The sequence below is a fragment of the Syngnathoides biaculeatus genome, chromosome 16 (assembly GCF_019802595.1).
Source record: "Syngnathoides biaculeatus isolate LvHL_M chromosome 16, ASM1980259v1, whole genome shotgun sequence".
NCBI classification, from domain to species: Eukaryota; Metazoa; Chordata; class Actinopteri; order Syngnathiformes; family Syngnathidae; genus Syngnathoides; species Syngnathoides biaculeatus.
The window spans coordinates 22928372-23036218 of record NC_084655.1 but is presented as its reverse complement, the minus strand read 5'-3'; the positions used below and the strand labels follow the sequence as shown (position 1 = coordinate 23036218).

At 44.0% G+C, this 107847-nt stretch overlaps 5 protein-coding genes and 1 long non-coding RNA gene across 12 annotated transcripts; 3 read left to right on the top strand and 3 right to left on the bottom strand.

Annotated features, from left to right (window-relative positions):
* Positions 1-2877: 2877 nt before the first annotated feature.
* On the bottom strand, positions 2878-9047 carry LOC133515130 (uncharacterized). 2 transcript variants are annotated; one of them, XM_061847440.1, is made up of 4 exons: positions 8912-9047; positions 7467-8082; positions 7273-7404; positions 2878-6323 (listed from the first exon to the last, which is right to left on the bottom strand). In XM_061847440.1, exons 2-4 carry the CDS (start codon positions 8070-8072, stop codon positions 5454-5456), a joined length of 1608 nt encoding a protein of 535 aa, XP_061703424.1. In that variant the 5' UTR covers positions 8073-8082; positions 8912-9047; the 3' UTR covers positions 2878-5453. The 2 variants fall into 2 exon arrangements, with proteins under 2 accessions (XP_061703424.1, XP_061703425.1); XM_061847441.1 differs by having other exon boundaries at positions 7273-7401.
* Position 9048: 1 nt separating this feature from the next.
* LOC133515133 (RNA-binding protein with serine-rich domain 1-like) lies at positions 9049-14063 on the top strand. Of its 2 annotated transcripts, none has more exons than XM_061847445.1 (7): positions 9049-9151; positions 9999-10145; positions 11711-11872; positions 11947-12076; positions 12163-12316; positions 13424-13565; positions 13731-14063. In XM_061847445.1, coding segments are annotated over exons 1-7 (843 nt in total). In that variant the 5' UTR covers positions 9049-9149; the 3' UTR covers positions 13837-14063. The 2 variants fall into 2 exon arrangements, with proteins under 2 accessions (XP_061703429.1, XP_061703430.1); XM_061847446.1 differs by having other exon boundaries at positions 9050-9151; positions 11714-11872.
* Positions 10092-11787, bottom strand: LOC133515135 (uncharacterized). The gene is made up of 3 exons (XR_009798968.1): positions 11661-11787; positions 10358-10431; positions 10092-10225 (listed from the first exon to the last, which is right to left on the bottom strand). It is a non-coding gene; the product is annotated as an uncharacterized LOC133515135 (long non-coding RNA).
* Positions 14064-15476: 1413 nt separating the features above from the next.
* LOC133515131 (arf-GAP with dual PH domain-containing protein 1-like) lies at positions 15477-27028 on the top strand. 3 transcript variants are annotated; one of them, XM_061847444.1, is made up of 11 exons: positions 15477-15608; positions 17592-17722; positions 17862-17953; positions 18582-18664; positions 20200-20312; positions 21486-21632; positions 23322-23405; positions 23499-23561; positions 23626-23697; positions 23770-23998; positions 24532-27028. In XM_061847444.1, exons 1-11 carry the CDS (start codon positions 15518-15520, stop codon positions 24558-24560), a joined length of 1134 nt encoding a protein of 377 aa, XP_061703428.1. In that variant the 5' UTR covers positions 15477-15517; the 3' UTR covers positions 24561-27028. The 3 variants fall into 3 exon arrangements, with proteins under 3 accessions (XP_061703428.1, XP_061703426.1, XP_061703427.1); XM_061847442.1 differs by having other exon boundaries at positions 15489-15608; positions 17538-17722; XM_061847443.1 differs by having other exon boundaries at positions 15489-15608; positions 17538-17722; positions 24126-27028.
* Positions 26247-88124, bottom strand: LOC133515134 (ras-related protein Rab-26-like). Of its 3 annotated transcripts, XM_061847448.1 has the most exons (9): positions 50837-51083; positions 48714-48824; positions 36447-36488; positions 34495-34561; positions 34177-34229; positions 29226-29291; positions 27516-27572; positions 26469-26545; positions 26247-26367 (listed from the first exon to the last, which is right to left on the bottom strand). In XM_061847448.1, the coding sequence occupies exons 1-9, from the start codon at positions 51002-51004 to the stop codon at positions 26268-26270; spliced, it is 741 nt and encodes a 246-aa protein (XP_061703432.1). In that variant the 5' UTR covers positions 51005-51083; the 3' UTR covers positions 26247-26267. The 3 variants fall into 3 exon arrangements, 1 of the variants encoding a protein (XP_061703432.1); XR_009798966.1 differs by lacking the exons at positions 26247-26367; positions 26469-26545; positions 27516-27572; ... (4 more) ...; positions 48714-48824; positions 50837-51083 and adding exons at positions 51981-52658; positions 57667-57952; positions 87016-87197; positions 87656-87731; positions 88065-88118; XR_009798967.1 differs by lacking the exons at positions 26247-26367; positions 26469-26545; positions 27516-27572; ... (4 more) ...; positions 48714-48824; positions 50837-51083 and adding exons at positions 59882-60955; positions 87016-87197; positions 87656-87731; positions 88065-88124.
* A 7057-nt stretch (positions 88125-95181) lies between these two features.
* sox8a (SRY-box transcription factor 8a) lies at positions 95182-99947 on the top strand. Its single transcript, XM_061846869.1, has 3 exons — positions 95182-95838; positions 96135-96421; positions 97192-99947. The coding sequence occupies exons 1-3, from the start codon at positions 95336-95338 to the stop codon at positions 97875-97877; spliced, it is 1476 nt and encodes a 491-aa protein (XP_061702853.1). The 5' UTR covers positions 95182-95335; the 3' UTR covers positions 97878-99947.
* The last annotated feature ends 7900 nt before the right edge of the window (positions 99948-107847 follow it).

Sequence of the window (107847 nt, the reverse complement as noted above, 5' to 3'; positions counted from 1 at the left end):
TCAACACCAACAACAGCCCTTCAACATCATATATAAATACATTTAACATCCATTCAGTATAATAATTCTGGCTCAACCCAGGTGTAAGTAAAGGAGTCTAATGAAATATTTTTCGTGCGCACAATTTATTCATTCCTCCACCAAAACCGTCTTTTAAAAGTTGCAAACTACATCAGTGACGAGGCGCAGTGGTTGCCACGACGACAGATGTCAACTATTTTGCTTTTCACAACTCGTCCTTTGAAGCGGAACGCGTCGGCTGAGCGACGCGTACGCTTTCCTCGTGGTCTCGGAGAAGAGCCTCAACGTAGTCGTCGGCGAAGGGGATTTTGGAATCCTGCGATAAGGAGAAAAGAACACCATCGCTTCAACGGTTTTCTCACCATCCTTTGGGGAGAATTGAAATTAGAGCCATGTCACTTCATGTTATTATGATTGATTTTGCGCTATTTGGTGGCATCTTGGTGCCAAGGGAAGTACGCCGAAGTGAATTGAAGACTTTCATTGAGACACAAGTAGTGCTTTGCCGCCATTTTGCAGCATCCAGGAGGGGCATAAGTTATTTGTTGATTTTGGCTCTTTGCAAAAAGTAAATTCTACATTTTTGCGTAGCATGGTTGCGAGCGGGAACATACCAGACCAAATGTACATCGAAAGTCGAGCAAAAGAGAGCGCGGCCTACCCTAAAAGAGCGTCGTTCGACCCCGACACACGCCGTGGACTCCTCGTAGCAAAGCGCCGCGTCCAGCCGACGCGGATCGTGACTCAGCAGAGCTGCGTGGAACTCCTCGTAGTGGGAATCTGAACACGGCGTCGGTCGCAAGCGCGGTAAAGGTCAACGCACCAACGGTCGAGCGTCCGGCCGAGCGGCGAGCTCACCTAAGAGGTGCTTGCAAGCGGAGGCCAGCTCGGCTTCGGCGGGACGCTTGTGGGGCTGCAGTCCGTCGCACACCTCGCCGGTGCCGAGGAGGTCGTCCACAAGCGCCCGGCGGCGTTCGACGGGAGCCTTTTGCAGTTCTTTCTCAAACTCTAAAAGGGGAAATTATCACCACCCTGAAGAAAATCTTGCATGTCGTTGGATGCTCCGTTAGTAAGCGTGCATGTCTCTAGTGACTTCTGCTTCTTCTTTTCCTTTCGGCTTGTCCCGTTAAGGGTCGCCACAGCGTGTCATCTTTTTCCCATGTAAGCCTATCTGGTGCATCTTCCACTGTCCTCATGTCCTCCCTCACACCATCCATCAACCTTTTCTTTGGTCTTCCTCTCGCTCTCTCTACCTCGGTAGCTCCAACCTGTCCACTCCGAGCGAGAACCTCAACATCTTCATTTCTGCCACCTCCAGTTCTGCTTCCTGTCCACCCTCTCTAATCCGTCCATCCTGGCCGGCGGTCTCACCACTGTTTTGTAAACTTTGCCCTTCATCCTAGCGGGGACGCTTCTGTCACATAGAACACCAGACACCTTTCGCCAACTGTTCCACCCAACTTGGAGCCGTTTCTTCACTTCCTTACCACACCCGTTGTTCCAAGTATTTGAAGTCATCCACCCTCGCCATCTCTTCTCCCTGGAGCTTCACTCTTCCCCCTGCGCCCCTCTCATTCACGCACATGTATTCTGTTTGACTTCGGCTAATCTTCGTTCCTCTCCCTTCCAATGCGGGCCTCCATTTTTCTAATTAGTCCTCCGCCTGCTCCCTGCTTTCACTGCAGATCACGATATCATCTGCGAACATCGCGGTCCAAGGGGATTCCAGTCTAACCTCGTCTGTCAGCCTATCCATTACCACAGCAAACAGGAAGGGGCTCAGAGCGGATCCCTGATGCTTTAGTGACAATAAAAGACATTCTTATCATTTCGACAAAAGTAGTGATTTTCTGTCAACATTCCGCACAGGACTAACACAGGAAATTTGTTTTGGACTAAGAACAAGTCAACATTGTTGTAATCACATACTTTTCGTCCTGAGAGTGCACAAATAGACACCGCGTTATCTACCGTACGGCACCTTTGGCTGTGATGATGCAACTTTCGCAGTAGGCATCTGTAAAAGAGCAAACATGAAAGGAAAGAATGAGAATGGGCAGATAAGGAGCGCTACAGCACGACGTGTACTTACGGCGGTCGACGGCTTCAGTCTGAACAGGCAGAGAGAAGCAGCTAGAAAGCACAAAAAGAAGGAGCTTCATTGCACGCGACGACCAAGTGACCCGACAACAACCCAGGCCAAACGCGTCATCTCTTGCGCGGCCCGCGGTCACGTGACCTCACAAGACAATGAGGTCGCGTCGCCGTCGCCACACGGATGACAAAGAGTTCAGGTCGGTCTGGTTTTCTCTTCAAGAGATCCCGCGTCGACGGAACCGTCGCTGGCCGGTATTTGCGTTCTATTGTGCCACTCAAGTGATGCAAAACACGTACAGCATGTTTTGCTTTTTTTGTTTCTGTTTGTGGCCACTCTCAAACTTTGACTCCAGTTGTAACAAAGTTCTTAAAACTAAAGGTAAAACATAATACTGTAATATTCTTCAAAAACAAACTCCTGCAGCTTTTCGGCCAGCTCTCTTCTTAAATATTTCATCTAATCATTCATGTATTTTTCATTTTTCTCATTTAATTGATTTTTTTGTGAATAAAAAATTGTGAAATTATTTTATTTTTTATTGACAAAATGCATTTTATTGCAATGCAATGATGCAAATATTTACCATTTTGTTTGATGAATGAGAATTTAAATAATTGTTTATATATTTATTCAGATACAGTATAATTTTAAATTATTTAAAAATTATTGTTTGAAATAATTCATTATTTAAATCTACTATTTTCATCAAGCGTTTTATCTTATTAGTCACTTTAAAAAATAGGAATGATCCCGTCTGTTTGCAACAAAATGAAATGTTGACGTGAACAAGCACTCAAAACAAAAACAGAATTCAAACGTTCATCCAAACCCTTTATTTTGGGTTAATTTATGTATCTATATATAAAAAAAAAGACGACTCCAAAACTGTCTGTGCTACATCCACGTCTTCATCCAAACGTGACTCTATTGCAATTTTCATTTTTCTGCCGATTGGCATCTACAGTGCAGTGGAACTTGTGCAGGGCTCGCGTGTTTTGCTTTTTCTTGGGCACCAAGGACGGCAAACAAGATGGCGGACGAGGAGACCAGGAAATTTTGAGTGAGGCGAGGGAAGAACAAGCCACAGTCAACACATGGGTTGGAATGATCACGATAAGGACGCCGAGGGCCCGCCGCGTTAGAGAGGAGACTGCGGAGCGCAATACTGCAGCGTCCGGCACTAAGGCACAGCAACAGGAGAAGCCGTCGTCAACGTCCGCAAAATGTCGTTCGTCGCCTTGATTCAACCCGCGCCGATGATCACAACTCGGATGACTGAGAATCTCCACAGATATCGCAGATTACCATCAACGCGCGAGCTCAATGAAATAAAGAACATTATTAAGATATGCGGGCTAATTAATACAATACGGTGAAAGTAGCTAACACATAACCAGGCCAGATTTTTGCATTTTGCTCCCATCTCCGTTAAAGTCAGAAAAAGCCCGATCGGCGGATGTTTTGAAATGATTATCCTGAGTGATTACCTCTTGGCGTAGAGGCAACTGTTTGAAAAACATATTTCTTTACACTTACAAAACTCCTTCTAATAATAATGTCATATGTTTTCTGGAAGCGTGAGGATAAGTAGTCCTAGTTTCCTCTCCCTCTCTTATATTTTATGATCACTTTGCATTTGTCAAGACACTTCTTAGAGCCATCGGTATGGAAGTAAATATGTGCCACCAGGATTTGAATTTGAAATGCCACAGGAAACAGGATATGAATTTCAAATCTAAAGTGATACATTTTCAGTAGCTGCTATAATTCGCTGTCTGAAAGTCAGCGTCTGTGCCACCAGGCAGGGTTACTTCAGGTCAGAAGCAAACAGCCGGCCAATCCAGTTACGCTTACTTAGTCTGTGACGTCACGTGACTAAGAAAGCGCAACTGCGATTGGCTGGCTGTCTCGGTTCTGACCTGAAGTAACCCTGCCTGGTGGCACAGACCCGGAATTTTCGACGGCGAACTGTAGTCGATTGAATTCTTAACATTGAAAAGTTACACTGAAATACAACTACAGTAAAGCCTCGGTTTTCCAACGTCCCTGTTTTCGAACAAATCGGTTTTCAACGTAAATTTCGAGATTTTTTTTTACTTCTGTTTTCGAACGAAGATGAAAAAAAAAAAAAACGGATACAACAAATTGCGTGCGGCCAGACCAGCTGACCCATGACTCGCTTTATTGTGAAATCCCACGTCGCAAAAAAAAAAAACAAAAACGGGAAATAATGCGCGCGGTGCAAGCAGCATGACATTAAATTGCTTTTTTGTTAAAAGGGGGCAAGTCACCACCCCTGAAGACATTTGATATGTACAGTTATTAAACCATTTCTGAATTTTTGTTTTGTTTAACTCGAGTTACGAATGTTTTTGAATTACTTTTCGTAAAAAAAAAAAAAAAGAAAAAAAAAAAGCTTTTTTTCCCCCTCATTATTGTTTAAAGTTATTCTGCCCTTTTGCTAACAAAAAAAAGTTTATAAGGCTGGGGACCGAATCGCTACAGATATGGCGATGCACTCCCAGCCTAGCGTACGCTACTACTAAAGCATACATTTTAAGAAAAAAATAAATATATTTCCGAAATTATTGTGTTGCATAAGGTTTTAAACTATACATGTATTTCTACTATGCAGTTTATTATCAGCTAAAGCTAAATGTTTTTTAGGCTTGGAACGCATTATTTCTTTTTCCATTCATTGTAATGAGAAACATCAATTTGATTTTCAAACAATTCGGTTTTCGAACCGTTTTCTGGAACGGATCGTGGTCGAGAACCGAGGCGTTGCTGTATTGAAAATATGATTACTTTAAATTTCAGATTCAAATCCTGTTTTCTGTGGCATTTCAAATTCAAATCCTGGTGGCACATATATTTATTTCCATACATCGGGTCTGTCAGTCATCTCAAATGGACCATAGACCATAAAAGACGTAAGCACACCACAGGGTTTTTTTTTTTGTCTTTTGTGATTTCTCAAATTTTAAAAACTAAGATGTTCAAAATTCGTATGTGTGTCCTCTACATTCATCGACGTTACAAATAGCACGGAAATGCCTTTTTGTGAAGACTGAAAACCGGATCAAGAAAGAGAAACCTATTTTTACGCTTGTAGAGTTAAATATGTAAAAATTATTATTTTTTTTTTTAAATATTTCCAGATTCACAGTGGCCACAGTTCGAGATGCTAGAACGCACCGATTCGTTTTCCTCTATTTGTTTTTTTTTTTTTTTTTGAACAAACTGGCGGTCAAGGTTCCACTGTACTGACGAAATAAATATGATGTTTAAAAAAAAAAAAAAAAAAAAAAGAGAGAAATATGCTACAATCAGCCTAGGGTCCTTCCACTTTGATAATATTGAGGTTCTGATCCTGCGTCGACATGCTGCAGTCCTGAACACCTCTGCCGGAGCAGCTGCTCTCGAAATCCGAAGTCTTGCTTCCCGCCTCTCTGAACGGTTGCGGATGCGAGCGGTCGTACGGCGGCACGTAAGGCTGGCCGTACGACGCCAAGAGGGTCTGACAGGTTTGCGGCGGGTATGCGCCCGTGTACGGTTGCTGAGTCTGCGGAGGGGTGTGGGTGAGCGGCAGGTTCTCGCTGGCGCTGCACGGCGGAAAGCCGTTCATGCCCTCGGGGTTCAGGACGGGGAGTTTAAAGGCCTCGACGGGTTCCAGACTCTCGAGCGAGTCGTAGGTTGCTTGGTTTTGGCTGCACTGGCTGAAGGCGACTTGGCTGAAGTCGAATGAGTCTTGGCTGAATGAGGACGAGGCGACGGGCAAACAGGAAGGGGACGGAGTTTTGTTTCGTCCTTGCCGAGCGTTGCCGCGGGGTCCCGCCCGGGACGCGAGGCTCTGGAGTGTGCTGAGGATCTGCTTCTGGATGTGCGTCTGCTGGACCTGCTCCCTCTCCAAGCGGTTCTGCTGCTCCGCCAGCATTTTCACGGCCAGGCCCAGGCTGCGTACCTCGCACCCCAGCGTCTGGATCTGATCCTGCAGACCGCCCCTCGCCATGGCGCTCTGTGTCGGCCCCGGCCCTCCTGAGGTCTGCATGCGAATGACGGGGCCCCCGGGAGCCGAGGATGCTAACGTAGCCTGCGGACGGTTGGGAAGCCGGACTCCACTTCGAGGTAGCGAGTGGGGGGAGCGCATCAACAGTCCAGGTCTCTGCCTGCTCGTGTTGGCTTCACCATCCTCCAGTCTGGTCTGGGGAAGGAGGACGTGAACATACTCTTCATAATTTCATTCGTAGTATCGCAATACCATTGATGTCCAAACCATCGAAGTCTGTTCTCTCTAACCTTGTCTCCAAAACATCCAACTTCGCCTGTTCCTCAAATGAGCTCATATCTAATCCTATCCAACCTGCTCACTCTGACCTGAACCTCAACGTCTTCATTTCTGCCACCTCCAGTTCTGCTTCCTGTCCACCGTCTCTAATCCGTACATCATGGCCGGCCACATCACTGTTTTACAAACTTTGCCCTTCATCCTAGCGGAGACTCTTCTGTCACATAGAACACCAGACACCTCCCGCTAAGTGTTCCACCCCCGTTGGACCAGTTTCTTCACTTCCTTACCACGCTCTCATTTGCTCTGGATTGTTGACCCCAAGTATTTGAAGCCGTCCACCCTCGCCATCTCTTCTCCCCGGAGCTTCTCCCCCGCCTCTGCACATATATTCCGTTTTACTTCGGCTAATCTTCATGCCTCCTCTTTCCAGTGCGTGCCTCCATCTTTCCAATTGTTCCTCCGCCTGGTCCCTGCTTTCACTGCAGATTACAATTTCATCCGCAAACATCACAGTCCAAGTGGATTCCAGTCTAGCCTCATCTGTCAGCCTATCCATTACTACCGCAAACAGGAAGGGGCTCAGCGCGGATCCCTGATGCAGTCCCACCTCCACCTTAAATTCTTTTGACTCCACTGGTATGTCATCAGGTCCAACTGTCTTTCCATTTTTCATTCTGTTCAGTGCCTTTCTAACTCCCCCACTACGGCGCATCTCACCGCTATTCTGCTGCCCTCATACATGTCCTGTACTATCCTAACATATTTCTCCACCACACCTATACCTTTAACGTGTCTTTGAAAAGCAACAGCTGAGGTTCCAAAGCATCAAAGATCCCGATCTAAAAGTCTTCCATTTCCTCACCTTGTCTGCGGTCAGATCATAATGTGTTGATGCCGCTGAAGATGACGACGGCGGTGGCTGCTGCTGTGACATCGGAGCCGCATCGGCTCTTTGGACGTTGGCCTGATCTCGCCGCGACAATGACGCCACCTGCTGGATCAAATTCAAAATAAGTCAACTTCTATTTTCGGGGGCAAGAACGGCAACAATCAAACCTTCATCCTGTGCGTCAAGGCCTTATCCAGAATCCGTTTACGGGCTGCCAGCATGGAACTGGTGGCGGGGGAGGGCGTCACTCTCCTCCTGGCGAAGGCTAAGGATGCTGTTCCCGGAGAAGACGTGGCGCTCGTCTCCGCTCTTTGCCGACTCTGCGCAAGTGAGGTGACGCTCACGATCTGGACGTCGTTATCATCCGCGGACTGCTGCTGCTGCTGGTCCAGCCGGCTCTCTGCGCCGCCTTCCGCACACCCGGATGCTTTCGCGTTGCCGTCCGCTTCCGCTGAAGCTTGCTTGGCGTGCTTGGTGAAGCCAGCGTGGTGTGACGCGCCTCGTAGCAAGTTTTGCAGACGTGTGCTGTTCCAGCTCTCCTGCAAGCCGCCGACTAGATTCTGGACGTGCGCCGTTGTCGCGTTGCCCCCGGCCTCCGGGGGCCTGACCCTGCCCGGCCGCCTGCCTTGGAACTCCCGGAGGAACAGGTAGATGGCCTGCGCCGACACCTTGATGTTCTCCAGCTCCAGCACGGCCTTGATTTTGCGGAAACTCAAGCCGGCCATTCTCAGCTCCACCACTTTACGCTTAGCGGCCTCGTCCAGGCGACCCATGGCGTGGTTTCTATCGACGGAAAAGACGACCTCATGAACCAAAGGGTAATATCATGGCAATGGTTCTCAAAAGTTTTTCTACCAACAACAGTCTCAAAAATACTGAGGGGTTTATTTAATAAACAATGTACAAAACATGTTGTCCTTAAATAAATGGATGAAAACAAAAAGAATAAATGAAAGTGGATTGTACTTAAAAATTCAATACCATTGGAATGTACTTAACAAATGCAGTGTAGTGCATTTTAAAAAAAAAAAGTTGATGGACGCCACATCATGATACACAGTTTCAAAATGTATTGAGCAATTCTTTTGCATAGCACTAGTTTTCATGTGTGTGTGTTTCTTTCAGCTTGTCCCTTTCGGGGTCGCCACAGCGTATCATCTCAGATGAACGCACGTATTTGTCTGGCACAAGTTTTACGCCGGATGCCCTTCCTGACGCAACCCTTCTCAGGGAGTGGAGACGAACCCGCAACCCCTGGTTTACCAAACCAGTGCTCTCACCACCGAGCTACGGGGCCATAGCACTAGTTTTCATAATGTTTGTAAAAATATCTGTATGTCTATCTATGGTAAGGAACAGCGTTCGCGATTCAAAGCAACTTCATTACAAAACAGGTCGATAAGCTCCATCCAGACTTGTCTTATTATTACATTATCATACGTTATCATCGTACATTACATATAGAATTTAAAGGAATAACAAAAAAACGCACTATATATATATATATATATATATATATTTACTCCAAAAGTGGTGGAGTCTTAACAGCTTTTAGCCTCAAACGTTGTTTTGAGAAACGACAAACACAAAAACAGTCGAGTCGAGAGATTACCTGGTGAAAGCAAGAGACACTTGGTGACATTCGAGAGCAGCTTGGTCCGAAATCGCTCCGTCGACAAGCTAACAATACATTTATTTCGATTTTTTTTTTATCGTGGAGATCATAAATAAACAAATGAGTCGTAAATGGCGCTCCGGTAGTGACGTTGCTTCCGGTCTCCTGCGTCATCACACCGCGACTCTGCTCGAGGCCCGCAGTCGCTCGGGATTGTACCACCTGGAACAAAAACATGTATGATTATTATTTTATTTTATAGTTACAATTACGAATATTATTTCATTTGTTACTTACTATTGCATGCAACGATTTTCCGTGCAGAGGAATGTCATGTATACCTCTGTTTTGAGCATTTTTATGCTCTAATATCGGCCCCGTGGTTTCCGTGTCTGGCTGAGTTGAATCGGCCTGAATGAAATTCAATGGCCGCTTTTTTTTTTTCATTTAATTTTCAATCGATTGTGTTTTTTTTTCGTTCTAACTTATTCGCGGCTTCATGTTTACCTTTTGAATCCACATCAAGATTTTTTTTCGGAAGTTACGCCGCGACCAAATTGTTGAAACGATTTGCGGTCGTGTGTGAAGCTAACAGGCTAGCACGCGCGCGCACATTGCGGCATTATTTATTACTGACAGAATTGCTAGATGAATTCAAAACGCAAGCTCAGCACTTAAAACTATAGCAGTCAATTTTCTTGAGACCACCAGCGATTTATTGATCCAACAATGTCATATTATTGAGTGCACTGAGCACCATGATGTGTTCCTAATATTTTGGTTTTCTCACTTTCGATGGATAGATATATATAAATGCATGCTGAATAATTACCATTAAAGTTATCCAAGTAAGTGCTACTATTGCATGTCAGTAATAATAAAAGTGTATGTTGGGGGGGGGTCAAACCTTATTTGGTATCTGGAGGAAAGGGGAAAAAACAAGCAAATCCCAGTAATGGGAAAAAAAAAAACCTGCCTTTTCCATAGTGTTGGGGGGGGGGCATTTAAAATCAGAATTGTGTGAAAAATTTTGAAGCCCATATCGCCCAGCAGAACTAACATATTCTTTTTGTGCATTTTTAAGGGCTCCATCACCTACCAAGCGGAAGGAGGAGGAGAAAACGAAAGAGCGAGCCAAGGAGAAGTCTGCCGCCAAGGATGGCGAAAAGGACCGTGGGCGGGACAAAGCCAGGAAACGCCGCAGCGCGTCCACCGGCAGCAGCAGCAGCAGGTTTGGACTCGGCGGTGCCTTACAGCTCTGCAGGAAGCGCAGCTATGTGGTCGTCCTTATGCGGCGGTTGCTTTAAGAATCTTAAACAGAGAGCGTAATTACTTCAACAAAATGATAATAATCGCATATGCATATTCCATCGGCCACAGCCAAAATCGATGTCCCAGCCCTTCAAGGTAGTCAGACAGGCTAACGCTTATCCAGCCACTAACCTGAGCTCAAGGCAGCCGTGTAGAGCGTAGACTCTCATTGGCTGATCCCCACGTGACTCATCAGGCCACGCCCCCTTTAAAAGGCACAAGTGCTCAGTCACGGATATCATTGATCTAAAAAAAATAATAAAAAGACTGGATAGCTCATACACATCAAGTGGTATGATTGGTCGAAGCCAGTTGGCCGCCATCTTGGTGCTCCCAAAATGTGTGGCGGACATGTCTTACAGGTTGGATTATGTAGAATTAAAACTGGTTGTGTGAGCTTGACATTTTTTCAGTTCTGGTAACATGAAGGATTTTTTATTTAACTTAGTAAGTCAAAAAAGCCGAAGTGCAAAGGAAAGACGTAGAACTAACAAGAAACCTTGCATATTAGCTAGGGCCCGATTTCTGTGACATGTTAACTTTTCCAAAAATACGCCGTCAAGCACTATCATCATAACATAGCAAAAAATACGAAGCATTTTTGGTCGTAAAAACATTACATTTTAAGTCAGATATATTTTTGGAAATCAGGAATCGCAATGGGAAAATGCATGCTAAAAGCGTTGTTCATTTGTTGTCTCTGCGACGTCCTATTTCAGACAGAACATTTCAACTCGTTTCCTGGCATTTGAAAATCAAATTCTATTTGCAGGGTTCTTATCATGAAATTCATTTAAAAAAAAAAAAAAAAAATCACAGAAAATGGGTTTTCTTGCTTGTCCGCTGATGAAGTTTGGGAAAATATTTACATCGCTTTTCCGTATAAAGGTGAACGGACAGTGAACAAAACTTTGTTCAAGTGGATTAAGCTCATCAGAAAATAAAAAAAAAAAAATCCTTCACAAACAAATTTTAACGGTGCCAAAGTAAATCTTTCCAATTTACCTGCGGAATGTTTTCTCACAGCCACGAAACTGGCGATTAGCGTGCAGGTCGGCACGCTTGTTTTGGGAGTATCAAGATGGCGGATGGCGACTTCAGTTTTGGTGGCCAGTGAGCCATCCAGTCTTTTTTTTTTTTTTTTTAAGATCAGTGGCTATTATGCCTGAACCTTTTCTATGTCGCCGTTCTATTTGCTGGTCTACGGTTAACTTTTTTTTTTTTCTATCTATGTGAAGACAAAACACACCCGTGAAGTTCGTTTTTTTTTTTTTTCCCAATGCGGATTGAGGAAAACTCTCGAGAGTTTAACCGACGTCATCCGCACGATGAGTTCTGTGCCGTTCCCCCCACCCAACCCGGAACATTCATCTCGAAATCCAAATGCGAGAGCTTTTGGGGTATTCGACACAGCAAGAGCGTGAAAGGGGCTTACCGCTGACAGGTCACATTTACAATCAGGTCCCGATCGAGCTCCTCTTCCAGCAGCAGCTCCGGTTCCAGCTCGGGCTCGTCCAGCGGCTCCAGCTCCTCCGGAAGCAGCCACTCGGGCTCCTCCAGCTCGCGGTCGTCGTCCTCTTCCAGCTCCTCGGGATCGCCCAGCCCAGGCCGCCGGCGCCACGACAACCGCCGCCGCTCCCGCTCGGCGTAAGTCCTCCTCCTCGTTCGGTCGTCGATCTCGCCGGGTTGTCTCGAACGTCGCCGTTGTGGTCCTCGTGCAGGTCCAAAACGCAGAAGAGGGGAGATGACAAGGATAAGGACAAAGATAAAGATAAGGAAAGGAGGAAAAGAACTCCCAGCCCCAAACCGACCAAGGTTCACTTAGGGCGACTGACCAGGAATGTCACAAAGGTCTGAACTATTTAACACCAAAAGTTCCTCTGAGCTTTTGCAGGTCTTCCTTGGGGGGGTGGAAAAACACATTTTCTTGCGCGCAGGACCACATCCAGGAGATCTTTGCCACGTACGGCAAAATCAAGTCGGTGGAGATGCCGATGGAGAGGCAGCTGCCGCACATGTCCAAGGGCTTCGCCTACGTGGAGTACGAGAGCCACGAGGAGGCCCAGAAGGCGCTCAAGTACATGGACGGAGGTCGGAGATCGACAAAGCCGTGCGCGGGGGTCTTCCGTAGACAAGCGGTCCAGCTTACCGACATCCTTTTTTTTTTTTTTTTTTTTTTTGCAGCAACACTTGATTCTCTACAAGTTTTCATGCAAATGGGACTGCAACTACGTTCTCGTTTTGCGTCAAATTGTCCAAATATTGTCAATTTCAACCTCTCAACGGGAAATGGACCTCCCTGAAAGATTAGAATAAGAGAGTCGCAAGCATGTCCTGTTTTGCGAAAAGGGATGGAAATTAAAAAAAAAAATTCTATCCAATTTATTGATTAGTTTAAAAAAGTAGACGGATTAATTGGTTATTAAAATAATTTTATTGAAGCCTTATTTTTTTAAGATTTTTTTTTTCTTGTCTTTTGAGATTAGGACAAACTATACAGCGTAATTCCCAGCCTACAAAGCGCACCTGGTTACAAGCCTCACCGAGTACAAAAGTAGTAAAGGAAATACCATTTGGTACATACATACGTCGCTGTTGTGTAAAAGCCGCAAGCGCCCACATTGAAACACGAGATATTTACAAAGAAAGACGGTACACAGAAAGAGTTTAATGCTAGTGTGGTGATAACGCTAACAGGGCAGGTTAGGATAAAATTTACCGGTAAAAATAATAATAAACACAGCAGCAACACGCTAACGGGGCCGGTAAAAGTCACTTCCTTGGCACATATATTCCACCGGTTTTATTTTTACCTTTTCCGCTCGAGTGCCCCCTTGCGGACGTTAGGGAAAAAATGCACAAATTAGCCACATCACCGCATAAACGGCAGACTTGAAAGCGTGTGGAAAAAAGTCACGGCTTGTAGGCTGGAAATTACAGTATGTATACTTTTAAGAATAAGACTTCTTGTAAAGATTCTAAACTTGTCGTGTTTTTTTTTTTGTTTTTTTTTTTGCAAGGTTACTACATTTTCTCATAAGGTTCTGATTATTTTTCCTTGTAGGGTTTTTTTTTTTCCCCCTCAAGGTAATCGAGCCTAACTGTCATGAAACGTAACTTTTGCGAAGCGAGGATGCGGCGGGCGAGTTTTGCGTCCCGGCGCTTCCGCTAAAACGCCTTTTCAACTTGGGTTTCCAGGTCAGATCGACGGACAGGAGATCACGGCGGCCGCCGTGCTGCCCCAGAGGGTCCGCCCTCCCCCCCGCCGGCTGTCCCCCCCTCGCAGAATGCCCCCGCCGCCGCCCATGTGGCGACGCAGCCCCCCGCGCATGAGGAGGAGGTCGGTCATTCTTGAAATGTTTCTCCCCCCCCCCCCCTCGCTCAGGCGCTCTCAATGACTGGATGTGGTTACTCGCTTCAATTTTTAGTTTTTTTTTTTTTTTTTTAATTCCGCATGTGCTGACTTTTTATTATTATTTAAATTAAATTTTTTTTCATCCTTCAGGTCCCGCTCCCCGAGGAGGCGTTCGCCCGTACGCCGCCGCTCTCGTTCCCGATCTCCCGGCCGCAGGCGTCACCGCTCTCGCTCCAGCTCCAACTCGTCCAGATAAACAAGTTTTCCACTTTCAGTGGGGATTTCAAGTTACTTTTTATAATGACAAAAAAAAAAAAAAATCAACGTTGCCCTCATTTCGATTGTTTTTTTTTTTTTTTGTTAATGTCAAAGTGAGTTCCTTGTCATTTTTTTTGTTAATCCTGACGAGTACAAGCTGAAATTGTGATCCTTTGTACTCTGTACTGACTTAGACAGTTTGGAAAATAAAACTTGTGAAACGTCGACGGCGTCAAGCTGCTTTTGTTCACATTTTCCGCGGATTCACAGAATTCTCGAGTTTTTTTCAGGTGAAAACGTATAGATCCGTCGAGAAAATTTTGGGCGGTGGGGCGAGGCTGTGATCAAGACTGGCCGCCGCTTGCCGTGAAATTATTCACAGCTGTGATGGCGGAATACGCCATTGCTATCAGTTTGCATTAAATTTGGTGTTTATAATGACAACATTCTGATTTCCGGCAGCGTTTTGGTGGTATTTCATCGGTATTTTCACGCCGATGTTAACATTTATTACGGCATAGTTCTAACTTAAAGACGTACGTATGCATATGTTATGGAGACGTGTGCATGTTTGCCAATACGGCGAAAGTCTTGGAGCGAAAAGATGAAGATCGTGCCAGGGAAATTGATAAAAACCGCGGGGTGAAAAAAGTGTTGCAGATGGGCACGCCTTGAAAAAAGTGTAACCATGCAGATAGGAATGAAAACTGTACAATAAGTAAAAATAATACAAAAAGGGGGCATTCCCGGCAAAGTGCTGTACACTGTACACGTTCCGATATGATCAATTAAGGAAGCCGAGGAGCAAAAAAACATATCCGAGAGCATATCCCAACCAGGAAACACAAAGGTAACTTGGATGTAAATTTCTCAAATATATAATTGACAACTTTTAATAAGATGAGGCATATCTGTAGCATTTTATTGCTCACTTTTATATTTCATGATCTCATGTACATATAAGCAAATTGTGTACTTATTTCTGAAGTATAACTTGTAAGTGCAGTATCCTATTTGATGTAAATTTTACTCAGTCAACCTTTTTAGGTCTGAAGTTTGGCAAAATTATTTTGGTTGTTTGGACTCATATTTTAAATTTTAGAAATATGATTGTCTTTATTCACTGTTAGAAGTGACCAGAGGTGACCATTTAAGTGTGTTTTTTCATTGTGTTTCTAATGCCGCAGCCACATTTGATTTTACTAAATGCTTGCAATATTTACGACCATGTCATATTTCTTTGCGCCATACAATAAATGTATTTTTAAAATAGTCATTAAGGCGAGTAGCCCACTAATTCTTATCTTTTTTTTTTTTTTTAACCAAACATTTTTAGAATACAATCCAGATCGCCCAAAAGCCGACTCACGCTCATTTTGCTTCCGTACTTGTTTTTAAGTTATTTTTGTGTTATATTTTTCTTTTTATACTTTATAGTTTTTCCCTCAAACCGTCGCCCGATTACATACAAATTTCGACGTCATAAACCAAGCGACTCCTGTGTTGATGCAGTACCTTACATCGTCGCAAGGGGTCCCCCCCGCTCGCCGCAGGCTTCCTTTCGTCATCGACAGAAACCCGTTCCCAGTCGTTGGCGTCTTTCACAGAGTTGGGCGACGTCCTCGAGTCGCGCCGGACTTTTTTGGGACTTTGAGCAGCCGAGCCGAGACGTCTTCAGGATGTTTTCAGAGAGAGAAAATTGCAGAAAGAGGGTGATGGAACTTGTGGACAAACCTGACAATAAGAACTGCGCTGACTGCAGAGCGGCAGGTAGACCCCCAGACGGGGTGGGTGGTGGTGGGGGGGGGGGGGATTATGAAATATACAATATGCTATACTCACCTAGACTGTCATGTTGTTCTTTCTAATGATTGGCATATATAAATCGATTGTTTTGTTTTTTAGTCTAGATGTTGTTTTATCTCTCTAAAGTCTTTTGGGATGAAATAACAAGCGAACAGAATCCAATACGCGTCTGTGTATAAAGTGTCAAAGATTAATTGAGACCATAGAGAGATACAGTGAAGAAAATAAGTATTTGAACACCCTGCTATATTCCAACTTCTCCCACTCAGAGATCATGGAGGGGTCTGAAATTTTCATGGTAGGTGCACGTCCACTGTGAGAGAGATCATCTGAAAAGAAAAATCCAGAAATCACAAAGTATGATTTTTTTTCAACAATATATTTGTGTGATACAGTTACAAATAAGTATTTGAACACCTGAGAAAACGAACGTTAATATTTGTTACAGTAGCCTTTGTTTGCAATGACAGAAGTCAAAGGTTTCCTGTAGTCGTTCACCAGGTTTGCACACACTGCAGGAGGGATTTTGGCCCACTCCTCCACACAGATCTTCTCTAGATCAGACAGGTCTCTGGCATGTCGCTGAGAAACACGGAGTTTCAGCTCCCTCCAAATATTTTCTATGGGGTTTAAGTCTGGAGACCTTGATATGCTTCTTCCGGAGCCACTCCTTGGTTTTCCTGGCCGTGTCCTTCGGGTCATTGTCGTGTTGAAAGATCCAGCCACGACCCATTTTCAACGCTCTGACTGAGGGAAAGAGATTGTTCCCCAAAATCTCACAATACGTGGCCTCGATCATCCTCCTCTTAATACAGTGCGCAGTCGTCCTGTCCCATGTGCGGAAAAACAGCCCCAAAGCATGATGCTACCACCCCCGTGCTTCACAGTAGGGACGGTGTTCTTGGGATGGAACTCATCATTGGTTCGGTTAGTGGAATTATGACCAAAAAGTTCCATTTTGGTCTCGTCTGACCGCAAAACCTTCTCCCCATGACTCCTCTGTATCATCCAAATGGTCATTGGCAAGCAAACTTAAGACGGGAGTTGACATGTGCTGGTTTAAGCGGGGGAACCCTACGTGGCATGCGTGATTTCAAACCACGACGTCTTTGTGTTTTTCCAACAGTCACCTTGGAAACGGCGGTCCCAGCTCTTTTCTGGTCATTGACCAAGTCCTGTCGTGTAGTCCCGGGCTGATTCCTCACCTTTCTTAGGATCATTGAGACCCCACGAGTTGATATCTCGCACGGGGCTCCACTCCGATTGAGATTGGCCATGACGGTCAATTTAGCTTCTTCCATTTTCTTCCATGATTGCAGCAACAGTGGACCTTTTTTTTCACCAAGTTGCTTGGCAATTTCTCCGTCGCCCTTCCCAGCCGTGTGGAGTTGTACAATTTTGTCTCTGGTGTCTTCGGACAGCTCTTTGGTCTTGGCCATGTTACAAGTTTGAGTCTTACTGATTGTATGGGGGGGGGGCAGGTGTCTTTATACAGCTATCGACCTCACACAGGCGCATCTGATTCAGGATAATACACGGAGTGGAGGTGGACTTTTAAAGGCGGACTAACGGGTCTTTGAGGGTCAGAATTCGAGCTGATGGACAGGTGTTACAAATCATACGTTCTGGATTTTTCTCTTTAGATGATCTCTCTCACAGAGGACATGCACCTACCATGAAAATTCCAGACCCCCTCCATGATTTCCAAGTGGGAGAACTTGCAATATAGCTGGGTGTTCAAATACTTATTCCCTCCACTGTATGACCATTTTATTTTTTCAATCTGGGTTTCAACCTTTGGTAACTTTCTGTATGCTCTATCCTACTTTCTATCATCATATTCCAAAAACCAAAAACGCTGTTTGAGAATTTGCCTGATTGCTCCCAAATTAGAACCGATCGATCCAGCGGACAGAGGTCGCAACGTCCCGTGTGCGTGTGTTGCAGATCCAGACTGGGCGTCGTACACACTGGGTGTGTTCGTGTGCCACATCTGCTCGGGCCTCCATCGAAACATCGCCCAGATCAGCAAGGTCAAGTCTCTCCTGCTGGACCCGTGGACCGCGGCACAGTTGGAGGTAGAGCTGCTTTTTCGTTTTTGTCTCGTCTTTTCCGGCTCCTCCGAAGAGCGCCCGACCACAAAAGCGAGCGAGCGTGCGTGCCGAAAGATTGCGTATCGCCGGCAACCATCGCGTTTGTCTTCCTTCCCCGCTGCAGTTGATGGACTCTGTGGGCAACCGCGCGGCCAAGACCAAATACGAGCAGACCGTCCCCGCCTTCTACTACCGGCCCGACCACCAAGATTGCGCGTAAGTGGCGCGACCGCAAGTTCTGACAACGGCACGTAGACTTCTGCCTCCAGAAACATCCTGCGAAGATGCAGATACTGTATGTAAAATTGAAACTGCAGTGCCTTGAGGTAGTAGTTTCATTAGTTAGCAAATATTTGTCTCTCAAATAACTTTTCCCGATAGAAATGAATGGACATGCCATTATTCTGTTCCGGTTCCCCCCAAATCCAACTAGAAACATAACAAAAGTCTCACTCAAATAGAATTAGACATCTTTAAAAACATAAATTTAATGTCATGATGAAGTAGGATGTAAAGAAGTAAAGTTTTTGCATCATGTCAATGGACATTGGGGTGCTCCTTCTGGTGTCTAGAACAAATATTTAGAGATAAACACAAACAAGAGTTTGTTTGTCTGACTTAACAAGCGGCAGTAATAGTTACTCATTTGTTAGTCATCTGCAAGTGCTATATTAATAAAAATAATTGAAGCTAAAGTTGCTTGTTTCAATATTTGTGATTGTGCAGTGGTACGTATAATCGTATATTCATTCATGTCTTTTTTTTTTTTTAAGTGCAATCAAAGTATCGCTTTATTGATTCCACACTCAGAGAAGTCGATGATGTAGTATTTGTTGCGGCGCAGGCTCCTGCGTGAGCAGTGGATCCGGGCCAAGTACGAGAGGAAGGAGTTCATGCCCGGCGGGACGCGGGACTCGTACTCAGCAGGCAAGAACGGATCGTGACGCCTTCAATCGCAGTACTTTCAGTATCCTGGACTTGTACCCTTTTGATCCACTATATAATCAATCGAGAGTTTTAGAGAAGTTCTTTTATCTTCTCTTCTGGAACGAATTCAGTTTGAAAGAACTTCACCTGGTTCACGTGGTCCAAATCCTACACACTTGTGCCCACCTTCAGATACTAGTTCAATTCATATAATTAATCATATAACTACACAGGATGTAAAGAAGGAAACGTTTTTTTGGCACACTTTTGTTCCATTTCAATGGACATTGTGCTGCTCCATCTTGTGTACGCATCTCGACCACCTGGGGACAGTATAACATATCCATCCATTTTCTTAGCCGCTTATCCTCACAAGGGTCCAAGGGAACCAATCCCAGCTGTCAACGGGCAGGAGGCGGGGTACACCCTGAACTGGTCACTAGCCAATCGCAGGGCACATCGAGACAAACGGCCGCACTCACGATCAAACCTATGGGCAATTTAGAGTGTCCAATTAATGTTTTTGGGATGTGGGAGGAAACCGGAGTGCCCGGAGAAAACGCACGCAGGCACGGGGAGAACATGCAAACTCCACACAGGGGAGTCGGGGATCGAACCCGGGACCTCAGAACTGTGAGGCCAACACTTTTCAGCTGAATACCATGCCGCCCAAGTATGATAAAGACATAAGTCAAAACATAGAGAGCGTTTCAGTAAGCCGCAGAAATATTCGGCCTTCTTCAAGAGGATAAAGAATATATGGCCGTGAGTATTATTCTATAGTCTACATGTTGCTCCACCGTTTGTGTCCAAATATTCATTTCCATTCATCGCGATATTGATGCCTCTCTGTCCAAATGGATCATATAATCAAGGATTATGAGAGTCCCAGGACAGGCTGGGCCAGTCTTGCTTGCCGCGTGTTGTTCGGCAAAGCGGCTGCGAGGAACGACGCACCTCGTTTAAGATCACATTATCGAATATTTTGACATCCCGCAACATAATTCCAGACGCCGGCAATTGCACTTCACTGCTTAATCTTTTGTTGTTGTTGTATTGAAATTTTTTTAAGTTTTAACCCAATTTTTAGATGCCACGACTCTTTACGCAAATGCGTCCCTTTTATTTTTCCCCGAGGAAAGTGCGTTATCATTTATTTTATGACTTTTTAAATGACTGTTACTAACGGCATTGCATTGCTATATGAAAAAGGGGAAAAAAAAAAACAGCATTAAAGTGTCGGTTTTGTCTTTAGATTCTGTCGTGTGAGCGTGTGTACGTATTTTTGTGGTTTCAATGTGTGTGTGTGTGTGTGTATGTTAGGCAATGATAACGCACGTCTTCCGGCAGCGCAATTTGTGGTTTGGTCAAACTCAGGAAACAAATAAGCGAACATTAAAAAAAAAAAAAAATGGCCTTCATTTCACACAATGAGTTGAAACATAATGTTGCAACTATAAAATATATCTAAATATAAAATAATATGAAAATAATCCCACGGTGTCCTTTTTTTTTTTCCTTCTTTCGTGCGACAGGCTACCGGGAAGGGTTTCTATGGAAACGGGGCCGAGACAACGGAGAGTACCTGAGCCGAAAATTCATCCTGTCTGAACAGGAGGGCGTGCTCAAGTATTTCAAAAAGCAGGATGTGAGTAATAAAGATACACGAGATGAGGGTTTTTTTTCTTTCTTTTTTTTTGGATCAGGTTATTTCAGTACACTAGAGAAGACGAATGTTAAAAATACATCACAAAATGAAGTAATGCAGCTCTACCCAAACCGCAATCGTATGCATATTTTCGTCCCTTCGTTTTATTGGATTGGATCCCAAAATTGCAACAGTGTACCTAATGAAGTGTCCTGTGACCGAATATAATGCAAAAATACATTTTTTGGGTGCCTGAAATATCTTAATAAGAAGATTAAAAAAAAAAAAAAGCTTCATTTACATAAAACTACTTCTTTTCCTTTTGGCTTGTCCCACTAGGGGTCGCCACAGCATGCCATCTTTTTCCATCTAAGCGTATCTTGCGCATCTTCCTCTCTAACACCGACTGTCCTCATGTCCTCCCTCACAACATCCTTCAACCTTTTCTTTGGTCTTCCTTTCGCTCTCCCTTCCTTGGTAGCTCCATCTTCGTCTCCCTCCTACCACTTTCCTCACTCTCTCACCTCTCGACATATCCGAACGCTCAAAGTCTGCTCTTGTCTCCAAAACATCCAACTTTGGTTGTTCCTCTCATGAGCTAATTTCTAATCCTATCCGAGCGAGAACCTCAACATCTTCATTTCTGCCACCTCCGGTTCTGCTTCTTCCAGTCTGACCTCATCTGTCCACCAATCCACTACTACCGCAAACGGGAAGGGGCTTAGCGCGGATCCCTGATGCAGTCCCACCTGTACCTTAAATTCTTCTGACATCTCACCGCTGTTCTGCTGCCCTCATACATGTCCTGTACTATTCGAACATGTTTCTCCGCCACACCAGACTTCTGTATGCAGTACCACAGTTCCTCTCTTGGTACTCTGTCATAGTATTTCTCTAGAGCCACAAAACTTGAGCAACAACAACAACAACAAAAAAACAACCTAATGGCTTTTACAATTATGTGGTTGGAAATGCACAAGACTATTAATTAATTGCGATTTGTATGCATTTTTTTTTACATTGTGACATTTCCAAAATCACTAAAACCTTTTCTGAAAACGCGCATCGCCAATGTTCCAAGTTAGTTGAGCGTTCACGGTTCAACTTTAGGTTAAGGCTCAAAGAATGCTCTCGTGCTTTATTATTATTATTTTTTTTTGGGCGTGTGTGCAGGGGAGAGAGCCAAAAGCGATAATGAACATCGGGACGGTGAACGCGAGCTTCCAGCCTGCGAAAATTGGCACGGCCCACGGTCTTCAGATCACCTACTTGAAGGACAACAGCACTCGCAATATCTTCGTCTACCACGAGGATGGCAAGGTGAGGAGGAGCTTTTTGGCCAGGGGTGTCAAACTCGGTTTTGTCGCGGGCCACATCGTAGTTGCGGTTTGCCTCAGAGGGTCGTTATGACTGTGAAACCATGAAAATCTGTCGCCTCGTCGTATTTACACGTGAAATTTATGAGCTAGTTTTGGAATCAGAAATCAAGATCAATGTGAATCGCTGATGCTTGGGTACACAATCATGGTTGCAATATCTCAACATTATTATTTCTGATATGACAATTTGATATCTTTGTGCAGATTTAAACAAAAATTATAGAAAGTTCATACCCATAATTTACCTTTGCGGGTCACATAAAATCATGCGATGGGCCGGATCTGGCCCCCCGGGCCTTGAGTTTGACACCCGTGTTTGAGACCTTGAGTAACCTCTGACCTTGCGGAGCTGATTCATCGCAGTCCCACGTTTTAGAGAAAATGTCATAAAAATTGAAAATTTACCATCCAACACACAGTTCACATCCATCCATCCATCCATCCATTTTCTTAGCCGCTTATCCTCACAAGGGTCGCGGGGAGTGCTGGAGCCTATCCCAGCCATCAACGGCCAGGAGGCGGGGGTACACCCTGAACTAGTTGCCAGCCAATCGCAGGGCACACGGAGACTGACAAACAGTCGCAGTCACGATCACACCTAGCGGCAATTTAGAGTGTCCAAATAATGTTGCATGTTTTTGGGATGTGGGAGGAAACCAGAGTGCCCACCCAAAAAAACCCACGCAGGCACGGGGAGAACATGCAAACTCCACACAGGGAGGGCTGGGATTGAACCCGGGTCCTCAGAACTGTGAGGCCAACGCTTTCCAGCTACGTCACCGTGCAGCCCAGTTCACATTTGGTTACTAATTTAAAAAAATAGCCCCCCCCAAAAAAATGGATTCTTTAAAATTGCAGAGGAGTTTCTCTTTAAGATTTGTTGCAATGTTGGCAAAAGTGGCGGACGCAGCGAGGCAAGGCAGGATGAACCTCAAAAAAAGATTTTTCAAAAGCACAGGAATGCAGAAAAGCAAAAATGATAAATGAATAAGCCCCCCTCCACCCGCCACCAAAAAAAAAAATAAAATAAAACGAGGTTCAAAGTAAGCGAGCGAGCGACAACCTCGTCATAACTAAAAACAAAACATGACTGACAGAAACCAAGCCAGAACGAAAGCGTCAACTGAATGCAAGCAACCCAACAAGACAACGAGGCACACCTGGACAAGACACTAGTGGGTGCATGGAGCTGATTGGTTGATACAAGGCAGAGGTGCTGACGAGAACAAGCGGAGCCCAAAACTAAACCGGTGTGATGGTCTCATTCATCACAAGCATGAGGGGAGCGCTCAGACCGTCACATCGGCAGGCGGGACACGAATATGCAATCACGACACCTGGAAAATGGAGTCTAAAAATGAAAATACTCATTTTCCGGGGTCTTTTCGGGCATCCGTTCTTGAGACCTTGAGACCTTATATGCGTGCCGACCAACTTTCACGTTGCAATTTGATGAAACCTTTCAAAATTTCCGCTGGAAGAAGAGCCGGAAACGAGCAAACTGACCATAAAATGGAATCTTTGAAGAAAAACCGTTGTCGGGAATCGTAGACACGGCTGACCAAAGCAAAACTAGCTTTGGGTTTGGATCCGGCGGGTGCGGTTTGATGCTTGATGTCCTTTTGTGAAGGAAATGGTGGACTGGTTCAACGCCATCCGAGCAGCCAGACTTCACTACCTGCAGGTGGCTTTCCCGACGACTCCCACAGCCGACGTAAGTGGTCCCGTTTGGACTGTCGTCGGGACCAGTAAAGCGTACCCCGTCGCGTCGTCATCGTCAATCTACTTGCGTTGCCGTTTGTTGCAGCTGTTGCCCTTGGTAACCAGGAACTACGTCAAGCAGGGCTTCATGGAGAAGACCGGTCCCAAGGTGACGTCCCCCGTTCTGGTTTCGCGTTTGAAACGTAAAGTCACGGTGTTGATCTCACGCACAGCACACGGAGGGATTTCGGAAGAGGTGGTTCGCCATGGACGACAGGAGGCTCATGTACTTCAAAGATCCACTGGTGGGTGACCCGGGGAAGGGCTCGGCGCCGATTTCCCTCCCGTCCGCTAACGCGTCTCCGTCGCTTCGCAAGGACGCCTACGCGCGGGGCGAAGTGTTCATCGGCGGCGAGGAAAACGGCTACGGCGTCCTGCGGGGCCTCCCGTCGGGCGTTCAGAACTCCCGCTGGCGCTTCGGGATCACCATAGCGACGCCGGGCAGGAAGTTCCTTTTCGCGTGCGAGAGCGAGCAGGATCGGAGCGACTGGCTGGAGACGTTCCGGAGGGCCGTCAGCAGGCCGATGCGGCCTCACGAGTACGCGGGTACGATTGCCCTTTTTGGTCATTTTGCTCAAAAGTGTTTCAGCGGGATTGTTGGGGGATAGCATAGCAGCCTTCTTGTCTTGATTCGGGCACGGGTTCTTGAGACTTTGTTCTTTGTCGTTTCCAGATCTACTCATGAAACTCAAAATTTAGCAAATTTCCTGTTGCCAAATCCATTTTCTTAGCCGCTTATCCTCATGAGGGTCGCAGGGGAGCGCTGGAGCCTATCCCAGCTGTCAACGGGCAGGAGGCGGGGCGCACCCTGAACTGGTCGCCAGCCAATCGCGGGGCACATCGAGACAAACAGTCACAATCACACCGAGGGGCAATTTAGCGTCTCCAACTAATGTCGCATGTTTTTGGGATGGGGGAGGAAACCGGAGTGCCCACACAGGCATGTGAAGTCGAGAAAAATATCAAACGTTGCTGCAGTTTCGGGTCACGGTTCTGATCTCGTAGTCTGGAGTGTGTGTACTTTTGTACAACACGGCGTCTTATTCAAGTGGCGTGTTCAACTCCCTCTCATTCCGCAGTGGAGGCCCATTTTAAGCACAAACGGTGACTTCTTTGAAGGAGGACCGGCGTCGCCCGGCGAGGGGTCACCAACTCCAGGAGCCGTCCGTCGCATGTGCAATTCTTCCCGTCTCCGTGCTTGACGCTCACACTATGAGCAAGAGGACAAAATGTGAGCACGACGTACTCCCGATAGAGAAACTTCAATACTATCGCTCTCTTTTTTATTTACATGGTTGTTTTTTGGATTTTACCATTGGATATCAGCATAATTAATTTAAAAAAATCATCCATGTTCCAATCCGCTTATCCTCACAAGGGTCGCGGGAGCGTTGGGCCCCCTCCCAGATAACTTCGGGCAAATGGCGGACTGTGTATGGAAGTAAATATGTGCCGCCAGGATTTGAATTTGGAATGTAAAGTCATTACATTTTCAAGAGTTGCAACAATTCGCTGCCTGAAATTCAGCGTCTGTGCCACCGGTTGGGGTTACTTCAGGTGAGAACGGAACAGCCGGCCAATCGCAGTTCCGCTTTCTTAGTCACGTGACGTCTCGTACTAAGAAAGCGTAACCTGATCGGCTGGCTGTTTGGTTCTGACCTGAAGTAACCCCGCCCGGTGCCACGGACGGTGAATTTTCGACAGCGAATTGTCGCCACTTGAATTGTTAACGTTGAAGAGTTCCACTGGCATAAAACGATTGAAAATGCGATCGCTTTACATTTCAAATTCAAATCCCGTTTTCAAATCCTGGTGGCACATATTTACTTCCATAACCAAACCCTGAACTGGTCGCCAAATCAAATTCTTGCAATCGCTGCCCCATTTTTTTGTTTGTCATGCTTTCTTTTGTCCAGTAGGGGGAGATAGAGGTAAGCTAGTAAATGTTCTCACTTTTGTCTTCACTTCAGTTATTGTTGCCAAGGGAAATTATTTTCTATATTTGTACAACTCTACCAACGCTAATTTGCAATTAGCGGCACCATCTGTGTCATTTTCATGCAGGGAACTTGTTTAGAACATGCCGTACGTCTCCGCACTTGCCCGCGACTCTGCAGCGCTGCCCTCCTGGTCAGCAACAGAGTTCGAATGTAACTTAACGAGTGCGCCTTTAAATTGAACGGAGACGTATCGCTGTGACTTGCCATTTTTTTTCCACCTGATGGTAAAATGGAAGCCATGTACAGTATAAATACATAATTATTCATCTTACATACAGGTAATGCGTATAATTCATCATATATAATACAATACGCACTGTCTCCTGTTTTTATTGTCCAAACTCGGTTACACGCTCAAAAGTGGACAATCCCCTCACGGGAGAATGATGAGGAAACACTGACACAAACCGAATTATGATTTTCATATCTTCCATGTCGAGGGAAAACATCGCACAAAAGTCTCAACACTTAATTCAATAGAATGCAAGAATATGTATTTTTGAAAATGCTTGACACTACTACTTAATTTATATCATGAAACATGATTATCAATTAAATATATAAATGAACACAAGCCACCAACCGGAAATGAAATACAACAAATTATGGACAGCCATATCCACATTCTTGTCGTTTTAATACTTAACATTCTGTCTTATTTCTCTGAACATTTTTACATGCAGTATTTACACCCTTAATCAAATGGATCTATATTTATGTTATTATTACTATGAATCGTATCTTGCCAAAGTCTGCTTTTCCCCAAAACCACAAATCAAAGAATTTTTTTGGCGCGGGGGGGGGCTTAGCTGCTTTTAAGATCCGCAGCAGCTGGCGCTCTTAACCTCAGCGTTGACAAATTCTTGTAGCTTGAAGTTCTCGCAGGGATCCTTGCCGGAACGGTGCTTGAGCTCCCTGAGACGCAGGAAAATGAAAGAAAACAAAATGTACGCATGAGCAGTCGTTCAAGAACATCGGTGGGAGAGGACTGGGTCAAAGTACTGCGTATTACTTACTTGGCAACAGCAGTGAAGGCCAACTCTACGTTGAGACCTGATCTGGCGCTGGTCTCCATGAAGGGGACCCCAAACTCCTACGCCGTCACCCAAAATGGGGGATTATGGTGAGGCTTCATTCAGACAGGTACACTTTATAAGATGTAATTATTTACATTTGTACAATAATTGAAGGTAATAATAGGCGAAAAAAAAAAAAAGATTATGGTGGGGAGATCTTATCTTTATCTATACAAAAATTGTAAACAAAAAATGTCCTGTAGTATCACACGAGCATTCACAACACACTGTATTCCCCGCAGGGCGCACCTAACGCTAGCCCCGTGCTAACGCTAGCACCGCGCTAGTGTTAAACTCTTTCTGTGTACCGAGGCTTATGACCAGGTGCGCTAACACTAGCGCCACACTGGTGCCGCGCTAACGCTAGCGCCCCACCACCGCATAAACCGCAGGGTTGAAACAGTGTGGAAAAGTTACGGTAATTTATGTCTCCGGGTATGACGCGAGGTCCGGCCGGCTGTCACCGAGCCGCACGTCTACAGTACAGTACATATACCTTGTATCTATATTTCTAATTTACTTGCGACTAAAAAAAGCTAGGCGTGGAGAGTCTCCGTCACGGAGACTGCACAAGTGCAAGTCAACGGACGGAGCCACCATTCCCAAAAACATCTCAATCGTACGTCCTCTCTTCTTTATTTCCCGTCCATTTTCTCACAATTCCGCATTATTTTAATACAGGGCAAACAATGTCTTCGATCCCGCCATCTTGTTTGTGGTTCACTGAAAAATAATACGCTAGTGTACGTGGTCGTTTCACGAAAAGAAGAACGGGGGTCGTGGTTTTTCCACCGCAGCGAGGCGGTTATGTGTACGGTGGTTAGCGGCCAGCCCCGCCAACTGCATTGTGTTGGTGATCGTCCGGTTCAGTCGCGCCACTCGGCCAAATCCTAAATTGAGAATCTGACTTTGAACGCGACGCCGCATTTGAAAGCCAAGGCGCCCTCACGCTACTTAAGGCCACAAGCCGTCCGGCGAATTCCTCACCTTTGCCAGCCTCTCGCCGTCCTCTCTCTTCACCGCCCGCTCGTGAGTGGCGTCGGCCTGCCGGAGACAACAACGGACGTCATTGGACGTCCTCGCTCCCCCCGCTTGCCCTTTGCACGCCGGTCGTGGTTCGGCTAATAAACGAATTAGAGTGGCCGACGGGGACGTTTGCTAACCATCTGTTCTCCTCTGCGACGAGGGAGGGATGCGAAATAATCACGGGATTTGGAAGCGGTGAAATTTGCAAATGAGCCGGAGGGTTGACAGAGCTCGTGGGAGGTGTGTGTGTGTGTGCTAGAAATGGATACATTCCATCTTTTGGGAATACAATAATCCCCTGCAGAGCCTTACAGCGAATCAGTGGCAAACCGAGCAATTGACACCCCTTAAAAATGCTAACCATTGCCGATATTAATAGTTACAACGGCACAAATACCACAAAAAAAAAATCATGCTACAAGCGTTTCATATTATTTCCAATGCATCTTACACTACCCTTAAAACTAAATGTTTACAGACGATGCGATTTAAAAAAACATTGGCCCTACAGTACAGTAAAGCCTCGGTTCTCGAACGTCCCCGTTTTCGAACAAATCGGTTTTCAAATGAAAATTCGGAGCTTTTTTTTCTTCTGTTTTCAAACGAAAATCGGTACTCGAACGCCCCGGACAAAACCCGGAAATAGCATACAGACCAGCTGACCCACGACGCGCTTTGTTGTGAATTCCCACGCCGCCGAAAAAACCCGGAAATAAAATAATGCGCGCCGCGCAAGCTGTTGACCCACCCATGACGCGCTTTGTTTTGTCAATTCGAACGCACCCTGGAAAAAAAAAAAAAACGGAAATGACATAATGCGTGCGGTGCGACCAGCGCACTTTTGTTATTATGTGTAAAGCAGCCTCTGTACACAGACGTGTCCCGGTAGTGGCTTTTGTCTTTTTTCTTGTCGTGCACTACCATAGTAACCCAGAATCAAGGCTCCAAAGAAGGCAAATTGTTTAGCGTTATTCTGCACTTTTGTTAATAAAAAAAAGTTTACAATGCCGGGGGCCGAGTCGCTACGGATACGGCAATGCACTCCCAGCCTAGCGTACTCTACCACTAAAGCGTACATTTTAAGCAAAAAATAAATATCTTTCTTGAGGTATTTTATTATATATATATATATATATATATATATATATATTCACACTATACATGTATTTCTACTATGCAGTTTATTATCGGGAAAAGCTTAAAAAATGCTTTAAAAAGCCCAATTTTTTAAAGCTTGGAACGCATTATTTCTTTTTCCATTCATTGTAATGGGAAACATCGATTCGGTTTTCGAACAAATCACTTCTCGAACGGATTGTGGTCGAGGACCGAGGCGTCGCTGTACTTGCAAAACGCAGGCTCCTCCCCAACATGTAAAGCTTGCCTTTTAATGAGGATGTCTCACTTCAACATGCTTTCTTGAAACCAATTTGTATTTCAACAGGGGTTAGGCGCCCTCTTATGGGCACTTGAGAGCGTGATAGAGCACAAAATAAAATCAATAAAGGGAATAGGATGCTGCAGTTTTAGGTATTTGTCAGCTAATTCAGGAGAATTGATTTTGATTTGTCTCTAATTAAATCTGAGACAGTGGCGCCGTTGGAGAGTCCTCATTGGAGAGTTCATGACATTAATTACAAGTCAAGGAAACACGGAAGTTGAGATTCTTGCCTTGTTTCCGAGTAGCATTAGCACGACGTCCTGCTGGGCGTACTCGTGGATCTCAGTCAGCCAAGCCTGGAGATGAAACCCAGGCGCATGTGTGAAAAGTCGATTCACCTTTTTAGCAAAGTTTCATACAAAACGTGATGCGTGCGGCAACCGGAGGAACACGTCCGCCCAGTAGTTGGCGATGCGCCTTAGTGAGGTCGAACCCGGAAATTTAAAAAAAAAAAAAAAAAAAACTCATGTCAAACCGTGAAGCCATCCTCGACACCCGAACAGGAAACCATTGACAACAACAGCAAACCCAAATCGAGCCGCCAATTAAAGGCCCCTCAGAAGCGCGCCGTGCTAACTTTATACTTTTGGCGCATTCGTGTCTGGCGGCGCTCGCGAAACTGTTTGTGCGGTTCTTGACAGCAACTCTGAACCCGGAATCAAGCTCGGTGACGTTAGCCCGGGTCGCCTGCAGCCGGAGGGGCTTGCTAGCTTTGGTTGGGACTGACAAAAAGAAATGAAAAGCAACAGCAGGGTTGGATATTAATAATCCCGACGGAGCGACAGAAGAGAGAATATTTTGCTACAGAACAACAGTGAGGTGGAAGTGGGAGGAGTTAACAGAATGCTGAGCGCTGATTGGCTAGGATGTGTTTGGGCGAGGCCGCCACCCACCTTACGCTCATCACGACAGCATCACACTAAATCTCCTCGAGCGGGCTCTCGTTTATGCCGATGACGTGCGACTTGTAACGAGATCGTCGAGCTGTTTGTAGCACGCGCTCGCCTCGCCTCGCGTCGTAAATATGCCGCCGTCGATTCATTGATTGGATAATTATGATCTGGCCGCTGTGGCCGAGCGGCCATGTTGGCCACTTTTATGAAAACGAACAACACCTCATTAAATCTTATTTATTATCATCATTTTGACAATAAGTGGAAAGCGGAGGAAGAGGAGAATTACTTTTTGGAAGAGAAATTGAATGAATATAAATGTGGGGGAAGTGTTATTGCGCTTTCAAGAAGATGAATATGTTTCCAAGTCATTACAATATCTATCGGTGGCTTGGCTCAAGCGACTGGCCGGGGTTTATCTTTTATTCAAGAGTGAGACTGTTGACAAATGTTCACTGAAACAAACCAACAAAATGCAAATATGTAAACAATATCTAAAAATCAATTTCATTTGCATATAGCTTTCATATTGTTAGCCTAACAGGATAATTACCCAAGTCATTTTTGAAATGAGGCAACCGAAGACAACTCCTTTGCTCACTTTTGTTGGTTTTTTTTTTCTTCTTCTTGTTTTCCAAAAATGACTTGGAACGCAGCGTCTAAGTCAGAATTTCGGTAAATATTTGGATGGAAAACACTTGTGGGCCCTAAATTTACTGCCCAAAAAATGAAAAACAGAATAGATTATTTTACAAGGATGAAATTGTATTTACTAAATACAAAATTTGCAATTTTGATGGAATAAAGTCACAGTTTTGTGACAAAATACTTATAATCTTATTTCCTTGATATACACAGTCGTATATCCATTCCATTTTATTCCATTTTCCAAGCTGCTTATCCTCACAATGGTCGCGGGGAGATTAACGCAAAATCTTGAAGTATTTTAATTTTGTAAATGGATTTTATTTTAAGGCGGCACGGTGGTCCAGCTGGAAAGCGTTGGCCTCACAGTTCTGAGGTCCCGGGTTCGATCCCGGGCCCGCCTGCGCGGCGTTTGCGTGTTCTCCCCGTGCCTGCGTGGGTTTTCTCCGGGCACTCCGGTTTCCTCTCACATCCCAAAAAAAACCACGCAGCATTAATTGGACACTAAAAAATTTCCCCATCGGTGTGATTGTGAGTGCGGCTGTTTGTCTCCACGTGCCCTGCGATTGGCTGGCGACCAGTTCAGGGCGTACCCCGCCTCCTGCCCGCTGACAGCTGGTATGGGCTCCAGCATTCCCGCGACACTCGTGAGGATAACCGGCTAAGAAAATGGATTGATGGAACCCTATTTGCAGCATCTCCCGTCTACTCTTGTGACTTCCAAAAGAATGTTTTGTCAAATTCCCCCCACCCTGCCAAAAAAAAGTGCAGCTTCCGCGGAGTGTCTCGTCACATCACCTGAGTTGTGCGTGTTTCGGCTCTGATTGAAGTATTAGAGGGAGGAAGACGGGAGACGCCAGCTTCCGGGGCGCAAAAATAAAAAAAGAAAAAAGGTAGATTTTCCCCACAGGAGCCGCGAGAAAAAGTAGGACGAGCTGCTTGAAGCTCGGTGACGCTCTTTGATAGACAAAACATTCCCGCTGTCGCCTGGCTGGAACAAAATGTGCAGTCCCGTTTACAGATATTAGCTATATTTAAACGGCGCATACACATTCGATAATTTCTATATTCCCCCACCGTTTGGATCAAAGCCGGCAAAGTAGATTCTGCGGTTTGGGATTAAAAATGAAAACCGGAACAGTTTTGAACAACAGTGTAGTTTAATGACCGGACAAGCTAACGGTTAGCCTAACTTTTTGCTCCCCTCCTCCCTTCTTTTTGGGGGCAGTCTGAATGCCCTTTTGGCACCGCGCTGCCTCACAAAGGTCAGTCTTGGAACTACAGCAGAAATCTGAACTGTGTGGCTTTTGTTGTGTGCGCTCACCACCAGGAGCAGAACGGCAGTTATTTTTACTTGTCAAATTTGAAAAAAATCATTTATGATGTTAAAAACCAGCACGTGTGTGTGTACCCTGTTTGGGAGGTACTGTCTCCTAAGACATGAGGAAAACGGGACTGCAGGATTTTTTTGTTTTGTGGCGGTCAGCAGCGATTTTGCACGACTGGCTCATTAGAATCTTCTTCTGCACGTCACCATCAAAAAAGAACAACAAAAACAACAAGAGCGACGGCTTAGTAAGCGGATTTGCAGGCGCCGGCAAAGTGTGTGACGCGTGTCTGGATGAGCGACGGCTCTTTGAAATTCTGCACTCGGCTGTGTAGAACAAAAGTTCACTCGCGATCTTCCTTCACTTTCTACAGCTTCCAATTTATTTTGTGCTGAAAAGTTGTTTTGGAGAATTTTTTTTTTTTTTTTTTTTTTTTTACGACTATGCAGTCAAATCGTGCCTTGATATGCACACTTAATTCGTTTGATGGCAACCCCTTTTAACTCACGCATATCTCAAATTGTCTTGAGTCATTGACATGAATGCAAATGCCATTATTCCATTCCAGGCCCTCATTGTGCTCCTTTGGTGTGTGTGCATTCGCCACCAGGGGGCAGTACAACACAGCCATACAGACACAAACAAAGAAGAGTTTCACAACTACTCTCAGTGACTCAGTAAGCTGCAGTAATAGTGGTCATTTTTTTTTTGCAAAATATATACAATACAGCAGTTTATTTTCATTGTAATATTTTAAAAATATTTTTGTAAATGTTCACACTAGTTTCTTCTATTAGTGTATATAAAGCATCTTGTCTCATATTTTTCAAAATTATCCAATATTTTGGGGATTTTTTTCCATTATTATTATTAACCATATCAAACGAAAGTAAAAACAAAAACCTTGCATTTTCTTTTCTAAAATGGCCTGAAATATCTTTCAAAATGCACCGAATAACACACAATGTTGCAAAATTTGAGTATTAGGATACAAACAGGAATCCATATGGGTCACTCTAAGTGGTCATATTTTTATAATGATGTGTTGCAGTTTTAAAGTTATTTTCAAGGACTAAGTGACATTTTTGAGGATAAGAAAGGCCTGAATTTCAATATAAAATAAAATTGAAGACTTCTCCCGGATCCACTGACACTCTGCTCCGAGGTAAAATCGACACGGGCCGACCGCCGCGTTGGAATGGGCCCTCGAGAGACGCAGATGAACTCGCGTCGGCTCATAATCGGTCGGCGCCGACGACGAATGAGGACGCGCGTGGGACTGCAAATTTTCCATCAAGACGGCGAACAGCCCAGCGGGGTCACCTTCGCTCGCATTTCGCATGAGTCTGACTGACTGCGCTGATGGAAAAAGTCTGTCTGCCCCATTAATAATCCTCATAGTAATAATAATAATAATAGGCCATTGAGATTCCTCACGCTCAATTTGTTCTCTTGCTCTCAGAAGAACGGAACGCTGCTCGGAAAAGAGAAAGACGCGGAAGGAGCAGGCAAGCAACCCACCAGGCGACATTCGGTCGGCTTTTTTTTGGTTTCATCTGATTTTTTTCTTTGTGTGAGGGACATCGTTTAATATTTCTCTATTCAGTTTTATATTTTTTCAAGACATATTGTTCAGCAAATAGTCCAATACTTTTGCATCTAATGAACTTTTTTTTTTTTTTTGGCATTTTTCATGTAATATTTTTTAATTATTTTCTGCTTCTTCTTTTCATCTAATGTTGAGTAATACCTTTTTAAATGTTGTATTTTATGAATCAAATATTTACAAATGCTCTGTCAATCTGTATTTTTGAATAATTTGTAAATGTAGTCTTTGATTGCATTTTTAAAATTGAATTATTTATTCTTTTTGACTAATCTATTTTCCCTTTGTATCACTGTATCATTTGTTTACAATATTTATTTCTTTATTATTTCATATTTTTGTAACAATTTCTTATTGTGCATAGTTAGTAAATATTGTATTTTTGTATATTTTTCGTTTGTATTTTTTCTTTATCATCTGTACATTTATAGATTTTTTTTCTTGAAGTTGTTTTTGAATTTTAATCTAATATTGTTTGATATTTTTTTCTTTTTTTTTTTTTTGTTGATTTCATCCTGTAAGATTTGTTACTTTTCCCTGCTATAGTAATTTTTTATTTTATTTTTTTGGATAATGCACATTTTCAACTAGCTACTTGTGTAAAATATATTCTCTCCAATACAATTTTTGTTTTCTTTCAGGATATATTTCCTGCCAGACCGTTGAGCAAACGGTTGATGGCTGTGATCGCGAAATGAAGTCGACTCACCTGGATGTTGTCAAAGGATGTTTTGTTGGTGACGTCGTAGAGCAGAAGCAAAGCTAAAAGGAAGACACACAAACAATAAATATGGTTTCAAAACTGGGGTGAACAATACTTGTCCTGAATATTACATCACAAAAATGCACTTGCCCTGCCCATTTACATTGACGCATAGCTCCCAGAAAACAAAAACCATAAAGTCTCTCTCAAATGCTTGGAAATTCCAATGGAAGACATGAATATGAATTTGCTACTTTATTTGCCCACCAAAAGCGGGAATTTGTCGACGAATGTATAAAATGCTCGAGATGACGGGATGCTGACCGTGGGCGTCGCGGTAGTAAGCGTGGGTGACGCTGCGGAACCTCTCCTGGCCGGCCGTGTCCCAGATCTGCAAAGAACGCAGCATAAGGAAGAGTTATGTCTGCTCTTCATTGACGTCATTATTATTATTATTTTTGTTATTGGTGCGGTGCAACGCAATATGAAGATGTGTCAAGAGTTGAGCACAGCCAGGAAAATTGCGACACTGGAGAATGTGGCTGGAATCTGTTTTGATGTCATTTTGTCATTTTCAATCACATCAAATGAACTTTACAGCGCAGACAGGAATGAATCGAAAAATCACATTAAAAAAATAAATAAATACATAAATTTGGAGGTGAATGCTTTAACAGCAACTGACTTATTTTTTTCCACATCTATTTTTTTTTTTTTAGTTTTGTCACATAAACTGGTATCATATTAATCTAGATTTTGCATGATTGTGTCTAACATTTTTATTATCTTTTCCAAATACAATATTTACGGTCAAATACTTTGTTTAATCTTTTGATGTATTTTTTTACAATTTTGGCTAAATATCTTTTTATTTTTTGTAAAATGCTTCTGTTTTTCACGCAACATTATGAAATGTTTTATGAGAATTCTTCTTGTTCTTTTAATTATTTTTTCCAATCAATTGATATTTTATATCTTTTATTCCCCTTTATATTACACACATATTGTAACACCTCACACTACGGTATTGTGCCGTTCTACAACAACAACACGGTTATCCAACTTTTGTCCAATTATTAATATCTACCTGGTGCTGTTATTCAAATATGAACATTATCTTAAGTAAGGGTAATTTTTTTCACCCCACTTTTGTGTCACGATGTTGAATGCATCTCGTTTCATTAGGAAGCGTCAGAATTGGACAAACGTTCCTTTCATCTGCGGTAATCGCACATCCAGTCCAGTATTTATTTTTATATTAGTTGACTTTGTATTTGAGGTTAGTCCACACCCACGGGATGCGCTGCGAACAACGACGGAAAATAAAAAAAAAAAAAGCGGGGGGGGGGGGAGGTGGAAAAAAACAACAACTCTCCTTCTGAAGTGATGGAGAGCCAATTAAAGCGCGCAACAGAGCGCTCGCCCACTCAGTCCTCCTTCAGTCGCCAAACAAAATCATTCAGTTAACGGATTGCTGTTGGAAATATCGAGCGCGTACAACCGATGGTGTGATGTCACCCGAAAGAGCTTTCGAGGCGGGGGATATTCTGATCGCCTTGAAGGACCTTTGTAGAAAGACGTCGTCAGTCAAATCGATCATCATCAATGTTTGTAGTGACAATGTGAAAACACTGCACGGTTTGGGGGATATTTTCTCAAAAAAAAACACGTACAGCAGCTTTGCCTTGGTAAAGTCTGTTTAGCTTGATGCTAACGAGACATGGAAAAAGCCATAAACAGGCTAACAAATAGCATCCACGTCGAGGTGTTACAAGATGAAGTAAGTGATGTTTGAAAACAAATGAATATGTAAACAAATGATGAAACAATATTCGCAGGCATATATTCTTTATCTTCTGTAAAAAAAATTACCAATATTACTGCATTTTAGTGAGTCACTTCATCTTTTACGTCCACATGGCTGAATCATACTGCCCCCCCCCCCAACATGGCCATGTTGTGCACCAGAAGGATTAGCATGAATTAATGCGCAGCCTTTTTAATTCTTTATATTATATCTGTGTGTTATAAAGTCCTTATTAAAAAAACATGAACTTTTTTGTGTTTTTGGGGAGGTCCGGGTGGGGGATCAATACAGTTTCCATTCACTTCAATGTGAAAATATGATTTATGAGAAGAGCCTCGTCACGGAACAAATGTCGTCTTATCTCAAGGTACCAGTGCGCAGGGAGGAGCCACATGCTGCTTCACCAAACGAGACGTCTACTAGCGCCGTCGCGTTCCGGATGAGGGTGGAAATGAAAAGCTCCTCTTACCTGCAGCTTCACCTTGACTCCGTCGATACTCAGGACTTTATTCTGGAAACGAGAGCGAGACAAATCATTAACACGAGCCGGAGCGCCGCTGCCCGTCATGAATAATTCACGTCTTCACCTCACGCCGGCCCAGCCCCCCGGCCCCAGTCCTTAGATGAGGAAACAGGGGCCGGGGGGCGCCTCAGAGGTTAAACCACCTGACGGCAAATTGACTCGACGCGCAACACGAGAGCTGGATGAAAGTGGAACTTCGGGGCCAAACCCGTGTCAAGAGTCGGACCTCCGGAAATGGCCCCAAAATGGCCGATTCCGACTTCGCGTTCGGTTTCGGGCACTGATTCCATGTGTCCTGTCATGATCGCCACGCACACGAAATTTGGTTTTAACTGTTGAAACTCGCGTCCGAAGCTGATTTCCCCCCCGGTGAGATTTTCAACATCAACGACGGATTCCGTGCTCCCCCCCCCCCCCCCCATACTAAACACCATCGGCGAGAAAACGTCCTTCATCCGCTCTTGCTTCCAGTTGAGGCCCATTTTTAGGGGTGGCGTGTCTCATACGCACCCCCTAAATACGGAACTGAAAAAGTGATTTCGTTTGACAGAAGAAAAGTGCAAAAAAAAAAAAAACCGTAAACTAAAAGTTCTCATTTAAAATAATGCGCTGAATGAATTTGTCCCAATTCATTAAACTGCGCGTAGAGGGAATATTTTAAAAACACTTTTGCTGCTGCTGCTGTGCCCCGCTCCAACTTCCCGACTTGAGAAAATTGATTTCTAAATCAATTCTGAAAAGAATCATTCTTGAGTCCCCCAGACGCTTCTCGTATTGATACATTTTTTTTAATAAATCGCCAGAAAGAGGTTGCCTTATGCCTGTTAAACAGCCGAGTGTCACAAAAAATGAGGAATTGCTTCACCCAAGGCTCCTCCATTTCATTTCAAACCACCATCCAAATAGTCGTGTCATTTTATTCTTTCCTAAAATTATTATTTTTTTTACTTTAATTTAACTTAATTTTAATTATTTTTATTTTCTAAATCAATTAAAATTCATTTGTATTACTATGATTTTTTTACCTTATACAATTCCAACTCTTTTGGGGGACAAATGCAAAAAAAAAAAAGTTAAATTATCAAAATCATATACCTTAAAAAAATCATCTTTATCATAATTTGAAAAAGCATTATCTTTAATATTTTTAATAAAAGCCAATGTATCATCACATTGCTTAATCTGAATGCATTTTATTTATAGTTAAGCGTTTCTGTGACTAAAATTTTTCTCTATTTTCTGCCAGACCCTTGAGCAAACAGCTCGCTAGCTAGCTAGCTAGTTAGATTGGAATACGTCTTCGTTTCACGTGGTGAAGTCATCAAATGTTGAACAGCTTCCTTGAACATGAAGACTGATAACAACGAGGCCGCACTCCCGCTCAGCTGGTGAATTGCACGGGTCAACGTAGACCTCCCGACCCGGTTTACGTCACCCGCTGCCACGGCAACGAGCGTCTTTCCCCGTGTCACGCCAAAAAGGAAGCCGCGAGCTCGTAGGAAGCCTTCGGAACTCGGGTGCCTCATGAATATGGACCATCACGGGCCACAGAGGAATGCGGATGAAGTATTAACGCGAAGGCAAATGGAGATTATTGATTAAACATGCCATGTGTACTTACAGACAATAATGCGGAAATAATCAATGGCCTGTACCATTTCATGAGTTTGGAAGTCGCAATACCAATGGCAAAAAGAACAAATTGCTTGAACAAAAAAATTGTGGCACGGAGGTTATAAAAAAAAAAAAAAAAAAAAACACTTTGGCAGGTCATCGCCATGATAATAGCAAGAAAACGATATTACCTTTTAATTAAAAAAAAAAAAGTCATAATTTCAGTCAGTGCCATTGACGTCTGCGAACGTCAATCTGTGACTTTAGATTGAACTGTCAGCGTCTTTATGTTTGCCGGCTGCTGCTGTGCTTGAAAAATACAAGTAAAAATTTTTTTTCTTGTAAAAATATTTTTTTTTAAATTAAACTAATACCATTAATCTGTGGCCTTCCCCTTGAAACAAAGGGGCCTCCTACCCCCCACCTAAATTACTTTCTTCTTTTTTTATTTTTAAACTAACTTTGATCTCATAATCCTAACTCTTTTTTTCTGGAAAAAATCAATTTTTTATCTCATAATGTTACAACATTTTTTACCCACTTTGAAGGGAGTACAAAAAGATTCTTTTGAATCTATTTTTGTCTCTTATCGGTGTTGTAATGTGTGCCGCTGTTTGCCGTTAGAAATGTGTCTTTTTTTTCAAAACGATATTCCTCGCGCGTCGGTCCTCGCAATTCATCGGAACTTGCATCTCGCGTATCGACTGCGGCGTGCTCACGCGACGAGAGGACGGCTGGGCAGGGTTGCTGCCGTCCTCTCGAAGACATCCTGGCACGTGGAACCCAAAGTCCCGCCAACTTTGGCGCTCCGTCGCGCCCCCGTGGCCCTGACTCACGTCGCAGACTGCACAACAAGCTGTTGGGAAAAACTCTTAACATTTTTTTTCTGCCCGCTCTTTTTTTTTTTTTTTTTTTAATTCATTTATTTTTTTACACTTTCTATGCAGCGTGGGTGTCCTGAGAAGCTCTCTTACGGCAACGATGCGCAGCTCAAAATTAATGAATTATCTTCCAATAAATGTGTCGTTATTTTTGCCCGCGTTGAAAATGTGAATTTGCATGAAAACAAAAATTAAAATTGCGGTGAAAGGTCTCGGCATCTCAACTCACTGACTTTTTCCCCCTCATTACATTGCATTGAAGCTTTTTTTTTTTTTTCTCCCCAGGGAAAAATACATGAATCTCGAAATATTGCAATTGCTCTGAAAAAAATATATAGAACTGTTATCTCATAACGTTCCATCTTTTTCGTGACAAACAGTGACTTATCTTGTAATATTGAAAGCATTTTCCTTCTCAGCATTAGCGTGAGAGACGTTTTTGCTTTTAGGGGTACACATTTATCGCTGCTTTTATAGCTTCTTTTTTTGTGAGCGGGAGGGACACACACACACACACACACCACACACACACACACACACACACACACACACACACACTCACCATTTTTCATTTTACAAGTGTTCACGTAGCCCACCTTTCCGCACGTCATTGAAATATTCATGCTCCGTGACATTAAGCTAGCGGGGGCAGCTGCTTTCCATTAATTACTACACAGATGAACGAACCCCCGTCGGACACACATCGGTTAAACACAAACACGAGCGGTTTTTGTTTTTTGTTTTTAAATACCTATTCCATAAAGACGACAACTAAAAAACAAAATGAAGATGTTTGATATATTCATATGAAGTTTTTGTATTATTGGGATTGCCTTGAAAGCGCGAAATGCAATTTATAGGTTACAGTAGCGGAAAACGTGTAGCTTAGCATGGCGCTAACAGCTGGAGTGATGATAGTAAAAAAAAAAATTGTTTAATATATCCTGAATATTTCTTCCATGAAAAAAGACTAATCTTGCAATAGTATGCCTTTTTTTCCCATATAAAATAAATACTTTTAAAAAATATTTTCTGATATTTCATCTTTTTTACATTTTTTTAAACATGACTTTAATTTCATAAATCACAACACTTTTGTCAAAGTCAATTTTACTTTCATTTTTTTTAGTGCAATGCTTTTTTTTGGGTGGGGGGGGGGATATTCCCCAAACTTTTTTTCTTTAACATTTTTTTTTCCCGGCTAATATTTGAACTCTTTCTTGAAAAACATGACTTGAATTTCTTAAAATTACAACACTTTTCTTGCAATAAATATTATAATGATGAAATACTATGCATTTTCCCAAGAATTGTTTTTTTTTTTTTTTACAAGAATACAACTTTTTTTCTTGAAAAGCTTTTTCTAGATAAAAATTGATTTGTTTTCGCTGAAAAGCATCACTTTTAAAATTATAAATTACATTTTTCTCAAAAACAAAAACAAACCTTAAATTTCACATGTAGGCTTTTTCTTAATAAAATTACACAAGTAAAGCCTTTTTTGCCGACCAATTGAGTAAGCGCTGCTTTACGGAAGCGTACTACTCCCAAAATAAAACATTCGCTATCGCGTTATAACAATATGTTTCACGTTATAATGTGGTTAATCACACGTTATAACGTGAATCATTTCACGTTACAACGTGCAAAGTTTTACGTTATAACGTAATTCGTTTGTTGTAGTGTGAAACTTTCACGTTATAACATGATATGCTCTACGTTATAACGTGTTTTTTTTTTACGTTATAGCGTGACTTGTTTCATGTTATAAAGTAGATTCGTTTCACATTATAACGGAGAAAATAAACACGTTAAAACGTAATAAATTTCACCCCTTATCACCCAAAGACAATAACATCCGGTTCAGATGGGCGGATACTTTTTTTTTCTTTGGGGTGTGGCAGCAATACGCTTCCGTACTGCTTAGACACAAACACTGGTGACTAATCCTAATTTGTGGATTCAACTTGATGCAGCTCTGCCTACCTTTTGAATTTAATGCCGTGGTTTAACGCTTCACATCCAGACTGCAAATTGATGGCGCCTTTGCTCACCCACCACAGTCAACTTTAACATTATGAATCTCACACTTTATAATTGACTGGCTCCAATTTTTGTATGTCTGTACGTTTCCAGACGAGGTACACCTGGACTGGTTGCCCTCCCCAAGTTTCAGGGCACATGTAGTCAAACAACCGAAGTGAAGAAGCCTTTTGGAATCAAGGAGAAAGGAGCTCTTCGCCAAAACAAAACAAGTCCTCCGTTGCACCTTTTCGCGGATCTGACTGACTGCGCTTTCCTGTGACAAACCGTCGTCGCCGTCATTCGCCGATGACTAACAGCCACTCGTCGCAGAACGCGAAATGTCAGCCGCCATCGTTTGCTTACACAAGACGCAGGGGTGACGGAGGAGAGCTAACAGCGAGCGTCGGTGGGCGTAAAGTTTAACAAGCGGGCGTCGAGAGGTGAGTCATCGGCGGGGCCGGGAAACGGCCGGGCTCATTTGCGGGCCGCTCGCAGGCTCATTCGCTCCACGGAGATGTCGCCGGTGCCGACTGAGTGAAACTGAATAAATGGCAGGGGAACCCCCGTTATGGATCGAACGTCTCTCCAGGAGATGTGATGGGTTACCCGGGTTGGGGGTCACAGATCACAAAGGAGATCAATGTTTACAACCCGTGCATATCAAGTAGTTAAACATTTTTGCCCACGTATTGCGCTTCGATTCAATAGAAACTGTGCTGCTCCATCTGGTGCCACCTGGGGGCAGTATCACACAGGCTACACACAGAGATAAGACTCGGATCCGCAGTTAGCCGCAGTAATATCAGTCGTTCTCTGCAGAGGATAACAAATGCTGTATGTGCTTGAAAGTATTTTTAGCTGTCTACATCTGTTGCTGCACCGTTTGTGCTCAAGTTGCTTTAAAGGTGATAAACTCGCGTCACTCTTTTACACTCCCTCAGTTTACAATGCTAACCTATATGTACTTAATTGAGCTATGCTAAAAAAAAAAATGCAGTTTGACAATTTCCAAGATGTTCTGCTATTTAGTACAAATTTAACTCTTGTGAGATTCTGTTTAGTAAAAGCGTCCCATCCAATCGGCTTTACTAGTTTTTTTAGGTGGATTAATCCGGATTAGCATTATTTTGGGTTGACTTGCTCTGGAAAATCTGTCAGCGCCGAAGCCATTTCCATTTTTCTTCCTGATACGATCATTACATAAGTGAGCCAAAGAGTCCCAGGATGCGGCGGAACGTTCATCCCGCACCCCATCACGACCTCCCACATCCACGGCGACTCACCCCGAGCCGAGTGTTTCCGATGATATTCATATTTCCGTTGATGTTGGTCGCGGCTGAGTCACGGCGGCGTATTGAGCGACGCGTGATGGAGACGCTCGGCACCGGTCTCCCAAAAAACCAAACGCCGACGCCGCATCCCTTTGCCTGACTCGCCCGCTTACGCATACTGAGTACACCCAAAAATAACAACGGAGAGGGAAATTAGCATAAAAGGGGCTGACGGTTATTCATGAAACTTGTTGTGTGAACATAACTGGAAACGTGTTCATATTTTTTCCATGCATCAATGTCACTTCACTGCTGCTGCTTTCATCCTGAGCCGTTTTACCTTTGGGGAGGTCCCCGACGGTGCAGTGTGGGCAGCGTGGGATCGAGTCCCGCTCAGCGATGGTGTCGATATGTGCCCTGCGAACGACAGGTGACCAGTTCTGGGTGTAGTCCCCCTTTTACCCAATGTTATCCGGGATGGGCTCTGGCACTACTGCCACCCTTTTTGAGGATAAGCAGCTTGGAAAATTTATGGATGTATGAATGCATTTTAATCTCTTTGTTGCTACCAACAATGTCGCGAACCATTGCTACTGTTCGCATTCATTTACTGTACACAGTACTGTATACGGAGTCACTGATGGTGTAGCGGTACACACGCCTGCCTTTGGTCCGGGCAGCGTGGGATCGACTCCCGCTCAACGGTGGCGTCGATATTTGCCCGGCGACTGATTGGCGACCAGTTCAAGGTGTAGTCCGCCTTTCGCCTGAAGCTAGCTGGGGTAGGCTCCAGCTTACCCGCAACCCTTGTGAGGATAATCAGCTTGGATAATGACAGTGCTGTATACAGTGTGTTTTTTTTTTTTTTACAACTGGATCTGCATTATTCATGTATCGCGTACTACATTACTCCAACTGCGAGGCTACTGTAAAAGCAGAACTTCCCCATTGCGGCAATAATACAAATGATTCCGTTCTATTCTGTCAGCCAGCGAATGTTGATATAAGCGGAGCTATTTGACATTTCGCTCACACGTTTCAAAGGAGCGCGAGGCAGGGGAGGCGCCCACCCCCCCCCCTCCCCCCCTCCGGGGGTCACGGCCGCTGGCGCATTTCAATGCGGGAGGCTGACGCTTCCGTTCGCTCACGCTGTCAAGTATTGCAAGTGAAGGGCGCAGATTCCCGGCAGAATTTTGTCAGGGGGCATATGATTTTCATAACACGATGATAAAAGAGGATGTTTGCTAACGACTGAAGGGCTCGTGTTCTCAACGCTAAGGTTAATGACATCGCTAACGACAAAATGTGCTTTCATATAGACTTTGTATTGTTTAATTTTGTTGAACAATCCTAACCGGTGTAGGATTTGTAAACATTTTCAACTGATTTTTTCATTGTGGAACAGGAATGCTAATGCTAACAAGAATGATTTAAAAAAAAAAGAAAAAAAATCACGTGCTCACGGAGTTCTTTCGTCTTCGAGAGGGAATCCTGCGCATTTCTAACGACGTCCCAAATGAGAGTTTTCAGCGATTTCATCATTGTGGAGTCAGAACGCTAACGCTAACAGAAATGCTAATGCAACCGCCTACTTGCCTTAATTTTAGTGCTTTGATCTGCACAACAGAATCCCATCATTTTTAATGACATCCTAAACAAGATTTTCATCCAATTTCTTCATTTTGGAATTGAAATGCTAATGCTAACAATGACGCTAACAACAGACCAATGTGCTTCTTTAGCATTTTTGTCTGATGTTTTCATGGTGTCTTGAAAGTTTTCAACTGATTTTTTCAAAACTTCAAAAGGATGATGATTTCAATTCCAAAGAAAGACTCCTGTTCATTTTCAACGATGTCAAGATATTATTTATTTGTGTGGCAGACACGCTAACCGCTAATCTTGTGTTGCCTCGCTTGATATCCAACGCATCATTTCCACGGTCCAAATCATGATTTTTGGCTGTAAAGAAAATGATCACACTTCTTCTTTGGATGATTGCTTTTCACCACATCACCTTGAGTATATGAATTATGCTAAAATTTGTTCATTGGAACGCAAAAAAGGCTAAATATATTTCAAAAAATAAAATAAAACAAGATAGTTTGATTTCATGGGTGACAAAACCAAAAGAAACGAGAATTAGTGTGACATCAAACACCTTTTTTTTTAATTTAAGTTTAAAGTATGATATCTTTCAACATTGGAACTTGATGTGGGCTATGCTTAGTTTTATGATGCTTCGTTTTACGTTTGCAACCCTCATGAGGACGAGAATCGATCTACTGAGAATGGACGCATGGATTGTTTTGGTTTTTTTTTCCCACCCCGCAGGGCCGCCCTTGAAAATGACTCGAGTTTGAAACGCAAAGTCGACTATCTTTCACCGAGCAAATTTGGGGAGGGCCGCGTGCGAATGTTTCCTCGCGATGGGAGGAGGGAAAAGACGAGAGCCCCCCCCCCGAGGGCGGCTGTCCGTCACTGGAGGTGAAAAGTGCTGCTCGCCCCTCGCAGAGGAAGAAGAATCAATGCATGGAGGGAAGTGAGACGAACGTCTCTCCCAAACAGCTTTTTGCACTCATTCCACTTTTTCTTTATTTTGTCTTTAATTGTCACTTTAATATTTGATTCCCAAGGACATCCATTGTTCAACCCTGGTGGTAATACAGTATGAAGCAAATTCCCACTTAAGATGAAAACATCCATCTATCCTACCATCCATTTTCTTAGCTGCTTATCCTCACAAGCGTTGCGGGAGTGCTGGAGCCTATCCCAGCTGTCAATGGGCAGGAGGCAGGCGGGGTACACCCTGAACTGGTTGCCAGCCCATCGCGGGGCACAAGGAGACAAACAGCCGCACTCACAATCACACCTAGGGGCAATTTAGTGTCTCCTATTAATGTTGCACGTTTTTGGGATGTGGGAGGAAACCGGAGTGCCCGGAGGAAATCCACGCAGAAACGGGGAGGACATGCAAACTCCACACAGCCCGGGCCGGGATCGATCCCGGGTCCTCAGAACTGTGAGGCAAACGCTTTACCAGCTGATCCATCGTTCCGCCAAATTAAGCTACAATGTGACGCAAATAAGTTTGTGACAATACCAGAATAAAGTTGGAAGGTTATGACCATAAAGTCGTAAAATGACCAGTTATGAGACTTAAAGACATAATGTTAGAAAGATATAGTAATAATAGTCATAATATTACAAGAATAAACTTTGGGTGACGACAATGACTAAAAGTTGCGAACGTTATGAGAAGGAGGTCATAATGTTGGGAAAATAAAGTTGTATCAAAATGGCCATCAAAGCAAAATCTCCAGCCAAGCAACGAACGAAAACATTCTGCGCGTCCACGACGACGGAAAGGACTGTCGCACGCGGTTGCTACGTGACCCTGGCCCGCCCTGGCCCATAAACATCTCCACTCGGTGAAATACCGGCGTCGGATGTCAGAGGGTAGGCGCGGAAATTGCCAATGAGAAGAAAGCCGAGTCCCGGGGAAGTCCAATCGATCGTCGACCGCATAAATCGTCGGGCGGAGTTTGCGAGTGTTCACGACGTCGTGCGCGTCGTGACCTCCTGATTGAAGCAGAAAGGGAAGCGCGGGCGTTCGTCACGATCAGCTTTGGCCCCGCGGTCGGCCTCCATCACCTGCATCGCCGTGGCAACCGGCAACCTGCTGCTGAAACCCTAAACGTACGCCAGCATGCGCAAGAGCTTTGACGGGCTTTGTCAGGGTTTTTTTTTCCTTCCTCACCAAAATATAACAAATAAATGTAAAAAAAAAAAAAAAAAAACGAAAAGCTAGAAATAATCAACCATAATTAAATCATAAATGAATAAAATGCTCAAAATGTCAAGAAAAGGATTTAGGAAGACATATGGGGCTGTATGATGACAAATCTTGAGTCGTTTTTGTTATAAACGAGATGATTAGCGGCTAGCCGACGTCGAGTTTTTAAAGGTCAGAGCGGATTAGTGAAGTCGACTAATGGGCTCAAGCGCGGCGGTCCCGATGCAGAGCCTCCGGGACCGCCGCGTAGAACCCCTTCCCCAATGAATTTCTTTCAAGTCGACAACATCAATGTGCTGTGTGTGTGTTTTGTTTTGTGTTTTATGAAATATTTACAAACAATTACAGGAATGAAAGAGAAGCAGTTTCCATTTGCCGTAACGCGGCGCACACGTTGAGTCGAGACCAGACGACGACAAACCGGCACGCCGCGCCTCTGAAGCGGGAACCGAGACAAATCCCGAGGAGATGGTGCCCTGCACGCCGACGGGGAGAAAAAAATATCATCTCATCCGTCTAAATAAACTAATCTCTCACTCTCGCTGGGGTAAAAAAAGAATCATCCGGAATCTGCGCACTACAACAGAAAAGCAATTGAATGATCCTAATTATTCGCACAACGCCAATATTTACAAGCCCGTTAATTACTGGCACACACGCACTGAAAAGAGTTTCGCTTTGCAAAAATGGAAACATTCCGACAGTACGACACGTAGACACAAACGGGGAACCCGGGGGGGGGGATATTCACCTCACATCGCCCTGAGGAATTGCATCAGGAAGCAAGCCGGCATAAAAGCGCGCGAAAGGGGATGACTTTGTGAATTGTTATTATCCTTACTTCTTAAAAAAAAAAAAAAAAAAAGAAAAAGTTGAAGAAGGAAAAGATGGCAAATGAAAGTGTGACAAATAGAAAAGACAAAGACCGCTTGCACATTATTAATTATTTATTAATTAATATTTGGGTAACTAAAACACTCAAAAGTGGAACATATTGCTGCCGGTTCCTTTGCACGATTTGTACGATTGATGACTGAGTTTAAAAAATGTATTTGCCAAGCTTATTGTTTCAATTCAATGGACATTTTGCTGCTCCTTCTGGTATGTGCGCCTTGGCCACCTGAGGGCAGTACAATACCGAATGGAGCCACTCAGAAATGTTTTCATTTCTCGCACCATAAGGAGCTTGTGCACCTACATCATAAAACCACGTGACTTTTGTTCACGTCGCCACATTGCCGGTCAAGCTAAGCGTTAATATGTCTTGTACAACGACGCCCAGAGTCTTGCCCGATACCGTCAGACATTTTAGAAGGTGAAAATAAACGACGGTAAGTGGAAAAATTAGATAAACTCGGCATAGAGGAGCCGTATTTAATGCCGAAGTCGATGTTTTCGCCGATAAGAAATTGGACTGTTAACTCGCTTTCGCTCATCTTGGAAACTTGGATCTACACATGGATCCGGTGAGTAAGTCGTCGAGATTTACACGGAAAAGTTGGAAAGCGTAGAAAAGTCTGGACGCATACGAATAGTTTGTTGCTGGACTTGTTCTCATCAGGAAGAAATCCCACATCGTGACGCTTTTGACGGCTACTGAAAACGGAAGCGTGTTCGGCTCCACGTTAACCTGTGCCGGAATCCATCGATCTTTTCCGCTAGTATTCAATATAAATACCCATATTTAAATAAACGACCCCTGGTTTTACACAAACTCGCATTCATTAACTATGATTGAAAAAAAAAAAAAAGGACAAAGTCATCTCGGTGGAACGTACACAGAAGCGACTGCCGCCACGCTTAACCTCCGGAAACCTCTGCAATCGACAGTTTTTCTTGAACACGCGTTGTTCTCAAATGACCCAACTTGGCATTATAAATACTTTTTGGTAATTTGAGAATAATAATTCCTACCTGAAACGAAGCGATCGCTACACAGTGCGTATTTTGGTTGGGCACCGTCCATCGTGCTCAATTGCCCAAATCCATCGATCTTTTCAGCTGGTTTTCGATATCACGACCTCTTTGACTATCGGTCTCGTCTGTTGTGACAACCGACAGCACAACAGGACTCGGGTATTGTAAATATTCTCCTCCCGCAATGTCGAGCAGCTCTGTTTGACCGGCAATATGTCACGTGCACGAGCTCAATAAAGAAAATATGCTATATGATTAGTTGATATGTGTTGTTCTATCGTTTGCGTGTATAAAGTTAAGGTACATTGCTTGTGGTTTTATGTACACAAAGTGTCATTTTCTAAGCCAAGCCCTCAAATCATACGGTGGTCACGATATTTCTAACAGCGCCATTGACGCTTTTGGGGTGGAGCTGGCGAGCGTCAAAGGTGCAATCGCTGCGTGCCAGGTCGAAGCAATCAAATGACTGATTGCCTCCAACGAGAGGACGGACGGGTCCTTTCCGGCCTGCCAAGCGGGACCACTAAAACTGGCACACGGTCGACGTCGGGAGGAGCCTCCAATGTAAAGCATGTCGGACTAATTTAAGAAATCCATACACGCCGCTCACGGGGTGTGCGGACGGAGACTTTGCGTCCCACGGGTGCATCTGGCCTTGTTTTATCAATCGTGAAAGAAGTAGCGGAGGAGGAAGCGGGTTGGGACGTACCCGGAAGTCGATGCCCACCGTGGAGATGAAGCTGCCGGCCAGGAAAGCGCCGTCCTTGAAGCGCACCAGCAGGCAGGTTTTGCCCACTCCGGAGTCTCCAACCAGCATCACCTGGAACACCACAAGCGAGATCTAGTTGAGGATTGGCAACAACACGTTGGACCGAGTCTAGGCCTGCTTAGGGTTCTTTGGGATCGGAGGCTCCTTTGGGCATTCAGCTTGAGGGTTAGCGTTGGTGCTATTTGATATTAGTATTCATGTGATTTCTGGCTTCTCGGGGAAATGAAAGAAGGCGACGGGAGAATATGACGCTGTTTCCAGATGATATTTATCTAACACTATAAATAGTTGACTTTTATGCGTACAAATGTTGGTTGCTCGCTTTAAAGCCTCTGCCGGCACACTCAAAGACGTACAACAACAACGGTGCCTCACTATTACAGATGGACAGAAAAACCAAATTGAAGATCTCCACGGCCGATGATGCAAAATTGATGTTATGAAAGCTTCTCGATTTTTCCTGAAATGAAATTCCTACACACACTCTAATATAGCTTCATGCCACAAGATTTTTTTTAAGACAAGCTCCTCACCTCACTTCAACATACAAAACTTTTTGGCAACAGGAGGATGGCAAAGCACTACTCTTGACTGAATGGAGCTCCTCAACTCACTTCAACATATTTCTGTGACACCATGATGCCAAGCAAATCACCACATTTGTTCAAATTAAGCTCCACAACTTCATCCATCCATTTTCTTTGGCCGGTTATGCTCACAAGGGTCGCGGGTCGTGCAGGAGCCTATCCCAGTTGTCAACGGGCAGGAGGCGGGGTACACCCTGAAATGGTCGCCAGCCAATCGCAGGGCACATAGAGACAAACAGCCACACTCACAATCACACCTTGGGGCAATTCAGAGTGTCCAATTAATGTTGCATGCTTTTGGGATGTGGGAGGAAACCCGGAAAAAACCCACGCAGTCACGGGGAGAACGTGCAAACTCCACACAGGTGGGTCCAGAATCGAACCCGGAACCTCAGAACAGTGAGGCCAAAGCTTTCCAGCTGCTCCGCCGTGCCGCCGCTCTACAACTCACCTCAACATAATTCCTCGGCACGAGACGCCGCAAGGAAGCAGCAAAGAATTTGTATTTAAATGAAGCTCCTCTACTCAGTTCAACATAGCCTGCGGGCTTTGAAAAAAAAAAAAAAAAATCAGGGAACAGCGGATAACTAAACGGGACGTGTTTGTTTGTTGGTGAATGAAATTGGAACATTTGATGTCTTCCCACATTCACATCAAACATTTGCTTCAAACGGACACGCAGGCGGGCGGGCGGCACTCGTCCCTGGAGACCGTTTCCGTCGTTGCTGGGAGAAGTTGAATATATATATATAATATATATATATATATATATATTATTTTCCCCGTCGTGAAAGACGGCGACACCTTTTTGTTTCCGTTACTCGGGCGACTGCACTCGTCAGGGTCGAGGCACAGCGCGCGCTCGTGCGGCGATTACGCTTGTTATCGATCGTGTATTGACACAGCTGGCAGGAGCACGCTGATGTGTCATGACTAAAAGGTGCATGATTAAAAAAACAAAACAAAACAAAAAAAAAAACTAGGGAAGGCAACGGGGTAGAAAACTAAAGAAGTTGCTGGTGACAACATTTGGTGCACGTTGGAAGAAACCCAATAGTACTGTAATATAATGAATAAAATATATATATAAATATATAAACTAAAATAATGCTTACAAATATATTATAAGATTAATACCTGAAGGTTTAGATGAAGCGTTTCAATGTTAATGTCACAATAAGAAAAAAAATAATTAAAAGCAAATGTGATTTTTTTTTTGTATCGACAAATGAATATTGGTGGTATTATTATGATGATGATACAGGCTTTATAAAATGGATATTACCATGTGGACTGTATTCTGTACTGAATTAAAAATAATATTCAGTACAGCTCTCAGTCAGGTTGCTGCACTGCACTTGTTCACCATAATAAGAAAGCTTCTCATCTGAGTAGCACCGAAATGGAACACATCGCGTCAGTGTGGTGAAGGTGCGGCGTCCCCTTATTAAATATTTTTTAAAAAAAAAAGTGTACCTTAAAAGCAATGTCGTAAAACTCGCCGCTGCTGCTGATGGCGGGTCCGCTGGGATGGACCACCCCGTTCAAGTGCACCGCGGCCGGGCTGCTCCTCGCACCTTTGCCGCTGCCTTTCCCGGAGGGGCTGCCCGTGCTTTTGCCCCTGCTGGCCTTCTTGCGAGACATGTCCTCGAAAAAAAATAATAAAACAAAAAAAAAAACACTTCAAAATCTGATGCAGCGCTTGAAAAGATTGCAAAAGTTGAATGAAGCCACCCTGCCCCCTCCCCCCCCAAAAAGAAAAAAAAAAAAAATAAGAGACTGTCTTGATGTAGTCGAGCTGGGTGGATTTCAAATATCCAGTCGAAAATCCAAAATGTGCGTTTTTCTTCGTCCTCGCGGCAGCTTTTGCTCTGTGCGAGCTGCAAACATACACACACATACACGCACCTTCAGCACTTGCAGCACTATGACGCTCGAGGGCGCTGCTACTCAACGTTGGTGCCAACGTCATCAGCTCGGACACCTGGAGTAGCGGAGATGTGGTTACAAGGTAGCTCCACAAGAGGGCAACACAACAACAACTTTATTATCCAATTCCCCTTCCATTTTATTTCAACCATGTGTTCATTTCTCACCAAATCATTTTTAACACGTGGACCACGTTATTTCAACCTATTCACGATATTATTTTTCACAGCTTAATGTCCTTTTTTGTTTCACCAGGTCAGTATTGATTTTTTTCTATTTACTATTTTTACCATTTAACCGAAAGATCATCTTAGCGTGTTTCTTCCCTCCCCCAAAACTCTTTTTTCTTAACCAGTTAATGTTTTTTTCCATTAGCTTACCATTCTTTATGACTCAAAATTGCAGTTTACTTTTATTGGATAACCGTGTGTCTGGTGTATGTTGCGTGTGTGTGTTGGTGAAAATATTTTCCCACCTTTTTGTCATGTTTTTAAACAATTAATTATATATTTTAAAAGTAATTTGCCATGTTTTTTTTAATCAAATATCAAAGTTTTTTTTCCCCCCAACCAACTTTACCATGTTTTTGACCACTTTTACGTTTCTATTTTGGAGTTTTACTTTAAAAAAAAAACAAAAACAAAAACAAAAAACTGTTTAACAGGCTTTTACTGGTTTACCCTGTGGAATGAAAGCGTACAACCGACATCAATCTATTGTTTTGCGGCTCGGTTGTCGGTCACTCTCCCGCGACTGATGGGAGACCAGTCCAGGGCGCGGTTTTCAATTCACCCGGATTGAGCGGTGATTGTCTCCGGCTCCTTGTGAACTTGAACTGCCGAAGCTGTATAGAAAATGGACGGACGCGTTTGCACAGTCGCCGACGTCATCGTGACGCAATATCAAACGTGAGCTCAATTCAGGCGTGTTTGTGCTGCAAACGGCTGCTGGTCAGGCCTTATTAGCGGACCGCAAGAGTTCAAATCCCACGGGGAGGGTCTGCTGATACGTCAACATGACATTAGCTCAACTGACAAGTCGTCTTGTTTTAAAGATGCTCCAAAGTCGTCGATGAAGCGTTGCTGCCCGGCTCTTGCGCGGCCTCAGTCTTTTCCCGATCCAAGCGTTTCTTGTTCCGCTCGCTCGACGACGCCCCGAAGTCGGAGAGTTGGCTTTGTTGGACGCCGACGAGCTTTTCGATATCCCGCCTTCCCTAGAAATGGTCGGGTAACCTCCGCGGCGCATTCCGGCCTGACAGCTGAGATTGGTTCTGCTCGCCTGGGCAGCTGTCGCCACGGCAACAGCTGGACATTTAGGAGGGAACGCGGCACTGACGGACCTTTGGCTCGCTTACGCTCGTCAGTATGAACTGTGAGTAATGTACAAGGAGCTCAGTTAAGATTCATAACATTTCTTCATTTTCATTCATTATTGCACCTAAAAAGGAGATGAAAATTGTACCTATATAAAGAACATTTGTTCAAGATTATGTACAAAAATACTGAAATTCAAAGTCAAATGCAGCTGTGGCGATTCTTTTGCCTACCACTAGAGGGAGTCGCGTGTACCGCACTTTGAAATCACTTTATAAAATAATGCATCATATTTTCTGCAATCGTACAGTAAGTCTATGTGCAAAGATGTTGTGTGTGTCTCCGTGCGTGGCTTTCAAAACGTCGCCATTTGTCCGTTTCCGCGGGGTCAGGTGCCCGAAAAAAAAAACGTTGGCCGCGGTGGCGGCGTGCAGCCGTCTGACCACTCGCTCAAAAGTCGGCCCCGCCAACTGTTGATCTATTCATTTATTTATTTATTTCGCTTGCTCCTTCAGCTGTGTGTGCGTGTGTTTGTCTGCGAGTGTGTGCGCTGCCAGCCAGCCGGCACCCCCCCCCCCACCCCGTTTGTTGAATCTTGGCAAGAGCGGCCATTGCTGGACTGGTACTGCCAGGCGCTTATTCGCTGCCTGAGGCGTCATACGTAAAATGTGTGTGTGTGTGATATACGATTTAAAAAAAAAAAAAAAAAAAATGAATGTTAGGGTTTCAGACTGATTATCAATCGTGATATAATCGTAATATATTTTTTTTAAATTGCACCTCAGTTGTATTTCACTTAGAGAAAATAGAATTGCAAGAATGAAGTAAAAAAAAAAGTCCCAAAATAGAAAGAAATAGTCACAGTACATAAAAAAAAAAGAAGCAGTAAAGTAGATTATTATGAAAATCCAGTTGTAATTTCAATGTTTTGATTTTTGGGGGGCTTTGTGTGTCTTAAACTACATTTACTGGAAAGTAAAACATAAAATTAAATTGTAATTTGATCATAAATGACTATTTTGGTTTTGTAGAATTATATATATATATATATAAGTTCCAAGGTTACAAGAGGGGAAAAAAAAGTGTATTTATGAGGATTAACTCCAATTTTTACATTTTCTTCTTGGAAATCCGTGTGCCCAAACGATTTTGAGCCTCTGGGACTGTGAGAACATGAAGCCGGAGAAAGAAAATGGCCAAAATGACCCACAGCGGACTCCATTTCGGGCACACGTGGCTGCTGGGAACGTTCACGGCAAATTGCTTTGGCGCGCTCCCACTAAACCGCATTTTAATGTCCTCCACCGACAAATGCAAGACCTCAACATTTGTCATCGTGCAGAATTTTCAACTTGTAAAAAAGGTGACACGCTTTTTCTTACGACCCACTTTCCACAAACGTCACCACGGCGTGGCAGCGGTTCACCTCTCTCGCTTAAACACGTTTAATGTCACCGTTCCCCGGCAGGGGGTCCGTCTGCACTATTCCGAAGTGTTGCAAATAATCGTACGTGCCCGACTCTCCCTGGAGCCTTTAAACTATCCAGACGTACGCGTGTGCGCCAAGACTCGGCTACGGAAACAACTCGACCGGTTCCATAATCGCCACTAAGAGGCCAATTTATCTTCCAGGATCTGCCCCATAATCCAGTCTCGGTCTTGATGTCACCGTGCGACATGTATGTTAAACGTCGACTGGAGGAATTAGTTTTGCTCATTTGGCTTCCTTCATCCTTGAAATGTTGGATGGGAAAGAAAAGGAGGGGGGAAAAATTTATGGGAAAGATAATCCGGCAGTTTATTTGATTTCCTCTTGTTTGGCTGACAAATCGCATCGCCACCCTCTAGAGCACTGGAGTGGAACTGCACTTATCTATCTATCTATCTATCTATCTATCTATCTATCTATCTATCTATCTATCTATCTATCTATCTATCTATCTTCTGAGCTGCTTATCCCCACAAGGGCTGCAGCAGCAACACTTGAAATATCCATCCATCCATTTTTTTATCGTCACAAGGGTCGCGAGGGTGCTGGAGCCTATCCCAGCTGTCAACGGGCAGGAAGCGGGGTGCGCCCTGAACTGGTCGCCAGCCAAGGGCAGATCGAGACAAATAGTTTTTGGGATGTGGGAGCAAACTGGAGTGCCCACCCGGAGAAAACCCACGCAGGCACGGGGAGACATACAAACTCCACGCAGGGAGGGCCAAGATTGAACCCAGGTCCTCAGAACTGTGAGGCCAACGCTTTCCAGCTGCACCACCGTGCCAGCCAGTTGAAATATCCATCCATTTTCTTCACCGCTTATCCTCACGAGGGCCACGAAGAGTGCTGGAGCCTATCCCAGTTGTCAACGGGCATGAGGCGGGGCACACCCTCAACTGGTTGCCAGCCAATCGCAGGGCACATTGAGACAAACAACTGGGCGCACTCACGATCACACCTATGGGCAATTTAGAGTGTCCAATTAATGTTGCATGCTTTTGGGATGTGGGAGGAAACCGGAGTGCCCGGAGAAAACCCACGCGGGCACGGGGAGAACATGCAAACTTCACATAGGGAGGGCCGGGATTGAGCCTGGGTCCTCAGAACGGTGAGCCCAACGCTTTCCAGCTGCGCCACAGTGCTGCCCAGTTGAAATATGACATGGTTAAATAAAACAATAAAAATGTTGGTGACCAAGGTTTAAAAAAAAAAAAAAAAAACAAACTTGGGACATCACTCATCCCTAATACAGCACGGTATGGGCAGTAAACATAATAAAACAAAATATGGAAAGTATACACTGAAAGCAACGGCGTGTCTCGTGCAATTTGAGATGCGAGCGCGAATAATCCGCCTAATCTGTGATGCTTCCTGGGAGCGTCGGTGTCGCCGGATTGTGTTGCCGTGGAGATCAGATTTATGACCTCACACATGGTGTTTGTGGGGCGAGCAAGAAACATTTGGCGATGACGGCGAAACGCACACACACGCAAACGTGCCCTTGCGAGCGGGAAAAGTGCATTCACTCTCTCACACACATACACACTCTCGCACACACACTCACTCCATCACTCTCACTTGCTTTCTCTCATACACACACACACACACACACACGTACACACACATACAAAGGAAAGACACAAATGTGCCGTCGCGAGTGGGCACCAACTGGAGTCGGCCGTTGCGAGCGGGAAAAGTGCTGTGCGTGCATGTGTGTGTGTGTGTGTGTGGGTGAGCTAGTGTGAATGTGTGTTGTGTATTTGTGGAGTTGTTGCAGTTGTGACAGCTGGGATGAAGGAGTGGAGGCGGCGTGTGTGATGGGAGGAGGTGCCAACAAGAGCAAGTGTCTCTTTATTATCACATAGCACGTGTGTGTGTGTGTGTTTTTGTGTCTGTGTGCGCGCTTGACTCTCCTGTACATTCGCTTACTTTATGTACATCTGTGTTTATCGTCTCTTTAGGGTTTGATGCCGTTGAGCGCAATATGGAGCTTTGCTATATCAAGTATGCAAATGAAAATGATTCTGTTGTTGATATGACACACCGAATCGATTGGTACTGTATGTGAAATATGTCGTTCGCTCAGTCGTGATTCCTCGTGAATTTCGACTTTAACCTCGGTAAATGTGCAGAAATGAACGGGCGTGGCCGGCGCAACTAACGCGGTTTCCGTGGCGAATCCTCAAAAATCAACATTTTGCCGACATGCTCCCTTCGTGAGATTGTGTACGTAATTTATGCCATTTTTTAAGGACACCTTGGGCCGCTTTTCGTGCAAATTCCCAAGATTGAGTTCATCAAGCGTGGTAATTCCCTCACGTTTTCGTGAAACTTGTTAAAAACAATCATGTGCACCGGCATTTGCGTGGCTCGGTAAAAAAATTAATTTTATTTTGAAAATGCCCACAGTACAAAAAAATAAAATCAAATAAATAACTGACCATATTTCTGCAGCGTTCCACCCAGAGGCAAAAAAAATAAATAAATCTGTCAGATTTCCTAATTTTGTATTGTATAATTTGTCATAAAAAAAAAATGGCCGCTTCAAACCCAGTTGACCAATTTACTGAACTTTTTAACACGGTAAAAGCAAAACGTGACCACAAACGTGAAACAACATGGCAGCAAAGTCTGTCAAAAGTCACGGCAATGGGCAACCCGAAACAGGGTTCGCTTGTGGTTCTCCCGAGGCCAAAATCTGAGGTCCTGATGACCTGGTCAGCCCCCCCTCCCCAAGTGGGACTTTCTCACCACACATTTGAATGGAATCCTATTTCCTAATTTACACTTGAAAAGTGAAAAACAAATCAATGCCACATGGAAAGCGTTGTCCCCCCCCCCCCACCATTTTATATTGAACCCCATGCAGCCTTCTACATTTCTTTACATCTAATATGTGCATCCAGTGAACTGTACTTAGTTAAAAATAATTGTAATTTTTTCATAATTACTATTAAGGAATGCTTGGTATAGGAGTTCCATTTTTTAATGTATGATAATGCGTAAATTTGTGAATAGGAATTAATAAAACAAATACACAATACTCTATATATGATGTATATACAGGATGAACACATACACCTAAAAAAAAATGAAATATTTTGCTGAAGTAAAAATATGCTGATCATGTCGTTGAATTTCCTATAATAAGAACTGAAAATAAAAATATAAATATAAAGGACACATGAGTCGAACTTCAAAGAGACATTGGGGCCAATAGTTGAGCCCTATGAAGTCTGCCGAGCAACAAGAAATACATGCAGAAATCTCAGTCATTAAGATGCTGTATTGTATTTTCCGAGTACAGCATTGAGCCTCAAGTGATTGGTTTAACTGTGTAAAAACACAACTACTGTAAATGTGACAAAATGTAGGAAGAGTCTACTTTGGTTTGAAAATCCAGGATGAGCCTAAAATACACTTCAAAGGCAAACTTTTGAGTATTTTTTTTTTGTTCTCCAACGAGGAGCCACTCAGCATAATTCACAAACCAACATCATGTAATCAAGACGACATCTAACAATTCAGAATTTGATTTCACTGTTACGGGCACTTGTTGCCCGGGCATGTTTGCGTACCTCGCCGGTTTAGGTCAGGTCGTCCCAGCCGCGATGAGCTCATCGCAGCCGGCGGGATTAAAGCGGTGACAACTGGAGCCGAGGCCGCCGCCGGGGCCGACCGGGTCGCCCGCTCGCGCCCGCCCGGTCCGCTCCTCCGGCTCCTCCCCGGCCCGAGCTGTTGTCTTTTCATTAGCCGGCTATTGGCTGCGGCCCCATCGTGAGGCTTGCCAGGACCGCTTGCGTGAAGCCGCAGTTGTTGTCGGGCTTTTTTCACGGTGGGCCCCTTTCACTCCTCGCCTCCTGGCTGGGATCGCAGAAGAAGAAGAAGAAGAAGAAGAAGAAGGGTGGGGGGGGGGAGAGAAGATCGTGTTCCATGCTCATTAACTCAATTACGCAACACTTTGAAGATAAATTGAGATAAGTTTGGGATTATTATTCGGACAGATGCCATGTGACCGCTGCCCCGTTGCCGCACGAGCAGATGGAGCAGGACGACTTCGGAGACGTGGAAGGTATTACATGAAAGAGTTATTACGACAGGCGGCGAGCAATTTGGGGGTCCTTCAGACACCTTCAAAGCCGCCCCCAAACGTTGCCGGGAAAGCAGGGGTGGGACCACAATTTGGTCGGTGGCCCTTTAATGCGGCTGTTACCCGACTGAAACAACTTTGTACGGCCCTTGTCACAAAAAGAGAATGTAAGGGAAATAAACTCACAAATTTGAAGATTTGAGGTTTCCATCAATATTTACTGCAGTGGCCAGTGACGAAAAAGATGTTAAAACACCTTACGGTAACCATCAAGTTTTGATATATTTTCTTCGCAGGTGTGCTGGAGCTTATCCCAGCCGACCGCGCCAGAGACTGCTCGTACCCTGGACTGGGCACACACTGGGCAAGCCTTTGAGAAGAGCGGAACTTTATTTGGAGTTGATTAATCAGAGGCACTTTCAATGGTCGCAGGCGTGTGAACAAGTTTAAAATGGCATTGGAACATTCTGACCGCGGCCTCATCCTCAGGTTGTTATTAATGAACTACAAGGGGAACACTGTAACTCTGATCTGTGGAAAAATCTGTAACTAAGTAATAACCTGGAACTGCAAGGAAAAAAAAAAAAAATATATATATATATATATATATATATACACACACTGTAGCTGTGCAAAAGGTTTGGAAATTATATTGGTCTCATTTTTACAAAAAAAAAAAAAAAAACTGGCATTTCAAGTGGGGTGTGTAGACTTTCTATATCATACTGGTTGTTGGGCAAGGCAGGAAAATGTAAAGTTTAAAGAAGACATCTGTTTAAGGCGAAGCACAGCAATGGGAAGACGAGATTCGAGGTGATTTCATTGTTCTCTGGAAGATTTTCGGCACCTGACGCACTTCAACTCCAACTTTTCGCATTAGCACAAATATGTACAGCAAATGCTCGCGCGCGCACACACACGCAGCTCGGCCTTCATTAAGTTTCTACTCATTTCTCAGCGACGTGGGCATAAAATTTAAAACCATTTAGCTGCACCGCTGAGACCAATTAGCCTAGCGGACAAACTTTCTGTTTCTTTTACAGCGTGGACCCCCCCAATCCCCCCACGCCCCCTCCCGTTCTCCGTCTGAGACGTGGAGTTAAAGTGCCTTTGCACTCTTGTGGCCTGCAGATGAGTGGATGCATTAAAGAGCGTTTGTGATGTGTTGTAACTGTGCTCATGCTGCGCTTATGTAATAATGCCTCTGGACTCAATTATGCCCTTTGAAATCGTTTCAAACCTCTGCTCCCACCAGGTGGCGCTACCACTGCAGGGGGGGGGGGGGGTGGCGTGACAAACTGTCACCAAAAAGATCGCAAAACCTTTCTCCCAACTGTCCGTATCCATTTTCCAAGCCCCTTATCCTCACAAGGGTCGAGAGAGTGCTGGAGTCTACGCCAGCTAACGTCAGGCGAATGGCGGACTACACCCTGAACTGGTCGCCAGTCTGTTAAAGGACACGTAGATGCCATCACTGAGCAGGAATTGATCCCACGTTGCGCGCACCAAAGTCAGGAATGTGGACCACTACACCATCAGTGACGTCCCTTGTTAAATTCTTCTTTTTCATGAAATATTTAAATTAAATTTAACTAAAACTAAAAAGGTAAACTAAAACGTCCTGAATGACTTCAGTATTTACAAGCTGAAATGGTCAATAGGTGAGGAAGTTGGAGGGAATAATGGAAAATATGTTTGAATTTGGGAGTTTTATTTTGAAACTGCAGGAATTTGGAGAATTGGGATTGTTCTCAAACTGTCCTGAATGAGTTGAACATTTTGAAGCTTCAATCAGTCAAGAAAGGCGCACAATCGAGAGAAATTAGTAAAATCTGGGAATGGGAATGATTCCCAAAATGCCCTGAAGGAGTTGAAATGAAAATGTCCGGGTTGGAGGTTAACAAACAAAACCACCACCATCACCCAAAAAAAAATAATCTTAAATTTGGGAGTTTTACAGTGAAAAGTGTGGATTTTTGTGGAATATGGAAATTCGCGGAATGTGGTACGTTAAATGTGCTGGCCTAAGAAGAAAATGAGCGCCACAATGGTCCTCCACGCTGGAGTGATCACCACAAATCACCTGCTCTGCTGTCCTCATTACAAACATCACCAACAAAAAAAAAAAAATGTTTTTTCCAATCGCACAGACAGAAACATGGCCACGTTCTCAGGAAGCTTCCATCTTCCTGCTCACTGCTGCCATCACTGCACAACATCTAAACGCGCTCATGACTTCCTCACCTTCTTCTTCATCCACATTTCCTTTCCTTAAAGTGCAGCCAAACAAAAAACAAAACAAAACAAAACAAACCAAAAAAGAAACTCTGGCTAACCAGCCCCAAATGCTCGATTTCGTGCAGACTCAACCCAGAAGCCTGATGTTGGGTTTCCTCCAGTAAAATGAAATCATGAAATGAAATGTATTCAAACGACGTACTGGATGTAAATGTATGAGCAGTCAAAGAAACGAGAGTTATTTGGACATCGCTGAAACAAACGGCGATTAAAAGGAAGCAAAAAGGTGAACCAGGAGTCAATACATCCATATTTTTCCTGTTTGGCCAGAAAAAAGAGAAGGGAAAGAGAAAGAGTATCCTTCCTTCCTGGAAGGCATCATGGGAGTGGGGTGGGGGTCCAGGTCACTTGGGCTACTTCCTGTTCAGGTCACCAAGGATCATGGCATAAGTACATCCGGGTCATAAGAGGAGCCACCTGTCTGTGATTGTCTTCCTCTCCGAGTTAACGTCAATGGCAGCCAGGTGGGCTTGTGGGAACTAACGAGAAAAGGAAAAACGAGAGGGGGGGGGTGTCATCATTTTTGTTAACCACCTGGGGGTTCAGAAAAAAAAAAAAAAAAAAAAAAAAACTTTGGAAAATTTGGAATGCCGGCCTAGGAAATAGCCCTGACCACTGACCTATCCCAGAATATACCCTAAACCCCGATCCCGAGATAAAGTGGATCGTAATCCTGAGCTACAGATAAAGAATACCAGAAGGATTTTTCTGCAAATGTATTCACTATGTATGAAAAACGTTTTAATCTTGTAATAAGTGGATATCTACGGGAAAATTACATTTATTCTAATAATCCTATCAAAACCAAAAACGGAAAAAGTGGAAGCACTGCGAGTTATTTTCACATGCACGTTATATTGAATTGGATGGGAAAAAGGAACATGATATCCAACAAGAAATGGAGTAAATATGCAACTATGACACTATATGCGCTAACCTATGAATAAAATAGACCACAGATATCTGAGAATACCCTTACTAAACAGAGAATATATTTTCCTAATCTAATACTAATATCCTAAAGTACATACTCGACAATCCCAGGCCACACTTGGGGTCCACCCTGGGGTGTACTGTAAACTTGATTTTTCCAGAATGTACACCAACGAGGGGGAATAAAACCAGAGCAATCCATCATCCCGAGGTACAAACCGGACTAATCCAGAACATACTCAAACTCTAAAACTTAGCTCATAAATGGTTCTCGTTCAGATGATACACTAACGTGGTACAATATATTCTGGACCCTTAGACAATATATCACAATCCCTTTTATTTGCCAACCAGAAGTCTATCCGAACGTCTATCACAGAGAGTCTCACTAATCCTTTGGTACAAACCACCAAAGAAATCCAAAATGTACCCAAACTTTAACCTCCCCCCGTATACACTGGACCACCACAGAATATACTCAAACCCAGGGAGGAAGAATGTGAAAACGGAGACAGGAAGTTGTGATCTGGATTCTTCAGATCAGCATGTACACATTTTTACATAAACGTGCGTTTGAGAGAGTACCAGTCTTCGCGAGTGTCTTCGTGATGCAGACGCTCGCCGCAATCCCGACGGGGGTCGGGCCAAATAAAGCTCACATGTGCATCAGAATTTGCGACCCTACCTCCTCCTCCACACACACAAGGGGCTTTTGGGGGGGGGGGGGGGGGGAAGACCAGAGCAGAGAGGAAAAGTTGTCATCGTGATCGGCTCAGGGGAGGTTAGGTCAGGGAAGTTGTTTGTCTTGTTCCGAAAAAGGGACATTCGGAAATTGTTCCATCATGCATCTGAGGTCAGAGGTTCAAGCTCATCAAGTCCACCCCCCCCCCCAAAATCTCGTTTGTAAGATTTTCATTCAATTATTGCAAGAGTGCTAAAATAGACTACGTCAATAAATACTGCATCTTCACTTCAAATAATATACCACACTATCCCCAACATAAAGCCCAAATCAGGCGGAATAAACCACACTATCCAGAATATAGACCGATCCTGGGGTATGGATGGACAAGCCTAGAATATACCATCTCTGATGATGAGCCAATAAACACGGCTATTTAATAACTGTTGGGTTCTGGAAATACCCTGATCCCAAGGAAAATATCAGACTATCAAACCAGAATATATTGTACCTAAACTCTAAAATTGTGTTACTCGGAGGACTGGTTCCAAAGTTACACTAATTCTGGTCCTATCATAGAATATACCTTAACCTAGGGTATAAACTGAATAAATCTATAAATTAAAGTACTCTCCCAGTCTCTCTGCATCTCAAATGAAGAAGCTCTCCCCCTCTGAGAATATCCTGTTTCAAGTCTAACCCTAACCTGGCCAAGTTAGTGTTCATGATCACTCATGATCTCAAAATGTAAACGGCGGATTGAAGAGGACTTTAAACACAATTTCTTATCGAACCGGTACATTGATTGGTTCATTCATGGATCCAACACCTGATGTAATTCACACAGGACTAACACGTTGAGTGGGAATGAATTGGTTGAAAATCGAATTTGTGAGCCTCTCCACTTTAAATATGGCCTGATTTTAACCCAGCGCTGTATATTGGATTATCCTCAAATAAACCCCACAAGTTTTCCCGGGCAAGTGCATCCTGGGTAATTAGCGTTATTGGCACCAAGTTGAGCCATCAATGATGACAGCCCACGGAATGCGTAGAACGCAATATGGTTCATCCACTGTTCGTGCCGTCGCTATATAACCACGGGGAATCTGTCCCGAGCGCTGGCACGCATTCGGGGAATGCAGAGACATTCCCTTCACAAATCTAATAGTGCCAGCACCAGATAATCAAATTCAATTGTCAGGTTGCAGACCAACCAAAAAAAAAAAAAAAAAAAAAATCCAGAGAGAAGGAACGTTTTGGGTGAACATTTGCGCTTGAGTGTCTTCTCAATCATCCTCTGATCACAACAGCATAGATGGAGAAAACATAGACTTCAGTTGGAGGTCCAGGAGACTCCACACCATCCCAAAACCAAAGTACAAAATCGCAACAGCAACTAAATCCCTTATTTTCCCGTCCTTTCTCAACATGTTCTGTTTTTGCAATCATCATTTCAAGGGTCAACACCAATTCCCTGACCAACTTGCGCTTTGGGAAGTCTTTGCGTCTCCTGAAAAACACCCCAAAAGGCCGCGGTGTGTTTCCATTACGGCTGTTACACGAGACGTCTCATTTGGAGGATGGACTGAGTGACGGCATTGAGTGGTTTTCCGTGGCGTGAGCAGGTACAGCGAATGTGAAGCAGACACACAAAGTGTTGTATTGAGTGCCAGCGAGTGCGGTCGGGCGCGTCGCCAGACACCTTTCCGCACCTCGCACTTGAAGAGGTTTTGCCGCGCTCACGAGCCGCGGCTGTCGTTGCCTGCTGTGCTGATACCGCCGGCGATCGCGCTGAATGCGTTTATACGCACTTTTGTTTTTGCTTCTGTCGAAATCACTTTACGCCGCTACTGAACTCAACAAAAGGGGGGTAACAGCCATACCGACAATCAGACCGAACTTGTGCATTGTCTCAGGCTTAATGTCAAAGTCAGCAAACGCCCGATTATTGGATGTCTTCATGATAATCTTGAGAGCGATTATCCTGTAGTATGAGGTGTGGAGGTGAAGGATTTCCCCTCCAGGATGTGCTCTGAAAATGCTCTGGGCCAACAATGCTAAACCTCTTCAATGTTTACAATCGCAAATCCTTGAGCGAAGTATACACATTCTGACAATTTGACCAAGTTTTGAGCATTTTCCCTCTCTTGCGATGAAAAGCCGGATTATCAGGTAAGCATCTCAAAGTTGGTCCTGACCGATAAATCTGACTTTTCTTCCTGGGTCTGCTCAGAAAGTGAGTATGATAAAAGTAAAGTTTAACTAGCTTTTATTTTATTTTTTTTTTTCTAGAACTCCCCTTTCTTCTTCTTTGCATTTTCTGGCAGTCTGGAGTCAGTCTTGGTAGCTTGACATAGCATGTGTGATGTACATTTCATGTTCACCACTCACTATAACAGCAAAGATTATTATTTTTCCCCCCCTCTGGGTCATGTGTGGGGTCTTTGACATTTTAAGATGTTAAAAAAAAAAAAAAAAAAAAAAAAAAAATCAGTACTTGTTACGTTGGCCATGTGGCGGTGTCCTGCTGTCTCACACCACACGTTAGCTAAAAGAGCAGTTGCCGTGGTGATACGGCCGCAGCGCAGACAATCGCCAACACGCGCCGACAAACGAACACCTGCGAGCGTTCGCAGGGAAAACACACTTAGAAGAAAGCACAGTCCGAATGGCGGTGGTGGTGGTGGTGGTGTTTGTACTTCCTCCGCCGGGTGAGACGACAACAATAGCGGCCATTCTGCACTGTCCCCTCCCGCCACGCTTGCAATGAATGACCTCGGGGGCAGGGGCGATGGTTGGTGGCGAAACTTGTCTCACGAGAAGCCATGTTCGGATAAAATGTGATGAAAACTTGCTGTTCTTTTAGGAAAGAGGCCACAACTCAAACCCAAACTCCCGATTCCTCAGTGACGCTAATTCTTTGGTGCCATCTTTTGGGGTCTTGGTGCCATTTACAAGATAAGCCATTCCAGCGTGGTGTCATTTTCTCACAAATGTTGGCTATTCGCAGCAGGGTTCACTCCTGATCATGCACACCACGGATGTGTCCATTATAGGGTTTGCTGTTTGTGTGGATGAATGTATGTATGAATTTTCACGTTATGAAATCAAGACCGGGCTTTTCCAGGTCGCGGGGGAAGTACTAGCTTCAGCAGGGATAGCCAGACTTCCCTTTCCCCAACCACTTCTTCCAGCTCTTCCGGAGGGACCGCGAGGCGTTCCCAAGCCAGCCGAGAGACTTAGTCTCTCCACAGCGTGTCCTGGATCGTCCTCGGGGTCTCTTTCCGGTGGGACATGCCCGGAACACCTCACCAGGGAGGCGTCCGGGAGGCATCCGAATAAGACGCCTCAGCCACCTCATCTTTTTTTTTTTTTTTTTCAATCTATTTCTTTCATCCTTAAAACACGATAGTAACTCTTTGACATCATGTTAAAACGCTACACAAATCCTGTAACCCTTGGCTTCAGTCTACACTTTTTGGTCTTTGATTCTGTATTTATCATTGGTTTTTCAAATATTATGTGAGTAAATTATCACTTGCAGATAAATGTGCACTTTATACATTTTAGGTTGCCACTAAGTTGAACATACAGGGTTACAATGGGTTGTGGGTTTACAACAGAGTCCCGTTTCTATGACAGCTTAGGAATGCAAATAGGTAAGCAAGTCAGAACATGTTATCAAAACATTGATTTGAAGATTTTAAAGGGGTCCTCGTAAAAAAAAAAAAAAAAAAACAAACCCAAGCACGATTGCCATCATCCTCTCCGTAAGCGATTACAAACGTCACGCACGGTTAAGAGTCTCCTTTTGGGTTGTCGGATCAAAGTAAACTGATCGCGTTTCCTTCAGGACGAGCCCAAAAATAGGCCCGACGGAGGAGCGGAACATGACTGTGTGAGGTTAGCGCATGTAGCGCTCAGCTGAGGCTTGGCTGGATTCCAAACAAGCTGGGTGGAGGGTGTGCAGTGTGTGTGTGTGGAGTGCACAGATGTGGCGGGACTGACGGATGTATTATGGACAGATGTACTCTGTGTTTAAGCATGTGCAGCTGTGCAGACTCGTACATGTGTGTCCAGTGCGTGTTGGGTGTCTGTTGTCAGCTGTGTGTGTGTGTCGTATCACGCTGGGTCTCACATATGAGAGTCATCTCATTATTTTATGGTTCTCCAGAAAGTTTTTCTTACTTTGCAGACACGCACAAAAAAAGCAAAAATGCAAAGCAAAAAAAAGTGATAAAATAGAATTTAGTTGGGAATCGTACTAAAATATATTTCAACACCATGTATATTGTCTTGTGTCTGTGATATAGTGTGTGTGTTACCTTCATATGGGTACATTTTTATGTTATTGCTGTTTTTTTTTGGATAAATATGTTTATGTATATGAAAGAACACGATATTTTGACATTACAATTGCTCACAGGCTCCTAATCATGATGTATTATTTGCGTATTGTTTACACATTTTGGAGCTGACTTTTTTCACTACAGAAATCCGTCAATTGCTTGAAAAATATTTAGTTTTATACTGTGTCTATTTTTTAACGATTTTCAAAATACGTCCCGTGAACATTTTATTGTGAGTTGGAATATTAATTGCACAATGTATATAGAAGTTTTGTTAACATTTTATGAATATAGACTCATAATAAAATGCCATACTTTTGCTATTAATAATAAACTACATATTTTCAGTTGTTACTATAAAAATCAACGATTTTTATGAGCCATGCACTGATAATTTTATTTCTAAATACTTTTTAACAGTTTAAAAAAACATTTTTAATCAGAGATACAAGTATACTCTGGTATATTTTGGGTATGCGTAATTTATTTAATTATCTATTTAAGGCAGTATATTTTGTGTTTGTTAGCTTGAATAGTCTTACGAACCATAAAAAATTCACAATACAGTTATTTTTAACAATTTCAATATTTTTCTTCTTTTTTTTTTTTTTTTTAACCAGGAGCTGACAGAAAAAAACGTCACGAAAAAGGGATTTGAAATGAGTGTAAATGTAGAGTAATTGTCAGTTAAGTGTCATGCTGAGGCGCCGCCACGAACCTCACGACGAGCTCGACTTGCTCCCCGCTCCAATTGGCGCTGCAGTCTAATTAAGAGCTCGCCCCCGCCGCCAACAGTTTACGGCCCAACGGAGCGCCACCGAGGAATAGCGGGGCCTCTAATGATGCTTAACAGGCTACATTTTACAGCTGCATATACACATCTAAAAAAAAAAAAAAATAATAATTTGTAATATGAATCACCTTTTTGGGAGGTGGGGGGGGGGTGGTGGTAATTTGTAATATGAATCACCTTTTTTTGGTACTTTCGGAGGAGGAGCTTCAGCGAGACAGGAAGTGATTTTACAGGGTAGGGGCACCCGCGAGTAATTACCCGCAATACGGCTGGAGCGATGTAATAAACAATTACTGGGATTACACCCACGTGGAGGCTCATAAACACGGCGAGAGGAGACGACACCTGAAATGTGGCTGCAGCCGCTACCTCATCGGGCGACAATGCTGGGCCGCTTTTACCGTCCCGGGAAGTAACCAAGTACAAATACTTGAGTACATTTTTTCCCAGGTTTCTCCACTTGACTTGAATTTTACTTTTACAAACACGTCAGATTTCTTTCCCCACAGAGTACGAGTCCACTTTTTCCCATTTGACGACTACCGATACCCGATAATACGGTTACGTCTCGCAGGTGTGATGGAAATATGTTCTCGCTCAAAAACACAAACTTTTCTTGAACATGCCACCGCTTTCACGCAAATACTGACTTTTTCCCAATCAACAAATTGACTCGGAAACGATAACCACGTTTGTGATAAAATGTGACGTGAAAATTGCATTCCGTAAAATGTATGAGCATGATGACAGCTCGGCCCTGGAATAGGCTGTTGATTGAATTATTTTGATGACATTAATTTTGAGAACCAACGGCTTGTTTTCCATGCGTACACACTGGCTAGCATTCATTACCCACAAAGCATTGCAAGCACCACCACCGCCAGTATCTCAGCCATCAGTCATTGCCCTCGGGGCTAATCGCTTGAAATAAATCCAATAACACAAAACGCAGACGCTAGCATTTAATTACAGCAATTATAGGGCAGCCCCCCCCCCCCCCCCCCCGCCAATGGGCACAGACTGCAGTCTTTATTGACGGGCATGCTCAGCTAATTTCAGGCTGTGCGATTATGTAATTTGACTGTATTTAAGTGAGTTAGCGGAATGGCGCTACTTCCGGGAACGAGCGAGCGGGGAACACGTGTGTGCCAAATTGAACAAGATGACGAGCTGATAAAGGACGAAGACGGACGTCAACAACTTAACACAGTCGCATCAGCCGACATCATCCGAAATCGATTGATTGTACCTGCAACTTACACAGCTGACTTATTATTTTTTTTATTTAAACTGAACTTTTTTTGAACCCACTGCATTGGATATTATGGATAATACGTCGATTTTATGCAAGAAAAGGCTCGGTGAAGGCAAGGACCCCTGCTGAGCTGCGAATACCAACTGACCTGAGACCGTTATGTCACCCAGACAGAATACAAAATTAATAACTTCTTAGCAACATTTCAAAGAGGGTTACTGTGTATAAAAATATAGCTGTGAAACACTTTTTTTTTTTTCTTGTTAATGTGTTTTACTGGTGAAATTAGACCCAATTTTTGCAAACCTTCATTGATCACGTAAACGTTTTATAATAATTATATACGTCAGTTATTAATGTTGTAGTGACACACAGGTATGTGGAAAAATTAACCATTGATTAAATATATTTAAAACTTACAACAAATGAAAACAAAAATAGTTATTGGGATGGAATAAAATAAAATTTATTGTTTAAAAAAAGTCATTGCAATATAAATTATATAGCTCTAATCAACAATAAATATGGAAACAATACATTGTAAATACTGTTGATTAAATTAAGATGTAGATTTTTTTCCCCAAACTATTCTTCCAAATTTCAACTCCTGTAATTTACCAATTTATTACCTTTTTAACTAGTAAATGCATGTATCATAATAATAATAATAATACATGACCAATCGGGAAAGAATAAAGTATAAATAATTATTTAATACAATTATAAAATTGGTAGCAAATAAATCACTTTGATTAAAAATAAACAAAATCCATAAAAATTTTAAGACTAAATGAAATGAATCCTTTAAAATAAAACTAATGTATTAATCAAATCGATAAAAAATATTACTCTTATCAGCATTCTTAAAAAATAATCCTTGCAATAAAAAATAAGGATCAAATGAACAATGTAGTATTAAGAACTATACTATTACTGTCAAATAAGGAAATACTTTCTAATACTTTAAATAAAACAATACATCAAAGCGTGACTAAACATGAAAGTGAATTTATAAAATAAATACAAGACAGTGAAATACATATTTCTTGATGTTGAATTATCATCATGCGCGGCATTTAGTTGCAAGAAAATAAATTGAAAATGGGAGGAGGAGGATGAAGACGCCTCCGAGGTCCAGAGAGAGGAGCAGAGAGGCCACGAGGGCGGAAGTGTGGGTGAGCCGCGAGGAGACCGGGACATGTGGTCAGGGTCAAGGTTCATCTCACCCCCATTATGTCCACACCCCCCCACCCCACGCAGGAAGTCGAAAAACACACACGAACATATGAGCGTAACATTCCCCAGCGCTCCTCCGGGCTTGAGCCAGGAACAGTCCCCCTGCAGCCCAGTGATGACCAGCTCCAGGAGCCCATAAACTGCAGCCCACCCACCCAGAAAGGGAAAAGAACGGCGGGTGGGCGTACTGGAGAAGCGTCTTCTCCTGACAGCGTGCGCGGCATCCCGATAAAAGTGAACCCAAGTGCAAAACGCGGGGTTATCTGGTGGTCCGTAGGCAAGATAAATAAAAACCAGGGGTGGTTGCGGGGGTCCACTACCAATAGGCCACAATAATACAGTAGACTCATGTAAAATGCACAATCTTCTCATAATAGCTGATATTGAGAAAAAAAAAAAAAAAAAAACAGTTTGTTGCAGCTGAATAATGTTTCTGCAAATAGAGATTGTTCAAAAGGTTTCACTGCTTGCAAAATTAAAATGCAACAAGCGGCTTGGAAAATGGAAACTGACATATTTGTTAATTGACTTTGCAAAACTGCGATAGGCCGGAGACCAGTTTCAGGGCGGACCCCTGCCTCCTGCTCGAAAAAATTGCCGGGATAGGCTCCGGCACTCCCGCGACACTTTTGAGGATGAGTGGCTCAGAAAACGAATGAACGGATGGATAGACTTTTCGAAGCTGAAATGAGTGTTGCCTTGTGACGCACGCTACCCGCTTTTCTGTTTGTTCCTCCTTGGCGAGGTCACGCAAACACTGTCGACTGGACAGGAGGAAGCGACAAACTGGTTTGCACGCCGTCACTTTGCGTGCACGCCAATGACGGCGGGCAACGTTGATCCCGCGAGTTATGGCACAGTTGCACTTCACCGGTGTTTCCCAAGCAAGGCTTTTTTTTTTTTTTTTTTTTTTAATACTCAAAAAGCTGTGACTACACACCACTAAACAAAAACGTCACAAAAGGCACATCGACTGAAGTGGGAAATCTTAACGTTTAGTACAACACAAAAATGTTAATTTAAAAAATATTTGGTGAAGAAATAAATATTCCTTTGGTCATTAGGTTTACGGGGGAGCTGGAGCACAACCCAGTTGACAGACAAGGTCAGAGCCGGGATTCAAACCCCAAACTTCAAAACTGCGCGGTTGATGTGTTCGCTCACATTCTTTGTTGTGAGTAAAAAAAAAAAAAAAAAAAAAAAAATGAAGTTTCAGACCAATTCAGCGAAATTGGATTATTTGCCGCGGCACATGCGACGATCTTTCAGTGCATGCTAATGTGCCGCGGCACAGTGCTTGTGAATCGCCGCTTTACACAACTAACAAATGTTCCTTTAGCTTAGAAAAATGTTTATAAATGGCCTTCTTTCAGACAAACACGTTTTTGTCGTTGCTCTTTTGCTACAACAGAGCTGGGCTTATCCGCGGGGATGTGTTTAGTACGGAAAAATGCCTGGCGGCTTGTTGTCAATGGAATAACAGTGTGACGACTGTTCCGAACGCCGACCCAGATGCAATTAATGACTGGTCGTCTGGTCGTGAACTTGCGGCCTGCTCCTGTAATGAATGCGCTGTTGGGTCATTTGGCGTGAAGGGCAACTTGTTGGGCTGTCGACTCTTTTGGCTCGTCCATAGGGGCTTCATTTAGCTTATCAGTGGCTCAGCAGATGTGCGCGAAGGCCAGATGTGTTGGGCACCTGTAGCGTGCTGTCAATACCGAGAAGGAGGCTGACGGTCCAGTCGGGCTTGTCCGCACAGATGGGTCGCACAGGCCGACCATTGTACACGCACACCTGGAAGTGGCACCGCGTTCTGGCTGCAGCTGTCGGTCTCGCTCTAACTGACCCACGTGTCCCCTTGGCCGTGAGGCTGCAAGGGTCGGACAACGGACCGCTGACCTTCGGCCATTGGCTTGCCACCACGAATGGCCTCGCTAATTCAGCTTCGCTGTTTGTTTTTGTCTTGGGAAGACAAAGTAGTGCATTTCATATGGGGAACTTCCACATCAGACTTTGAGTGGCTTTAAGCACTGCTTGGGTCAATCCGAACACACAATTTTAGGATCCAAACTGTTCCCATAAAGTCATTAGGGTTTGGTAAAATGGAGAATTAAAATTGAAAATGTTAATTGAAAATTGATTTGTAGAGCACAAATTGGACACAAGGCAGTGAAATACTTTGCAGCTTCACCCTGGATCCACATCTTCTGCAAGACTGTTCCAGATATTAAAATCCTAATTTTGCCTCAGTCCATACGCTAGGCACCTGGATGACACCACTCCTTAAAGTTCTGAGAACCAAAAGAAGGTTTGGATAACTCCAATATATCAGAGGGTTAGGCTTCAGAGTTCTGGCTAGGGTTAGTGCAGAGGTACTAGGGCTTAGGGTTCTGGTCTAGGGTAAGACTGTCCAACTATAACTGCCCATGATGTCTTGGTAAAATGAGGACTAAAGATTCAGGGTTTGGATTTGGCTTTGGGATAGACATCCCTTGGACCTAGGTGGAGGGTTTGGGGTTTTGGTCTCTGGTTGGACACTAGGGGATGGGGTTTGGGTCTTGGGTGACAGTGAGACACGAGTGTCCAAAAATATCTTGGTAATATGAATGATTTTGATAGTGTTTTAGGGGTTGGTGACTCAGGACTGCAAGCATCAATGCCAGGAAATAAGGCCATCTTCAAAACAATGCTGGGAAAGCCAAACATCTGCGGATTTTCTGGTTTGGAAGTGTTGAAAAAAATATATACAAAATCCCCCACAAAAAGTGATACATTATCAAATCTTGGATGCTTTTTTTTTTTCCTACACTCGTTTCAAAACAAGGACCGGGTAGAACAAATTGTGTTTGATCTTGGAACATCCGCTGAACACTTCCACATTTTCATATTGTAACAAATTATTGTTAAAGCCTTCAAGTGGCGACTTAGGCAGGACACAACCCAAATCTATGTCAACAACCTGCAGGGTAAACCTTTCCCATAAATTTTTATAATCATCAATCATTACATTTCTAATCCAACGTGCCATTTCCTCCGCCAGCTATGTGTCCATAATTAATGTCCACTAGGTAAACAGTCCATAATGGAATTCCTCACCCAAAAACCTGACAACAAATAAATCAGCCAAGGTATGCGTGAGGGCTGATTGTTGCGCTGGCAGCCAAGACAGAGATATAGAGCAGATCTGATTAGAGGCCGTCTCACACCGTAATTCAACCCAAAATTCTTTGGCCATTGTGTCAATGGCGAGCTGATCCCGAAAACACTCCGCCATGAGGGCAGTAGATTGGAAAATGCAGATGTCAGATAGTCCGCAGGCCCATCCTCGCCTCCACTCTTGATCTCTCGTCTTTTGATTTATTCATTTTCTGCGCGGTGGCCAGCCAGGCGGGACAATGGCGCCTTTCATAATCGAATCTCTGTTCCCACTAGCTGTACCGCGGCCCGCGATCCCCGGAGCCCCTCATTCCGCATCACTTTGATTGGACCAAGTCATGAGGACTGCTTCGAAAATAATAATCACAGCAGTGGATTGGACACTTTCCACACTCTGCTTGTTTGTCGCAGAACAAATTAAACTTGTATCTCAATGTAGTGTCGTAAAAAAAAAAATGTATAGAAACTGGTTTTGTAGAGTGTCATTTGGGACAAGCTGAAACTCAGGTCAACACTGCTGGGCGTGTTACGCAATTTGTGTTTATCGAAGCTGTCTACTTGTTTCCTTTATTACTGTACCAGTTACTTCCCACTGTAACACGATTTCTAGTTGATGAACATCAGAACAAAATTGACTCCTTGAATGGCCACAGTACGTTTTTACCAAATCGCCATTCCATCCTTAGCTCCTAGCGGCTGGACGGGCTAGCTAGCTGAACGAGATATACCTCCGACTGAACAAAGTCATAACGACTAACCACAAAACTGATCAGAGTCCAAACAATCCCACCAAAGAAAACGTGATTTACTAATTGCATTACTTTTTGTACAAAGTGAACTGAATTGTTTCGCGTATAAGCAACTGCAGGAGATCGTTTGCCTGGTTATGATACAAGCGACGGATGAAAATTGTCAACAAAGTGATGTGAAGAGGACAATCGTTGGGGGGCGATCTCACTACAGGGAACAAGGCCGTGTTTTCAGCTGACATGAACTTGAAGCAAAGGGTGTGGGAGGAAGATATGGAATGAGAAAAGACGGATCTGGGCTTCAGGGGAATGGAGGAGGAGTAAAGAGCACCGGCAAATGAGGAAGGGGGTGTCCAGGGGTCATGTTGCCCACCCCCCCCTCCCCACACCACCTCCGTGTAGTCGTCTCAGAGCTGCAGGGAGGCTGACCACACATCACCGCATCTTAGAAAGAAACCCTTTCTTTCCTGCAGGCCCTTGGCTAATGCAATTGAGAGAAATTAGTATAATTATGCGTCATATTACAGACTGAGGAGGCAATGTGGCCGGTGGGACGGGGGGCGGCGAGGGCGACGCTGGCGTGGGAATTTGCTGACGGGAATAACTAATTCAGCGGCTACTTTTCCATTTATTAGAGTACATTCTTGCATTGATGACATTACGGCTAATCGAATAAAGGGCTCCTGGAATGCCGAATCGCTCTCGAAATGTGATTCCGCTAATGCAAAAATGGCCCCTGCCCCGCCGCTGCCTGATGTAGGACTCGCCGCCCGGGTCCAAACGCTTGCGTCGCCCTCGATATCATTTTCAGAAAAGAGTTGCGTACTCTGATGAATTTCATTGCGGCCCAATAAATGGCAAATATCTCTGCACTTTCTTCTTTTATATGAAATAAAAATAGATGTAAAATATATCATACTGATGCATTAATTGTGTTCATATTTACGTCAAATATTTTGAAAATAAATGGGAAAAAAACCTTCAAAACTTAATAACAGGCTTTAGAACGCATGACTATACTTCCACATATTATCAGTCAGTCAGACGTTTTTGCCCAAATCGAAATGTGGGAAGAAAAAAAAAAAAAAAAAAAAAAAAACCCAGCAAAAATGTTGAACATTACCCCCCCCCAAAAAAATCTAACAAAATATTTACAAAATATAGAAGTTAAAAAAAAAAGACCCAACTAATTGGACAAAGTGTCTTCCAAAAGTCCATTTTGAATTTTGGATACCACAGTTTGTGTGTGTCAGCTAAAAGTTTTTAACTGTTAAATGTATGAAAATATATACAAGGTTTGAGCGATTGAAAACTGAAAGGAAAAAAAATCCATAGATTGGACATAGGTGTGCGCACAAAAGAAGGAACTGAAGCTGATCAATGGAGAAGGCAGCGCTCAAATTCAGTCATTAGCATATGAGTTTACCAGACGGAACTAATTATCATCAAAACAGACTCGCCAAAACTTGTTTAAAAATAACTGAATACAAAGCGAAACAAATGGACAGTCCAACTGGGTCGCAGGTGAGCCAGACTAATTGCCAGCCAATCGCAATGACTAACTCAAAGCAGAAGTAAGACGTGTTCAGGGCCCACACTAAGCGAGTCCTGCATTGAACAGTTTTTCGAATGGCACGAGGACTACTTTTCAGCAGGAGACATGACGGTGCACGATGGAGCCTTGACGATTCTACCGCGTATGATGACATCGAGATGAAGGAGCTGATGATGAGGCGACCTTGAGGAAGACCAGCTCTTCCTCCCGGAACCCCGCCCCGCAGGCTTGGAGGGACTGTTTGCACCCCCACGGAGCAGCAAGCCTACACATCTACGCTGATATCCTGTTTGGGGAAGGTCGTCTTTTGAAAGCCATCCGCTCGACGCTCCCAGTGGCATCATCACACGGGCCGATGAGAGCAGAAAATGCGGCGAGAGGCCGGAAAACAACGGTAGCAAAGTAAAAGATGTGAGGAGCCACGAATGGGCCTGAGCTGAAAATCATCGGCACTCGGCCCGCATTAGATGGCGTCGGCCAGTGGTTCAAAAACATTTTACACCAAGTACCAAGGACAAAAAACGTCTCGGCCTTCCCGACGGGTTAGTCGTGTTCATTTGAAGGCGCCCCTGGGAAGGGCCAAAAAAAAAAAAAAAAAAATCACACAAATGGGAGCTTCAAACCCAAACAAAAGATTTTCTGCTCTTTTTTTTTGTAGGTCTTCAGTCATGATAGATGTCCCCACCAAATTTCATGTAAATCTGGCTGAAGTTTTAAGACATTCATCACACGTCACAACGGATTTGAGTCCTTGCATTTGGTTGCCGTGCACCACCCACGCACAATGTGGAATCTCAAATGTTTCACAATTTAGTCTCACCCAACTTAAGGTTCCGATTTGGTAACAATTGGAGAAAATCTTTAAAGGAGGATCGTAAAATTGATGTTTTAAACTAAAAAGTCAAACTTTTTTTTTTTTTTTTTTTTGCAGGCCTTCATGACTGAAGATTCAAGAGTGAAGATTACCATTTCTTTTACATTAAACATATTTTTATATTAAAAATTGTTAAACTTATTTTTACCCTCATTTTCCCGTTATGTTATTTTAAAAAGTCCCCGTGCAGTTTAAGGTTTGACAGCTCGTGTATTTTTATCTTCCCGATCGGGAAGATTTGAAATCCCAAATTCTCTCTGATTTCCATTTTTTTCCACATTACTAAAACGGATAACAATAATTGCTCTGCTTCTTTTATTTGCAGTGTGATGCAACTCTTTGAAAATAGCATGCTAGAAAAATATCTTTAACAGATACACACATTATATACTGTGTGTGTGTGTGTGTATATATATATATATATATATATATATATATATATATATATATATATAATTTTATTTATTTATTTTTTTTTTTTAAATCAACACCAGGGCAAATGAAAATGTGTTTGCCACTTCTGCAAGTGGCACAGTCCGCACAGGCCTTCCTGCAAAAAGCTAAAACAGATGACTATTACATTTATATGGCAGCTGTGCCATACATGCGGCGAAAACATGGTACTCCTAATAATCGTTAAATCATATTAATAAACAGGGGGTGGGGGGGGGACTCATTGCTACACAAAGTAAATACACAAGAGATTTGCGGTGGAGCTGTGCAATAAAAAAAAAAAAAAAAAAAAAGTTTGGGGACCAAAAAGGAGGGAAAGAAAAAAAAAAAGATTGTCAAGGTTGTCGAGAAACCGTATGTTAGCCGTTAATCAGTCATTGGGAGGAGAGGCAGCTCCCTCAGGAAGCAATTAGTCCTGTTGGACCAGTTGCTCATAAAACACTTGGGTTACAAGCTACCCGCAAAGCAATCGCGGTATTGCGTGCTTGTGTGTGTAGAAGTGACTGGTTGTTGGATCCACAAAACATCCACAAAACCAATTGTTTTGGGCATCAATCAGCATACGGAGCGGTCATTGTGTTGCTGTCAATTGGCTCGGTTTTGCTATTTATTTATTTAAATATCTTACCTAACAACATTTGGCAAAGTCATGATATATGATTACGGTTTATGATTAGACGAAAGTTGCTAGTGTGGCTATTTTAATCATCAAATAGGCATGCCAAGAAAATAGTGTCGAAAAAGTGACTTTGCACAACAGAAACCCAAATGAAATGAGTCTACTCGTATGAAAAGTGAAAATGTGCAGCTAAACATTTGTCTTTTTAAAACCATATATTGGTATTACAGAGTATTTTATGTTAGTTACTTTTTAACACCAATAACAGTCAAATTTCGAAAATATTTTCAGGAAAAGAATGCGAAGGAGACTACACATAAAAGAATAAAACAAACAAAAAAAAAAATCAGGTAGCTCATGCAAAAAGTGTAGAAACGCAATTTTTCAGGACTCATTTTCGACAAATTTGGCAACATCGACTGAAAGCATGTCGAGCGTTTTGCTCAGTTTTTGAGACTGTAATTGTACTTTTAATACTGTATACTTTGCAGTGGCGAAGTTCTCTTGAAACTTGAGGTTGCTAAAACTTTTTTTTTTTTTTTTTTTAATATGGAGAAGCTTTAACAGGCTATAAAACGTGTCCAATTGAATCATTTTTTTCCCACGATAACTTCTGAACTTGCCTCCGAAATGCAATTATTCACATTTGACATGCATACTAAAAAAAAAAAAAAAATGGGGGGGGGGGGTTTCTATAATCAAATCTTTGAGTGACTGAAGTCTCTTCAATCTATAAAATGATATAATTAAAGTCGAGAGTCTGAGACAATTCATTGCCTGTTGACTCCCAACATTGAAGTACAGTATAAATAGAAGGAGAAAACCTTTGTACTAAGACTATTCTAAGACGGCGTAAATTTAACTGTATCAAAAATATTTTGCACAAATTTTTGCCAGTAAATTACACAAAAACATTTTTTGATGCGTCGCATAAAGTTTTCACTTTATCCATCTTACATAACATTACTAAGACGCATGCGATTTTTAAAAGAAGGTTGTTTTTTGGGTTGTACAGTCGCTACGGTGTTTTTCCAGTTTTCTTTGTGACATTTGGAATTATGACGCGAAAAGCCAAAGAAAATCAAAACTCATCTCAGTGAAGTGAGACGTGCTGAGCTACGAACGCATTAAAGCACGGGAATATTTCGCAATTAGAATTGCGAATCATTCGGTTCAACCACAAAAATTGGTAACGTTCCAACTTTCAAGCTACTTCACCTCGAATCGAGTGGCGATCTTGCTGACCGTCCTGAGTTAGGGAAACATTTTTCGGACTCATATGTAAAATTCTCTGACACTGCGTGAACTCTTTTGGAAGGAGTTATTCAGAGTTATGTAAAATTCTTGAGCCTTCAAGCGACTCCGGCTTTAATTGAACTCTTTCTTGTGGCTTGGCAGCTTATAAAGCTGGTGACTGCAGAGACACAAACAGTCACATGTTCAGCGATTCTCGAGGGGATTGGTTTGCATCTGTCCGCCACGATGCGACGCATTTGTGCGCAGAGGCGTCCAAAGTCTCTCACATGAGACTCGAGGTGTGTCTTCGGAGCCGATTCCCATAATGTGTGGTCCGGCCTCAAGAAGTCCAGAGAACAACCTCACCCTTGGTCAACACAAGCGGAGAAAGCAAAGAATCTCGACGGACATGGTTTTCCCAAAGAATGACTCATGGCAGAAGGAGGAGGGGAAGGAGGCTTGATATATTTGGATGAAAAAAAAAAATATATCACTTTTTATTTTTACGTTTTATTACCTACGTGGAGCAGAAGGTTCGGTGCTCCAGAACTTAAATTACACCGAGAAAATTTAGTGGGAGGATGCTGCAATTGATTCCGCTTTCCTATCTGACGTCATCACGTGACGGCAAGAATCGCTGACGGAAGTCTCTGGTGTGAAACTCTTAATCGTCTTCCCTTAGACTGTGGGCCTCTTTGGATTCAGATTTGTGCTTTGTGGCTTTCTTTGTCTACCCTACCTAATGATCCAAAGTACTGGGAGGAAAGGTTGTTTGAGTTCAAGAACCACCCTTAGTATAAGTTACTTTATTAAAAGACGTAACCCACAATTCTATACGGCAATATTTCAGTCAACAGGCCACCAACAAGGTTTACAGACTCTAAGCAAACACAGTTAAGCATAGTAAGCAAAGGGAAGAAAACCCAAAGCTATGGAGAATAAATGACAGATGATGACTAAATTACTGTTATGTTACCAAACAATAACTTGCAATGTTAGTATTAGACATCACAGTCGTTATTTTGAGAGCCCATAATTTAAGCCGTAAAAAAAAAACAACTAAATGCTGACTTCAAATTTAACTACTGGGGAAGTGAATTTCCGCATCAAGTTTAGCCTCGTACGTAGCTCTTAGCAAACTTTGTCAGTGGCCTGGTGCTTCAGAAAGGACTCTTGTAAAGGATTATGGGTCGGTCTGCTGTAAAGTGTGCTAAAGGCTGCATCGAAGCAACTTTCACAAGAATTTACTTCTGGGTCATCTTGTTTCAATAGGAAAATAAAGTTCCAGAACAAAACGCAGAATCCAAAGAAGGCCTGTTGATCCTTCTCTCGCTTGAAACTTGTCAAGCACTTGAAATGCATAATCCTGCCACTTATAGGAACGGAATGGAACACCCCACAGCCCTCGACTCGACCACGGGCTTGCTGTGCTTTCATGCAGCCATCCTTCAAAATATTTTCATCCGAGCTGTAAGTTCCAGCAGGGGCATTGTTTTGATCCAGGCTCATTTAGTTTGCCGTCTAAAACGTGACCTCATCTTTGGGAAGCAGAGCAATTCTCCTATTCCTTTAAAAGTAGCATCAAAAACGTCCTTTATGGCCACGAATTACGGTTTGTTTTTTTTAGATCCAGAAGAGATTCGACGTTGACCTTTTACCGAACTATTAAAGATGGTGTTTAACAGCAAGTGAGTCCAAAACGAGTGAGGAGACCAGAACTCCATCAATCACCGGATGACTTCAGAAGAAAAACACTGCAAAATGGTTTGATGACCAAAGAGGAGTGAGAGAGGCGTGTCAGGGAAAGACCGAAGGAGCGGTGAAAGGCGTGGGAATAATCCAAGGAATTCTCCATCTACATGCTCCTGCTGTTTTTTTATGATGATGATCATTATTATTTTTTATTAGGTCAGTCCAGGCCAGTTCAGGCTTCCCCCTCCGTGCCCCACCCCCAAGACCGTTCCTTCTGGCCTGAGGGTCTTGCGTGCTGCTGTCCAGCGATTAGCCAGGTCCTCATAATGGACAGGCGCAGCGTCACGCTTCCAACATGCCACTTGAACGCCAAACAATACAACTTGATATACATATCTTCATCCTTCCATAAACGTGAACTAAAAACAAAACAGGAAGTCAGCTCACTTTTTCCTGTCACAGTTTTCACCGTTGTTCCTCAAATCTTAGTCTGGTGTACAATCTGGGAATATATTATTTTTGGCCAGTCCATTTTGTGACTATGGTAGATTCAGTCCACTATACACCAAAGAACACATTAGGGTCGCGATATATTCCAGCACATTTGATTTGAAAGTTAAGAGATTTATCAAGTGAAGCTAATTTAATGTGACTTTCAAGCAATGACCAAACATTAAGCAAACTAAATTATGTATAAAGACAATTTTAACTGTCAATCAGTGAAGTAATAATTAGTTTAATCATCACCACTTCTGAGAACTGCTTGACATCTGTGTTGCATGGAGTCCACCAACATCTGGCACCTATGAATCGCTCTTGGGGCCCTGGACTACTGGACTACATTTCACATTTTTGGGGTTATTGTTTGCCAGGTAGTGAAGTGGGACCGAGTGGCATTAATTCAAGAATACATTTCATTATAGCGTTACCATGACTTTGCTAATAAACTTTTTTTTCACCCCTCCCGGGATTTTTAACTCCATTCAGTATGTGTGATGGCAAGGTAAATAGAAAAATCAGATGTCTAAAGACTAGAATCAACTTCCAATGCAGAGGACCCGTAAACGTGCCCGTAACGTCACATACACCCCCTCAAAGCAATTTGCCATCAAAACACATTGATTGGTGAAGTTTACACAGCTTTGTCGGCCTAAATATGACATTTCTGAACCACAATGAAAGAATAGTTTACATATACTTTATTAAAAGATGCCTCCATCAGTAAATCATTAAAATAATACCGTAACGTGACGACTTCCCTCAATTAAATCAATAGGAGAAGGTGTGATCGTTACTTCTGTGATGTCACTTCCCGAACTTGATGCTTTTTTTGGGTTTCAAGCAATTTGCGAGTTGTTTCATGCGTTACATCAATGTCGACACGGTCATTCGGGACATTTGAAATGTACATCGACCCAAAAACACAACAAAAGTGGAAATTGGGCGCTCGGACCTGCAGTTTAAATCCAGCCCAAATAACCGTATACGCGGCCCCACATTCAAACTGAATGAGAAATTGTGGACAGACCGCAAAATAATAATGTGGCAGATCTGCGAAAGCTGAAATGTTTTCATTTTTCTCCCATCTTTAATTGCCTGTAATTGCCTTCAGTCAGGTCCCAGTGAGATCAAACTTGGGTTTTTACAGTTGTCAGCACTTAAGTAAAATTATATTCTCGGCATGTGAAGTTCAACCTCCCAAGACATACATGAGTATGGCTAGAGAGAATGCAAACCAAACATTGCTCTCGGTCTGCAAAAGTCCACCAAAGCCCAGTGATGTCACCACACACACACACAAAAAAAAAAAAAAAGTAAAATGCAAACAAGCAGTTTTGCATCTTATTTTCCTTCTCAAATGTCTGCATGAAGAGTGGTTGCCTTTGCATAAACAAATACCGCCCTGGGGTCCATTTTCAGTGCGGACAAGTCACTTTTTGGATGCAAAGCGGTCGATGGCTATCGGCGTCCACATTCCGCCACGGTTGGCAGACAAAAAAAAAAAAAAAAAAAGGGGAAATGAGCGGCGCAGATGCGACAGTTACACCGACACGCTTTACTTCCCCGTTTGCCGCAAGTTCTGTTTGGTTTTTTGCATGTCATGTTCTGTATGCACGGTCGCAGAAAAAGATGAACGCGCCGATCGTCACCGGTACACGCTATCATCCATCGCGCACACAAGCTGGGGTCCTAATGTAAAGGAATAAATATTGTACATTTGCTTTTGCGTACGATTACATATAAAGACGAAAAAAAGGATGTTGTTAACGGCTCCGTTCTGTGATGCAAGCCTTGCTGTTGCTTGACCAGTACTTTCATTGCAATTTGCCATTGAAGAAACGAAACAAATATTTTGCAGCATAATGTATTTGATGTTCTTGTGTTACTGGAAAGGATCAATCGTCTTCTTCTTTTCCTTTCGGCTTGTCCCATTAAGGGTTGCCACAGTTTTCCAAGCCTATCTCGTGCAACTTCCTCTCGAACATCCACCGTCCTCATGTCTTCTCTCGCAACATCCATCAACCTTTTCTTTGGTCTCCCTCTCGCTCTTTTGCCTGGCAGCTCCATCCTCAGCACCCTTCCACCAATATTCTCAGTGACTCTCGTCTCTGGACATGTCCAAACCATCGAAGTCTGCACTCTCGAACTCCCAAACATCCGATTTTTGCTGTCCCTCTAATGGTCATTTCTAAACCCATCCAACCTGCTCACTCTGAGCGAGAACCTCAACATCTTCATTTCTGCAACTTCCAGTTCTCCTTCCTGTTGTCTCTTCATGGAAAGGATCAATGACATTTGAAATTATTTCCACTGGCAAAATCGATTTGAGGTCCAAGAAAACCGACTTGTAAGTAAGACCATCACTGATTTGAAAATAAAACATTGCAAATGTGGAAAGCACTCGTGAAGAGTTTTAATATGAGGTATGACTCAATAGGGTTTGTCGCACAATTATTGACTCCCTTGTTACGAGGGAACACGTAAAAAAATGAACAAAAAACTAAATGGACAAATCAGGACCCGCAGCGCGATTTGGAGACTGCGTTGCATGGAAACTTTCTCTAACCCAATACAAACATTAAAATAGCCACGTGCAAAGCCTCCGTCTTGTTGTCTCACCACAAGCATCCTCTGAACCAAACCAACCAACCAAGCAACCAACCTCCACAGAGAGCACACTCAACTTCTCAACACATCCTCAGCACTACCCTTTGAAAAAGGAAACGAGCGCAAAAAAAAAAAAAAAAAAACATCCCACTCCGGCCCTCACATGCGCACACACATGGCGGCTTCGCTCCGCTGGGAGCCCTCGCCGAGACTTCCCCGCCGCTGCTCCAGGAAGCAGATGTGAGGAATGGCGGCGAGCGCGGCGTGGATGGAGACGGTGACTCGCTTGTCGCTCTCGAGCGCCGACATTCGAATATAGCGGTAGGGCTAACTCTTCATCCAAAACAATGCAGAGGTTTTCATACTCATGGGTAATGAATTCATTCTTCCATTAAAATGTAACACAAATGGCACAAAAACTGTAAATGGGGAAGATATTACAAACAAGTTAACATTTTAAAAATGCAAACATAGAGCGTCAAAGTTAAATACAACTGTGCTGTACTTCAGCAGTAATTCTACAAAATGGTACGCATGCATGTAAATATCCATCCATCCATTTTCTACCGCTTTTCCAGGACAGGTCGCGGGGGAAGTAGCTTCAGCAGGGATACCCAAACTTCCCTTTCCCCAGCCACTTCTTCCAGCTCTTCCGCAGGGATCCCAAAGAGTTCCCAAGCCAGCCGAGAGACATAGACTCACAGATGTGTCCTGGGTCGTCCCCGGGGTCTCTTTCTGGTGGGACATGCCCGGAACACCTCAGCAGGGAGGCGTCCGGGAGGCATCCGAATCAGATGCCCCAGCCGCCTCATCTGGCTCCTCGCAATGCGGAGGACCAGCGGCTCGACACTGAGCCGCTCCCGGACGACCGAACTTCTCAACCGTTTTCTAGGGGAGAGCCGCTTGTATCCGGGATCTTGTTCTTTCGGTCACGACCCACAGCTCGTGCCCACAGGTGAGGGTAAGAACGGAGATCAATAGATTACAAAGCCCCTCTCGAGCCGTCACCTTATCGTACTGGGTTGGGTTTGTGTGTCCCCATGATCCTAGGAGCTAAGTTGTCTGGGGCTACCTGCCCCCGGTAGGGTCACCCATGGCAAAAAGGTCCTCGGTGAGGGACCAGACAAAGTACGACTCCAAAACCCCTATGACGAGTACAAAAATTGGATCTTGGTTTCCCTTGCCTGGACGTGGGTCACCGGGGTTTGTCACTTTGTAAATACATCTACCAAAATAAAACAAATGCAATTTTATGGCACTTAAAAGTTCAGGACAAGGGAACTGCACTCGGCCAGTGATTCTTTGGCGTTCCGCGAGCCTGCGTATGTGCGCCACACTGCTCTCAGCATGATGTGGCGGAGGTTGCTTAAGGATGACACAGCAGCAAAAAGGCAAAACACGTCGCCCTGGCGCCATGGCAACAACATCTGGCTTCATTTTTGGAGTCACAACGAAGGGCAATTTAACGCGATAGATGAAAAGATTTACAGTCAAGGAACACAAATGGCAGTAATGGCTGATTAATTGGCCACAGCAGTGTTGGGGAGCAAAAAAAAAAAAAAAAAACGAAAAAAGAAAGTAAAGGAAAAGTACTTCATTTCACACACACCCACACACACCAATGAGCGCAGTTTTGATATGTTTAATGCTTTGACTCACTCTTTCTAAGACGAAAAGAGATCCACATGACTTCGGGATCCACCCACTACCGAGCGACTGGAGAAGCTCAGATGACCCTCAATGTGGATCGGATGAACCGCAGTGACAGATAAGAACACGAATAATAACCCAGAGCGCAGCGTGACGTATGGAAGCCTTTGTTTTTCCTACGGGTGTGTGAGAGCGTGTGAGATATCGCCCTGTGTCAACAAAAGATACTCAGGAACACTAAAAGTCTGCTGGCTATGAAATGAATGACAAACAGATGATTGGCACGATATTTATACCGTTAACATTTCACCTAGTGACCATAAAGTAGCAACTAAGAAAAAAAGATCAAAGAAACTGCAGTCAAGAAGGGAGTGAAGTGATGCCCGCTCTCGGAAAAATCGGTCCGACGTCACGGGAGATAAAAAAAAAAAAAAAAATGAGAATAAAAAAAGAATATTGGATCGGACTGGATGCAAAAATCTCCCATTTCGCGGCTGTTATACAAGCGGTCCATTCCGTGATCTGCTCCAGCACTTCCATCCAGCAGCAGCATGCAGAAGCCGCATGATGATAACGGGTTGCTGAGGCGCTACCACGGCAGCAAGCCGTAAGAGTGAATGTTGGTCGATTCACACTCTACGAGTTTGAATTTCAATTTGTTTCGGTTTTGAAGATATAAGGATTCCAGCAGACAGTGACAATATTTTAGGATCAGGATTTGGTTTAGGTGCTTGGTCAAAATACCGTATGATCAGGGTTAGGTTTTGCAATAACACCAGCTGGTATGGGTGTGATTGGAATGTTTAGAGTTGGGTTAGTCCAAATACCCTAAAATTGATGATTCGTCATCATGCCATCTTTGCAACATTCAAGATTACAAATAAGTCCAAAAACCGGGACTGAATAGATTTGTTGACTGTATTGCTCCAGATTTCCGCACTGCTAAAATTGTTTTTGTTTTGCCTTTCTCAAAGAAATCTCTATAGTGACCAACAGTCACATGTAGAGAAGTAAAATGCACCGGATCCTCGTCATATCTATTGTTCTAATGTTCCCATTTATGAGTCCAATGTGGTGCTGTTTTCAACATGTCCACCCAATCCTTTTTTTAATTACAAAAGCAACCCAAAGACGCGGTGAGAAGAGACGTTTAGAAACGGGTCAAACCAAGTCAGTACGGTGCAGTGAAAAAGTGACCAGGCAAGATTTTAGGTTGGGTTTTTCGGATCCCCACACGGCGGTGAACGGTGTCGCGGATTGGTTATTTTCATATCCATACTGCGTTTGACAACAGAAAAGCAAAACGATTGCACGGCAATGGCTGCATCATAATATTTGGTGTGGGTGGGCCAGACAGTGGGTTCTTTCAAAGTGTGAATGCGTCGGGAGGCACAGGAGGAGGAATTGCTGCACTCACGGTGGGTGGGGGGTGTTGAGGGGGAGTGTGCCATGTGCGTCAAGACCCCAAGTCAGGACGTCAGTCAAGAAAAACATATTTTACGCAGCTGATGGCGGCTTCGAGCTCTTGCAACTCCTTCGCATCCGATTAGCATATGACTTTTGCGATTATCAAAAGAATGGAAAATGTCCTCCGTATCCTTGCTTCCTGTTCCCATGGAGCGCGCACATGTTGAACAAAAGTCGCTTTTCTGCAGATGATTAGGATGAAGATCAGCCGTGCACCCCCTTTCGACATCCCAACAAGCGACGGCGCACCCACGCTATGCAAAAATCCCGACCAGGACTTGGCGGCCCTGGCAGAGAAATGCTAGTAGTGTGGTTGAATTCCATTTCGTTTGCCGGGACGTAGCATGGCGCTAAACATACTAAAGTGATTTCCACAAAACTTTGAATACGTTAAAACTGAACGGCTCCAGTTACATGTAGTATTGGGTATAAAGGTACGTAGTAATCATGCTAACGCAGCTAGATGTACGGATACAGAATTCATCACTGAATCCATGTGCATAAATTAGAATTTCCAAAATATAAGCGAAGCATCAGAAACAAACAAATCGCGAATGAACTACATTAGCTGACCTTCGAGTGAAGGACTAAAGCCAATGCTTTAAAAAAAAGTTTTTTTCTTCTTTGAAACAATGATGACTCGCAGCGGTGAACTTATGGATCAATCCACAACAAATGCAGTCAAACACAAAGGTACATTAAAAACAAGTAATATTAAGGAGAAATTACCATTGGCAGTGCAATGCAGGCCGTTGTTTGCAAGATCTCGAGAAGTTTCCTGCGGCGTCAAATCCACAAAGAGCCTCGCTCGCCCGTCTGACTGGAATCTTCCAACATGCTGTTGTTTTCTATCAAGATGGCTGCCAATCAGATTGTGGCCAAAGCTAGCGAGGTTCCTGTTTACATGGTGCCTAAAAGACAAAGCGAAAATAGGGGAGTTTTTCATAACAATGTTATGTTACACAGGGAAACAAAGGGAATACAGAGGTGGGTTTTTTACTAAATGTCTAGTAAATTATGACGAGTACTCTTAGAACTGGACTGGACAGGTGCCCAACTAAATTAACAAAGTAAAGGACATTCTATTGTGTAAAATGTAATGTTTTACAAATAGAATAGCTAAATAGGAACCAATAAACAAACTTAATTTTAAAAATATTTTTCACAATGTCGTCTTCTAGTATTTCTATCGTGAACTTCCTGATTCCTTAAATGAACAAGTGCTTGACTAAATTCACAAATTTAGGGCCATGTTTGTACTGTTTATACTTTTTATGTATATATACTTTATACTAACCACTGTTAGTGGCCATTACAAACTGAGCAGAAGAGCAAAATTTTCGAAATAACAAGAACGTTTATCACGAACCTTCAATAAAGTTTCCTTCCGTGAACTTCCTAATTGGTCTTCAATCCACAAAGACCCTGGCTGCCCGCTGAGGTGCCTGATTAAACAAACCACAAACCAACATTTTAAAGTACTTTTGTATTACGTTTTTGCAAGCGTCCAAATTAACATTTTGCGGTCGTGGCTCCATGGATATTCATGCTTGTTTTGAACATAATTGTACATATTTTTCCCTGCTGTATAGACTGGTACTCTTCTTCAAATGGCCGCTGTAAAACTTCAGATGCAGTTGGATGTTTGCGCATCCATATTTGCGTGTTATCAACGTGTTTGTGCGTCAAGCGGGACGGGCGTTCGGAGGTAAGCGGCGGAGGCCCGACTGCTGCAGCCTGATATTCTGGGAACGGCCCGAGCGGGGTTGTTGACCCACCTGCTCCCTTCTCTCTTCAGCTGGATCTAGTCGGATTTCAGCAGCTGCATCCCGCCTCACAAAGCGCCTCTTTGTAATCTTCCCAAGGCGTGCACATACGACTGATGCACAGAGATAGAGGAGGAGGGAAGATGCGCCTTGCCGACTCTTTCGATTCAATTGTGTAAAGTCATGATTACGCAAATATGTAGATCCTTACAATCGTCATCATTTGTGGCCACATCAGTTGAAAACAAAGTAGGCAATAACAAGAGTAATTCTGCGATGTATATAGTGCCCTGCGACTGGCTGCCAATCAGCTCAGAGCGTTTCCCACCTCCTGCCCAAAGATAGCCGGGATAGGCTGCGGCGCTCCCCTGACCCTCATGAGGATAAGCGGTTCAGATAATGGATGATTTATATCGCGCCTCTCTAATCTCAGATGAATGCTAATGATTGGAATTCAGTGGAATGGATTCATCTGTGATGACATCCATCTGTTCATTTTCTTAGCTGCTTATCCTCAGAAGGGTCGCAGGAGCCTATCCCGACTCACTCTGGGCAGGAAGCGGGTTACGCCCTGAACTGGTCGCCAGCCAATCGCTGGGCATATGGAGACAGACAACAGTCTCACTCACAATCACACCGAGTGGCAATTTAGTGTCCAAATAATGTTGGATGTTTTTTGGGATGTGGGAGGAAACCGGACAGCCCGGATGAAAAATCCACGCAAGCACGGGGGAGAACATGCAAACTCCAAGAGGCTGGGCCGGGATTGAACCCAGGTCCTTAGAACTGCGAGGCCAACGCTTTACAACTGCGCGACCGTGCCTCCGCAATTACATCAAATTGCTATTTTGAAATAATTCTCGACCAAAGCAAGTCCATCCATCCATTTTCTTAGCCGCTTATCCTCACAAGGGTCGCGGGGAGTGCTCAAGCCTATCGCAGCTGTCAGCGGGCAGGAGGCGGGGTACACCCTGAATTGGTTGCCAGACAATCACGGGGCACATGGAGACAAACAACCACATTCACAATCACACCTAGGGGCAATTTAGAGTGTCCAGTTAATGTTGCATGTTTTGGGGACGCGGGAGGAAACCGGAGTGCCCGAAGAAAACCCACGCAAGCACGGCGAGAACATGCAAACTCCCCACGGGCGGGTCCGGGATTGAACCAGGGACCTCAGAACTGTGAGGACGACGCTTTACCAGCTTTCTCCACCATCCCGTCATGTGCAAGTCCTGCTCACAAATATATAGATACCGTAATTCCTGCCCTATAAGCCACATACGTTTTTTCACACGCTTTCAACCCTGCGTATTATGCGGTGATGCGCATTTTTTTTTTTTTTCTAACGGCCGCAAGGGGGCACTCGGACGGAAAAGGTAATAGTGAGACCGGTGGAATATATGTGCTGAGGAAGTGAGTTTTACCGGTCCGGCCCTGCTAGCGCTGCGCTAGCTTGTTACTGCCCTGTCTCAGTGATATTTACCGGGGAGCTTTTTTAACCGGTCCTGTTAGCGCGGCGCCAGCATTAGCGTTAGCGCAGCGGCGCTAGCGTTAAACTCTCTGTGTACCATCTCGCGTTTCAATGTGGGCAGTTGCAGCTTTTACACAGCTGCGGCGTACGTATGTACCAAATAGTATTTCCTCCACGAATTTTGCTGGGTGGGCCTCCGTAGGCCGGGAATTACGGTACATAAATTTAGTATGGACCTCTGAGGATTTTGTAAACTGTGTCTGATGGGGAAAAAGGTTGCCCGGGTCACCTGTAATGTATTTAAATAAGCGGGCCGAAAAGGTCCATGCAAAGAGGATTTGCAAATCACTGACAGATATTTAAAAGAGCGAGCGAGAGCGAGAACAGGCTAATGTTCACACTTAGAAAGTCACCACAGTTGCAAATATTAACTAAACCCCCGTAGGCACGCAGTACGCATGTCGGTCTGTATCCGGCCCCTGTGGGCCCGACCCAGACTGGCAGAAATAAAGTCCTTTGACCCGTGAAGCGCAGCGAGCAAAGCGAGCGACCTTTAGGTGAGGTGCAGCGCGCTGAGTTTGCTGGTGTAGTGGTTCACAAAGCTGACAGCGGGTTTGTTCCTTTCCACAGCGCGAGTCAACCCCCCCCCCCCACACACACACACACCCCCCTCCCAATGAATGAAGAGGTCCACTTTTGTGCTTCACTGACTGAGACTCTTCAAGCCCTTCACGCTACTCAAATACTTCCATGGAATCCTCAGCGCGACACGAAAAACCAGTTTGTGGTGCCTGAGCGCCGTGATTTGGCCCCGCAGGTTGTTCTGTTGCATCGGTTGAAGAATAGCGAAGTGCCATCGGGATCTGCGCCCAAAGCGGCAAAGTTCCTGATTGTGACGCCCGTGATGTCAAGTATTGCACTCACCATCGTTGCAATCGCATTTTGGATCTCATTTCAGATAAAGTTGTTTTTTCATTGAGGGTGCTGAAATATTATTGGGGTAATAGTACAACGGCCTCACGAAGAGCGTAGCTGCCTCCGTTCCACTTTTGCAGATTACCAGGACCTGACGACTGAGAATCTACACAGATAGAAAGAAAAACGGACACTTTTCAGATTTATATTGTCATTTTCACTATATCAATAATATTACCGTTATTCATCATGTTATATTACTGAAAATAGAAGTAATTTGCGATGGAAGTGATTTTTTTAAATAAATGTAAATACCACTACAACCATTTTCTTGTGAGCAAATGGGATAAAAAACATTTTTTTACAAGAATAAATGAGAAACTGAAACTTTTTAAAAATAATATAAGGAATAATAATAATAATAATAACAGGAAAAAACAATTATCCTTTTTAAAGTGTCTTTATATAAATGCGATTGTTACATACTCTTTGATGAATAATATTAAAATAATTAAAAGCAAAATGATTTTAAAATATATTAAGGAAGTGTTCTATATTATACAGTATACGAATACAGAATATATATTTGAAAAATATACTTAAATATAATAGCAAACTTTTTTTGGCTCCCATTTATCACAAAGCGGTGATGTAAGCCGTTTTCTATGTACATTAAAAGTCAATTTTTCTCAAATACTTTTCAAAAATTCTTGTTCTTGAACGTTTCTCCTTTGTCGATATAATCCTCCCACTTTCCAGCTGCGGCATATTATAAGAGTGCCTGAGGCTGCCCACGATAAAAAGCCACTTTTTTATTTTATTTTTTTTTTTTTTTTGGGGGGGGGGGGGGAGAAAATATGTAGTTTCACGTGAATTGAACAGTCGGGGCCCGGAATCATCTTGTCCCAATAAGGGAAAACGGGCAACCCCTGATCATTTTGGCCTTTTTTTTGTTTTTTGTTTTTTGTTTTTTTTCCTGTGGCTCTCCTTCCCGTAACGCGTCTCCATGCGGCCCACCGTCAAATTCACATTTACGTGAGGGAGGCCATTATGTGAAGAAGGGAAACGAGCATACCGCAAGTTTTATTCTGAGCATATGCTGCGAAGATGAGAGGGCGGCGAGACAAGTTTAGAAGTGGAACGGGGGGCGGGGGTGGGGGCTTGTCGGGGGATGTGTTTTGTAGATTGGAGAGGAGAGAAAACACACGCCCACGCTCCTTCGGGACAACTCGGGGACAAGGTGCACCATGGGAAGAAGCGTCGTCTTCAGCGTTTTGTGTCTACTTCCAGGCGGACGATAAGCAGAACCAACTGCACTTGTCTTCAAAAGTATTGGAACACATCCTTTCAGTTTTGCCTCAGACCGAAAATATTTGGGTTTGACACCAGAAGATGAATATGAAGTATGAGCTCAACATTTTAGCTTTTATTTCCAGGTTTACATCTGGATCGGACATACAGCTTACGTTTGTAATGGATGCTTTTCCAGGCTTGGTTGTTTGTTTGTCGGGTTACTCCCTGCAGGCTCTTTTTTACTGGGTAAAATGCGCGCATGCTCTGTAGGGTTCAAGTCTGTCCGATCGACTCGACGAGTCTAAAGCCTTCCGTGTGTTGCCCCGTATCAATTTGCCTGTCGTTTTGGCTCAGTGTGGAACTAACTGACTAAACATGGGGAGAAAAATGGCCCTGAATGGTTCAATAAATAATTGAAAACGAGATCAATTAATGGTGTAAACCTCATACAGTGGATCGAAGTGATCAGCCAAACAAATGAGCGGTCAACAAACATACTCAACAAATGAACGAGTGAAAATAAGATAAAAACCCACAAAATGTAACTCACAAGAAAAGTATTTGAGTAAAAACAATAATCCATAAATTTCACATTTTAGTGCATTATGATAAACCAACCAACGATCTAACAGCTGAACAAATGAACCAATTAATGAGCAAAGACAATATAATGTCTGACCTGATAGATAGATAGATAGATAGATAGATGGATAGATGGATAGATAGATAGATAGATAGATAGATAGATAGATAGATAGATAGATAGATAGATAGATAGATAGATAGATAGATAGATAGATAGATAGATAGATGGATGGATGGATGGATGGATGGATGATGGATGGATGGATGGATGGATGGATGGATGGATGGATGGATGGATGGATGGATGGATGGATGGATGGATGGATAGATAGATAGAGATAGATAGATAGATAGATAGATAGATAGATAGATAGATAGATAGATAGATAGATAGATATCTCGTCCAGTGATTGCGGTCAGTCAGAATTAACTAGCAAACAAATTGGCTAACCTAGCAACAAACCGACCAACCCACTTGACTGACAATCGAGCTCGCTAACAGGTTGGTAATAAAATAAGTGGTGGTAACTAAACAACACAACTGTTTTGTGATGACAGAAGTCCAAGTACAAGTGGGAGTATAAACTTGGATTTCAAGCGAGGTCACCGGTTTTCCGACTTCCCGCTTTCCCTGGAAGGCGGCGTGACAAACAAATCAACAAAGTGCAAGGATAGAACCTTGGGCGAGTCGGAATCCTGACACCGAGCTGGATTCAAAGGAAATTTTTCCGAGTCGGAGGTTTTCCGCCTTCTCAATTTCCTGGAGGGCAGCGCGACGAGCAAACCGACACACGGCGATGACAGCGCTTTTCGCCCTTGCGCTTTCACGCTTGGCAAAGGTAAAAAGGGAACGTCGGCAAGTGATCTTCCCGCCTGTGTAGCGCCGAGACACCTGACGTTGAGCAGATCTCGGATTCCTGGAGGGGAACCCGGCGAGCTGCTACTAAAACAGCTTCCAAATCCTTGTTGTTCATCCTTCCTAATTCAAACGAACACGCAGAACTATCGCCAGAAAGAAAGAGTTGAGAAATGGCAGAAAATAATCTGGAAACACTTGAGCTCTTTTACGCTTTTGACATTAAAAAAAAAAAAAAAAAAAATCAGCGTGGCTGAAGGCCAAAAACACACCCTCAGAGATTTTGGACTAATTGTTTCCTTCAGTCCGCGCCGATCCGTTTGGTAGTCCCTCGCACCCCTGCACGCCGGCTAATAGGTTTAAATAAAACCCGCAATTGGTCCGGTAAAGCGCTCATTATGGCGTTTTAATAGCAGACGTTTTGGGCGGGTGTGGGGGTGAAGGGTCAACGGGAGGTCCCGGCACATGGCGGCTGTCACCGGCGATGGCCGCCGTGATTAAAAGCAGTGGCGTCGAACATCATTCGGGTCCTCGACCTCGCTAAGTAGGAATAAGCGTTGGCGGTGCGCCAAAGTTGTGTGCGTGGGGAGGGGAGTGGGGGGGGGGTGTCCAACAAGGAGAGCTGGAAAATTCTCACCTAAAGAAGTGGTAATGCCACACTCCACCACCATTGAAAGGCTATTTGTCCGAATTTTGTCCATCCATCTTTGCCGCTTATCCTCACGAGGGTCGCGGGGAGTGCTGGAGCCTGTCCCAGCTGTCAACGGGCAGGAGGCAACCATTTGCACTCACACTGAGGGGCAATTTGGAGTGTTTTTTTTGGGATGTGGGAGGAAACCGGAGTGCCTGGAGAAAACCCACGCAGGCACGGGGAGAACATGCAAGCTCCACACAGGCGGGGCCGGGATCGAACCCGGGTCCTCAGTACTGTGAGGCCAACGCTTTACCAGGTGCCTCCACCGTGCCGCTCATAATTTCATATAACACCAAATAAATGCACTTTCCAGAGCTTTCTTTTGAGTGAAATTTTGTTTGTAGGTTCAAAAATATTGGTTCACTAGCTAACTAGCACTATATTATCTATGTATACCCATTCATTTTCTGAGCCGCTTATCCTCACAAGGGTCGCGGCAGTGCTGGAGGCTATGCCAGGTGTCAACGGGCACGAGGCAGGATACACCCTGACCTGGTTGTCAGCCAATCGCAGGGCACATCGAGACAAACAGCCCCACTCACAATCACACCTAGGGGCAATTTCTTCTACTTCTTTTTCTTTCGGCTTGTCCCGTTAGGGGTCGCCACAGCGTGTCATCTTTTTCCATCTAAGCCTATCTCGCGCATCCTCCTCTCCAGGGGCAATTTAAAGTGTTTAATTAATGTTGCATGGTTTTTTTGGGGGTCGTGGAAGGAAACCGGAGGGCCCGGAGAAAACCCACGCAGGCACGTGGAGAACATGCAAACTCCACAGAGGAAGTGGGATTGAACCCGGGTCCTCAGAACTGTGAGGCCAACGCTTTCCAGCTGCTCATCTGTATATAGATTTTGTTTTTTATGTTTAACTGAACCCCAACAGCTCGTTTTAGCTGCATCAAATTGAATTTTTGTAGGCAAGCACCCACAACAACAACAACAAAATGTTTTAAAAAGCCTGTCTCGAAAAAAAAAAAACAAAAAAAAAACACACACACTTGAAATGTGACATTTTGGTTTGAAACGGCCATTTTAAATCCTGTCAACTTTAGTGCTCATTGCATAGCTCAGAATTTACAAATGAACTTTGCAGAAAAACATTCCCAAAATCAAATATTCAATGAACTGCGTGTTGCCTGTATTATTGAATTACAGAGAACTCATTATATTGCGAGCCAATTTAACTGTGTCACATGGTAGCCACAACGCGTGCACTTAAAAAAAAAAAAAAAAAGAGATGGGTGGAGAGAGGGAAGCAAAAGTGTAAATGAAAAAAGTGCACCAATGGGAGGGCTGAGCGGTTCGGTGGAGTTGCGGCCAATCGCAGGCGGAAGGCGGAGTGGGCGACGGCGTGAAACCTCCGCGTCAAGTTGTGCAAACGTCAATCGCGCAGCTCTCGCACGGAGGAGGTCCGTCCGCACGCACTCCCGAATGCCTCGCGCAGCCTCCAACGGTGGCCGCCTCGGATGAATGAAAACAGACGCAAACTGCGCAAAGGAGGAAGGATTGCACTTTTTACCCCTGCACTCCTTTGTCGGCTCTCAGTCTCGAAGAATGCTGAAAATGGCCGAGGAGCACGACAAGTGCGTGGGCGACCACCCGTGCAGCCCCGCGGGCACCAGCAGCTCCACGTCCCAAGACGAGTCCGACTCGGACGCTCCGTCCTCGCCCACCGGCTCCGACGGGCACGCCGCGTCTCTGCTCGCCGGCCTGGGCAAGAAGTTGGACTCTGAGGACGACGAGCGCTTCCCGGCTTGCATCCGGGACGCCGTGTCGCAGGTGCTGAAGGGCTACGACTGGTCCCTGGTGCCCATGCCGGTGCGGGGCAACGGCTCGCTGAAGAGCAAGCCGCACGTCAAGAGGCCCATGAACGCCTTCATGGTTTGGGCCCAGGCGGCCCGCAGGAAGCTGGCCGACCAGTACCCGCACCTGCACAACGCCGAACTCAGCAAGACGCTGGGAAAACTCTGGCGGTAAGGAAATGATTTCTGTATATTTGAGGACGGGCCATTTATTCAGAGGCCAGCGCCAAAATCAAAGTTTGCCTCAATTGACTTTTGTCAGAAAGCCGCACAAAAGTCATCATTTGGACCAGTTGACTTCTGCCAAAATTTATACTTGGGATTAACTGAAATGTGTCCCCGCGAAGGACTCGTACTCAGTTAGCAAGTTTGATGTACAAAGTAGAAATAACCAACTAACTCTTTCATCATGAATTGCACTTCTTCCGAGTTCACGTCTTTTGCTTTTTCCTTTTTTGTCGAAACAGTTTGCTCTCCGAGAGCGAAAAGAGGCCGTTTGTGGACGAGGCGGAGCGCCTGAGGGTTCAGCACAAGAAGGACCACCCGGACTACAAGTACCAGCCCAGGCGCAGGAAGAATGTCAAGCCCGGCCAGAGCGACTCGGACTCCGGTGCCGAGCTGGCCCAACATCAACAACAGCAGCAGCAGCAACATCATCATCACCACCACCACCACCACATGTACAAAGCGGAACCGGGCTTGGCGGCACTCGGCGGGATGGGCGACGGGCACCACCACCACCCTGAACATGCAGGTCAGCTCCATTTCTAAAAAGTTCTTTCATTGATAGATAATATTTCAAGCAGTGGTCGATAAAGTCTTCGAGAGCCCCCCGGAAAGTTTGAGAAAAGTCAGCGCCGGACGCAAGCGGAACCGATCAACACGACTTTGTGTGGGCATGAGGCACGGAACACAGGCCTGAAATTGAGCAAGACGTTGTCCATTTTGGTTAGAGACAATCGTTTTGGGCCAACCGCAGTACATTTGGGGGCGTTCTCCCAAGTGAGCCCCAATTGGAGGCTGCGATGCGCGACGGCTGAGCCATGCGAAATTGTCAGGCACTTTTTTTTTTTTTTTTTTTTCGCCCTTTCATGTGGCGAGAGCAAGGCGTCAGAGACAGTTGTCCAACTTTTCAAACACTGAAAAGTTAAAAAAAAAAAAAAAAAAAAATCAGCCCCGGACACCCATTTCTCCAACAACTCCCAAATTTGGTGGGCGTTTCCAATTCTGACACGGCGCATGAAAAAGTTGCATGAAATTGTGCACAAACTTGGTCGATTTGGTTCGACGGAACTAAATACTGGGGCTCGTACTTTGACTGACTCCTTGGGGAACTCACCCAAAATGAGCCCCTTTCGCAACAACCTTCCCGGACGGACGAGCTAATGTGTGATTTTGAGAATTTGTCGCGGAAAAAAGGGCTGCGACTCCGTTTTATCGTTCCAGGACCAAATGTTTAACAGCCGCAGTTTTGTCCCGTCCGTGCTTTAACTGTGATTACCGATTTAATTAATTTTTTTTCAGGACAGCCCCACGGTCCGCCGACACCGCCCACAACCCCGAAAACGGACGCGCACCACGGCGCCAAGCAGGACCTGAAGCACGAAGGCCGCCGCCCGGCCGACAGCGGCAGGCAGAACATCGACTTCAGCAACGTGGACATTTCTGAGCTGAGCACGGACGTCATTAGCAACATGGAGGCCTTCGACGTGCACGAGTTCGACCAGTACCTCCCCTTGAACGGCCACAACGCCACTTCCTCCTCCGTGGGGCCCGTCTCCTCGGAGCCGGCCTCCTACGGCGCCCCCTACGGGGCCTCGGCGTGGAATCGCAAGAGCGCCGTGACCTCGTCGTCCCCCGAGGTGGCCCAGCAGCGCCTCCACATCAAAACGGAGCAGCTGAGCCCGAGCCACTACAGCGAGCGCTCCCCCTCGCACCCCGACTACGGCACCTACAGCAGCCAGGCCTGCGTCGCCCCCTCCGCGGCGCCGTTCCCCGCCTCGCAGTGTGACTATGGCGACCTGCAGGGCTCCAACTACTACAACCCTTACTCGGGCTACCCCTCCAGCCTCTACCAGTACCCTTACTTCCACTCGCCCAGGCGGCCTTACGGCAGCCCCATCCTCAACGGCCTGTCCGTGGCGCCTGCTCACAGCCCCCCCGCCCCCAGCTGGGACCAGCCCGTCTACACCACTCTGACCCGACCTTGAGCGGCGGGAGAGATGCGTTCCGGTCAAGCACTACTAACGAAGGATGCGAGGAGCACAACAAGCAAAAGATGAGGGGGGGGGGGGAGAAAAAAAGAAAAAGTGCCTGCTGATTTTCTACAAAATACTCTATATCTTTGCAACACTTGACTTTTTACACCAAGAGAACTATTGGTGGTGCCTCCGTGAGGACGTATTATCTCCCGAAACCCTGTACATTTACCCATTTTTAATTATTATTATTTTTTTTTAGAGCATGCACTTATAGGTGAAACACTAGCCTTTTTTACACAGAGACCCTGCAAAACAATCGCATTACAGAGTTCAGAGAAAATCCAGCATCAACCGGCTTGTAAAGTGAGACTAAATGTCTTAAAGTGTTTTTAACCTTGGACCAATGGGGGGGGGGCGTCGTTTCCCGGGGTGGGCGTGTCTGCCGACTGCGTGAAACCATGCCTCGTTGACAAAAAAGGACGCTTATTCATCTAGCAGTCGATGCATTATTAATATGCCACAAAATATATATTTGTCTCAAAGCCTGCATTGGTTGCAAAATTTGCCACGGCGGGAACCGTCGTGACGTAAAGCGCTGGCCACCGGGCTAGCTCGAGTGTTGACGGGCTTCCGGGCCTCCTTCGGGCCGGCGGACTCATCTGGGAATTTTAAATAACGACGTACAGCTGTTTCGTTAATTGTGGTACAGGGAAGATTCATTTTCAGCGTTTAGATAACGGTCACTGCAAAAAACCAAAAAACAAACTCCAAACCTTGCAAGAATGTTTTCCTTATTTCTAGTCAAAAGTCTCAAAACTAACCGGATTACACGTCAAAATAAGAAATCTTGTAAAATGTTATGTCTAAAAACAATTTACTTTTTTAATGTAAGATTAAAATTTTTAGATTTTTACATTGTGGGCTTCTATAGTGGATTAGGGAAGGACTCATGTGGGACGCCAAAAGTTCGTTACTGGGTGGCCCAAAAATACGGAAAGCTGAAATGTTGAGGAACTGTTTAGCGCTACATCATTCCGTTTTTTCACATTATCAGCAATTATCTTCATACATGTCTGATGCGTTCAGAAAAAAAAAAAATCTGAAGTCATTTTGCGGAGTTTTTATTTTCATGCAGAACCCAGCAAAAGCAGGATATCGCCTCTTTCACACAGTGACTATTCCCTTAAATACAAGTCACTTTCACACAGAGAGTCTGCAAAATTGTCACTTATAAGCCATTCAAGAAGATTCCACATTAATCTGCATTTTCCTTCTGCGCGGAATCCAGCAAAGACAAAACATTGCTGCAACATTCATACAGCGAGCAGTTGTATTGCTGTTTTGGATGTTTTTTATTAGCATATTTTACTTTTAACACGGCGGGAGAAGTAAGTGTCAGACGTGAAACGTCACCTGTGTTTGGGAATTCTCAAACGTATTTCACACGGGGGTCCTGCGAAAAGTCCCAAAGTGGCCTCCTTCACGCACAAATCAGAAAGTTCGATCTTAGCATTTCAAAGTGGTCGATTGCTGCAAATGCGTCCGCGTCCGCACAGCGACACACAATCCCAAAATCGGGGAATTAGATGACTCCGTATTCGAATATTTTGCCAGACGCTGGTAATTGGATTTGACGCCACAGCGCGGGAGAAGTGAGCTGTCGCGCCCGTGAAACGTCTTTTAAACTTCTTTCGGCTCAGAGATGCAACTGCAAGCGATTAGCAACCTTTGCCCTTCGCACAATCTGATAAGTAGGTGACGACGACGCTAGTGAGGCTTGATTATCAAAAATAGTAGTTACATCCAAGTAATACATTTGCATATTAACCCGATTTATTAAAATAATAGTTGCAGCCCTAGAAAACGCGGATACAATTCAGGCCCGAAAGGCTTGTGTGAAAAGGGCTACTGACTAATTCCTGGCATGTTCGAGGTGTTCGCATAAAGATAATTTTTTTTTTACTTCCCCTGCATCAAAGTCTTAACAAAAAATGACTTTTATGAATCTTACAGTGTAAAAGTCTTATATATATATATATATAAATATATATTTATGTTCTTAGATTATTGGTTTCTCTCGTACACAGATGCAATGTTTTCTTTTTTTTTTTTTTTTTTTTTAAATAATTACCGTTTTTGCTTTGGCTAAAACACCTGAAGGAAATTCATCATTCCGAGTAAGACAGAATTCCAGGGAAAAAACAAAACAAAAAGGAAAATTAAAAAAAGGAAAAAAAAAAAAAAAGCATTCCTTTGCGACAGAACAGGTGTCGGCGAGCTACGTCCGGCAAATTGCGATTAGTCATGATGGAGGGCTGAAGGAAATGGGATAAAATAACACGGCCCGCTCTGAGTGACGCGTCAGCTGGACGACACATGGGTGGGTGTGTGTGTGTGTGTGTGTGTGTGTGCGCAAGTTCTATGTAAATGCGTGAGTCCGACCCCAGCGGGGGTTTTTTTTTTTTTTTTTTTTATGTTTTTGGTTTGTCGCCCCCCCCCCCACCCCCGTTTCTATCTCAGCAGCCATCAAGTGCCGACGTCGCGTTTCCGTCAGGCACCAAAACGTCTTTTGTGCCTTTTTTTGGAACGATTTCCCCGTCAGTATTTCCCGTTCAATCTCGACTTTTCTTAATCATTCCTTACTGCTCTTAAAATTGTTTTGTACATTACTATGAGTGTGTCATTTTGAGGACAATGGTTGTGAAAATGATCGTTCTATTAACTCGAGTTTTTTTTTTTTGTTCTCCGTTAAGACACTTGCAAAGCTAACCCATGTGCTGGCCGATATTTTTGGGTGTTTTTTTTTTTTTTTTTTTAAATAAAATACATGTTCCTTATATCTCCTTGTATTGTCTTTTTATTTCTATTTTTTGTTTTTTGTTTTTTTTTTTTTACTCCTGTGTGACAAGTGCAGACATAAAGACAATACAGTGGATTGTTAACACACTCGATTGCAAAAAGCCAAGACCTGAAGACCAGAAGACGGGAGATTGTCGTCACGTGTAAGATGTGGCCAGTACTTGCGAAGGATCCTTGCAGTTTCTAGAACTGATTTGTTTGGGTTTTAAAATCCCGCGTTTATATACATATAAACATATTAACAATATTTGAGATTGTCCTCCCACAGTACCATCTGCGAGCATCGTGGTCCAAGGGGAATCCAGTCTAACCTCATCTGTCAGCCTATCCATTACTACCGCAAACAGGAAGGGGCTCAGGGCGGATCCATGATGCAGTCCCGCCTCCACCTTAAATTCTTCTGACACGCTGGCGGAAGAGTGAAGCTCCAGGGAGAAGAGATGGCGAGGGTGGACGACTTCAAATACTTGGGGTCGACAATACGGAGCAATGGAGAGTGTGGGAAGGAAGTGAAGGAACGGGTCCAAGCGGGGTGGAACACTTGGCGGAAGGTGTCTGGTGTACTATGTGACAGAAGAGTCGCCGCTCGGATGAAGGGCAAAGTTTCTAAAACAGTTGTAAGGCCGGCCAAGATGGACTGATTGGAAACGGTGGCGCTGAAGGAACAACAGGAAGCAGAAATGAAGATGTTGAGGTTCTCGCTCTGGAGTGAACAGGTTGGATAGGATTTGAAATGATTTGGACGTTTTGGAGACAAAGTTCGAGAGAGCAGACTTGGATGGTTTGGACATGTCCAGAGGGGAGAGAGTGAGGAAATCGGTAGAAGGGTGACGAGGACGGAGCTACCAAGGAAGACCAAAGAAAAGGTGGAAGGATGTTGTGAGGGAGGACATGAGGACAATGATGACGCGCTGTGGCGACCCCTAATCGGGACAAGCCGAAAGGAAACGAAGAAGAAGAAGTCGTCACATGGAGGACACAAGCAGTACTTCCATCAAGTTCCTACTTTCATTTTTTTTTGTTTTGCACTTTACACCCATACACCAGAGCAGGGGTGCTCCCTGCGTCGATCGCCATCGACTGGTCGGCATTTTCCAACTGTTCGTCGAAAATACAACGCCGAACGGCGAGCTGAGAATGAGAAAAGCCAACGAAGTAAAATCCCAACTGGCCGCACAGCAGTCACTTTTCGCACGTCGGAGTTCAACAGCGAAAGCCGCCACCGAAGCTTCGTTTCCGGGTTTGCCACGTCATGGTTAAAAACGAGAAGTCCATCCAAGACGGAGAGGAGAGGCGTGGCTGACTCGTTGTTCCGACCTTTTAAAAATCAGGCGGAAATATTCTCTTCAATAAAATCTCTGCAGCTGTAAAGGAGTACGGTTACACGGCGGTGAGTAGCAGATCGGAAATTGTGAGTGTTTCTCACTGCGGTTGCACGAATCCACTGACGTGAGTGACACGACCCGGGTGTGCGTTTTCATTCGTGTGCTGTTTATTATCATCAACGTCAACTCAGATCGTTACAAAAAAGTGTTTCAAGTTAATTATGCTGTGTAACATCGGCTCATGCGGTTATGCAAGCCACATTTACACGTAAAGAATCTTCAATAAATATGTTTTGCATTTTTGTAGTGGGCGGCAACGGTGCAGAAGCCGGTAAAGCGCTGGCCTCACAGTTCTGAGGTCCCCGGTTCAATCCTGGACCCGCCTGTGTGGAGTTTTGCATGTTCTCCCCGCGCCTGCGTGGGTTTCCTCCCACGTTCCAAAAAACAATAATTGGACACTCTAAATTGCCCGTAGGTGTGATTGCGAGTGCGACTGTTTGTCTCGATGTGCCCTGCGATTGGCTGGCGACCAGTTCAGGGTGTACCTTGCCTCCTGCCCGTTGACAGATGGGATAGACTCCGGCACTCCCCGCGACCCTCGTGAGGATAAGCGCTGAGGAAAATGGATGGATGGATTTTTGTAGTGGGTAGATCTTCGTGACTTGGCCATTCCAAAAAGAAAAACTAGCATCAATCGCTGTCTAAAATTCCGGGTCTGTGTCAACAGGCGGGGTTACTTCAGGTCAGATTCGAAAAGCCAGCCAATCGCAGTTCCGCTTTCTTAGTCACGTGACGTCACATACTAAGAAAGCGTAACCGCGATTGGCTGCCTGTTCGGTTCTGACCTGACGTGACCCCGCCTGGTGGCACAGGCGGTGAATTTCAGACGGCGAATTGTAGCCAGTTGAATTGTTAACATTGAAAAATTACACTGAAATACATCCATCCATCCATCCATTTTCTTCACCGCTTATCCTCACGAGGGGAGTGCTGGAGCCTATCCCAGCTGTCAACGGGCAGGAGGCGGGGCTCACCCTGAACTGGTCGCCGGCCAATCGCAGGGCACATGGAGACGAACAGCCGCACTCACCATCACAGCCACGGGCAATTTAGAGTGTCCGATTAATGTTGCATGTTTTTGGGATGTGGGGGGGAAACCGGAGATGACCCGAGATGACTCAGAACTGTGAGGCCAACGCTTTACCAGCCTCTCCACCGCGCCGCCCACTGAAATACAACTTGTGAAAATGTGATCACTTTCCATTTCAAATTCAAATCCCGGTGGCAGACGTTTCCTTCCTCACACACAGTTTGTTTATGTTTCGAATTTGAACACGTAAGAAAGGAAACGAAGAAAAGAAACGGATGACGGCGACAGGGCAGTCACCCCCTCCCCCCGAAAACGAGCGACACCCTCCCGACCCCGTCGGAGTTCCGTAGGAAGAGCAGCGCCTCGATTCTTCCCTTCTTTTCCCGAAAGCAAAGACGGGAGAAGAATGGAGAGGAGAGACCGTCCCTCTTTGAGCGAGTCGGGGGTTGGCATGCATGTCAAGTCGAGTGCCAGGGCCGCACTGCTGAATTTTAATGATTCATTATGCCGCCGAGGGGGCCTCATTGTGTCCCTTTATCCGGGGAGCGAGAAAGGAATTAATTGGACAGAAAATGGAAGGGCAAGGGGAACTGACGAGCCATTAAGAGGCTCCTGAATGGACAATTAGATGCACACGGAGAAAGATTTCCTCCCTTCTCTCTCTCTCTCTCTCTCATATTTATAAATCATGAAAAAAAGAATTAAAAAAAACAACACCACAAACTGTAGAATCATACCAGTGCACATAATCTGTGGATAATAAAAGAAGATAATACCACAGCAGATGGGGTGTGGGTGGCTCAAGAACGACTTGTTTTTCTTCCCTCAAAGTCCCGTTTTTTTTTTTTTTTTTTTTTTTTTGCACTCGTGTTTGCCAAATACTTTCAGGAGGAACTCTTGAGAAAGAACAGGAGTGAATAAAAGTGATGGAAAAAGGCTCTTCAGGGTGCTCGGGTCCAGTTTCCCTGGAACTGGTCTTATGGGGGAAGGCCACTGAAAAAACAGTGGATTGTAAAAGTCTACACACCCCCGAGAAAATGTAAAGACTGTTTTTTTTTTTTTTTGCAATGAAGTGAAAAATAAAAACGGGGACGAGTCGTTATATTTTGACCTTTTACAGTTTGAAAAAATCCAACCTTGGTTTTTGCAGAGCAAAATGTATGTTTTTCAACATGCTTTTAGGGGAATTATTGTATGCTTTTGACACATTGTTTTGGTGTTTTTACTTTCATCTTTTCGTTATATTAGGAGGAAGGCGTTTGAATCCAAAACCAAAAAAAAAAAAAAAAAAAAAGCGTATACAGTCACAATCTCAGTTTGCCATGTCAATGTTGCCTTCGAGAAATGCCAACACTGGAAGTCAGAAAGGTTTAAGCACTCTTGAACGTAATTTCCGGCCTACAAGCCGCAAATTTTTCCACACGCGTTCAACCCTGCGGTAATTTGTGCATTTTTTTCTAACGGCCGCAAGGGGGGCACTCGAGTGGAAAAGGTAATAATGACACCGGTGGAATATATGTGCCGAGGACGTGACTTTCACCGGCCCTGTTAGCTCTGCGCTCGCGTTAGCAGTGTGATAGCATGTTGCTGCTGTGTTACTGGCGTGTCTCAGTGATTTTTTTAACCAAGGTTTTATTTTAACCAGCCCTGCTAGCGTTAGCACAGCACTAACGCTAGTGCTAACGCTAGCACAGCGCTAGTGTTAAACTCCTTCTGTGTACAGTCTCTTTGGAAACGTCTCGTGTTTCAATGTGGGCACTTGCGGCTTTTACACAGCTGCGGCGCATGTATGCACCAAATGGTATTTCCTTTACAAATGTACTCTGTGAGGATTGTAACCAGGTGCGCTCTGTAGGCCGGGAATTACGGTTTATCTATGCTTTGAATAGAACATGTGTCGCGGTACTGTAGGCAGCACAGACTATACCTGTGTCTGGCGATCTTGAAAAGAGATGACAAAGACAGTGAGTCAGCGTTTCATAGTTCTACATGCATCCATCTGTTTTCTGAGCCACTTATCCTCACAAGCTTCACGGGTTGCCAGCCAATCGCAGGGCACGTGACGGACGACAGACGGGCAATTGAGAGTGTCCAATTAAAGGAAAGCAGAGTGCCCACCCGGAGAAAAGCCACACAGACACGGGGAGAACATGCAAACTCCACGCAGGCGGGTCCGGGATTGAACCCCAGTCCTCAGAACTGTGAGGCCAACGCTTTCCAGCTGCGTCACCGTGCCGCCAGTTCTATATCTGTACATCGTTATTATGTTGCCATCTCAGCCTTGTATTAGTTTTCCAGAAGAATAAACATCAGTGAAAATGCGCTAAAATGGCTGGCAGTACGAGGACCTCCGCAAGTTCGGCTATGCGACCGCGGCCCAGACGGGAGATTGCCGTCATGCGGGTAGAACACGGCCGGTACCTGCCAGGGATGAAGTTGTCCGGGCTGGAGTTCACGTTCAATTCCCAAATCACACGTCTCGGCCTCGTTTCTCAGATGAGGAAAAGCCGGCCGTTGGACGGGAGTGTGTGGATGTTTGGTATCCACCGTAGCTTGAAACAACATTTGGATGGCAATTTGGGGCAACTTCCACGCGAGTGAAGGACTGGAGCACGGAAAGATACAAATTCCCCCAAATGTTTCATAATAGCGAACGATTTTACCCAGGTTGCATCCCGAAGGACACGTTTGGGGAAAACTGGCGCTTCCACCGCCTGACCACATCTCGTTGTTTTTTGTTTTTATTTTTTCATTTTCTTTTTGCCCCACCCCACTCCAAGCTCCCAAGTGGGGTTAGCACGCCTGCTAGCGTAGCCTCATCCCAACTAATGAGCCTGGCTGACTCAGGGCATGTTTCAGAGGAGAAAAAAAGAAAAGAAAAGAAATCAGGGAACTGTGAAAACGGGGGGATTTCGAGGGAGAATGAAACGGAGAGGAAGAACATTTCTTCATCTCCCCGAGTCTCCCTGGCTGCTTTCCACTTGGATTTCTTGCGTTGGCATCCGCAAATTTAATTGGCTCTTGTGCAATTGCTACTTAGTGCCGTTAAAAAAAAAAAAAAAAAGCTGATCTGATTTTTACCGTAATTTCCGGACTTTGAGCCGCGACTTTTGTCACACGCTTTCAGCCCTGCAATTTATGCATTGATGCGGCTAATTTATGCATTTTTTTTTCTAACGGCCGCCAGGGGCGCTCGAGCAGAAAAGGTCAAAGTGAGAGAGGTGGAATATATGTGTCGAGGAAGACGCAAGTTTAATGTAACTTTGCGCTTTGTGCATGGACAAAATCAGCATGAACAGACCCTCGTCATGGAAAACGCAACAAGAAATGCACAAGACGCAGCTTTCAAGTTCAGAGCAACCGAGCTGGCCGACAAAGAAGGAAACGGAGCTGCCGCACGTAAACTTGGCATAAATTAATTGATGGTGAGACGCTGGAAAGGGGAAGAACTGAAGCAATGTAAAAAGATGAAAAAAAAAAAAAAGCTTTCAGAGGTAATAAAAGCAGGTGGCCTGAACCGTGTTGCTGCCGCCTCTCAGTGACTTTTACCGGTATGTTTTTTTTTTTTTTTTTTTACCCGGCCCTGTTAGTACTGTGTTACTACTATTGCTGCTGTGTTACTGCCGCGTCACAGGCACTGTTTGTAAATATATATATATATATATATATATATATAATATATATATATATATATATATATATATATATATATATATATTGTGCTGTCCTCACGACATGTTACTATGTGAAGCTAGACAGCTAGCAAACATATAAAGAAACTCCCTACACAAGGCGTTCTTTTCTTGCTTTTATGGTGGTCTCTTGTGGTCAATGAATTAATAAATGGAACTGAAAGATACAGAAAAATATTGTGCCATTGTGCAAAGCACGGGTAGCTTGCTTATTTATGCTAAACACGACAATAGCTGGATCAACGATCACTCGTTTACATCGACCTTTCAAATAAAATATAATTGTGACCTCAACTTAATGTCTGTGAACATACTATAAGTTTAGAACACATTCAGCGTAGTTATGAGTTGTTCTCAGACTTAATGTTCACCATGGGATAATTCAAAGGAGAAATATCAAAGATCCTCTATAGGCGTACAGAGCACTCCGCATCTTCACAGCTCAAGAGGTGTCACTCTGACGCTTTTTCTTTTAAAACATCTCATCATGAAATAAACATATTTTTTAAACTTTTTAACCAACATATTTATCTTATGAAATATACAAATCTTTTAACTAAAGACATCACATATATTATTAAAACTTTCTGTGTACCGTCTTTCTTTGTAAATATCTCATGTTTCAATGTGGGCACGTGCGACTTGTGCATGTACAAAATGTTTTTTCCTTTAAAAATGCACTGGGTGAGGCTTATAATCAGGTGCGGTTTATAGTCCAGAAATTACGATAAGTTTATTTCCAAGCAATAATGCTGAATTCATTATCTCAATTTCAATTTTGTAACCGATTAAAAAAAAAGTGTCACTGAGATTTGTTTTTTTAGGTACTCATTCTCATTTTGTTGTCGCATATTTCATTTTCTTACTCTTCCTATGTATAATACTAGATATTATGTGTGTACAAATAAAGAGCTTCCCTCCCAAAGTGTGCCAAACTGCTCCGCCTAAGTGAGTTTTTTTTCTTTTTTCTTTTTTCTACCCCCTTTTCAATAAAAGCCTACAGTATTTCATCT

Coding starts and splice junctions, on each gene's coding strand:
- LOC133515130 (XM_061847440.1), bottom strand. CDS start 8,072: ATGGGTCGCCTGGACGAGGCCGCTAAGCGTAAAGTGGTGGAGCTGAGA. Junction 7,405..7,466: donor CCTTGACGCACAGGATGAAG/GTTTGATTGTTG, acceptor AATTTGATCCAG/CAGGTGGCGTCATTGTCGCG. Junction 6,324..7,272: donor ATGATCTGACCGCAGACAAG/GTGAGGAAATGG, acceptor CTCCTTCCCCAG/ACCAGACTGGAGGATGGTGA.
- sox8a (XM_061846869.1), top strand. CDS start 95,336: ATGAAAACAGACGCAAACTGCGCAAAGGAGGAAGGATTGCACTTTTTA. Junction 95,839..96,134: donor ACGCTGGGAAAACTCTGGCG/GTAAGGAAATGA, acceptor TTGTCGAAACAG/TTTGCTCTCCGAGAGCGAAA. Junction 96,422..97,191: donor CCACCACCCTGAACATGCAG/GTCAGCTCCATT, acceptor ATTTTTTTTCAG/GACAGCCCCACGGTCCGCCG.
- LOC133515133 (XM_061847445.1), top strand. Junction 12,077..12,162: donor TGACCAGGAATGTCACAAAG/GTCTGAACTATT, acceptor TCTTGCGCGCAG/GACCACATCCAGGAGATCTT. Junction 12,317..13,423: donor GCTCAAGTACATGGACGGAG/GTCGGAGATCGA, acceptor TTGGGTTTCCAG/GTCAGATCGACGGACAGGAG.
- LOC133515131 (XM_061847442.1), top strand. CDS start 15,518: ATGTTTTCAGAGAGAGAAAATTGCAGAAAGAGGGTGATGGAACTTGTG. Junction 17,723..17,861: donor GGACCGCGGCACAGTTGGAG/GTAGAGCTGCTT, acceptor TCCCCGCTGCAG/TTGATGGACTCTGTGGGCAA. Junction 23,698..23,769: donor TGTACTTCAAAGATCCACTG/GTGGGTGACCCG, acceptor TCGCTTCGCAAG/GACGCCTACGCGCGGGGCGA.
- LOC133515134 (XM_061847448.1), bottom strand. CDS start 51,004: ATGTCTCGCAAGAAGGCCAGCAGGGGCAAAAGCACGGGCAGCCCCTCC. Junction 34,230..34,494: donor TTACTACCGCGACGCCCACG/GTCAGCATCCCG, acceptor TCTTCCTTTTAG/CTTTGCTTCTGCTCTACGAC. Junction 29,292..34,176: donor CATCCTTTGACAACATCCAG/GTGAGTCGACTT, acceptor TTTCATCTCCAG/GCTTGGCTGACTGAGATCCA.